Source organism: Spea bombifrons, chromosome 3, assembly GCF_027358695.1.
Source record: "Spea bombifrons isolate aSpeBom1 chromosome 3, aSpeBom1.2.pri, whole genome shotgun sequence".
NCBI lineage: Eukaryota > Metazoa > Chordata > Amphibia > Anura > Pelobatidae > Spea > Spea bombifrons.
Genome location: NC_071089.1, coordinates 20,828,843 through 20,973,021, shown reverse-complemented (window position 1 = coordinate 20,973,021; position 144,179 = coordinate 20,828,843). Strand labels below are relative to the sequence as shown.

The 144,179-nt window shown below is 40.9% G+C and overlaps 6 protein-coding genes across 7 annotated transcripts; 2 read left to right on the top strand and 4 right to left on the bottom strand.

Annotated features, from left to right (window-relative positions):
• Positions 1 to 18,189: 18,189 nt before the first annotated feature.
• Positions 18,190 to 35,166, bottom strand: LOC128483922 (uncharacterized). Its single transcript, XM_053460243.1, has 9 exons — positions 35,021 to 35,166; positions 25,242 to 25,355; positions 23,085 to 23,229; positions 21,616 to 21,620; positions 21,412 to 21,517; positions 21,002 to 21,146; positions 19,775 to 19,923; positions 19,436 to 19,575; positions 18,190 to 18,977 (listed from the first exon to the last, which is right to left on the bottom strand). Exons 1-9 carry the CDS (start codon positions 35,061 to 35,063, stop codon positions 18,853 to 18,855), a joined length of 972 nt encoding a protein of 323 aa, XP_053316218.1. The 5' UTR covers positions 35,064 to 35,166; the 3' UTR covers positions 18,190 to 18,852.
• Positions 35,167 to 62,601: 27,435 nt separating this feature from the next.
• LGALSL (galectin like) lies at positions 62,602 to 74,072 on the top strand. Its single transcript, XM_053459735.1, has 5 exons — positions 62,602 to 62,875; positions 66,355 to 66,423; positions 68,766 to 68,854; positions 69,159 to 69,336; positions 73,702 to 74,072. Exons 1-5 carry the CDS (start codon positions 62,843 to 62,845, stop codon positions 73,843 to 73,845), a joined length of 513 nt encoding a protein of 170 aa, XP_053315710.1. The 5' UTR covers positions 62,602 to 62,842; the 3' UTR covers positions 73,846 to 74,072.
• A 6,116-nt stretch (positions 74,073 to 80,188) lies between these two features.
• Positions 80,189 to 85,101, bottom strand: LOC128483921 (uncharacterized). The gene is made up of 12 exons (XM_053460242.1): positions 85,094 to 85,101; positions 84,083 to 84,192; positions 83,758 to 83,886; positions 82,660 to 82,728; positions 82,467 to 82,538; positions 82,280 to 82,351; positions 82,089 to 82,182; positions 81,818 to 82,041; positions 81,619 to 81,674; positions 81,383 to 81,505; positions 80,851 to 80,993; positions 80,189 to 80,671 (listed from the first exon to the last, which is right to left on the bottom strand). The coding sequence occupies exons 1-12, from the start codon at positions 85,099 to 85,101 to the stop codon at positions 80,527 to 80,529; spliced, it is 1,245 nt and encodes a 414-aa protein (XP_053316217.1). The 3' UTR covers positions 80,189 to 80,526.
• Positions 85,102 to 94,441: 9,340 nt separating this feature from the next.
• Positions 94,442 to 96,737, bottom strand: SYS1 (SYS1 golgi trafficking protein). Its single transcript, XM_053459733.1, has 3 exons — positions 96,301 to 96,737; positions 95,750 to 95,792; positions 94,442 to 95,305 (listed from the first exon to the last, which is right to left on the bottom strand). Exons 1-3 carry the CDS (start codon positions 96,355 to 96,357, stop codon positions 94,776 to 94,778), a joined length of 630 nt encoding a protein of 209 aa, XP_053315708.1. The 5' UTR covers positions 96,358 to 96,737; the 3' UTR covers positions 94,442 to 94,775.
• A 188-nt stretch (positions 96,738 to 96,925) lies between these two features.
• Positions 96,926 to 125,581, top strand: AFTPH (aftiphilin). Of its 2 annotated transcripts, XM_053459729.1 has the most exons (10): positions 96,926 to 97,180; positions 111,932 to 113,636; positions 113,965 to 114,113; positions 114,746 to 114,881; positions 115,856 to 115,912; positions 117,550 to 117,672; positions 117,984 to 118,044; positions 119,897 to 119,977; positions 124,053 to 124,176; positions 124,458 to 125,581. In XM_053459729.1, exons 2-10 carry the CDS (start codon positions 111,966 to 111,968, stop codon positions 124,600 to 124,602), a joined length of 2,547 nt encoding a protein of 848 aa, XP_053315704.1. In that variant the 5' UTR covers positions 96,926 to 97,180; positions 111,932 to 111,965; the 3' UTR covers positions 124,603 to 125,581. The 2 variants fall into 2 exon arrangements, with proteins under 2 accessions (XP_053315704.1, XP_053315705.1); XM_053459730.1 differs by lacking the exon at positions 119,897 to 119,977.
• A 16,778-nt stretch (positions 125,582 to 142,359) lies between these two features.
• Positions 142,360 to 143,980, bottom strand: LOC128483920 (speckle-type POZ protein-like). Its single transcript, XM_053460241.1, has 5 exons — positions 143,794 to 143,980; positions 143,595 to 143,650; positions 143,362 to 143,484; positions 142,822 to 142,964; positions 142,360 to 142,642 (listed from the first exon to the last, which is right to left on the bottom strand). The coding sequence occupies exons 1-5, from the start codon at positions 143,978 to 143,980 to the stop codon at positions 142,498 to 142,500; spliced, it is 654 nt and encodes a 217-aa protein (XP_053316216.1). The 3' UTR covers positions 142,360 to 142,497.
• Between the last annotated feature and the right edge of the window lie 199 nt (positions 143,981 to 144,179).

Below are 144,179 nucleotides of genomic sequence, written 5' to 3'. Positions count from 1 at the left end.
TGAGACAATAGAACTCACAAAGGTGTCTTGATCAAAAACACAACAATGTATCAACTGACATCAGAACTTTCCATAGTGTCCACATTGAAGCACGCGTTCATATTTACTGGGTGTTGGTATCAACGCTGATGCCACATCCTAGGTCAGGGGTGTCCAACCTGCGGCCCTCCCGCTTCTGCAGGACTACATCTCCCATAATGCTCTTTCAACCAAGGACCTGGCAAAGGAGTATGGGAGATGTAATCCTGCAGCAGCTGGAGGGCTGCAGGTTGGACACCCCTGTCCTAGGTGATGGGATTCCATCCCCAACAGAAGCTCCTATGAAGACTGGTAACTCCATCTCTACATGTGCCATGTTCAGGCGGCACGTATCATCAGGGCCGGCCCAAGACTTAATGCCGCCTGGGGCGAAGTTTAAAATGCCGCCCCCCCCGCCGACCCGGGGGGGCGGCATTTTGAACTTCGCCGACGCCATTATCTACCCTAACCCCCCCCCGGTACTTACCTTTTAACAGTCCTGCGGCGAGTCTCCCTGCTCTGCCACGGTGCCGGCTTGTAATGCTGAGCGCCGTAAATTGACGTCACTTCCGGCGCTCAGCATTACAAGCTGGCACCGTGGCAGAGCACGGAGACTCGCCGCAGAGGAGAGAGAGAGAGGCGCCGAGCGGGTAAGCGAAAACCACTAGGCGCCCCTTTCTCTCCTCCGCTTAAAAAAAAAGCGCTTGGGGCGGCAAAGTGCTGCCCCTTCAAAAGTGCCGCCTGGGGCAATTGCCCCAGTCGGCTCCATTGTAGGGCCGGCCCTGCGTATCATATACCTTATCGTGCGTTTGGGTAGTGGTGGGTCAAATTTGGGAAAGGTCTCTTAACGGGAACGTTATTTTGCTTTCCATCCTGATCGCTCCATACGTAGATCTCCCCCTTTAAAAAGTTGGGTGAGGCTCATCTCCAATGCGTTGAGTTCTCCGTAAAGGAAAGTAATGTTTTTTTTTTTTGTTCTATAAATCAAGAAATTCTATCCTTTAGATTACCGGAGCTACTCATCTCTTTAGCAGTCTGAATCCTCCGTGGCTGCCATAGGCCAGGAAGGATAGGACAGGCATTGACACTTATCAAAGGCTGCAAGAATAACTTAACCTTCATCAGCACGTCAGTATTGCCTACACCACACCGGACTGATATTTCTCGATATATATATATATACTATATATATATATATTAAATGTATCCTAACAATCCAGCCGTGCAATAAATGTATCCTTGGGTCCATGGTTTACCTACAGACCCCCTTTGTATGATTATTGGGAAAATCTGGATATTATACTGTATTTGCCTGAATATAGGCCGTACCCCCCTTAAAGCTTTAAAGTGGGGGTGCAGCCTATAATCTGGGGTTTAGCGCAGGGAAGCACAATTTGTATCGCCCGACACCCAGGACATGTGTTTTTTTTCTTTTCCAGGGGGGTGCATTGGTGAGTCTGGGGGGGGGGGGGGTTGGCATTTCTAGGGGGCATAAAGCACATCTGGGGAACAGAGGGGAATATCTATAAGTAAGATGCATTATGAATTAAGGGGGGCCTTAAAATGGCTATTGCTTTTCCAGATTTCTGTTTCTATATAACAGATGCTGACTAGCTGCGTAATATATACCAAAAATGTTAAAATACATGTATTCCTGTGTATTAGGTAAAATACAGTTTTTACTGTTAAAATACTGACCAATATGTTTTAGGTGGTAAAAAAAGACCACCTTACATAACACAACGTGAACTGGAGCTGGCACCGTTGGTTTACAATCTCGGATTTGAGGAGGAAAACTTAATTGGGCCAGTTATTGATTAAAAACATGATTTTCATAAATACATATGCACTTCCACTTGGTCACCAGCAGCCGCTGACTCTATTGTCCTCTGTAAAATGATCCTACACGGATTAACGTTGAGGTTAATGGCATTCAATCGGCGTCCATGTGTGTGCCGGTTACCGGGTGACAACGAAGCGCAATCTGCCGGGATCTCCCATGCACTGGAGAAATGGTATGGAGTCCATAAATACAAATATATTTGGTGAATAAATAAAGAGAATGAACAGTTTGAGCCAGGAATGAGGATGGGATCCCCACGGGAGGTATGTGTAAATTCCATTATTTTATTAACCTCTACAACTTCTCACTTCTGCTGGGCGGCTGTTCCACTTGTCTACACACCCTCTCAGTAAAGCGTCATCAGTAACTTACTGAGTAACTGAACTGAAACAAAATATTACATATATATCGAAACCAGTTGGCTGAACGTACTGTCCTATACGGTAAGATTTTCCAGTCTTGTCTCCACATATATAAAAGGCTAAGGGGTTGCTGTGTAGATGCAGTTGCACACTTCAGCCACTAGTCGCTACAAGAGACAGCGCAATAGCATCACAGCCGTCGTAGCATCCTAGAGGAGCAGCTGTAGCGGGAGAGGACGCCTGCTAGAACTTCGCCTATAGCCAAATATCGCCTATAGCCAAATATAGGTCCGAGAAACCAGCCAATCAACAGCTTCTATTTCGTTATACAACGCTACAAAATCTGCTGGCGCTACAGTGCACGGTAAAATAAGCCTCCTCGGTCACTTTCTTCTTTGCCAAGCAGGGACGCTGAGTGTGACCATACTCACTTCCTCCCAGCTCTACACCCACTTCCCTCCTACTCCCCACCCACTAAAGGCTGTCTGAGGCTAGCCCCACCCCTTCACAAAGCCACTCCCCCTGAACAAGGAGACGTTCCCAGATATATACAGTATATTCACTAAAGGAATGCACTGACAGTAAAGTATATAGAACAGAATTATGCTTTCAACGCCTTCTCTTGTTTATTAAAGAACAGTGCAAAAAGTTTTTAAAAAAACATACCTATATACAATATATTTTATATATATATATATGAGGTTGCTCGATACCTCAGTTAGATGCTAATATTAACCTTTTACTAACCACTGCTACCTGGATGCTGGAGTCTATATAGGAACAATAACTTGTATTAATCCCTTACCAGCAGTGATGTATCCTGGCCTAGGCCAACTAGGCCTCCCGACCCCCCTTGAGACAAAATTGGCTGTTTACAAAGGAGATTTTTGATCTTTTCAAGCACTGGTTCAGCACTGCCTCCATTGGCCTCATTAAAAGGCGCTCGGTGCCTTTAAGACATGACATGCTGGAATATGATGCGGCCCAGTGCCTTTACTGTACCTGGACGGCGACCACGTAGGAGGAGGCAGCTGGAGCCACTGCTAAAGGTCGGGCCTAGGGAGACCCCTTATGTAAACACATGACTGCTTAGCAAAGGTATAAGATACATTCAAAAGATAAATTCAATGCAGTTTATATACTTAATGGTGTAGAAGCTGAGAGCAGCCTAATTCCCAGAACAAAAAAGGTGATATGTTAAAGGAGATCTTGAACTTCCTTACTGCTGATTCTGTGTCCTTGATGGTTTACATTTCAGAAATCACTTGAAAACATTTCAGGATACATAGATACTGTTCCCATAGCAGCAGAGCAACACAAAGAGCTGGCTCCTAAACATTTCCAATCGACTATTAAAAATAACTGACGTGCTATAAAGAGATATGCATTGCATAATCCCGAGACCGCGTTATACAGAAGCAAGTCCTTAGCTTGCACTGGTGTTAAGGCCAAAAAGATTTACTCCTGGATGACCAATTGTGGATAAAGATAATTGACAGCTGCCATGCAAGATTTCCATTTCACAACAAATATAGGAGTAAAAGTCTTCATTGGCAGAAGTTAATGTCACAATATTGCCGTACCCGGGTCTCGGGTTTTTGCCCCAATCTCAAGCACACACAGTCTGGAACTGACTCCTTTCTATTCAGGGCTGCTGTAATCATATATGACTCACAATTGGCTGCTTTAATGCAGGTGAGTAAATTATATGTATCTTTAAATAATTATCAAGGTCAAGGTTTCCATGAGGACCAGAATTAGAGTCATTTGGTTATACATGTGGCAAGTCACTACAGAGAATCACCACAATAGGCTGATAAAGGGTTAATATTTAAAGAGTCTCAGGGTCAGATCGTTTAGAAAGTCCCTAGGAATGAAGTTCGCATTTATCCATGTAAGATATAATAGGATAAAAATCCTAAAATACAAGTTCAAGGTTCACTCTGGGCCAAGTTCAACCAAAAATAGCTCCAAGATTAAGTTTGTTATCATCGGTTACTAAGGAGTTCCCATAGTGAAAACTCACCAGGGTGCCATAGAAAAGCTTTTCCATGAGTTGGACGGCTCACAGGAGACTCGATGAACTCAGTGGTGAGTGAACTTTCGCAGCTTGTGGAAGCCAAGTTTATTTTCTGAGCTCCCAGCCTTAGTAGTCCTATCATAATCCTCTATAACATAGCTACAATGTATAAACAAATGAAGCTTCTGCTGGACTTTCTTGGAGGTTAGTGAATCAATTTAAAGGCAAGCATTTGCATCGATCAGTGCAAGAGATTCAGAAATTCAGTTTGTGGGGTCTCTCAGCCCTGGGAAAACAGGCAACTATGCAATTGTTGGAATGGAGAAACAACACAGTATGTTATGTCACGCAGAGAACTACCATTTGCCATTTTTAACACAAAGTAAACCTTGTCAACTGAAGTCATGAATGAATGATTGTACACAATGGATGGAATATTTGTAGAGTAATAGAACTGTGGTGTTTAGACCACAGCGATCACTGCACTTGGCACAGAGAAAAGTTCCCTTCGACTTTTAAATGGATCTCAGTGTTGATGAATTAGCATAAGCGATCAGTGTCTTCTCTGGCCAAGAAGCAGCTAATAATAGGATTATGTGTCAGAGACAGAGTGTTGATGGCCGAGGCTCGCAGCGGCAGGACATTTGTGCCACGCTCAAAAGACAGCACAGGGTATCTGGCTAATGAGCAGTGATTAAGGACAATTCACTCTCAGATCCACAGCTATGAAAAGCCATTTCACAACTCAAAGGGAGTACTGTGTCTACCTGGCTTACAGAATATACACAGGAAAGGAGAACATTTGCCGGCCAATTCAAAAGCTGGCACTATGGAAATGGAACTAATGATGTACTGCTTCAGACTTCACCGGTATTAAAGAGCAATGAAACCATGTAATGATAAATTGTGTTTTATTCCAATCAGCCATAAGTACATAACACAACTTTTAATGTACCAATATATACTGATATATAGATGAAGATTTATGAGATATCATGAATAATATCACAATACATAGACAGAGAAGTGTATATTATATCCAGGTATAAAATAATGTGACAATATATATATATATATATATATATATATATATGTCAGACCAAACCTACCCTATATCCAAGTACAAACAAAAATTAAGGATTAAGCGCAGATCTGCAATTAAATTTTACTCATCCATATAAAAACAGGAACTTCCCCTGCGATTAAAAGAAAAATTATTTATGTGCATGTGATAATTATAGAGCATGTGTAGAGTTTTAAAACAAGTTGAATAGCTACAGTGTGGATTCAGCTATGAGTCACTGGCCCATCAAACCAATTTTGATTTCCAAGACCTGCTAAAGGTAGATGGTGGAAGCCAAAGGGAAGCCACTAATAGGACTCATTGTACAAGCCATGGATAAAGGTTCTTGCACCAATTCCCAGAGTCATTGATGTGATAATGCTTTGGTAGTTTTCCCTGAATAAGATTCCAGAACCAGGAACATGTTTATTGAATAGCTATAAATGAACAAATTTGATGACTAGAGTAAAACCTGGTACTGTTCAATGAACAGGATGACAATGTAAAGTCTTGATATTAAAGTTGTCATTGCTACACGCCCCACCAAATCACCCCATTCAAGTTGTACATTGCAACCTATACTGGTAAGGTGTCTTGGTGCCTCTTTTACCTTTAATGTATCTATAATAAAAACAATGTTTGGCTTGTGAAATATACACATTTGTAGGGAAGTTGCAATATCTTATTTAACTTTATTACGCATTGTGAATGGCCATCTACAATGCACATCTTCTGCAAGAAGAGCATGGCTGATCAAGGGTATATCTTGAAAGTCACCCTCTCCAATTATGAACAGCCAACTTAGTACCTCTAGCACGAGAAACTTACCAGTACGTAATGGACATTGTGAGTTTAAGTTGTAGTCTGGTCTGGTTAAAGAACTGCACAAGATATGTACAAGATGGGAGTACAACTGTGAGCGGATACCAATTAAGATTAGGGTTGTGCACGTATTTGTTTAGCTCACTGCTCTGACATCTTCATAGGACTGAAATGTATTACTAAACACTATTATATTTGTTTGAACTGAACTTTACTGCTCCTACATCATCAGGCAGCTTACCTGGTGTTTAATTTATGTACATACACATCCTTAAACTTTAATGGATTTAGAAGACATCACAACGAGTGACAATAGTGGCAAAACATGTAGAGGACAAAGGTTTCATGATTAAAATCCCTCACCATTTAATAATTTATGAACAGGAATGCCAAACTGAGGAGACTTTCCATGTCTCGGTTGTGAATTTCTGTACGAAGGCTTTATACATAGCTTTATGCTGCGAAATTCAAGGTTAACAAAAACAATCTGTGTTCTAATATTGCTTGTTTTCTATTAATCTTATTTTAGCAGGGAACATGCAGAATTAAGTGACTCAGCACTGGTCATACAGGGTGTTGGCAAAGAGTTTCACGAAGAGCCGTCTGCACAACGTGCGCAGTGTATAATGCTTCATTGTGGACGTTCACAATGGATTTATAATAACAGAACGGACGTTGCGTGGTCTCATGTTGAATTTCAGACTGGTGCCAATTTGGATTATCTTGAAATTTTTTATCCTAGATCTAGGTTTAATCACGTGTGACATCTGTATTTTTGTTCTAAAAAAATGATTTACTTTTCCAATGACAGACTGAAATAAATCCAATGATGACAGAATATTTAACCAAACCCAAACCCTATTTGACCTGATCTACTTATATTTAAGTTCTTCATATAACTCATGCTTCTAAACCAAGCTGTTCTAACAGGTCGGCTTTTCTGCAAAATAATGGATTGCTCTGGATCATTTAGCCAGAACCAGCCCCCTATTTCTTTTTGAAAGAAGGAGTATCTTCTTCATAACATGTAACTCATTGTAGTGATTAGTAGAAAAGATGACCTCTGCAATGTGAAAAAAAACAAGTATTTTCTAACTTGAATGTTACGATACATAGTAACTCATGCAGTGACTGGTCTTGAAAATTACTTCTCTAATCTCTGCTCAAAAAAGATGCTGGAATGTTGTCCCTAGCACCAGTTTTCATGAATTTACATAGGTTTCAGCCCATGGAAGAAATATCAAAACAGACCATAACTAACAAATTATCAATTTAAGACTTCATCTAATTTATAGGATTTTTACTCCAATCTCACGGTATCTGTTTCAAAGTGCAGTTTCTTCAGACCACATAATCTAGAGATGAAACATGTATTCTACACTTATTGGGGCCTACTCAAGCATCTTACATTGCTTTTCCTACTAATGTAGCTTGGTGTAATGGTTTTTGTTCAACGGCAACCCCACAATCTTGGCAACCTTGTAGTGTCTTCCTTTATGGCAGTCCCCTTTTCGCATTCCCCTTAGACTAAAATAGGACTTTGCTACCTACTGAGGCACGAGGCACTAGAGCAGTGAAAGAGTTCTTGTGATAATTGCCAGAGATAGGAGATTGAGAATTGTTGGCTGAAGCCAAAGTCAGAAGTTATGAAATACTCAGGTCCACCTAAAGGTCATACATGGGCTTGGAGGTCACAGGATGACCAAGAGCAAACCAGAACTACGTACACAAACCTATGTGTACAATACATACTCTTTCCAAAACTCAATAATACCAAAAATAAAAGTGTAATATTTTCTCAACTTTAGAAATATAGACATCCCATGTATCGTTATTACCTCAGCTAAAATGACAACTGAGGGTTTGTACCAATAATATATGAACAAAATGGCAACGTAGAAAACTAATTTACAGAGGCAAGAGCAAATGAAGTGACTCATATTACCTAATGGCTCATGTTCACGTTGAACAGGTTATATAATACAATTGTTCTTTCTGACAGCTAAACTATTAGTGTTGGCCCCCATGGTGGTCACATTGTTAGAAACCTATCCTATAGAGGAACTAAATAGATATTAGAATGCAATATTCTAGCCCCCATGGTGCTTAAGAAAGAATGTGACATTAAGGCTTCAAGGTTTTTCTATATGTTAATACTTTGGAAATAAAAGGGACATTATCCGTCATTGACTTTCACAATCACATGACCTGAGGGTTTTTTTAGGAAACCTATCAGTGATAAATAATTTAACATTAAAATATTTTTAAGCAACTGTGTAATATTCTTTTTCCCGACTTCAAGTTGATGAAGGTTGCTCCAGTGATGTCACAGACGTCATGGGTCTATTCAATTTTAAGTTCCAAGTATTGTAACAGCATAAAATAAGGAGCTTTAACTATAATTTAACTAGAATTGTCATACAGAATATATAGTACAAGTTATTTTAGTATGCAGTGTTCTTTGAGGAGGCTGTCTGGGACATTAAACATCCCCTTAAAAAGCTGTCTACTGAGCATCCAGTCAAGAGCGGGTAGGGGAAAGCCCCCATTATGTTTACCAGAAGCAGACTGTAAACAGTCTCCAGAATACACCCTTTCTCATACACACATATGTACATTTTTTCTCAAAAAGATGTCATGCATTTTTGTGCCCTCCACTGCTAAAGCCAAACACAGATCACCATCTTCTTACAGCCACCATCCCTCTACCACGCATCTCATCCCAGTGTGGGACATTATTTGCCTTTTTGTCCCCGTTCTCATCTCATATTGTCCACATCTTGTCCTCATCACATATTGTCCTGCAGATCACTTACTGCATCCTTACCTCATCATCGCCTACCACAGCACCTGATCATGACCTTCTCGTTCTACTGCCAGCATCATATTCTCTCCTTCCGTAGCCCATCACTACAGCAATTATTGTTCACCACAAGATAGGCTTAACTTGAATTTTCAATCGGTCCACCACATACACTCTGATCGACCTTCACCTTAAGCCCTACTCACTACCACTAACAGTTCCCAAGGTTAATAGGCTATTATATGCATTAAGATTGCCTCACATGAATAACCTCATGTCGAAATCTTTTTAGCCCACACCACCCTTAGGATTGACCATGAGTTCCATTCCCCCTCCTTTTTTTTGCTGTCTTCAACCATACATACATTGGGCCATAAGAGTCCCAAAACAACCCCACAAGGAAGGGAAATTTAAAAAATTAACATTAAAAAAACACAAAGTAAAGTAAAGCTTAAAGTAAAATTAAAATATACCTGTTATTGATCTTCATTAAAACAAAAGCTATGACAAATGCTATTCATTGTTTGTAACATAACCTGTTTACCTCTGACAGCGAACTAAGTGCTAAGCTCCTGGCCATGAACAGAAACAGAATTTACAGACCACACTGAAACCATGGGTTCAAACTCAAAACAAGATTCCTATGAGCTAATCCTACATGTGGGCCTCCGGTGAGTTGGCCATAGCTCATTCTCAACTCAACGGATGAATCCACACAGTGCAGTATTACTTGAAATATGGACAATTATGGGATGTTAACTTATTTCTGAGAATGTATTACATGGTTCAAGTCATAGAATAGAGCTGAATGAATCTCATGTGTAATAGTGGTCTAGCCAAAGACAACATTAGTTATGATAAATAATGCTGTAACTATAGGAAAGTGTTGTGTTAATTATTTTGAATATATTGCCCTGGTATCTTCTGTGATGACTGGTGCTTGCCTGGTAAGAACAGAAACAATAAAGGAGAATCAGGATTTGTATAGTGTGTTGCACCAGATCCCTTTAAACCAGTGTTCTACGAAAACACTGAACCATGAACCAACGCAGGAATATAACATCCACTCGCGCGCCTAATGTCTCATCTTACAGGGGAGGGAAAGTAACTTTTGGCTCATGGGGCAAGCCCAGTAAAGAAGCCCAGTAATGTAGTGGTGTCCAGAACACATTTGAATACAAAAAATGAAGCAGAAATTCCTGAAACGGGAATTACATTAATTCTAATAAAAATACATTGCACTCACCTCTACTAAAGCAAATACAAATATAGCCAGCAAGGAGCAGCTCAGGGCTTAGTGAATAAATGTCTCCAGATACTTTTACTGCAGCCTTTATTATTGCACAAAGACATCTTCTCACGGTTCTCACAACTCTCCTGATATCACGTTAACTGGAATTAGTATGACATCCTAACATGCAATACAGTAAGGGCAGGGTGACAGCCCTGGGGCAACCCAGTGATGAACATCTTATGACCCAGTACTGGGTGTAAGTGCTGCCTAAAGCCCTAAATGCACTACAAAGTAAAACTCAGATGTAGAATGTCAAGAAAAACACACAAGGGTCAGAGTGGCCCATGGCCCAATTGGCCCCTGCTCCCTTGCCAGCCCATAATCTTTAAGCTGTTACATGTAGCATTTGCCCTGCTTGCTGATGTCTGTTAATTTGACGTTCCCAGCACCATGGATCTCCTCTATGTCCATAGTTTTCCCAAAGCATAATTGTTAATAGCCAGACTCAAAACTGCCATCTCATTTATCAGCTGTGTTCAACAACTCATCTATTATGTATTAGTCCTATAGGTATTTCCCCCAAATACTCCTGTTAACCCTTTTTTTTCTGTAGAGGGTACAAATCTACATGTTGGTGGCGACCTTTACTGATTTGTCCATCCTTAACTCATTTTACGTGCACTGCATCTATTGACAGAAACCTGAACACTGGTTATTTGGTGTTCCACATATATATATACATTCAAGGCTGGCCTTTGGGGTGTGCGCCGTGTGGGCGCCTCCGGGGCCGCCGCCACGGGGTCCGCTGCCGCCCCCTCTGGACCTAGATTAAAACATCGTTTTTTTTGTTGTTGTTTTTTTTACTTTATTTAAAATCCTCCATGTTAAAACAAACAAAAAAAAAACCCCAATGTTTTCATTTATGACCCGGGCAGGGGCGCCGAGCGGTTGCTAGTGAAGTTCTCAGCAACCGCTCGACGCCCCTTACTCTCCGTGACTCCTTCGCGGTGCCGGCATCTCATGTTGAGCGCCGGACTATTCCGGGAGAGTTTGAAGGGACAGAGGGGGGCTAGTTTGAAGGGGCAGATGGGGGGGTAGTTTGAGGGAGAGGGGGGTAGTTTGAAGGGGCAGAGGGGGGGTAGTTTGAAGGGGCAGAGGGGGGGTAGTTTGAACGGGCAAGGGGGGTAGTTTGAAGGGGCAGAGGGGGGGTAGTTTGAAGGGGCAGAGGGGGGGTAGTTTGAAGGGGCCCACAACAAGCTTTTCAGGTTCACTGCAGACCCAGTGTTGGGAATATATTCTCACCATTCAAGCATTTGGACCTGTTTCATGTTTTGCATAACATAGCCATAACCTGGGTAGGGTCAGAGGTCCTGCCCTGCATGGACATTGCTGCTCAATGACTTAAACACAGTTCTGTGGCCCCTTTGGAAGCTGCACCTCATGCCCCATGGACATTACGGCCCTGTTGCATTAGACATGGTCATAGATCTCTCTCCAGGAGATATTAAAGATACTAGTATATCTCATCAGGATCTATTACTGTCCATCTCTGTTAATCACTGTAGGTGCCACATGAGGAGATGGTGCTCCAATTGGTCAAATGTATATGCTTCGACTCTCAAGCACAATATAGCCTGTGGCCAGCCAGTGGCATGTATGGCAGTATCACACCCAAGCAAAGAGCACAGTGCTCAGCAATCTAGTTTAGAATTCATCAAAGACCAAATAAACTGTTTAAACCGGCACTTGGAAGAAACCAAGAGCTCACTTGCCCAATTTATGGATTTCACGTTTCAGGCAAACAGATTACAAGCTTTTTAGACCATAGCTTTTTAGCGCTGATTAGGAGAGTCTGCTTGGAATGGTTGCATGGTTGCATTTTCATAAAATGAAAGTATCACTCATTTGCATTTATTAAATTAAAGCTCAATCAGTCATTATTGTGCCATTGTGAAGGAACGTTATCAATCTTGTGCAAAGTAATGTGGTAATATAAAAAATACACATTTACAGTAAAGTCCCTGAGGGAGTGGATATCGAAACAATCATTTTTATTTATTTATTGTTAAAATCTTTTTTTTGTAAGAAAAAAATGGCAACAATCTATACGGCAAATTCAATTTATACATCAATACAAAAGGACATTTATTGGGACATTGCATATATTTGTGATATATGTATTAGACATATCTGACAGCAGACAGTTATCCTCACTTCCTTCTTGTTGCGAAACCAATTAATAAATCAAAACCAAACATAAAACTAACGAGTTCCAGGGAGATGTGGGCTTCCCCAACCACTTGGTTGGCCAAATACATACCAGTCACAAAGAAAGCTGAAACAATCATAACTAAACCAATAAGTAAGTCATATGTAAAGTTTAAATCAGATATTTGGAAGCATATAGAACAATTACCTGTTTGATTGCTTTATGTCTGTTATAGGACATTACATATTTTGTTTTTACTCGCTAAGAAAAGTCAATAAGCAGAGTGACAATGACCTTCATGAAATCCAAGAAGAACATTTCCTTCACCGATTGTCAAATGATATTTTAGATCACCACCGTTACACCTTGACAGAGATAAGAGCATTTCCTTAAGTAGTGTGAAATTATGCAGCTCCCACTCTAAACTGACATTTTATATATGCAACCGCAGAGGAAATATGTATACTGGAAATGTAGCAAATGCATATCAACATTTATTTATTTAAACGGAACCTATACTTTGCAGATTATGTTGTCCACTTGTGTGTACTCTGTCAAACATCAATAAAAATTACATTAAAACACCCCAAAAAACTGAAACAGATGGGCCATTTGTTTTATTTCTTCCAGTGCCACCTGTTGGTCAGCCAGATAACTACAATAGCAGCAGGGGTATTTCCAAAGAAAGGCTTCCATAGGGTAGGACTTCACAAATAATTCAATAACTAATAATAAAAAATAAATTAAAGTAAGTATTATGCAGATAGACGATTATTCCTCCACTTCATAGATGTTTCTATAGAATGTTATTTAGTTTTATCTGAATACAATCTCCATGTTTATGTTTACTAAAATCGCTTTAACAGTTTACTTTAGCGTCTCACTCAGTCCCAGCTTGGAGACAAACCACATCACCAATACATAAAGGTCAGACTTTCTTCTGTTCCAGGTCCTGAGAATCTGATTATGTTCCAGAATCGCACTCGTTCACATTCCTCTTCTTGGGGAGTTAGAAGCAGCTGTTGGCGGAGTTTCAGTCATTGCTGTAGGGACACAATACACATTTATAGTGAACCAAACACTTACACGAAGCAGCAGGTCGCCAGTTCATGCTCTTCAGTTGACTTTTCTTATTTTCCTAATATTATTCCCATAGGCTTAGGCTTTCCTTCTCACTTTTCAAGAGTTCACTGGCGCTGCCCCATACCTCTGGAACTCACTTCCACCAAACCTCGAGCTTCCGCTCATCATCTTATTATACAAGAAAAATCTCATAACCCAGAACTTACCACTGATACAACTCTCACACACACTATCTCTCCCCTTTCTCCATACCTTATGTGGCTCCTCACCCCATTCCCACTAGATTGTAAGCTTGCGTACATGACCCTCTTTACCTAATCTGTCGGTTTCACTTAGTTTGTGAGTTCTAGATTTGACAGACCCTTTCAATGTATGTATTGTAAGTGTCATACCTACCTGTCCGGTCGGGGTCCCACGGCGTTCCTCGCGCACGTCCCCCTCGTGTACTGACGTGCGCTCGACACGTATCGAGCAGGCACGCCTCCCAGCCATTGACAGCCCTGATCGGGCTGCCACAGCATATCAGCGGCATTCGGAGAAACGATCCGCCGCTACATGCTCGCGGCACCCGACCAGTGCCTCTTCTGCCTGTGTGGCGCTTCTGCGTCGCTCGCGGCGGCAACACAAGCAGAGAGGACTTTGTGGTTGAGCCGCCGCAGGCATGTCGGCGGCGATCGAGTGTTCGATCGCTGCTGCATGTCCACGGAGGCTGTTTACATTACCTCCCCTGCCTGTGTGGCTCTTCCGCGTCATTCGCGGAGGTAACACAGGCAGGAGGTTTTGTTAGGTTGCTATTATTGCGCCGGTCGCGATGACGTCATCTTACCTGCTCTCCCGCCATTGGCTCTATTTAAACTTCCTGGTCCTATGTTTCCTTGCCCGTTCAACGAGTCCATGTTATTGTTCTCAGGGTGTTTGTGTTCCTCTTGCTTTCTGATTGATATCCACGTGTACCAGACCTCGGCTTTCGTTCTTCTGACCTTGATCCTGCGCTGCCCGTTCCGACCTCGGCTATTGTTCTTTGACCTCGCTCCTGTGCTGCCTGCCCCGACCTCGGCTATTGTTCTTTGACTACGCTACTGTGCTGCCTGCCTCGATCCCGGCTTGTTTATCGGATATTCACGCCATTCCTGCATCGTGGGTCCATCACCTGTGGTACCTGATCCGACGTAACAGTAAGGAGCGTTAAGTAAATTGTTGGCGCTATTTAGGTAAATGATAATACTAAAGAGATAATTATCATTTCTGTATCATGTTGTGCCACAGTGGGCTTTGTTCACTAAACAAGGAGGTATAGCTCCAATCAATCCACATTGGAGATTGCAATTTAGTGCACGCATCTTCGTTTTATTGTTACCCAATTAGATTTAGATTTTCCAACACCCCATGCCCGCGTCTACTGAAGCTTGAAAAGGTATCCTTTGTATGTAACACTCTCATTAAAATAAATGGAAGTTGAGCTTCCGTCAAAATCAATGGGAGTTCAACATGTAGCTTCTGTGGCATCTCATTAACTGATTTTAAGATCGTGTCAGTAATGCATTTAAATCTCCCTAACATTAAAGTCATAATGCTATGATTTTCAGTTGAGTTAAATCAAAACGTTCTTTTAAACAAAGTATGTTCCATATCTTCCTCAATGCGAGTATTTTTTTATATTCAGGCGTTATATGGAGTTGGCTTTGTCTTTCGACCCTAGTCAAAAATAATCTGCAACACTTTTTCATAACAAACATATAATAAATGAAAAGACATTTTTTCAAACAAATTTGGCTTATTAAACCATAGTACAATAAACCGGAGCGGCGTGGAGCTGTTTTAATTCCGTCCACAAGGGGGAAACACACAGATATGTGGTCACCCTAAAGGGTGCATAAAGTGAAAAGTGTTTTTCTCCATTAAATTAAAGTAATGCGTTCCAAAATGAAAAAAAATAACTCACAGCTTGAAGTGCTTCCGTCTAAATGTATTTAAGGCATCTCTGCTTCGTGAACAAAAACACGCAGGTGGTTTAGGTGCTCATTTACAGCCTTAATTACACTTGAATTTCCTATGCAGCCTCACCAACCAAGTTGTATATCAAATAACGCAAGACAAATCGGGTCACAAGGAGAAGCAGAGTGAATATTTATTTCAGTTTTACACTTTCATTGCTTTGTGACCTTATGGGTGATTCTGCACTGGTGATGTCATAAGGTGTCAGCATGAAGCAATATCTGAGTTTTCTCATTATATGAGCTCTTTTAGGCTTGTCTGAGAACTCTTATCATGGAGATAAGTATATTTGTTATTACAGAGGGAAAGTACCGTACATTATTTTGATAGTTTGTCATAGATCATTACCATTAACATTACAATCATGTGTCTGGGTATGTCAGTGTGTGTGTTTATCTGTGTGTTAGTGTCTGAGTATGTGTTACTTTGTGTGTCCAGTTGTGTTAGTGTGTGTTTGTTAATGTGTATAGGTAAGTTAGCGTAAGTGTCTGAGTATGTTAGTGTGTCTGGTATTGTGTTTCTGCTTATGTGTGTGTTTGTGTGAGCTTCCAGGTGTGTTTGTTTGTGTTGAACTTTTATGTAACGAGGTGTGTCTGTATTTTGGGAGAACTCAAAGATGAAAACAACAATTATTATAACCGCTCTCACGCATTTTCATTTGCCTCCTATTTTATAAAATGATCAGCATATGTACAGTAACAGGAGTAATCTCCTGTTTTGCAAAGCCCCTTTTATTGTTACTTCAGTCTGTGGAAATGATACTGAGTGAATGATAGATGTGGCTACCATGTAGTGTGGGGGGGTAAACAGAGCCTGGCAAATGGCCATGGAGAGTAAGTATCCAGGAGCTTGGCAAAGACTCACAGTTTCACCTTGTGGAGGTGTCATTCTAAGTAACCTGTTGGCTTTGACAGCTTGTGGAAAGCACAGAACTTAATAACTTAATTGTTTCATAGGAGAAAGTGCAGAGTTGGAACAGTTTAACAGTCAGCGCACCTGTGTTTTCTGTTTTATAACTTGTTACGACCAGCCCCGGACTGGCCATCTTGGACACCTGGCAAATACCTGGCTGACGGCACCACACACTCATCTGATTTGACACTCCGGGTCCCGATCTGCAGATCTGGTGCTGCAGCAGGTGGCCCACACTACATATGCCTGCATGCAGACGAGTATATCGGCCATTAACCGCACTTACATCATCAGGCGGCATCTGGCCTTAAACCTTTCATAGCCAGTCTGGCCCTGGGTAAGACATAGTAGTGCGGCCACTCGAACTGCGAGCTGTACTAAGAACAGGCTGAGGCTTCACAATGGCAAGTGAGCTGTGTGCGTGTGTGTCTGGGTATGCTAGTTTGTGTGTTTCTTAGTGTGTATGTCTAAGTATGTTAGTGTGTCTGGATATGTTAGTGTTGTGACTGTGTGGATATCTTAGGGTGCGTGTCTGGGTATGTTAGTGTGTGTCTGCTTATGTGTGTTTGTGTATGGATTTGTTAGTGTGTGTGTGACTATGTATGTTACTGTGTGTCTGTGTGTGGTTATCTGTGTGTGTCCAGTTGTCCTAGTGTGAGTGTGTGCATCAATTTGTCTGGATGAGTGTCTTATGTAAGTGTGACTGAGTATGTTAGTGTGTCTGGGTCTGTGTGTGTATTTGGGTATGTTAGTGCGTGCATGTGTGTTTGAGTGTCCAGGTGTGTGTTATGAATGTAGGTATGCTAGTGTTGATATGTTAGTGTGTGCCTGTGTATTAGTGTCTGTGTTATTGTGTTTTAGTGTCTGGTTGTACTAGTGTGTTTGTTAGTGTGAGTTCCCCTCTCGATTGGGCTCTGGATCCCCCCGTCTTTAAAATGAATAAGATGACAAATGACAATAACATTGATACGCATTAAGGTATATTGGTACTAAAGGAGCAGAGGGCACTTTATTCCATGCTTTACTCTGGTTTCTTAGATCCAGGTATCTGGGACTAAATCCATAATTGCTGTGGTAGTTGTGCTGAATAATGAGTTGCTGGTCTGCATGAATCAGGGAGTGGGAGAAGACACATACTAACAGCCCACTCCGCATCTATTCTCCAGCCCACACGAACATCCTTTCACTCTTCTCAGAAAATGCTACAACTCCACATAAAAAACATATGAAGTCAGTAACGTTTATGCCTTAATGTACATTTATGTAAAGGTCAGGAATGTAAGCAAATTGCATGACTGCTTGTATCACTCATTTCATCAGACACTTAAATGATTAAACTTCTGCTGTTAACATTTTGAGGAGTCAGCCTCTGAAGTGATTTGTCTTCTTTTGCATTTACTAATACATTATTATATTTTTATTGATTGATTTATATAGCACCATCATGTTCCACTGTGCTGGATACAATATACACAATCTGAAAACAAAAAAATTGTGTCTAAGCTGTAAAATACAAAAACTGTATTTCCTGCATCACAACTCTGGGAAATAAAAATGCTTTTACATTCCAAATACACATTTTTTATTTATTATTTTTTATTGAATGAGTGAGCATCAAAGTGAGAGAATTGGAACCACAACTCACCTGCCAATTCTCCTTTTAGGGACCCTAAAGGGTTAAATGGTTTCTGTGATATTTATTTCTATATAACTGACAGCATAGATCTATACATTTGTGTGGATAGAGTGAAAAATACACAAATATGTATCCAGCTACAAACATGGCTTATAGTAGGATTGCTGCTTTTAAAGGCGCTCACACAGATGAAGTGCAAATATTTTTATTTACAGGTTAATTCGCACTTTAAATAAAGTTTACATGGAAGGCAACGAGAATGTGCAAAATGCATATAAAAAATGGAAAAACAAGTATATGATATGAATATATGTCTGAAACAAATACTTTTGACAATTGTACATAATCCGTGTAACATGAACAGTCTTTTTTTTTTTTTTAACCATTGCAACATTTGAGTATTAAAAAAGAATATTCACTACAGTCACGATCCAGTGCAAGACGAGTCTCTCCTCCGGGAAGCGGTTTCTTGGTCCTTCATAACGCTAACATTCAGATTATTTTAATCGATTCTCAGTCCTTCCAGCAAGAAAACAAACATTGATAGGGTTGGTCCTTCCTAATCCATACAGTGGCAGCTATAGCTCACTCTTTAGTAAATAAACTTGAACCCTTTAAGTGCAACAAGGAAGTGCTCATTGGTAACATTTAATTCATAAATAACAGACTCAATGTTCTTTTTCCCTTAACTGAGCCTTTAAACTGGAATTTTATTTTTTTTGGCTTTTTCTGGAAAATAACCCCATGTACGTATGTAAAAATATGTATATATATGGCAGATCTCTAACATATTATGGCATTGTTAGTGAAGAGACAGAAAATATTTTTTTGGAGCAATTCTTGATGGCTGATTCACGATAAGGCCAATGTAGTCTTCTGTAACACGGCTGATCTGTAGAGTGGCTTTTTGAAGTGGTTCCATACAACTAAAATCAGACGTATGATGAACAGCACACAAGCCACGGCCAGCAACACGGCTGAAAGAAACAGAACACGTTTCTCATTACAGGAAGAATAACTGCCGGCGAAGCCAGCTGAGTGTGCGCCGCACAGGCAATCAAATGGCTTAAGTCTGGCAACACAACAGCAAGCCCTTCTTGTTAATATTAAGTTGCTATTTCTGGCAACATTAAAAAAGGCAAAGCTTAAAACGGTATGAGAAAAATAAAAAAGTTCACCTATTTATTTTTAAAAAAGGTTCAAAAAGCAAGTTTGCTTTTCTTCCCCTTTTGCAACAAAACAATGCAGTTTATATACAAATACATCAGCAATTTTAAACTTGCAACACAGCAGCAAGACGAGGTGTATGAATTAGGATCAGGAATAATCTGGGACATGGAGCGTTCATGAGACATCTTACACTAACCAGTACAAAGAATAGATTGATTAAAGCATTCTTTAGGATTTACTTATCATGAAAATAAACAGGTCTTACCTATAAAGATATCGTTGCTGTCTGGAGATTGTGATTTGAAATTCTTGTCCAAGGCTCCAGACAAAGCAACAATGATCACGGGATACACGGTTATTGTGTAGCGGACATATGCCTCAAATAAGAAGTTTTCCAAACAAAACCTGCAGGGAAAAAAAAAAGTGTAGCAGGCATATAAATGTTCATCTATTTTCATGGTTGTCACACCATGTAGTTTTTTTGGTTTTAAGCACAAGTCACTACCAATACAGAACCAATCACATTTAGATATTATTGAAATAAAATGTAATTAAGCTGTATGAACATATGAAGGCAGGATGTAAATGATGTGTAATAACTTACCATAGTATGACTTCAAAGGCCAGAATGGAGAGTGCTACAGTAGTTGATGTGCTGTTGGGGTAACCACCATTGTATGTCAGAACTACAGCAAAATTTAACAGAGAGGCTACTGTTGTCCATGTTGCATACACAGCGATTCCATTGTGGACCTGTTGGACGAGTAATTGAAAAATGGGTATGAATGGCAGTATTCAGATTTAAGAGCATGGATTTAAAGTGCCAGAACCTTTTAAAACAAAAAAGAAATGTTACTTTTTCACTGCCCCTACAAATTTAGTATGGCAGCTTGCACTTTAGAAGTTACAAGCGGTTTTCTCGAGGCAACCAGCTATCTTGCAGATAGTGATTCAGTTATCGTAAAAAACTTATCACGTACAGCAGCGGGGCTTCTATGTCTAGGATGGCAGGTTGGAGATTGGCAGCTACTCTGTTGTATAATTTGGGGCTCCCCGATGCCCGCTATTCAGTGGAATAATTTCAAGAGAGATAGCCAAGCTCTTCGACCCACCATTTACATTATGGAGGAAGGTGCCTAGCCAAGCCAGCTTCCATAGCATGCTATACCTGGTGCCAGTGACATTTCCTGGCCTCGGCCTTCACAGACTGCATTAAAAGGTACTGCGGGCCTTAAAGACATGAAGCACCAGTATATAATCTCATATCCCCGAGTTCTGTAGTAAAGAAGGTGTCTGGGGAGGGGGTGGCTTGGGGTTGGTGCCTTGGACCTAGGCCAGCACCAAAAGGTAAATACATCGCTGCGTGGAGCCTCATGTCAATTTGGGGCAGAATGCAAGGCTATGACATCATATTTCAGTCCTTAGCAGTAAGAACTGTGGCTAAGACAGTGAGCCTGCAGGTGGCAAGAACACTGGGCCAGACAGAGGTGATGGCCTAATAAATATATTATTAGCTTAAAAATAAGTATGGAATGAAACTGCCCTTAATGAAGTTAACTTAATGAAGTTACTATCATTGCTTGGCAAAACTATGTAGAAGTTAGGTGCCGTACAATGTTTTAGGAGCCAGCCTTGTTATTTATGAGACAGGCAGATACCACAAAAATATTAGAAGCGGCTCCTAGGATTTTTCTGGATCTTTTTATAGTGTTAAGGTACATAAGGTGTCAACAAATACAGAATCATTGAAAGTAAATCAAGTACTTGTTACTTCTTTAAGTAACTATGCAATACATGTTTTTATATAATACAAAGACACAAAGTAACTTACAAAAATCCTGATGAGCCACAAATCAACTTTATGTAGTCTCTGAAGGCAATCCCCATGGGTATATACGGCTACATAAGAAATATAGAGGACTATATAGTTTGTGAGAGCGATGGCACCCAGAAATACCAGAGCTGGAATCAAATGCCTAAAACAGATAAAGACAAGAATAAAAAAATACAGATTTATTAACACTGTTGTGTTACAGATATATGAGTTTAAGCAAATCTTTGCAATGTTTATGAAAATATTTAGTATGTGCCAGGTGTTAGAAGACTGCAAGGAAAACATGTTCTCTACATATGGCAAAAACTAATAAGAATTAAGCAGAAAATAGACATGCAGTATATAGCACTGGAGTAACATATCCATTTACTGTAAAGCAATTTTTGCTTAATGAAATGTCCACTTACTCTCTGTCCCACAGGAAGAGCCATCCTACATTAAGGACATTATTCAGTATCCACACAAAAAAAAGATGACTGGATATAGGTTGGGTTTTCGATACATCCATCCCTGCTCACTCCTAGTGTAAGAGAGAAATACAGATCAGAGATTAGGTACAGTATACATTAATTTTCTAATCTTGACTATGATTAGGTATGTAGATCATTTACTTCTTCTGGTAGTAAAACAATGTGGCTAAGATCAAATGTAGTCCCTCTTGTGGTGGGGAGGGATGACACTGGTCCTCTGGCCTTAGGGTTCGGGAAAGCAATGGAGCCTGAGGTGGAATTGCCCCGGCAGCAATGCTGGAATCACCGTGTGTGGTATTGCACGCCACTGCACACCGTGAGCGCACGTTCTCACTGGCGGCCTTCCAGCACTACCTTTTCCCCTATGAACCTTCTGGTCTTGGGGTTAAGATTTTATTTTTGAATCCGGCAGGCCAGAAATGGCTTGTCCTTAAATTATTTTTCTTTAATTTATATAATTAACTTCATTTTACACGAGTGCCGATTAATTTACCCCTTTTGAATTCACGGTTTTGAAATTCACGGCTTGGCCCCCACTACTCTATGGCACATGTTTTGTAACCACGTTTTTGGACACTGTTTTTCTTTTTAAGAGGCAGTGAAGTCTGGACTTTGCTGGAGGAGGATTGGGAGCCTTCCGGCCCCTTCCTCTCTTCAAGAAGGCCAGCAAGGAGTCTCACTCTTCGGGGTGAGAGTCAAGATCTGACCCTCCCATGGGGGGTTGGAATTTGTCCGAGTTCTCCGTGAGGGAACTCGGTATCGTAGTCTGGCTTTTGCTGCCTTGTACACAGAATGCGGTAGTAAAACAATGTGTTCTTTAGTGGAAAACGGTTGTTTAGATCAGGGAGCCCTTCCCCTTATAACCAAGAGATGAATGAATAAAATGTCCAGTTATGGTTTAGTTCAACACAGACAAGCTTGGGTATATCGGTTTCCTTTTAGGATATCCAACCATATTAATCTGCATTTCTGTAATTGATTATTTCATGAAATATTAAACACATATGAATTACAGAATTTTTGATATATGGAAACCTGTACCCCCATTTTCATGTTAAAATGTTACTGCATGCAAATAAACATAGGCATTGGAGTTAGAAACTGTACTGGAAGGATAAGCTTGTAGATTGTAAGCTTGCGAGCAAGGCTCTCTACCTAATGTATCGGTTTGTCTTAGTCTGTCAATTCTAGCCTTGTCATACCCCTTGAATATTTGTATTGTATTAATTGCTGCGTAGATTGCTGGCGCTATATAAATCTCACTTCAACAATGTCATACATTAAATCATGCTGCAGGCTATAAGCAGGAAGTGTACTTAAGTATGTTTCCTAGTTTCAGTAGCAGCAACAAGGGGAGGAGTTTAATGAGACAGAAGTCTAATTCTCTTACTCCAAAAACGAATGAATGTATGCTCTGATATTCATGCCATTTGACCCCATGAAAAATATGCCTTAAACAATAAAAACTAAGCAGAGGGATCTCAATAAGAAATTTGGTAACTGACAAGAATAAACAAAATTCCTGGTTTGCACCAGTTAACATACGTACACTTTAACACCTGTTGGGATAGCACACACATTTAACATGATAGCGCCACTTGTAATATTACCTTCTACAGATAAATGACAGAACATGTCCAAACCAGAAGAACTGCCAGGCAAATATAACATTCCAGATCATGAATGTCCATCCAGACGGCGTGAAATCAGTGTTGAATTTATTTGAGATATTTCCCACTGTCTGCGTAAATACAGCTGTAATGTAACCGGATATATTATTTTTCATTAGAAATCAGATGAGAATATAATATATGTTACCTTACGGGCAAACATTCAATATTATCTATTCTTTAAACTGTTGTAGTTTACAAAAGCAGCTGTCAAGGCCATAATGGTTGGTGCCATGGGCGTAGGAACCAGGGGGGACAGATCCCCCCCAGTAACTCATGCGGGGGGACCGATAATGAAGAAATTCCCCCCCAGGGCCGTAGGAACCCCCCCAATAAAAACGCCGCAAATGCAGCCCGCGAGACCTCGAGGTGCGGCCCGCGTAAGATCGGTAGCCAGGGCAACCGATCTTAAGCGGTCCGCACCTCGAGCCCTGCTACTTACCTGTGGGAGGGTCTTCTGTACTGCACAGAGGAAGCGGAACCCAGCAGAGTTCACGTGACATCACATGACTCTGCTCCAGTCCTGCTTCCTCTGTGCAGTACTAGAGAACGTAGAGGGAGGCCGCGCCCCCTGCTGAAGTCTGTGAGCGGCATCGAGGAGCTGCAGTGCAGGTAAGGGGGAGGGGAGGGTGTTTGAATGAGTATGCGTGATTGAGGGAATGAATCTGTGAATGAATGAATTTGTGTGTGTGTGTGATAGCATGGATGTGTAAGTGCTGGAACCTAGGCATGATGGGACTGTGATTGCTGTAAGCAATCACACTCCTATCATGCCAAGTCAGCCAGTACATGCTGAAACCTAGCTAGCTGCCCCCCTTGTGTATTGATGCTGCCAGCAGTATGGGGTCTGCACATCACTTAAAGCCACCCTGTACCAGCATGTACTGGCTGACTTGGCATGATAGGCATGATGGGACTGTGATTGCTGTTAGCAATCACACTCCTATCATGCCAAGTCAGCCAGTACATGCTGAAACCTAGCTAGCAGTCCCCCTTGTGTATTGATGCTGCCAGCAATATGGGGTCTACACATCACTTACAGCCACCCTGTACCAGCAAGTACTGGCTGCCTAACAGCAATCACACTCCTATCATGCCAAGTCATATTGCTAATTTTTTTTTGTCCAATTGTGGTGTGTTACCTACTTTTATTAAAAATGTTAGTTTTTATTATTATTTTTAAAGGTGGGGGGTCATTCTCGGTTTTGGCTTAGTGAACCGTGAATGTTCATCCCTAGAATAAATAGAACTATTTCATATTTAATTATCCTGAGTCCTGAATTTGTAGTCACAAAACTTTCTAGGCCCAGAAATCAGTGAGAGGAAAAGTAAAGGTTTTGTGTCATTTACTTTATTTTAATCTGCATATTTTATTAAAGGCCATATTTTCTCACAGTGAAAAATGAGTGCGGCCCGCGCACGTATACAATTCCGATGAACTGGCCCACTGCAGAAAAAACTTGGACACCCCTGGGTGAGAAGAGGGTAGGGAGAGGGTAGCTAGTGAGAAGGGGGGTAGGGAGAGGGTACCTAGTGAGAAGGGGGGTAGGGAGAGGGTAGGTAGTGAGAAGGGGGGGTAGGGAGAGGGTAGCTAGTGAGAAGGGGGGGTAGGGAGAGGGTAGCTAGTGAGAAGGGGGGAGGGAGAGGGTAGCTAGTGAAAAGGGGGGAGGGAGAGGGTAGCTAGTGAGAAGGGGGGGAGAGGGTAGCTAGTGAGAAGGGGGTAGGGAGAGGGTAGTTGTGAGAAGGGGGGTAGGGAGAGGGTAGCTGGTAAGAAGGGGGGTAGGGAGAGGGTAGCTAGTATGAAGGGGGCGGTAGGGAGAGGTTAGCTAGTGAGAAGGGGCGGTAGGGAGAGGGTAGCTAGTGAGAAGGGAGGGTAGGGAGAGGGTTTCCTACGCCCATGGTTGGTGCCACTCGAGTTTTGCACGTGTTGGGTTAGCATGTTTTTTTATTTTGAATGCTGGAAAGTTTTAATGATAGGTTTCATTTGTTGGCATCCACTAATGCCAACAAATGAAACCTGTCAACATGCATCCAAATTTACAGAGCCCCACTGATACCACAGCTCACTTCAAAATTATATTCTAGTGTACTTTTTACCTTTTAGTAAACCTGAACCAGCGCCTGCGTTGAATGCCACCATAACAATATACACGGCAAATGCCAGAAAAATCAGGATAATCTTTAATATGCTGTGTTCATACATGATGAAAGCTGGAGGAAAAAAAACAGGAACGTTTTTACTTAAAATGCAATATGAACTTACATTCCACATCAATGCCATAAAAATTTACAGCAATCATATACATCTCGGCCCTTATTTGCCAGATTTATAGGATATTTCTTATTAAGGTGTTACCAAAAATTTAGTTTATAAGTTACTAAACAACATGTTGTGCAGTGTATAGTCCTAATAAAGGCTCATGTTTGTGGCCCTCAAGGACTAGAGTTGGATGCTACTGGGTTAAAGGGCCAGTCAACATCTGAGTTTAATAATAATAGAATAATTTTAGTAGTATTCCAGGCCACACCATACAGCACTTCGATATAGCCCTTCTTCTAAGCTTTAGAACCAAAGGCTGTCTCCTGGCCTTGCACACATTACACTGTAGGGCAGCCCCACCCTGCACCTGTGCACACCCAATCTTACAAGTCTGAAGAGTTTCAACCGCCAGGAACATCTTACATTACAAAAAGAAATAGACACCTGCACCGAAAGGTTACACTTTAGACTTGCTTCTGGAATAAGGGGAGGAAAGAAAGAAGGTAGATGGTAAGAACGAGGAGCGACTAAAGCAAACACCAGAGAGTATGTTTCCATGCAATCGAAGAAAATTGAAAACCAATGGAAAATAGGAACTGGTTTAAGCAGTAAAGTAATAGTAGGGTCATCCTGGACTCAAACCTCTTTATCCCTCACATTCAGTCCCTCGCCAGATCCTCCCGCTTGCACCTAAAAAACATCTCTCGCATCTACCCATTCCTCACCCACAAAAACTCAGGTTCATTCACTTATCATTTCCCGTCTTGACTCTCGACTCTCTCCTCTGCAGTCTGTCCTAAATGCTGCTGCTAGGCTTCCCTACTCTGTGAAATCCTCCACTGGCTCCATATTACTTTAGAATTAAATTTAAAATCCTGGTATTAACATCCATAACACTGCTCCTCCATACATTTCTGCCCTCATAAGCAAATACTCTCCTACTCGATCCCTACATTCTTCCCATGGGCTAAGGCTCTCCTCGTCACTTATCACCTCTTACTTTTCCCATCTACAAGATTTAACTCGGGCCGCCCCATATCTCTGGAATCTACTTCCACCGAACCTTCAGCTTTCACCCTCCCTCCCGACATTCAAGAAACGTCTCAAAACTTCTTCAGAGAAGCCGCACCGTCTTAACTGCTGGAACTTCCTTGTCATCGATACAACACCACCCTACCTCTCACCCGTCTCTGTGCCTTATGTTTGTCACCCCATTCCCTCAAGATTGTAAGCTTGCGAGCCGAGCCTCTTCACCTAATCTATGGGTTTGTCTTAAGTCTGTCAATTCCAGTCTTGCCAAACTCCTGGAATATATGTATTTTAAGAAGTGCTGCATAAATAGTTGGCGCTATAGAAATAAATGATAATAATAGGGTAAATAATCACAAGTATACAATGTATTCAACAACAATGTAATTTTAAACCTATTAGCATAAAAAGGTCAATAGACATAAAACATTTTTTTGCAATAAGAAACAAATATACACCAAACGCGTTTCACCTGAATGGGCTTCTTAAGAGGTGAATATAACAAACAAAATTTACTTAAAAGTAGTATCATAAATCTAAATGCCTTTTTTTGGATGCTAGGTCCATGGCAGGTCAATTGTGAATCGAATGAACAGAGGAAAGAGGCTTCGCTGGCAGATAACATCTGCACTGAAACAAGCTTGTGTACAAAATGCAACAGCAATCTCTCAGCAGGGATTCTGTACGGTTTGCCTGTTAATTGTAATACCCGTCTGCGAAGAAGCCCAGTGAAGCGAAGCGCGTTAGGTGTATTTTATTTCTAATGTGCTTGGTATAATTTTTTTTGTCTATTGACTTTTTTATGCTAAAAATTGCGGTTGAATAAATTATATACTTGTGATTATTTACCCTACTATTTATTTCTTAAGCGTTCGCGGCAGATCCAGGTATATCAGCGATATCACTGACCTCTCGTTGTCATGGTTATAGATGGATAAGTAAGAAAACAATGTACATGTAGTTAGAACTAATTAAACGGGCATCCGCACACCAAGATATCAGGTAACATACTAAGAACACGTAAAAACATTTCATTACAAAGCAGCCCTTCAATAGCTGAGCACCTGTACAGGGCGATGATTATATACGTAGAGTCTGGCTGGTATAAGCAAGCCCTTATTAAAACCCAAACCAAATTAACTGGCCTGATGCGGCACGGCAGCTTCTCCAGAAATAAACTCCCATCATGCACTGCCTGCTAATCATGATGGGAGTTTTAGTGCAAAAGGACTAGGATCTACACATCCCAAGTTACCAACAGCCACCATGACACCAAAAAAAGAAGCCAAACAAATTTATTATCAAAATTCAATTTTGGGTTCAAGAAATTAAACATTTCCATACAATCCTGTAGCTTTATTAACTCTTTAATGGTCACACTCTTACCAAAAAGTTAATGCAATTTCCCAAAATATATATATATATATATATATATATCATATATATAAGCTTTTTTTCAACCATGTTACTTTGCATAAAAGTATATTAATCTGGGGCGTATATACTAAAGGATATATAAGACCTATACTCACATATGTTAGCTTTATCCACAGATCACTTGTGAAAAAGAATCCTGCTTGAAGAGTGGGTTTGTCTATTTAAACAAAACAAAACTTATGCAACCGAGTAAGGGGCGGGCCCTGGCTTCAGGAGGCCAATAGGGAGCAGGGGGCTGGTGTGTGAGTCACCTTTCGTGCACGGGATTGGGTGGAGTAGTATGAATTGGGAGGTTTATGAAACGCTCTATGGGAAATGCTTATACAACAGCAAGGGGAGGCTGCCGGGGTCACGTTTGCTTTGTGTGACTGTACCACTTCTACCTGTAGCAGGGGGACCCTTTAGGAAATACTAACCTTAATGCTCAGAAGACGTGCAGTTTCCTGTAGTTACTAATTTAGCTTTAAAATAATACTTAAGTCATGTCTGTGGAGGAAGGAGAATGTGTACTGTGAGGCTTCATTAAAAACATGGATGGCCTGCATGATGCGCTAATTTCCTTCTAACCTGCAGACACATTATTATTATTTATTGTTTTATATAGCGCCATCATTTTCCATAGCGCTGTACAATGGGATCCTCTAAAGTGATTCGTTTTAGCTCATATCTTATTGGTTGCTTACCTAGTTTATTCAAGAAAAATCTCAAAACCCACTTGTACGCTAATACAACTCTGACATTCATCCACGGCACAAAATCTCTCCTTCAGCCTTACCTTGTGTGTCTCCTCACCCCCCTTCTCTCTAGATTGTAAGCTTGTGGGCCCGACCCTCTGCACCTAATGTATGGATTTGTCTTAGTCCTTCAGTCCCTTTGAATGTATGTTTTGGAAGAAGCAATGTGTACATTGTTAGTGCTATATAAACAAAAGATAATGATTGTCCAGACTCGCTCGCTTACAATATATGAACGATAACCCGAGCAGATGTGGGCTTCATGGTAGGATGCGTCTATTTTAAATGCAGCGAAACACAATCTCAGACAAGTGCTTGGCTGACGGTGTATAAATGTATATAAATGTATATATCTGACGATAACGAACCTTTGTCACAGATGTTTAAACCTGAAATATAAGGTGTATGGGTACACAGACAGGTAGCCGGGTGGAATCAGGAATCTGGAATAGGTCAGGTGTGTGTGACCCCTGTTTGGAGGGTATCGATGGCTTGGCCAAGGCCCCATTCATTTTAAAGCTTTGTTTTTCTATGTGCGAACTTGCGAAACTAGGTTAGATGTTCCTATGCATACATAGGTGATTGTTAGGTATGTAGGACATCTCCAGTTATGTAAAATAGAACTTGGGAGGGTCTGCCATTACAGGTCATTAAACGTCACATGTAATTTCAGAAGCATTTCTATAAGAGACAGATTAAATTACCAGAACGCGGTTTATAATAGTCCTAGTTATGAAACATTCCACTAATTTACTATTTCTATGAACTCAATCTAACCGTACAGGGAAAAATTTCATAACCGGATAAACTACTGCTGTTTTGGGATTTTCCGAAAGACCAACGGCTGGAGGGTCCCCTGTGCGGAGATGACATGTTCATCATTCCAGGGGTGCACGTCTTTGTTGGTAATCTGATCAATCCCTCCATTCACAACTGTTTGGATCTCTCTGAATACCTCTGAGGTTTGTGTTACACTGTCTGATTCTTGAAACAATTATTAGGTAGGGCCAGCTTTAGGCTAAGCATCAAATGAAACGGATGCCCTCACAGGTAGATAGATCCTCTTCCGGTATTCATTTTCGCTCAAAGTTCTTTGTAACAGCCAATTATACCCTTACGGTGGTCTACCAAATGCTCCCTGTTAAAGGGGACTAGTGTTTGATCTCCAAATTTTCGAAGAATGACTTTAAGCTTAATGGCTCTTTAACTTCCTTGCAGGGTCCGCAATGTTATTCCTGTCCGTGTATCTGCCCCTTAACCTTGGTTCTGACAGCCTTAGAAGGACAGAAGGAGTAATTACGGTACTTTCATAGGGTTTTTCATCAAGTTCCTCTAATATCAAGTTTACTAAGATAAGTCCCTTACATTTTAACCAAGCATACCTATAGATAACCCATACTATATGTACTATAATACTGAAAGCTGTATAGATAGGAGTTCCTCCTTATAGGTCCATAAGCTGGGTTGGTAACCCTGCACACGCTGCAAACCCCAGCTCTGAACCATAAACCTGAGGATTTCATGCCGCATGGTGGTGTATTTGGTTCTTAGTTGTGTGGTTCATTCTTTCATTTTATTTTATTCTTTTTATTATAAGTTTGGAGTATTGATCACCTGTTCTTCCTGTGACCTCTGCCTATTTGCTTAGATTTCTATTTACTGTGCATTGTAAGAAACACGCCCTGAGACTAAGATATGTGACTGTTGACAGTAAAAAGCATCTCAGACTCATTGGCAATATATATACAGTGTCCATTTTTGAGCCAGACTGATTGCAAGCGGATATGTCAATTTAATAATTTCTGCAATTTAGGGATGGCTCTGAACTTTTTATATAATGTCAAGGAGACAGCTCTGTGTCTTTATGCCTACTCTGTGGTTTCTTGCTTATTGCCCAATTCTATTGCATTAAACAGGGTGCATGAATAATGTTACCCCCAGCACTGTACTTTTATTTAATCTGGTTATTATTGTACTGCTTATTTCCTTCAATACAATTTGACAAACATTATCACCTCCCACTGGATTTAGTTGACATTGTCCATAGTTAACATGTGAAAAATAATTTTGTTGATTTGAAGGCTAATTACCAGATTCCCGGGGATGCCTTTGGTTTGACCGTTACTTTGCAAGATACATGTAATGGACACATGCTTAAAAATTACACTTAGGTAAAAGATACTGTCACACGTGGAACTGATGGGAAGCCAACGTACAGAATGGGTTACAAATCTTATCAACCGGTCTATTAACAACTTCACTGTGACCCGGTGGTGAGCAGGCAGCACTAATCCCAAAGGGACAACTTCAGCTAAACTGCCTAATAATGTACAGGGGCGGAACCAAAAACAGCAACAATGTGGTTTACCAAACTTTACATTACATCATGAAGGAACAATCCCAGTGAGCTTATTCTGCAAGAAGAACTTTGATGACCTTGTATAATGTACTTGTATGATCTGTTGTACCTTCTCTCCCTCCCCTTTTTCTTCTTTCTGTATTTTGTCTCTCCCCATCTCTCCTTCTCTCACTCTTTATCTCTTTTGTTGACTCTCAGCGCCCTGCACACGTGACACTATATAGCAGTTTCTCTCCTTTCTGTGGACACCGCTGTCCACTCGCTTTCCCCCTGCACACAGCACTGTGTGGCAGCCCCGCACCCCTCCTTACATGTAAACACCACACGTGTGAATGCTTGGCCACACTGAGCAGGCATATGACGAAAACCCTGCCCAGTGTGACCAACAATTTCCACAGTGACAAGGTTTTAATATGAAAAGAGATAATGATATTTGTAGGACTTCTTGAAAGAAAGCTTGTCAGATAATACCAATGCTCAAAGTGCTGGCCTCTACAGCCTAATATTTCTCGTTTTCCTGGTTTACAGATCTTAATGCAGTTGGAGTTTCCTACAGAGGCAAAAAATTGGCAGGTCACGGTCACTAGTTGCTGCAGGCGTATTTACTAACGCAACAAAAGCTGGTATTGCAACTATCAACAGAAGAACAAACTGATATATGACAGACTTTAGTTGAACTTAAAATGGTTTGAGACAGTTCTAACTTACAGCAATTTAATGAAAAGTTTGGTTTGGTAAAGAGATATGCCATATGTTTCTAGTGTATACATAATTCAAGGCTTGCCTGCTGAAGGCGGATTAAAATGACGCCTCATCCTCGTTACTTTTTATGCTTACTAGGGGACGCAGTGACCAAGATCCATCGAATAGGGTTTATTTTCACTGATATATAGTATATCATATCCAGGACCGGCCTGGCCATCTGGAGCACCAGCTAAATGCCCAGTGGACCTCTGCACTGTACTCACCCGATCTACAGCTCCATTTGAATAAAAATGAGTTAAAAAACAAAAATCAAACCAATACAATTAAAAAGGTTATGAAATCATGTCCAATCTGTCTATCCTCAGTTACCCACTTCGTATTATTGCAGCTAATTGGTCTTGTGCTATTATTTAATGACATCTTATTCTGCACAACTAGAGCATAATATGTCACAAAGCACTGATTTTTGAGTCAATATAAGGTCTGGTGAAACAATTCTGACTTTCTCCTTTACTTCTGTATTTTGTCATGATTTAATTTCTACAGCGTCTTTGGAAATTCGTGAGGGAACCAGGAATCCATCTGCAGTTTAAACTGAGAAGTAATTGGGAGGGGGCCCAGGCTGGAGAAAGTTTTAAACCACAAATAAATTGTCATTTTAATGGAACATCAGGACACTTATTAAGTATAAGAATCATCTATATAATCATGAACATTATATACCAAGGTTTAAACTATTGAATGGAACACAATCATGTATTTCTCCACACTGTTCTTTTCTTTCTGGTATCAATCTTCAAGTTTGTGTGTTGAAGCAAATTACCCCTAAACTATGCTCTTGCACTCTAATAATTTGAGTGGGCCTGCGATGTTACATCATTGGGGTTTATTTGCTAAACTTGGAGTTGACTTGAGATGAATCATTTATCTTTCCAGTTTAACCAACTTGTCTCTGCTTGCAGGACACACAAGTTTACCCTTCATAATATATCTCACTGGCACCTACCTACAACTCAGCTGTTTAGTGTAAAACCACTTTAGGAGTTATGTAGAAAAAGTGATTGCTTGTCTTATCACCATAGCAACCAGTGAAATCAATTTGCTGATGGGACTGCTATGGTGATAATCATACTCGGAACCCTGCAGAGCCCTCCCTCTTCAAGGGACGGGTTAGCTGTGCGAGGGGGGCTATTCATGCATGTGGGTGGGAAAAGCCACGTGCATGGGCAGGGCCTAGCCCCAAACGCCTTATTAAATTTGTGTGGGGTGGGAACAGGATGCGGAGTGTGCCTGCCTAAACACTACAAAGAGATTGCGCAACGTGACACATATAAGCAGCACTTCACCTCGAGCCTGGAGACTTCTCAGGTAAGGTGACCTTTCTCAATCACTCTTTGTACATAATCCTTTTAGTGTCATGTCATTGTTGTGACAGTGCCATGTTAGTAATCATGGTGCATTTCTTGTCTTTTGCACATTGAGTGTTTTGAAAGGAGACACTTTAAGTGGGTTTGTAGCACTTTTTGAGTAGCCCTGATAATTATTATTTATAAATAACAATTTATTTGCATTACTTGCAAAGACAACATACGCAGAACTGAGCAGTGACACGGTGTGCATTTCTCTTTTATGACACACTTCCCCTTTATGTGATGTCATACCTATACCTACGTGGAGCTCTCCTTTCTGTGGGAGTGGCTTTGTGAGGGGGCGTCTCTAGCCATGCAAAAGAAGCTCCAGAAAACCTTATGTGGGTGGGGAGTAGAAGTGGGTGGGAAGTAGGCATGGCCAAACATTTCTTCCTCCCCAGAGAAGAAGGAGGTGACCCGGAGAAGCAGTGATTCACCCAGAGACCTTTCAGTATAAACAAATTAAATAAAAAAAGCTCAATATTATTGTTTTGGAGATATTTGGTTGAATGGACGGGAACTATTTACCCTCCTGAAAGATGTGATCTGTATTTTTTTTTAAATATGTTAGCCCCGTTAAATATTTTATTTAGGATACTGAAAATAAAATATTTGGGAAAAGATCCCAGATCCAATTTAATATATAAATTCTCATAACAAAAAATAAGATTAATGTATATTTAGAAGAAAAGCTTTGTATGAAATGGAGAAGAGACCGATGTAGCATCAATTGCTTGCAATCTAATGGTATTTAGTTTGCCAACAAAAATATCACATTTACCAAATTTGCTCTTTTTAGCTAACAAGGTGCAGTTCTATATCTCTGTCTATATTGTCATTGACCTTAATGTTGTTTGCGCTGTTCAGTAGTGAGCTGCATGAGGAATAAGGCATTGTATGCTATATGACAGGTTATACAAGTTGTGTTGGTACAAGCTATCACGCTAGTCATACCAAACACCGAGGCTGGAATGCTACAATGAAAAAGCAGCTTCCTTTGGGGTGTCTAACACGTGTACCTGCCCATCAAGTGATCTGAATGGTATGTTTTATTGCACGTAAATAGCTGGGGTATTACCAAAGAAGAAAGTTTAGCAGTTTCTACAATTTTAAGTGTACTTTACTCCCGCCTCCCATATAGACCAAAGACCATAAGTAACTAGATTTCAAGGTGCAATATAGATATACTACAGTATGTTTTGGGGGCATGAATGGTAGTAGTTTGCTTTTACATGATTGAAAAATGTTAGGTTACTTTATGCCTAATGGGCATACCAGGTCAGCTTTCCCTTTCCTGGGGAGTGGCTTTGAGAAGGGGTGGTGCTAGCCACCAATAAGGGCAGGGCTAACCTACTATCTATAACTCTATAGCTCCTTAGAATTGTATCCATAGAATTTTATGGGAATGGGAGGGGTATTAGGCAGGAAGTGGGTGTGGCTAAACACTATTCCTGCATCCCGAAAAAAAGAACAGATCCAGAGACCTGGAGAAGCAGTGCTTCCCCCGGAGATTCTGGGTAAAATACGAAGCGTTCCTAGGCATGCTAATGAGAGATGTCTATGGAACCAAAAAAGTAATTTTGGAAGATTAAATAAATATATCTGTACAAACGAACTATACAATTTACTCTTCCATTTTTTGTGGTTTTCTCGATGTCGAGCACCCTACGGTCCATGTTTTTAGCAAAGACGGAAAAGGACCATTCCACCAAGAAAGGGACACTATGGATCTACGCATGCTTGCTAACTACGGTTAATGGGACTAAAACAAATCACAGTTTTACGTGAGCAGCTAATGTTACGTTTGCCCAGAGAATAATGAAGAAATGTATAATTTAAAGGCAGTTAAAAGCTATTTTTTGTTCCAGCAGTAAAACATGAAAGCTGGCCCTCAAATTTGTCTTTATGATAACATTATGTCAGTCCAATACATGCTTACTTACCACCATACTCTGAGCGAAGAAATACACAGTACAATGAGCACATAAAGTCCTTTAACAGGCTGTCCAGAAACCGTCCCTTTAAGCATGAAGTAAATTCTGCAGGGTGATACGCACAAGTAACTCCCACATATTTGACATTCACCACCTGTTTGTCCCATCCCTCAGTTTCTCATTTTTTGAAGTATCTGTTGTCTTTTAAAAGCATCGTGCAATAAAACTGCTCTTCCAAAATACAAACCCATCTGGTGCCGCTCTGTTCCGAAAGTGGAAGCATCTGCGCAGATGAAAGGGAGACAGAAGGCTGGCGGACAACTGAATCATGTTGCTTTACAATATTTATGCATAATAATGACTGTTAAATATACTTGTTTATTCCACATAATTAAAAAAATCAGGGAAATTATATATACATACACATATACATATATACATATGTGTATGTATGTATATATACTCGCTGGCCACTTTATGAGGTTCAATTGCTTGTTAACACAAATAGCTAATAAGCGGATCATATGGCAGCAACGCAATGCATTTAGGCATGTAGATGTGGGCAAGACAACTTGCTGAAGTTTAAACCAAGCATCAGAATGTGGATTGAAGTGACTTTGAATGTGGCATGATTGTTGGTGCCAGACAGGCTGGTCTGAGTATTTCAGAAACTGCTGATCTACTGGGATTTTCACGCACAACCATCTCTAGGGTTTACAGAGAATGGTCTGAAAAAGAGAAAATATCCAGTTGTGTGGACAAAAATGCCTTGTTGATGTCAGAGGAGAATGGACAGACCGGTTCGAGATGATAGAAAGGCTCTTTGGGGCCCTTAGTACCATTTGAGCATTTTTTAAACGCAACAGCCTACCTGAGTATTGTTGCTGACCATGTCCATCCCTTTATGACCACAGTGTACCCATCTTCTGATGGCTACTTCCAGCAGGATAATGCACCATGTCACAAAACTCACATAATCTCCAATTGGTTTCTTGAACATGACAATGAGTTCACTGAACTCCAATGGCCTCCACAGTCACCAGATCTCAATCCAATAGAGCACCTTTGGGATGTGGTTGAACTGGAGATTAGCATCATGGGTGTGCAGCCGACAAATCTGTAGCAACGCGTGATGCCATCATGTCCATGTGTACATGTACACATGTACAACAAAAAATGGTGAAGTGCACTTAGCCCCACACACATTGTGCACAGCGCCCAGTCTTGGACCAAAGACTGGGGAGAAATTGCAACCTAGAGGCTTCATGCTATCCCAGGCCTAAGGCTAGAGGACCAAGCTTTCCCTCTCTCACAGGTACTCACTTGATAATTGAAATTTTATATGTAACAGAAAATAGGCATTTAGTAAAATAAACTTTGACTTATTTGTAAAACCACATTCAGCTGTTTCTATATACATTATTGTGACTTTTAGGGCAGTAAATACCCAGAAAACATTCTGAAGTGTTCTGAAGAGGAACATCAGGGGAGCCCTCGCACCCATTGAAATCTATGTAAGTGAATTTAAAGTGTGCACAACACTTCATATCTTTGCGATTTAGCACTAATGAATAATGCTATTTAAACCCACCAAGTACAGCAATCATTGCTTGGTTATACCAGTGCCCCAGTAGAAGCTACCCCGCCACTGTTACCCTGTGACCTTGTCACGCCCTTACCTCCGTCCCTGTTACCGGTTCCTCGGCAGAGAGGCATGAAGTCCTGGCAACAGTGCATCCAGCACACTGGCAGGCGCATATATCCTCACTCCCCGCAGCACACCTGGGGACAGGGAGAATCAGCAACACCAGATGGGACATCACAAGGGAGTGGATTAATATTTTGGTTGTTTTGTCGTGTGAGAAATGTTCAGATTCTGAAAATGTTTTTCAGGTGAAGCAAGGCAGCGGACTTGGTCTGTTAGTTGAATAGTGGAGTTGTCGAAAGTGATAGAGATGTCAGGAATTTCGAAAAAGAGTGGATTACCATAAACTCAGTCTTGTAGATGTTGAACTCCAGGTAATGCAACGCCATCCATGATGCAATTCCAGAAAGAGAGTTGGGTTAGAGGAGAAAGTGAAAGTTCAGGAGAGGAGATATAGATTAAGGTATCGTCTGCATTTAGATGGCACTGGAAACCAAAGGAAGATATGAGTTGTCCAAGTGAAGAGATGTTGAAAGAGAAGAGTAGAGGCCCAACAACTGAGCCCTGAGAAACACCAACAGAGAATGGTAGGGAAGAGAACTAAGTTCCAGTGAAGGAGACACTAAAGGCGTGGTCAGAGAGGTAGTATTTAAACCAGGAGCTGTGTCATGGATTACATGAGCATAAAGGGTTTGTAGAAGGAGGGGGTGGTCAACTGTGTCTAGGGCTGCAGAGGGGTCCAAGCGTGAGAAATAAGAAATGGCCTCTTGTTTTAAAGGCGAGAACCCTAAGACTAACATACATGCCCAGGCAGACACTAACATACATGTAGCTCATTTACCCCGCAAAGCATCAGCCTGTCTTTGAAGCAGCTTGCCCTGCATATATACCCAGACACACACTAACATACAGAAAAACACACTAATATACCCAGGCAGACATGCACTAGCAGGGGCGTACCTAGAGTATTGGGCACCTGGGGCAGATCCTGTATGTGGCACCCCCACACACACAATACACTTAAAAACAACATAACTGCTATCATTATATACTGAGGCAGACATCACAGTGGAACAGCATAACTGCTATTACTATACACTGAGCCAGACATTGACGGTGGTACAGCATAACTGCTATCATTATATACTGAGAGTAGGGTGACCACATCAGCCATGTTTTCCAGGACACAAACAATTTTTACATATTGCTGGTCATCAATATGAAAAATGTATACATGTCCTGCAAAACATGGCCGATGTGGTCACCCTGATAAAGACATTGACGGTGGTATATAGTAATAGGAGTTATGCTGTACCACCCGTCACCTAGATTGTAGGCTTGCAAGAGCAGCCCCCTCTTTTCCTTTTGTGTTGGTTTATGTGATTTTTAATTTTACTGACCGAATGTAACAGCGCTACAGAATCTGCTGGCGCTATATACATTCATATAATGTAATGTCTGGCTCAGTATAAAGTGATGGGAGTTATGATCTACCGTATTTGCTCGATTATAAGACGAGGTATTTTCCAGAGCAAATGCTCTGAAAAATACCCCTCGTCTTATAATCGGGATCGTCTTATAATTCGCGTAGACAACTTCCGCTGCAGTCAGAAAGGAGGCGCAGTTAGCAGCGGGGGTTGTCTGCGTCCATCTGAGAAGGTGGTAAATAAATAGAACAACCTCCCATCAGAAGTGGTAGAGGCTAATACAGTAAAGGAATGTAAACATTGATCATAAAGCTATCCTGAATCTAAGACAAGATTAAGGACTGATTAAGAGTCTTTACTCCAGGAAAAATAGGTAGACTAGATGGGCCGAATATTATCTGTCCTCATACTCTATGTTTCTTGCAAAAATCAGTTACAGGCAAATAAATAAGTAAAATTCCAGGCACTGGGCCATTTTGTTCCATACTTTCAGGAAACAGAGGAGTGAACATTAATATTATATACATTGCTGGCAAATAAACATCTGTCAGTACAATCGTGACTACATTTGGGCGCTCTTGTGTTGGTTTGCAGCTCACCAAATATTGTACTAATGTACAGTGACACCTGCTGTCCCAGCTGGGTATTACAATCATAAACTTGCATGCCTGTGACCCAAAAACTTTATGTATTTGTGATTGCACTTTGAAGGGTGATCTGTAACAAATAAATATAATACTCGTTAACAAGACATACAAAAATGATTAGTTTTATGTCCATTAAACACATACTAATCACTATCCAAATTACTATTAAAAGTAGCTTTAAGCTTACATATAATTAATGCTGAAATATGCTATACCGGTATAATATTCTGTACATGATACTTATTTCTATATACCGGTATATACACCATCTATAAGATAATTTCTTTTTGGATACCAGAATGAATGTATCACCTAATACAAAATACAAAACATAGAGACATAATGCAAGTTACTCAATATTAACTCTTTGTTGTCTATTGTGCTGATTTCTGGCTTTTTATCTAACGTCGTTATTAGTATGCTCTTTACTAACTAGAAATTCTGTCTACAGAATAATTTCTACCAGCAAGTACACAGCATGCTCACAGTAAAAGCTGTTTCTGTTTACACACTTAATACAACGATCCATTTAAGAAGACACAGGAAGGAATCAATGGAAAAGGGATTATTTAATTAGGAAATTAATTGTATAACGAGCAGCATGGCTGCATCTAGTATAATACACAGTAAGGTTGGCATTTTTAAATTATGATTGTAATTGTTCATGTGGAATTATTCAAAAAATAAGGTCTGAGCTGCAAGATAAAGGAAATCATACGTACTGTACCCTATATTTGTCACCCAGAGACTCCATGCGAAGCACCACTTCTCTGGGTTTCAGGATCCCCACCAGAAAACTCCGGGTTACGGGTGCGGGACCCCATTCCCCACCCATTTCCCAGTTCAAAAACTGTGTGTCCCTTCAGCAGGACCGCCCACCGACATCAGCGGAACTTCCTGCCAGCAAGGAGCCATGAAGTTCCCAGGTATGTCCATTCCTATGAAAATACATACTGAAATGCGTTTTGTATGGACCTCTATGCATTTTACTATAGGCATTTTACTATAGTTATTGAAGTTGGAAAATAAACCTTCTTCCTCCTCTTGCAATCCACAGGAATCAGAATTATGATAAAACCCCCTAAATTACAGGCATAGATCACAGGTTGCAAGCCCCAAAGCCTGGCGTCCACACTGCCCACATAGAACCTGACCAGCACCCAGATAACACACATAGGACTTGTCATCTTTGTCCCCAAAAACCCCAGCATGAGTCAACTTTGTCCCCAAATAGCCTGTCCTATACCACCTTTGTCCCATAAACACCCTGCCTGTGCCATCTTGGTCTACAAGGCTCAAACATCCTGCTTGTGCCATCTTTGCCTTTCCACAAATCAATTATACATCTGTGATGCACACAAACACTTTTACAGTCACTCACTAATTCACACTTTCATTCACATAATTAATTCACACAATTATTTTTTCTCTCACTCATTTGCACAAATCATTTACACATATTCATTAATGTATTCTCACAAATTCATTAATTCTCTCCCATATTCAGACAATTCATCCACACATTAATTTATACTCTCACTCATTCAGACAATGCATCCACACATTAATTACCGTATTTGCTCGATTATAAGACAAGGTTTTTTTCAGAGCAAATGCTCTGAAAAATACCCCTCGTCTTCTAATCGGGGTCGTCTTATAATCAGACCTCAAATAGAGGTCTGACTATGAGACTAAGATCCAGATCCCCCGCACCGCTGCAGGGGACCTGGATCCTTCTGTCCCCCCCCCCATTTAACACCCCCCCCCACTCACACACACTTAACGGTGCTTCCAATTTCCTGCTGTATACCGGGGCAGCAGTCTTCCTTCTGTCTCCCCCCCCCATTTAACACTCCCCCCCCACCCCACACACACTTACCGGTGCTTCCAATTTCCTGCTGTATACCGGGGCAGCGGGTTGACGTCCACGTGATCCGTGTAGACAACTTACGCTGCAGCCGGAAGGAGGTGTGGCTAGCAGCGGGGGTTGTCTGCGTCCATCGGCACCGGTGCGGGGAACTCTGATCTCTGACAGTCGGGGAAGGTCTGCGCGATGGATGCAGACAACCCCCGCTGCTAGCCACACCTCCTTCCAGCTGCAGCGTAAGTTGTCTACGCGGATCGCGTGGACGTCAACCCGCTGCCCCGGTATAAAGCAGGAAATTGGAAGCACCGGTAAGTGTGTAGGGTGGGGTGGAGTGTTAAATGGGGGGGGGCAGAAGGAGGACTGCTGCCCCGGTATACAGCAGGAAATTGGAAGCACCGGTAAGTGTGTGTGTGTGGGGGGGAGTGTTAAATGGGGGGGAGACAGAAGGAAGACTGCTGCCCCGGTATACAGCAGGAAATTGGAAGCCCCAGTAAGTGTGTGTGTGTGTGTGTGGGGGGAGTGTTAAATGGGGGCATAGGGCATTTCTGGAGGCAGAATGCTCTATGAAATGCCTTTTAACCCCCTGAACGCCACTCTGCCTCCTGAAATGCCTTATACCTCCCTATATGCCACTTTGCCCCATAATATGCCTTTTAACCCCCTAAATGCCAGAGTGGCATATAGGGGTATAAGGCATTTCTGGAGGCAGAGTGGCACATAGGGGGTTAAAATGCATATCATGGGGCACAGTGGCATATAGAGGGTTAAATGGCATATCATGGGCCACAGTGCCATATTGGAGTGGCAAGCCTGGGGGCAGATGTGCGTAACTGGGGGGCAGGTTGGAAAATACAAGGAAATAAAAACAATTTTTTTTTCTCAATCATAGCTTTTATTAAAAAATTTAATAGTTTACATGAATTAATATTTACTGGTAAAACTTTTTTCCTATAGGGTCGTCTTATATTCAGGCTTTTTCTTTTTTTCCTAAATTAATATTCAGATTTTGGGGGGGTCGTCTTATAATCAGGGTCGTCTTATAATCGAGCAAATATGGTCATTCATTCTCTCTCTCACTCATTCAGACAATTCATCCACACATTAATTAATTCTCTCACTCATTCACACAATTCATCCACCCATTAATTCATACTGTCACTCATTCACACAATTCATCCACACATTAATTCATACTCTCACCCATTCACACAATTAATCCACACATCAATTCATACTCTAACTCATTCACATAATTCATCCACACATCAATTCATACTCTTACTCATTCTCACTCTTTATTTCAATATTCTTACTACCCTCTTTCTCACTATCTACCTCTCCCTCCTTTCTCACTATCTACCCCCTCTCTCACTATCTACCCCCTCTCCCTCCCTTCTCACTACCTACCCCCTCCCTTCTCACTACCTATCCCCTCTCCCTCCCTTCTCACTACCCATCCCCTCTCCCTCCCTTCTCACTATCTACCCCCTCCCTTCTCACTATCTACCCTCTCTCTCTCCCTTCTCATTATCAACCCCCTCTCCCTCCTTTCTCACTATCAACCCCCTCTCCCTTCTCACTATCTACCCCCTCTCACTCCCTTGTCTCTATCTACCTACTCTTCTACCCACTGCCTCGCAGAAGAGACTGAGGGGCGCCGAGCAATTGCTGAAAACTCCATGAGCAATTGCTCGGCGCCCCCCTCTCTCTCCTCCGCATTGTCCCGGATTGAGGCTGCCCGAGACCCGAGACTTAAAGTCCGATTGTGGGACTGTCCCGGGCAATCTGGGACATGTGGTCACCCTAACAACCATACCCAGACATACACATACACCCCAGAAAGCCTTGTCCAGTCCACTGCTGAGGAGGTGCCCCCACGTAGATCTGCGCTCTAGGCCTTGCCTATAGGTAGCGCCGACCCTGCTCCTAACAAAGTGAAGACATGAAAACATAGCCCATTGAAATGTGTTTTCATATACTGTTTTGGTGTGTTGTGTAATTTTCTATATAAGGTGGACTACCTAAACTCACCTTTTCACCCTCAAGTGTAGCCAAGATTTTAATCCACTCCTCAGATTAACCCTAAAGAAGATTAATACTTTGAGCTGCTGGAGGAATTAACATTTAAATTTAGAACATCTCCAAACCCTGACCACATATAACACAAAATTGTTCGCTATAGGTATTTCCTGCAGATTAAAATGGAGTAAGTGTTCTATTTAGGCAATCAGTAAAATCCTAAAACGAAACATACTGTTGCTAGTGGGCAAGGGATCTCAAAAGGTGCTTATGCAGTTATCTATACTAGAATATTTGGACAAAAATATTTAAGTGATGTTAGAATCACTGAAAATGAAATGTTACAAAAACACATGAACATATAATATTGGCAGCAGATAAGCCCATGAGTTCTAGCGTGTAAACTTGTGAGCAGGGTCCACTTTACATGATGTGTTGGTTTGTTTAAGTTTATCAATTCTAGGTCTTATCATTTCCCTTGATTTATTGTAAGAAGCACTGCGTACATTTTGGGTGCTATATAACATGATGATGAAAATAGTAATAATAATAATCTAGTCTGCCTATTTTGCGTGATGTGAAGACTCAAACCCTAATTGGTTCTAATTGCTTAAAATGGCCACCAGGAGGTGTATTTAAACACTTACATGAAACATGAATCATGAATCATTTTAATTACTAAAGGAAGAAAAGTGAATGTATCCAGAAGAAACAATGGGGTGTAAACAGGTCTGTTTGGAAAATAAGATGGCATATTTACCTTTGGTGCTGCTAAAGTTCCTAACCCAGGATAGTGCCCTCTGCCGCCTCCCTCCAAAAAGGGAAACCATGGCATAGCCCTCCAGGTTTTGGTAGATTAGTGATCTCCCTTTTAACGTCCCACTGACTGCTGGTGTTACAGGGACTCTGATTGCGTAACATGGTGATCAGGCTCCCTGTAATGTGGCAGAAGGGCTGCCGCCTCATGGACCTGCCTCTCTAGGCCTGGGCATTAGTGGCCTAGGCCAGAATATGCCACTGGGTATATTTTTTACTTGTTCTAAACTTTGTAGCAACTACTGAGAATAAGTCTTGGCCATCTGATCCAAACAGCTTTTCTTAACAGCTATCTATTAACTTTGTCTTGACAGCTTTTGTTAAGTGTACCAAGCGGACTAGGCGTATGCCATGAGATGCAAAGGAGCAGGATTTAATAATGCCCCCCCACCAATCCTGCCAATTTTCACTGTGCTCTGGCTAAATTCTGCCCATTTTATGCCTTTGCCACTTCTATATATCTTATTTAACAAGCATTCCAGTGTCCCAAGAAGCACCATAAACAATCAATGTATACGAAAATGGTTTGTAAGTACTGTAAGTTTTACTTTAACTTAGTAAAGCTGCAGAGGTACAGATTCTCCACTGTGGTGCGAGGATTCTCACCATGATTGGAGAGGGGGTTGATAGTGAGAAGGGAGGGAGAGGGGGTAAATAGGGAGAGGGAGTAAATAGTGAGAAGGGAGGGGGTAGATAGTGAGAAGGGAGGGAGAGAGGATAGGTAGTGAGTGTTTGGCTGAACACCTGCACAGCTGTGGGGTTTGGCAAAACGCATATGAGACCTCAAAGTTAATATATGCAAGTGGCTATGATGGCTATAGTGTCTATTTAGCACATGGGGTTGAAGTTCCCTTTTCTAAATAACCTTATTTTGTCTTTGGTCTTATCTTGTATTCACGATGGCCTTCTGCCTATCCCACGCACATGTTAATTCCCTGACACATCCTTACCACTTCTGCTGGAAGGCTTATCTACAACCCTCTCACTGTTTGAATAAAACTTTCTTTAATTACATCTAAGCCTGTGTCTCTCTAGTTGTTTTAGACTACAAGCTCTTGTGCTACTCAGTGTTGTGTATGGGGGGAGAGGCTACCAGATAGCATTGAGTGCAGGGTGGAGGTGAGAGGTTGCTGAACAGTGTTGTGTACAGGGAGTGTTGAGGGGGTTCTGCAGAGAGGGGAAGAGGCAAGGACAAAGAGAGATAGGAGAAAAGGAAGAAAGAAAAGTAGATGGGGTGTATTACAGTTTTTTTTTTAAACACTTAAAGGTGAAACCCAACCCTTAGGCACCGTCCATAGAAAGGTATGCAACACCCAGTGCACTTTCATACAATTTAACTACTCAGAGTCTGTGCATGTCAGTGAGGGGATCAGCCCATCATGCCCTCACTTACTTCAATGACACGGAATGATTTTATAAGTGTTTTGCTTTGCAGAATGTGTAATGCTGACAAATTACACCCAAGTAGGTGCGTGCACAGCACCAAGAATTTACATAATGTTTGTGGTGAGTGTGAGGAACCAGCTTAAAGTGAATGTAAACTTTATTTACTTAAGAGAGCAATAAGGTAAACATTAATTATATGAAAATCATCTTAAACATTTGAGTAAGTAAACTGTATTATTTACCATACTGCTGATCACTCCCTTCCACTCTCTCTTTGACCCATGTCAAGCAGTGGCATCACAACCCGGGTGTGGGGGGTGCGGACCGGACCCGGGTGACACCTTACAGGGGGTGACACCACGCCAGACAGGGGACTCTATGAGAGTGTAATCCGCCTGGGATTACCCTACCATAGCGCGGCTGCGGCGGTGCAACCGGAGCGGAGAAGGCAGACCTGGCACTAGCAGATCATCACTGGACGGCGGAGGAGGAATTATGGCACCACGCACGTCGAGGGGGTAACACCATGTTTCATCGCACCGGGTGACACCAACCCTAGTGACGCCACTGATGTCAAGTTTTAGTTTTGGATTTTTTTCAGGGTTACAACTTAATTATCACTGGAATCCTTACAGAGGCAAATTCACAGGAGTTACATCTGAAGGACATCACTGTCTTCTCTTGAGTATTGTGGAATTAAGTGAGGATAGCAAGAAGGGACCATCATCTCACACAACACTGATTTATGGACCAGGGGGAGGTCAGGTACCCTCAGGATCTCAGACATCTGGCACGTTATCTCTGTTTTCTGAGACTACATATCTGAGCAAAAGTGGAGCCAGACCTTCCTCTATATGTTTTAGATCAGGTTATTGACTGGACTCGGCCCTAGAGGTGCCAACCCCCTTCTGCATATAGACCACATGAGTTTCAAACATACAGTTTATGGATGTTTATCATGGAAGTTGTAGTCCAATTAATTAAATGAATTAAGTGTATAATTATGTAATGTTGTGTATTATATGTTTGCACCATTGCATATATTAAATATTTTGCCTTATTATCCCCAATCTATGCCATTCTCCCGGTGTCTTTAGAAAATAACAAGTGCATCTGGGCTGGGACTCTATTCACGCTTTATTTCTGATACATGACAGGGCTATTAAAACTTAAGCCAGGCGATGACATTAGGTTATTGCCATGCAAATAGTAAATTTAACTGGGTGGAGGTAGCACGGTTAGTACAAAGGAACACTGACAATCAAAGAATATGCATTGTAAGATGAGAATGATACACCCATATTCTGAGGTGTGGTTCATTTAATGTGAAAATGCCTCTATAAAACCTACTAAACATCTGAATCACAAAAAACATTATCGTAAGTAACAAGATCGTCCCATTATTTGCGATATGGGACCTTTTGCCATTAAAACAGTAGTGATGTTTTCAGCTGGGTATAGGCTTTTGTACACTGTGACACTTCGGTGCCGAATACTTCCAGAATGGGGACTTCTGCAGAGATTACCACGATCCAGCAATTATCAGTCACATATAATAAACAGAAGCCAGTATCATACTAGACAGTAACACAAATGAACACGGTTACAGTACCACCCCACTGCGTATTAACCATATTAAGGATTAAATGGAGAGCTGCTTTGCCAAAGAGCTACGGAACTTCTTGCAGAATGTGACTTTGTTTAATTTTAACCCGGAGGAGGTGTACAGTGTGCGCAATGACTAACAATAGCCACCCAAATATGTTGAAATACCTTTTAATATTTGCTCATAAAATATAAATAGATTTGTGTGAAATATGGATTGAGATACAGCCAAGCTACTTGAGTTATCTGATACTCAATCTCATTTTTATAAGTTAATAAGTATAGAGGAAAACAGCACCTTGTCTCCCTAAATACCAATTTAGTATCACGATCAGATAGATAATAGCCTTCATTTGATATATATTACCACATACATTGTTACATAAGTTCTTTTATACAATGCCATACACGATATACAGTAGCATTAGTTTGGGATCCCTCTTTTAGGTAGGCCCTGCGCCCTAAATACATAAGGCTTGCATTCTGGATGTGATACCCATACCTCCAAGGACTTTTTTTCGTGGCAACCTTGTCACTGAATGACATCATACTGAGGCCCCATCATGAAAATATACGAAGGAGAAGTGGAAATATGTGCCATTGGAAAATAAATAGGGCTGCTCCTTCCAGACGGGTCCCAATGACTACCCTCTTGGATCCCTCCTTAAGGGCAGAAACAGAGACAATTAGTAAAAATAAGAAGGAAGTAACAATTGCTCTCAAAATTGTCTTTTTAATTACACCTCTGCTCATGCTAAAATATAGCTTAATACCAAAGAGAATAGTGTATCTGTTACATCGATACACCTGTTTTATCTATGTTAGAAAATCGTATTTTAGACAGTTTTAGGAGGTACTCCATATTGGGCCAACACAGATAAAGATGTGGATTGTGGAGTCACACAAGCTTTCAGAATCTTGGCAATAAAATCACAAGGTCTGTATGCTTAGGGGAAACATCTGTGCTAGAGGAGCAAATATTGTAAAGAAGGACTTGCTACATGATCTCCTGCAGTAGCCCACAAACAATTCTCTTTAGGGACATGCCAAACAAATTTAGTCCTGGTTCTACCCAGCTTGAACTCCCGAGTAAAGAGATTATACAATGTCCATATAAAAGCAAACGGTCTTTATTCACGTCCTTGGACAATGTAATCTAGAGCAAGGAAAACCTAGTAGGACCAGGCCAAATGTGTTTCTTACCAGATATGCTTATTCCAAAGTAGTCTGTCCCAAAGACAAACTGTAGTAATGTGTATCAACACAAGAGAATATATGTTTATGAATTAAATGATGTAAATAAAATACATTTTTCCTTTTCTAATTGTCTCACGCAGTCAAAAAAATAGCTATTAATGGGCATGTCTGTGAAATCTCAGTTTTTGACCTAGATTTTCTGGACTTTTGCTCCTATCTCAGGGTGAAGGTACAAAATCTTTTTAACTTCCAATTAAGTATAGGTTGAAAAGTACGGTCCAGGTAATCTTCATCACTTGTTGGTCTGACGGCAATGCGTTGTAAGGGTGTGGCGTAAATAAAACCAGCCACTTGAACTCTATGCTGTTTGGACTTGTTTGGGGTGGATAGACATGGCTGTTCTCAACCACTGCTGTGAAACCAAAGTATAATTGTAGACGCTTTAGAACTTTCTAAATGAGCTGACCCTGAGACTCTTGAAATATTAACCCTTTAGCCCACCACAAAGATTCTATGTAGCGACTTGTGAACCAAATGGCTCTAATACCGGTGTGCAGGGCTAGCTAGCAGGTACTGCTCTGGCTGCTGTGGGACTACACCGTTCGAGATGTTTCCAAACTTTCCATTCCTATGGTTTTATAATTCCATGTCCCACCATTTATCCAGAACCCCCCTGCTTCAGATAAAACATGACTTCTCAGTCACTCCTCATATACAGTACATATTCAGGATCTCATTTGAGTACAAATAACACTTCAATTATTAATTAGGGCTTTGGCAAGTCTAGTAATCTCTGGCCTGCTTATTTCATAGACTCTCATTATATTATTATCTGTCATATGAAGATCAAGAGAACTGTGTCCAGTGGGAAAGGGAGGCCAAGAGCAACAAACATTATGGAGTGCCTGGTCCCATTACCGTCATAAATACTCACAGATCAATGTTGGACGGGTTTGTCTGTTGATGACGTTAATTTAAGGTAGGTTAATGCTAAAAATACCCACAGGGAACCGAAGGACTGGTCACGTGGTCATGAAAAAAATGACCTGCTACTCTAACAAGTGTCACCATTGAACCTGTTGCTGGAACTAGCTTTAACAACTGGAATGATTAAATATCACATATATTATATATTATATTTCATGCAAAAAATCTGACTACATCTCTTGAACGAGCAGTGTATTCTGATCTAGACTGGGGCAGGTCCAGGGTGGGTCTGTTTGTCCTGTTTTTGAAATCTGGTTCACAGTGTGCTTGGAAGAGCCAATTCCAAGGGAGATTTCTGATCCTGCCAACCTGCCCATTTAAAAAACCTCCATATTATGTATTACTCATCACCGTGTGCCTTTAAGGGATGCAGTGCCTGTATATGAGGGCAGCTGGGGGTGCCCCTCTCAGTCAGGATTAGGGCAGTAAATACAGAACTAGGAGTAAAGGTAGACAGGATCATAGAGAAATGATACACAGCCTCATCGGAGTTGGAAAGTATACAGATGTGAAAACTAGGGCTGCAACTAACGATTATTTTAATAATCGATTAGTTGGCCGATTATTTTTTCGATTAATCGATTAATCGGATAAAAAAAATGAATGTAAATTTTTCATTTATTTAAAATAATTTACTAAACAAATGATGTTAAATACAAACAGCAGAATAAAAAAACTTTGATAATAAATTTCTTGTCTTTATTTCCCAACCAGCCCCCCAATATATGCACATTTGAGCCCAGGCTTGCTACGCTGCCTCCCAGACATGCCATGCTGCCCCCCCACATATGCCACGCTGCCTACCACAGCACTCCACGCTGCCTCCCACATCTGCCACTCCACGCTGCCTCCCACATCTGCCACTCCACGCTGCCTCCCACATATGCCACTCCACGCTGCCTCCCACATCTGCCACGCCACGCTGCCTCCCACATCTGCCACTCCACGCTGCCTCCCACATCTGCCACTCCACTCTACCCCCCACATGCCACTGTGCCTGATACGCCTTATACCCCCTGAAACACCACTCCATCCTCCCCAGACATGCCACCCTGCCCTCCCCACATATGCCACGCCATGCTGCCTCCCACATCTGCCACTCCACGCTGCCTCCCACATCTGCCACTGTGCCTGATACGCCTTATATCCCCTGATACCCCACTCCATCCTCCCCAGACATGCCACCCTGCCTCCCAGACATGCCACTTCTCTACCCCCAGATATGCCACTCTACCCCCAGATATGCCTTATACACCCTGATACACCACTCTGTCCTCCCCGGACATGCCACACTGCCCTCCCCACATATGCCTTATATACTGTATATGCCTTATACCCCCAGATATGTCACTTCACTGCCCCCAGGATTTAGATTCCCCTAAATTAACCCTAAACTCCCCATTAACCATAACTGCCCCTAAATTAACCCTTAACACCCCCTTAACCACAACATCCCCTAAATTAACCCTAAAGACCCCATCAACCACAGCATCCCCTAAATTAACCCTAAACACACCATTAACCACAACTGCCTCAAATTAACCCCAAACACCCCACTAACCACAGCTGCTCCTAAATTAACCCTAAACACCCAATTAACCATAACTGCCCCTAAATTAACCCTAAACACCCCACTAACCATAACTGCCCCTAAATTAACCCCCACCTCCCCTAACTTTCAGTAGCCCAAATATATATATATATATATATTACATACATACACACACATATATATATATATATATATATATATACACACATACACATTATATATATATATCTATACACACATACACGTTTGCTCTGAAAAAACCCTCATTTTATAATCGATAATAATCGATTCAACTAATCGATAATGAAATTCGTTGGCAATGAATTTCATTATCGATTATTATCGATTTTATCGATTAGTTGTTGCAGCCCTAGTGAAAACATATTTTTAGTAATGCTGGAGTTTATCAAGTTGAGAAAAAAGACAATAATTTCCACAAAAAATAATCCATAGGATACCCGTTCGTACATCTTTACCTGGTTTCCCTTTACCTTAGCAAGCAGTAATTAATTTGCTTAATCAGCAGTCGGTGTTATTGAATTTCAGCACGGTTAACACATTCCCTGCTGCATTGGTCAACAATAAAAATGCACCTAAACTACAAGAGACAGGATTATCCAATATGCAAGATAGCCAACATTTCAGGTGTCCAGGGCGGGGCATCTGCGTTGGAGGGTGTGACTAGAGGAGCATGGCCACCCCCACCTTACCTAACAACCTTTTGTTTTAGGGGGTGTGATTGTGGGTGTGGCTAGGGGGCAGGGCTTTACTAAAACCTCTTATGTTACTTTGTGTCCGAGGTGTGACATTTCTCCTTGACATGTTGGATAAATTTGGGGGGCAGAATGGCAGCATATCTCGGGGGGGGGGAGGAGGACAGTGGCAGCATATCTCGTGGTGGGGGAGGAGGACAGTGGCAGCATATCTCGGGGGGGGAGGAGGAGGAGGACAGTGGCAGCATATTACATAGTTACATAGTTACATAGTTACATAGGCTGAAAAAAGACATGCGTCCATCAAGTTCAGCCTTTCCTATATCTGTTAATTTGTTGCTGTTGATCCAAAAGAAGGCAAAAAACCCCGGCTTCGCTCTTTCCAATTTTGCACTAACCAGGGAAAAAAATTCCTTCTTGACCCCAAAATGGCAGTCAGATTTCTCCTTGGATCAATAAGCTGTTTCCCCATAGTTAAAGATTATATCCCCGAACATTATGTTTTTCCAGGTATCCATCCAGTTGCAGTTTAAACGTCTGTACAGACTCTGATAAAACTACCTCTGCAGGCAGAGAATTCCACATCCTTATTGTCCTTACTGTAAAAAACCCTTTCCTCTGCTTTAGTCTAAATCTCCTTTCTTCCGGTCTGAACGCCTGACCACGTGTCCTATGCATAGTCCTGTTTATGAACAGATTTCCACACAATGGTTTGTATTGGCCCCGAATATATTTATATAATATTATCATATCCCCTCTGAGGCGACGTTTCTCTAAACTAAACAGATTTAAATTAGTTAACGTTTCTTCATAACTATAGTGCTCCATTCCTTTTATTAATTTTGTAGCCCGCCTCTGCACCCTTTCTAGTGCCATGATATCCTTCTTTAGAAAAGGTGCCCAAAATTGCACAGCATACTCAAGGTGCGGCCTTACCATTGATTTATACAGAGGCAAAATTATATCTTTTCTCCGCGACTTGATGCCCCTTTTTATACACGACAATACCTTACTGGCCTTAGCAACCGCAGACTGACACTGCACATTGTTGCCGAGTTTGTTGTCTATAACAATTTCCAAATCCTTCTCATTTGTCATTACCCCTAATTCACTACCGTTTAGGGTGTAGGTTGCTTGTGCATTCGCTACCCCGAAGTGCATAACTTTACATTTATCTACATTGAATTTCATCTGCCATTTGAGTGCCCAGTCCCCCAGTCTATCTAGATCCCTCTGCAGCACAGTAATATCCTGCTCGCCCTGTATAACTTTACCTAGTTTTGTGTCATCTGCAAACACAGAAACATGACTTTCAACGCCTATTGCCAGGTCATTTATAAATATGTTGAATAAAATTGGTCCCAGAACAGAACCCTGAGGGACACCACTTACCACTTTTGACCAGCTTGAAAATTTACCATTTATAACAACTCTCTGTTCTCTATCTCTAAGCCAATGTTCTACCCAAGAACAAGAATTTGCATCTAGGCCAATTTCTTTCAGTTTGAATACTAACCTATTGTGTGGAACCATGTCAAACGCCTTGGCAAAATCCAAGTAGATTACATCCACTGCAACACCCTGATCTACACTTCTACTTACTTCTTCGTAGAATGCAATTAAATTAGTTTGACAGGACCTATGTTTCATAAAACCATGCTGATTTATGCTAATAATACTATTCTTCCCAAGGAATTATTGAATATTATCCCTAAACAGCCCTTCAAATACTTTCCCATATCTCGGGGGGGGGGGGAGGACAGTGGCAGCATATCTCGGGGGGGGGGAGGACAGTGGCAGCATATCTCGGGGGGGGGGGAGACAGAGTGACAGCATGTTTTTTTGGTGCTTTTTTAAAAAAGCACCGAACTTTTAGGGTGCGGCCTATTTACGGGGGCGGCCTATATCCGAGCCAATACGGTATATATCTATACTTCTATGTACTGTATATATAAAGGCCCGTGTTTACTTTGCCCAGTAATCTGTAGCATCCATACAGTATCGTAATCTCTTCATCCTCGTCCTGTTTCCCGATCTATGTGAATTAAAGAAAAGCCAGCGTGAAGCTGTTCCAGATTTGCTGGTACAGCGGTTTTCATTGTCTCCTTCTTTGATTTTAGAAATGCTAATTGATAGATTGTTGAAGTTGCTATGGAAACCTAAAGTGGTTTTGCTGATGATTCTGATTCTTGTGCGTTTAATTCCAATGCAGTATTCTGCTTGATATTTCAAATGACCTATTAAGATTAACGAGTGCTGGTTTGTCAATCCCACTTTACACACAATAAACATCCATTTTCATTACGTTTGGTAAAGAGGGTCCGGCACAAGCTTACACACTACAGGGGATTCCACAAACTGTAGAGAAAGTTGTAGGGATAGTGTCATAGATGGACACTATGCGGGTTGTGTTAGTGGCAGATAGTAGAAAATTGTACACTTCTCTGAAGAAGTAGGTTTGAAGGTTTTTCTTAAATATTGAGAGGGAGGTTGAAAGCTGGAGGTTTGGTGGAACTGAGTTCTAGAGGTATGGGGCAAAATACAGAAGAACCTGATAATGTAAGAAGATCTGATGTAATTATTGTTATCATTATATATTCATACATCCAATAATTGTTATAATTTTTTTTAAAAAGCATACTTTAGTGGCTCGCGTACAAGTGGATGTTAAACTAATTCATGTCGTCCCATAAAACCAACACATGTTAAATCTTCAATCCGTTCAACAAATAATTAGCCAGGGTGTGACTGATGGTAGCCAGTCTTCGGATGGAAAGTTTTTTTTTGTTTAATTTAGACAAATAATTAAATGGGACACATGAGTGCTTAAGGCAAGAAACGCGCTATTGTTCAGACTACCATGGAATGAAGGCGGAGAAGGAGAGTAGTATTAATATTTGGGAGTTCCTATCGTTACTCAAATGTTCCAAGTTATGTGCAGATCATTAACCCTTTTCCTGCTGGAGAAACCAGTGACCTTGGCAAATATTAGCCATAACCCATCCCTGCCTATAGGTGCTATGCTATAGACGTCATTAGTAGACACTTTTTTTTCCCGATTGCTTGCCAGCAGGGTGGGAATGCAACCGAGGTGTTTCTTAGATGTGTCAGCATCTTTGTGAAAAAGCCAGCAAAACAAGTTGCTAAGCATTGGAGTTTTCAGAAACGTGCCACGGGCGAAAAAGTCAATTCCTCCATCCCAAGAAGCACCGGTCTGTATTCACTTAAATGTCTTCCTAGTAAAAAAAAGTTCGGAAAAAGGGACAATTCTCTTGAGATTCCTCATGAGAACCATTAGCAACAGTTTCGAATGTGCACATTGTATTGTAGGACGAGGGAAAATATCTATTGTCCTTGGAATTTTTTGGCTGCTACACTAGTTTGACAAAGTTGAGACCAGGGACAGACAAGGTTTGGGAGGTCCATAAAACATCATTAAATTGTCCATGAGGGTCCTCTCCCTTGATATTCCAAAACGCCATCAATAGATTGCCATCTTGAAATTACACGATGTACGTTTGTATAAAGAAAGCATGCAGCGTCACTAATATTTTTCCTTTAGCAACATCTTCTGGAGGACTAGAAATTGAAATAGAAATAACTGAAAAATGAAGGATTTGTGAGATGATTCGATCCGCTTTTAAAGTTTGCTCTTGTGTACAAGCTTGCATCTGCCTCGGTACCTGATGATTAGTTATCGGTTACATACCCTTTGACAGTCACGTGAGAGATTAGATGGCAGCTTAATAAATGTCAAGAATTAGTTTCCATAACACAATCGTACAACAACCCGTAAATGACAGATAGGGCTGTTTTTCTTGTTTTGAAAATGAGAACATGCCCGATAATTCCTCATTCCGCCGAGTCCAGGTGGAGCTGTCTAACCTTCTAATTATCGACAGCGCTTTAGAAGCGCAGACGAGAGGTTGTAAACTCCTGACAAGTACAATAAATCCCGACAGGTGTATGATTTGATACTTGTCGCAAACCTGATCGTGTGTTCCAATTCTTCCAATTTGGCCTGAAGGTTCTTTGTGATTAAATTATTAAGAATATTAACTTGGGAGCGGACTAAGCACATTGTGTTTTCGGGTTTGGGGTTCCTGCAAGGTCACTGAATACATCCCTGTGACTTATTCATTTAAATAATGAAAATAATAACAAATTTTGGTTGTACATGAACTACAAAGTGAGTCTTTAACTCATCTGAAGGCATTGTCATCTTTGGTATGAATGAGGGCATAGTAAAAGTGATGAGTGCTACACAGAGATGATTTATTCACAAGTTGTGCAAATCAGTCCCATATTTTGCAGTCTGCCTTTTGGAATATTTTAAATATTTTAGTTTCTGAGGAAGTTTACACTGTGAGATCTATTGAAGAGACAGTTCAATGTCCCTGACAGCTCTTCTAAAGTATAATATAATGTGTTTTTACACTTTAACACTCTTTGTCCCCCCCCCTTTTTTTTTTTTTTCCCTTTGTTCACATGTATTGACTTGTCCTCCTTGTTATTGTATTTTTTGCACCACATGTACACATTGCCCGTACTGTCCATTTCATTGGTTTATCAGGAGAGGTTCTGGGAGATCATTTCTCCATTTCTCTCTTTCACCTTGCTAATTACGTGTTCTATAGTGTTGTGCCTACCTTCACAAGAGCTGGCTGATCCTGACCGTTCTCGGTCAGAGGTCTGGGCTAGGGACCTACATTCTGGTCCATTGGCTCAATACCCGATGCATTCGCATCTGGATGACATTTTCTTTGGTTATGTTATCCGTTTTTCGTTTCTAGACGATGTTTACTATTGTTTGCCTTTCTTTTTTGTTACGGTGTTGTGGTGTGCTGATGATGTACTTCACCTCCTATTTGCCTCTCATTTACCATGGCGTTAGAACTCCTTAAATTTACTTCTCTCAATGTACGGGGACTTAATAAACCCCAACAACGTTCAAAATTACTATATGTCCTGCAATCATTGAAAACGCATGTTGCTTTTATACAAGAAACTCACTTTTTGGGCGCACGTGAATTCAGATTAACTAACAAACATTTTCATACCGCGTTCCTTGCGAGCTCTCCTGACTCCAAAACCAGGGGAGTGGCGATTTTGATACATAAGTCGGTACCATTCCAACTCCTAGATATGTGGAAGGATCGAGATGGTCGAGGTCTATTTGTTAAGGGGTACATAGGTCAACAGAAAGTCACTCTGGCCAATGCGTATGCTCCTAATAGAAATCAGGTTCCCTTTCTGCAAACCCTTTTATCCCGCTTAGCGGACTACCAGGAGGGTCTCACCGTTTTTGGGGGAGATCTTAATATGGTCTTAGACCCCAGTAGGGATTGCTCCTCTGGGAGGTCGCACATTCCTTTCACGCAGATTAAAAAAGTGAAACGCCGCCTCCATCTTACCCAATTAATTGATTCCTGGAGGGCCCTACATTCCACAGAGCGAGATTTCACATTTTATTCGGCACCTCATAATCGCCACACTAGGATAGACGCTTTATTTTTATCACACCACCACTTGCCTTTATTACATTCCTCTAATATTGGTATTCAAATAATAGGTGATCACGCCCCTGTCCATATGATCCTCAAATTCCCCACAATTTCTAAGAAAGAGTGGCATTGGCGTCTTAATGAAAACCTTCTGAGTAACCCTACCGAGTTGGTTAATCTTTCTTCTCACTTGTCCTCTTATTTTGACACTAACAATACCCCAGATGTTTCCTCTCCTGTGGTGTGGGAGGCTCACAAGGCAGTGATGAGGGGCCATCTTATTCAACTGGGGGCAAAACTTAAGAGGTTGGCATATGGCCAGATCCTGACTGTTTCACGTGCCATTTCCGAATTGGAATTACAGCATAAGGCGGTCCCTTCACCCTCTGTACAAGCACAATTAGATGTGCTGCGTTCGCAATTGTCAAACCTTCTTGATTCCAAATGTAGGAGGAACTTTCTTTGCACTAACCGACTTTTTTATGAATTCGGGGATCGGCCAGGGAAGTTGTTGGCTCGGGCCCTGAGAACTAAGAGGGCAGCGTGTTACATACCGAAAATTCGCGATTCTCGAGGTAAATTGTATTATAACACACAGGAAATCTTACGCTGCTTCCGTGGATATTATCAAAATCTGTATAACTTACCTGTGGCGGACCGTCATGGTCGCCCTCAGAGCTCCCGGATAGACTCTTATCTAGATAAATTTCTTCTCAGGAAGCTGAACGCTGATGATGGGAGGTCTTTGGAGGCCCCGATTAGCCTACAGGAGGTTGAATCAGTAATAAAATCTCTCCCGCAGGGTAAGAGCCCGGGCCCCGACGGGTTCACCTCCATTTATTATAAGAAATTCTTGCCAATACTTGGTCCCCATTTGGTTACATTCTTCAACGATCTTGCCGCCGGATGCCCCTTGGCTCCCCACTCGAACCTCGCACACATAACAGTCATCCCTAAACCCGGAAAAGATAGTGAGCTATGCGGCAGCTACCGCCCAATTTCTCTACTTAATGTAGACCTCAAGATTCTGGCGAAACTTCTGGCCGTCAGGCTACAGCCCTTTCTCCCGAACTTGATCCATCCGGATCAGGTGGGTTTCGTCCCTGGTAGGGAGGGTAGGGACAACATTATGAGGGTCGTCAACCTTCTGACCCTGGCTATGCACTCGGATGCCCCCTTCGCTTTAGTGTCCATGGACGCGCAAAAAGCCTTTGACAGGGTGGCTTGGCCATACCTGTTTAAGGTCTTGCGCGGAGTGGGCCTGGGTCCCACCTTTCTGCAACTTGTCGGTGCGTTGTACACTACACCATCTGCCCGGATCATGGTGAATGGTTCTTTATCGGAGCAATTCACTTTATCAAACGGTACTCGGCAGGGTTGTCCGTTATCGCCTCTGCTTTTCATCTTAGCATTGGAACCTTTAACAAACGCTTTGAGGAGCAACACTGAGATTTTGGGAATGTCAGTGCTTAATCAGGTCCACAAACTCTCAGTATATGCGGACGATATGTTGTTTATGATTCAAGAGCCGCTTAACTCCCTTTCCGAAATAATTTCAGAATTAAATTATTTTCGTACCCTTTCCAATTACAAAATAAACATTCAAAAGTCTGAGGTTTTAGGTTTTAACATGCCTACATCATTGGAACAACAAATTAAACATACATTCCCTTTTCGTTGGTGTGCGACCTCCTTGCGTTACTTAGGGATACAGCTCCCATCGGATATCTCTCAAATGGCTTACTTGAATTACTGGCCCCTCCTCTCCTCAATTACATCTGACCTGCGTAGGTGGGTCTTCCCACATATATCATGGTTCGGCAGAATGGGTGTGGTCAAAATGAATATTCTCCCTAAAATTTTATATTTAATACAATCTTTACCCATCTACCTGCCGAAATCTTATTTCAAAGCTTGCCATAAAGCCTTTCGTCATTACATATGGGGAGGCAAACAGCCCAGATTGGCTTATAACCATTTGACCCGACCACGACGTTGGGGAGGTATGGGACTACCAGATATTGAGCTATACTGGGTTGCATCTCACTTGAGGAGGGCAGTGGAGTTGTCCCGGTGCACACCCAAGCCTTGGTTGCATATTGAGAGTCACTTTTTCATGCACCCTATCTCAAATATTCCCTGGCTGCATCCCCAATACCGTCGTCCCTCTATACCAAGTCATCCCCTTATTGCCCCTACTCTGAAGGTATTGCAACGGCCTATAAGGGGTCACCAATTTGTAACCTTCCCCAGTCCGCTTTTACCCCTAACGGGTAATCCGGATTTCGCTCCAGGGCTGGAGAGTAATTGTTTACGTCCTCTGACCCCTGTGGATGCACAGACCCTACGGATACACCATATTGCTCGCCTTGGCGCGCTTAGGCCCCTTGAGGAATTGTTGCACTCTCACCCTGTCACGTTTCGTTTACAATTTCTTTTTCATCAACTAAAACATTATGTCAGCCCATTGCTCTCGGACCCTAATGTCACCAGGCCATTGTCTTCCTTGGAGAGACTTTGTACCGCCGATGCAGAACCTACCCACCTTCTTTCGCACCTTTACACCACTTCATTATTTACTTCTTTGGATACCAAACCATACTATATGAGCTTGTGGGAACGGGATCTGGAGATTAGTTTGGAGTCAGAGGAATGGGATAAGATTGTCCTGATTACACACAAAGGCTCTATCTCGAGCATAATACAGGAATCGGGTTTTAAATTACTAGTTAGGTGGTATAGGGTACCGGCAGAACTGCATCACTTTTTACCTCATGTATCGCCGCTTTGTTGGCGATGTGGGTCCGCTCCAGGGACTTACTTGCATCTCTGGTGGTCCTGCCCCCTAATTCAAGTGTTTTGGGAGAAGATTTTGAAAGTCATACATTTTGTGGTGGACCCGGATTTCTCGAGCTCACCAGCAGCTTTCCTATTGCATCACAACAATATACCTTTTGGGAGATATAAGGGATCTCTTACTTTCCACATGATTAGCACTGCTAAATCTGTAATCCCCAGGTTCTGGAGACATCCCAGTTCCCCTCCTATTGGGGCATGGCTCCAAAAAATGTCTTTTGTGTGTCAGATGGAAAGTTTGACCATGTCCTCGAAAGGCTTGGGTTATAAGAACGAATTAAAGTGGCTCCCGTGGCGGGAGTTTATTGCCTCCTCTGCCTTCCCTTCACTTATGGGCGATGTTTTCTAGATTCTCCCTAATTTGTACTTGGGGTCTACTCCGTCTATTGAAGTACAGACGCATCTTTTTAATGTCCCTTAACTAGCGCCTCTTACATCTGGGTGGTTTTCGTATCGACCTCCGCACACCATGTCCACTCATACACACCTGATATGACTGAACGGTACCCCACACACCGATTTTTTGGTTCTGTTGTCTATTTGTCTATGGTTCTATACATCCTTTATTGATCTTCATTCTCCACAGGGAATACGATGTCACTGGATGTACTGATTGTTCAGATACTTGCTTCGATACGTATTATCTTTAAATATTTGATGTTATCTATCGGCTGCTACATGTATCTTATTTGTATAACAGCTCTCTCACATTGTATTACTGCGCTGTAATATGTTGAGTGACGGATGTATTTGTCTGCCTATATATTTGATTCACTTCTTATTGTAACAAGTTTTTCTGTTATGTATCAATAAACGGAGAATTGATTAAAAAAAAAAAAAATAAAGGAAAAATAATAAGGCACTTACCTGACACGGAAGCTGCAGCTTTACAGAAGCTGTTGCCCTCCTCATACGTGGTCCGACAGTTCTTGCCATTGATTGCTGACTGGAGGTAAGTATACACGCTGAACACATCGCCTGCATGCAAAATAGCTGAGGGTTGGGGGAAGGGGCAAATGCATATAGGGGACTCTGCAGAATATAGAAAGCGCATACAATGGCTGGATTGCCTATTTAAATAAACCAAGAGATCAGGTCTCTTCAACATCTCAGCTTACTGACTTATGCATTATGGTGGTTCATCCCCAGTGAGCTACCCATAAGTAAAGGAATAAGTTGGCCCTGCACGTTGCATTTTTATTGCAGGAATGTTTCTAGAAAGTCACCTCACTGATACAACTATGCACTATTCAGGGCCAGCTCAGCCCTTCTTGCAGAACAAGTTCACTGAGGTTGCCCCTTCATAATGCATAAGGTTGGTGAGCTTACCTAATGTTTTAGGGTTTCCAAAGTATTCTATTGCAATACAATAAACCGTCAGAAGAAGCAAGCAGGGTGCTGAGTTGTATAGCGAGAGGCATTAATAGCAGCAAGAAGGAGGTAGTTCTGTCACTTTACAGATCTCTGGACTCACCTAGAATATTGTGCCCAGTTCTGGAGACCCCATCTCCAGAAGGATATTGGCACACTGGAGAGAGTTCAGAGAAGAGCTAAAAAAAGGTGCCAAAAGCGCACCAGAAGGCCATGGTGGACACCAGCTCCCCTTTTTCTTTCCAAACTCCCCGAGGAGCTATGCGGCCCCTTTCCTCATTTGGCCTGCAAGAGGACTAGATCTTCTTGGTCCCTCCCGGCTGGAGGAACACAGCACTCATATGCCTTCTGTAAACGTTACAATTCCAGCCAAGAACAAGGACATATATTATACATTCACAGCTGCAATCAATGTTCCTTTCAGTGTTGGAGCCAGGCAGTGGTGTAGATGTAACTCGAAGCATGAAAAAAACTTTAATTTAAAGCAATATGCACATTTTTTAGAATTCTGTCTTACACCACAAAATGGTCTTGCACATAAAAACATAAACAGTCGTGTGAATAAGAAGCATTAGCAGTTTGCTGGTCTGGAGCATTCAGCGTTAGCATAATGCCAAGGAGGAAAGACTTCAGCAATAATCTTAGAGAAGAACTTTTTGCTGCCCTTCAGTCTGGGAAGGGTTATAAGGCCATTTCTACCGGTCCAGGTCAGAAGGGCCCTTTCTAAACTATTTTCAACTGACAAAGGGAAACAGGAACGTTACCTCACATGACCCCGTAGTGAGACAAAGCTGCTGGAGAGATGGGAGGTAAGCGGCGGGTATGTATGTTGGTTTGTATACATGTATGAATGTGAGCATGGATGTGTCATTGTGCGTATGAGCACGGATGTGTAAGTGGGGTAAGATGGAGTGTATTAGTGAATGTGTAATTTGTGTAAGTGTGTTTTGTTGGAAGGGAGGGCACAGACTAGTTGTTTGGGGCAATGATGGCACAGATAAGCTGTTTGGGGACGATGACATGTTGGGGCAAAGATGGGACATGGGACAATGCATGGAGGGCAAAGGCACAAGCTGTGTTCAAAGATGGCACTGTGGGACATGTTGCTTGGGGGCAATTTTCGCACCAGGGCCCTGTGGTTTCTAGTAGTTTCTTGTTTTGCAGTCACAGGACCTGAGAACCTTCCAGTCATTGAGTTGACCCGAAGTCCTCTGTCTACCAAAGTGTTCTAGAGTGAAATGTGAGGCCATCTCTTTAGATCATGGCTCTTTATCTGTTGGAGTAAGGATTTCATAAGTTAGTAGCGTGACTGCCCTCTGTATAAACATATAATCACTGGTAGGATTGATATACGGTATGTATTCATGAAATAACTTTTCTATGCTTCTGACTTTGCAATTGTTATCTTCCCTGACCAGACGTATTACAGAGCGTTTCTAAACAAGAAAGGGATCTGAAAGAGGGCTATCAGCCAGCAGCACTGGAGGGCAGAGACAGCAGCAGATCCAGCATGAAAGAACAAATGAGGGGTATTTAATGGCTATAGAGTAGTCTATATGACACATCAAATGCTGATTTTCTAAATTAAAAATTAAATTTTGCTGTAATTTATAATAAGTTGAATGCATTATTGTAAGAATAGAACTGTTTTGTTTTCAGCACCATTTAAATGAACCCATGATTCAACATTCTGCAGAGTCCGAGCCCATCTGACACCCAGCATGACTCAGGCAGAAGTGAACCAACCTGAGTACCCACCCTGCTCCCGGCAAGTGTGAGGGCAGGGCTGGGGTGCGCAGGAGGCATAGGTGCCGGCGACTTCCAGTGCGCAGGAGGTATAGGGGCAATAGTGCAGTGTGCAGGAGGCATAGGAGCAATAGACTGCAGTGTGCAGGAGGCATAGGGGCAATAGACTGCAGTGCGCAGGAGGCATAGGGGCAATAGACTGCAGTGTGCAGGAGGTATAGGGGCAGAAGACATCCAGCACTAATCCCGGTGCCCAGGATACACAGAGGACCCCCCAGCACCAGGCAGCCACTCCTCCCCCACCTCCTCCCATTTCTTGGCTGTGGAAGAAGCTTCCACAGACTGCGGGTCAGCCCGGGCTTCCTTCTGTTCTGATCCCTGGCTGAGCTCGGCTCAGACCTGCCCTCCCTTCCCCTTTTACTGCAACCACCTCCTCCCCCAGCGGCTCCAGTGACTGCAGCCAGCAGCGCACAACTGCACACTTCTATACAAGATGGCGGGATCCCTTGTCGAAAGGGAGTCAATGGTAAGTCATACCGCGTACACCCAGCACATTGCGTGTAAATGGACCAGCACTGCTCCAGACACAAGGACTGTGTGCCGGGAGGGATCCAATTAGTCGGGGTGTGAGCCGGCCTGTGTCCGCGCCAGGAGCCGGATCGCGATCACGGAATACCTGTCTCCGGCCGGCACATCTGTGTGATGTTTACGGTGTGTGCGTATGTGCGTGTATGTCATATAGGTATGTAGATCTCTACATGTATGTGCTCTGTATACATATATACATGTTAGCCTGTGGAGTGTCAGCTATGCGAGCCGCTTAGTGCAAGCGGCACTGTATGTTAGCCTAGGTGTTCCAAGGGTTAACTCACGGAAGTAAAGGTTTATTCCTAAACCGAAAGACGTGTAGATGTCCGCACCGCTTCCCGGTGACTTCGCTGACCGGAGCTGGGAGCGCATCGCTGAACATGCGTATGTTACATAGTAAATAACCCCGGAGACGGTGTATCAGCCATAAGGAGACCTTCTATAAAGAAGCTACATCCTCCCCAGCATCGGCACTCAGGGGCCATATAGTGAATGTCACTGTATGGGAATGCATTGGAGATCTGTCAATAGATAGTGTTCAATCCGAATCATGGATGCTTTGCTGTAATCCTATTGGGCCTCACTGAGTGTATGTGTATGTGTGTGTATATATGCATGTGTATGTATGTGTGTATATATGCCTATCTATGTGTGTGTATATATATATATATATATATATATATATATATATATATATATATATATGTGTGCCTTAGAATTAGCTTGAGTATTCCTCACCTGTTAACTCTTATTGACAGATGGAAAGCCTAGATCTGTTTTATGCATTTATTCTTCCTTTTAAGACATTATATGGGAATAGAAAATGTTACTAAAAGTGCCAAGTGCCCCACTTATCATGTGATATACGATTATGTCAGGAAGTAATAAGATATTATAAACATTCTCCTTTGCACCCATAAGCTCTACGAACATGCTCCAGAACATGTGGTGTATGCAGGAATTACACTCTTTGGAATGTTGTAAAGTCTGTTTTTGTCATGGCCTCTAAGAGGTTAACTGATCCTCTTGGAAATAATCCTGCGGATGAAAGAGTTAAGACACTGGAGGCACTTCGGGACTACATTAAAGCAAAATTAATATCCATCTTAAATCCTAATCACTAAGTACATTTCGTTATTGTTTAGTGTAGAGCTCTCCTTTATTTATATAAATAGTATATACATTTATATATATATATATATCATATTTAGGTATATTATTATTATTATTATTGTTATTATTATTATTATTATCTTGAACATTGGGCATCTTGAAAACAAGAGAAATATCAATGTATTTTTCATGGTAAAAATAGATTCAAAATAAAGGTATTTTTAGACAAAACAAAAAATGTACAAGGCAGACTTAACTATTTGAGCGCCGGAGCAGTGTGTAGCAATTTACGATACACAACCGGTGTTATGGGGTATATGGTTGGGGTCTGCCTCGAGCTGTCACTTTACAGAATAGTCAACCTATGGAAAAGTAAAACCAATGGAGTTTGTTTATTCCAAACTTATACATCTTGGCTGACAAACTGACGGAGTATATGTTGGTGCAGCAGAAAAATCGACTCTAATAATTGGTCGATTAAGAAAACAACTGGTTACTTAAAGTGGATCTGTAACACTTTAGTAAAAAAATAAATAAATTGTGTAATGTATATCGTATGTTTACAGATTAATTAATATATACATACTATGATCTCTATAGGTGGGGATTGGATTGGATTAGGCAGATTTTGTAAAGGTGGGGGGGGTGAGGCAACATAACGTGGATTCGATAAATGTGAATAGATATCAGCCTCCTTGGGGTTAAATAGTCTTCTAAAATATTAAGTTTAATTAACTTTACTTCGCTGGTGGGCAGTGATCCAAGTGAATGAAGCCATTGGCTGGATATAGATATCGTCTGCCCTGGGGAACCATTTATAAATGTGTAGCAATCATAACGTTATCACGCTTGTAGGATATTCACCAGAAATGATTGTTTCTAATGTTTCCCTGGGGTAATATTATTAGTATTTACTAAAAACAGTACTATTACTACTGCACGGTGTGTGAGTGATGTGAGCGGCTGTCCAGATATGTCACAGCGTTACCATGTGATGTCATTAAAATACACTGATTGTAGCCATATCCCATCATCAGGGACACGTTGGTGAATACAGACACACCGTGATTTATCTTTTATTTTAAGGCAATGGATGTCAGGGTAATTATCCTCCATGTGAATCTCTGATTCCGTGTCATGTATGCGGTAGTTGTAGGATTGTTGTTTGGTTGTCAACAAAAAAGAAATGTGCCCTTTGATCAATATAGAGCAGTCACCTCTCCATAGAATGCCTCTGACTTTGCCGTGGTAATTCTAGTCGTGTACTAAGTATAGCGGCTGAGAGATCCAGCGCTGCATTAAGACGACGTGCCTTTAAAACTCCGAGTTCACACATAGCATGCGTTACGCTCATGCACAGTCTCACTTTTTCCGAAAGGATTATTTTTAACGCTCTGCAAATATAGCAGTTACCTTCTCCTGGTCCTGGGTAAATGGAATAGTAATGTATAAGAGAAAGTACAGTATGGCGTCACTCAACGTTCCTGTGAATTATTTGTTTCTAGATCCATAGGTCTGGGATTAGCACATTACTGTAACATTGGGGCACCATAATGACAAGTCACGCAGGCTGTGTGACCTAGAAACAGTCTACTGCCCCAAGCAGCCTCACCAACCAAGAACGCAACTTAAATACCATACTTTGTGAGTGCTTTAGTATGCATTCTTTAAATTGTAAAAATAAGAACATACTTGACTTTGGGAGAAGCTGCAGCTCCAGCGCTGCAGTGGAATGGCAGGAAAGCACTCCCATTGGAATGTAAAGGAGTGCTCTCTGCATATCGGCAAAGCTTGTCGGACCAGCGCTGGAGCTGATCGGCAGTAAGTATATCATGTGGCATGAGATGCGGGGGCAAATGCATATGGAGGGGGAATCTGCAGAATCCCACTATTCATTTGCAATGGGGTAACAAACAGAAATGTGGAAGGGTCATTAAAGTGCGTATCATGAAAGAGCCCCATTAAGCGGAACATGCCTTTACTTGGAGAGCAATACAGTTCATTATCCGAGCCAACGGGCACTGCAGCAAGCGGAGCTCCGAGACCAGCTGGGGAATGAGCCGTGTTGGAGGTCACTTTGACCCCGTTACTAGATCTTAATGTAAGGCTTATGTGCCAAGCTTTGTCCATACAATTCCCTTTCTGTAGTAGCTCTTGGCCCGGTGTGGGAGGTTAAACCTTGTCTTATTATTTCCTGACAGGTCAGGGTTAAAAAGACCACGTCCTATTTGTAACTTATTGTAAAGTCATTTGGAGTTAAGTTGCTTGATGGTATAAAGTGTGTTTTGTTTGGTATTTTAGCAGCTGGATGGCAGGCGTTTGAGCAGCCCCTTAGGGTCTCCTGTGCAAGCCGAAGTTTACTTCCCACGCTTGGTAAGTTAATATTTTTATGTATAATGCATCTATCAAACAATATTATATTAGAATGGCTTTGGAATATGAATAAGCTAAGTAAATCAATAAATAATAACACCAATTATTTAGATTACCAACAAGCACTGTACATGGCGTCGTATTTTTGCCAGATAGATTTGCCAGATACCTTTACCAATAGTTACTTGTAAGACACAAAGTCATGCTGGGATTCTTCCAGTTGGAGATGTAAATGGCCGTCTCCCCTCTCCTTTATCCTTGGTAATAAGTCACACCTTGATTGACATGGTTTGATGATGGGTACAGACTGTCACGAAGCTAAAGGTATACAACTGTATAGCCAATGGAGAATAGGAATTGAGATAGAAATTGCATTTAAATTGGAACAAAATGGAGAAAAACAAGAAAACATATTTGGGGTAGAATTGCCAAGCATATCATTATGGGAGATGCTTTGGCCCGGCATGGATAACACCAAGCGCCCCCATGTACACATGCACACACACAAACACTCACAAGCACATATACTCTCATGCACTCACATACAGATATCCTCTAGGTTTGGCCCCTGTCAGTTGCCTTAATATTACTGCAGCAACACAACATCTGATAACGTGACTCCACTGAGATCTTGCCACCCAGAGTAGGCCAGCTCTGTGAAAAATGTTGGGTGGCCTGGGGGGGGGCAATTGCCAACCTGGGTCAGTCTGCCCCTAGCATAAGATGCGACAAGTTAATAAAAAATTTGCGAGAAGTTAATAAAAAATGTAAAGTAATCACTAATTTTACTTAACAAACATGCTTTCTAAAATACTATGTTTTCTTATTTAAAACAATTCTGTTTTTTTACATAATGTTTTCATACAGATAAATTCATATATATATATGTACGGTATATGTTCTCGCAATACAGGCCTATCATACTGCCTTGTTATAAACAATAGAACGGCTCAGTCTTAGCCACCCAGACACAGACATCATGACTAATGGAAGTCTATGAAGAGCTTCATTGGACACAGAGGGCTTTGTTATTGCTCCACATGAGTGCTGTAAAAATTCCACGGCCTAGGACTGAGCGCAGATACGTGGAGCGAGCAGATTCTGAACGACCAGGGGCTATTTAGTGAAATGGTGCAATGTTTTTCGGGGGCTGCCAGCTGGCCCGGTTTGCGTGTAATGACTGCACACGTGGAATCCGGAGCCGAGGGTTTGGTTTTGTCTGCCGTGATGTGCTGGGGTGTCTCGGGGTTTGTCAGAACGTAGACAGTCCACCCGCTTCGCACAGCTAAAGATAAACACATGCTTGGAGAGAAGTCCCCTTGTTTAAACAATATGCCCAGTGAGTAACTGGGGTGGAATATGGAAGGGCTATGTTATTATTGTAGTAGAATTGTCATTACAACGCAGAAGGGCTGAATGGGGTAAAATATTTGATTGCACATATCGCATATTTAATACATATTTGTCTTAGTTTCAGGATAGCTTTATGCCAATCCCATGCATGATTAAATTCCCCCACTGTATGAGCCTTTACCACTTCTGCTGGGTATCTGTTCCATTAATTCACCACCTTCTCAGTAAAGTAAAACTTCCCTACATTACATCCAACCCTCTAGTTTTAGACTTTTTGTTGTAACATTTTTCCTTATTATTTCAACTTCTCAAGCATGCCTTTGTTAAAGAATCATCTTCATGTTATTTCCAGCTAAGTGTTTTTTACGGAAATGTTCAGTTCATGAATCCGCTGAGATGAATACAGAGATTACCTTTTATTTGACGGAAAAAAAGTTCTCTATTTTCAAACCCAGACTTTAGTAATTCAATGCTGTGGGGTATGTTGCCCCTTTATAATGTAATTATAATAATTTGGTGCAGACACAGTTGTAGATCTTTGTTAGGACAGTTCTTGAGATCATATCAGTAGGTTTATAATATGAATGAAATGCGCAATATGTAGACCAATTACATCTTATTTACCAAAAGTATATATATATATATATATATATATAGCTATTAATAATAATACGAGTAATAACCCAGAACTGGAGAGTTTTATTTGTACATATGTGCATATGATCAACAATGTCCGCTGGTGATACTTTTGTATACTAAACTGCTTGGTTTAGATACTATTAATATATTAAACATGTTGTATATACATTGTATATAATACACACACGTTTATACAGGTAAATACAAGTCAATTAAAATTGATAAATATACATACAACCACTTTATTAACAGAACCAAGAAATACACAGTGATCAATGTCCTGATTGATTTTGATAAGGCATGGGAATATATTTCCCCCGTGTAACCCGTTCTCTTATATTTCTTTTCAGACGACTCCTTTCTGTGGGCATATAAAAGGAGGAATGAGACCTGGGAAGAAAATCCTTATTATGGGCATTGTTGGCTTAAACCCAGAAAGGTGCGAAAATAGCCATATATATATATTACTGCCGGCGTATAGGAAGCAACCTAGGGTCATATTTATTGATAAATATAGGGCAGGACAGTGATAACTTTGTAGCCACTACTTTAGAAACCAATTATTTCTCTCTTACATAATTGTTTTTCTCTTATAAATGATAGATAAATGAATATCTATCTATATATATATATATATTGTTTGTTTTTTCTTTTAAGTGCGTTCCTGGTCTGTTAGTCGGAACGCTGTTTGAAAGCCCTCCATTATACCTTCTCATATGATTTTAAATGTTGGTTAACCACAGTTTCGAGATCAGACTGACGTGCGGGGATTCAGAAGACCCACCAGCTGATGTGGCTATCGAGCTGAAAGCAGAATTTGGTGAGAAACAGCTGCTCCGGAACGCATGCGTGTCTGGGGAGTGGGGAGAAGAGGAGACAGCGATTCCCTATTTTCCCTTTATATCCGATCAGCCGTTCAGAGTAAGTGAACCAGTCGCAGTGTACCAGTACTGTGTTCTACACGAATCATAGAGACATTGTATACATTTGGAAGAAGCGTTTTGCATGAGTATATGGCAGTAGAGAGGTGATTCTGGGGCAAACTGTGGTGGTCTTATCAGCACGTTGCTGCTGATTGGCCCATTTCATTGGTTGATGTGATAAGACTACTTGCAAAATCTTTCCCCTCCCTTGCCTGCTTCTGCTGATCCAGAAAGCATACTTAAGTACACCGATGCGCAATAGCCTATGGTAGGTCTCCTCTCAACTAGAGTTTAGCTTTCAATAAAATCAACGGACATTCAGCTTGCATGCTATGTCAGGAGCACTAGGCAGCCGTAAGAAGTGGACGTGTATTTACATGTCCCCAGCACATTTGGCCCCGGCGGCTAGGTTCCGACTGCAACAAAGCAAAGGCTTGGGAAGTGCAAAGAAAAGGTTGGGGGGACGCCGCTTGGTCATACATTTTTTATATATAATAATTAACATTATCTAGTATTTTTTCAAATAGCAGTTGAATAACAGCAGCTGTAATCTATACCTGTGCAGTCATCAGAGACGGCGCTAAAAACATCTATAGACGAGCATTGCTGTGGCAAATAGTTTCTTAAGAAATGTTCTTTCCCAGGGGCAGAATTTGACTTTGAGAGCAGAGAAGCCGAGTAGAAGACATACTTGCGCAGATTTTTTTAATTAACTGTTTTTTCCGTTAGCAAAAAAAAAAAATGAATATCATTTCTCAGTTCTTTTGCCTGTTTGCCGTATTTGAACTACAAAGTCTGCAATGTAAATTAAGATATTCCCTTGAGAATATGTGTTAAGTCGTTATGCATACATTTAAAATAATTGAAATGCATGCCTTACGTTATAATTGGAAAGTAACCACTAAACAGCCAATAAATATCAAAAAGGGAACATATCAAAAACAAGGGTAACCCGAAAATAATATTTCAAAAAAAATAAACTAAGAATTTCCAAAATAAGCAAGATTAACGAAGGATCATTAATGGTGTGTAAAGGTACCACTGGGATGGTGGGATTGCCGTGGAGGCTTCATCTCTTAAATAGAAAAGGTGTCTAAAGGGAGGTATATGTGCATAGGTTTGTTACATAGATATATTAATATGTTGATATATGCATATGATGTTTCTCTGTTTGGTGTACTCATGTAGTACTGGCACCCCAGCAGAAGAAATCGAATATCATGTGTTTTTGTAGGTCACTAGTACTAGACTCCTTGTATTGTCCTGTTTGGGTGTTTTTGAGACGTAGCATTAATTATTTTATTATTTATTATTTGATCCTTTATTATTTTTGCTTTTTTTTTTGGAAATCTCCATCTTGGTTTGTAAGAATTGGAAAGAATTAGGCGTACCTGTTTGAAATGTCACTAGGGGTTCTGGAGAAAGCCATGTAGAGTTTTCAAGCTGTTTCTGTTTCCCAAGTCACAAAGAGTTGGGTGTTATTAACAGGGATAGGTAAAGTGCCTGCATAATGACACCAGTGTACGTGGCAAGGGTTGCGAAGGTCCATAGAGCATCATTAAAATGTCCACCACAGACCCCAGTAACTGTCCACCGTGAGCAATGTTGGCGCCGGCCCCTGGTTATTAATAACGAGCATTGGTGGAGCAAAGTTTGGAAAGTGGTTTTACAAACCTTAACAACCAATAGGACAGTCCTAAGGAGTGCTCCAGAATTATCCATTATTTATAATCCCCATCGTGTCATCATACCCATGCCTGTGGGCAACACATCCAACCCTGTGGGCAATGACAACCCATCATTTTTGGGTATTGTTTTTGCTGTCTGAGCACTGTCTTAGTAATTAGCAGTTGGATGGGCTGAGGTTGCATGTCTCCTTGTATATATGAGAGGCGGTATTCTTGTGTACCCTTTGATGAATCCAAGTGATAGATTCTTACCTGCTTTTGGGACAGGAGATTCAACAATGATATCGTGATAAGGACCATAGTAATGATAGTGGGCTATTGAGATTAGGTGTTTAAACCAAATGTTTAAGCCACCTACAGAATACAGGGCAAGGAAGTTTAGCATTTGTCAGGTCCCAAAATTTCTGCCCTGCTAGATCTGACCTGTGGTTGGCCTCCCATTCCTTTATACTTGGGATAGAGAAATGCTAATAAGTATGTTCCTGTTCCTCTAAACAGTGTTACATTTTTAGAAAAAAAATATCTGGCCTATGGAGCGGCTGCGTGTTCTCGTATTCTTCCAGCGATAAATATAGAAAACCCACAAGCTGTTTGGTTTGTTGAGAATGTTAGAAGTTATGATTTAGAGCATTAAAGTACTGGTAGGGAGCAGGGTACGCTAAATGGTTATGTATTATAACGAAAATGGCGCATTCGAGAACGTAGTGCCCATGTACTGCACTGCCTAGGCATGGTAAAGGGCTCCTAATTTGGTTTCAGTGTAAATTGTGATGTGTCACCCTTGTTCATGTGCATGTGAATGCCTTTCATTCTGGTAATATCTGTGAAAATATTTATTAATCTGTTCGAGCCGCACTGTTAACAAATATTGTGATAATATATGGAGATCCTGCATTAAACTTTTAAATACTGACTTGCAGAATGTGCTGCCCAATACTTAACATAGAAAAAGAATTTCAAGGCACAGCGATGCAAACCATGATTCATTCGCTGTACCTTGAGCTTAAGCTGAGGATTGAGTGTGAATTCAGTCGCTGAACTCATTCATTTAGGAACACTAGCCATTATCATTTAACACATTAACAAGCGTGCTTGTACGTGTACCCAATGCATTTCCGCTTTGCTGCTGGTTCAGCATTGGGCACAGAGATGAACTGTGCCTGCCTTTGGTGCCAATGCCATCTGGAGCAAGGGGGTGGCATATAGCTTCCATCCCTTGTGCTTCTGTTGGGAATATTGGCATGGTATGGTTTTTTTTTTATTAAATAACATAGTAATAAGAAAAAATAAGCGGCCATGACTGTTGCTTTAATGATCATTTTAAATTGAAGCTGTGCCTTTACTAATGCATTTCTAAAAAAGTATGTTGTGGTATTGTGAGTATGTAAAACCAAGTAACAACCTTTTATTTCTGCAGTGAATACGTCTCACCGGGCAGCGCCAAGGCCCTACAGATAAAGGTTGTGTTGGTTTAACCAGGTTGCTGGTTTGCCTGTGTGGTGCTTTCCATAAGATCAGCTCTTCTGCAGCATGACCAGTTAACCCTTTCTGTGCTGTACGGAAAATGTTCACACCACTTGCAAACACTAACATGTAACTGTAATATTGTTAATAATAATCAATGTATTATGCATGGTGTGCGTGATATTTAATCTATATGATATGTAGGTCGGTTCAACTTTTTTGTTGAATTTTAATTACCAAAGTATAGCAAAGCAGTTGTTCAAGAACAGCTGGGGAAGTGTGTGTTTAATATCCATAAGCAATCCTATTTGAAAATATATCATTCTTGCCAAGAAACATTAAAGGTGTTTTCTTTGCCAGGATCTAGGATTCTAGGTTCGCATGCACATCCCCTGTTTGCCATGTGGAAGAGAAAATTATTAGCAGATAGTTGTGATGTTAGAATTAACTAATACATTACTGAATACTTTACTAGGCTGACTACATCCATTACATTACCTGGGGTTTAAAGTAATTCAGTTCAACATGTGAATTTGCATTCTGAACAGGTAAACAACAAGACTTTAAGCCATTTTGCAAAGATTAGGCACAATCATAATATCTCTGCGCCCTTAAGTGACATCGTCATTTATCGTAATCAAAGCTGTAAGTGTAGATTTAGGGATTAAAGCTGTTCACAACAATGTCAGAGTAACCCTTGATCCTCTCTAAAGATATCAAAATTCAATTAGGTTATGGGCCCCAAAATCACATAGAATCACATTTCATATATGAACAGAATCAGAAATGAGACTGTAGCTTCCTTGGTTGCATGTCAAACACTTTATTCAAGTCTATGGATTCTTTGCAACTTCTGGCTAACAATACACAAATCACTTACAGAACGTCCAATGTGCTTATTAACTTCACTCCCTCTGTTCTATCGATTCACTGTAAAATGCTTGTATTACCTTGGGGATCTGGGTGTATTAGCCATCAAAATGGGATTTATTCACTAAACCATGAGTTACAGGTAAGTCAAGGTGAAGTAAAAAGGTTACATCTCATCTGTTTAATTATGCATTTCCAGGGAATAGCCTGCCTGTCTTGCAGGAGAAATTCCCTGGGATTTACCCGATGCATAGTTAAGTTGGTGAAATGGAATGTTTAGTGATACAACCTATAAAAAGAGCCATAGACTTTATACCTAATATTTATCTGTTTTATTATAGATAGAAATACTTTGCGAGCATCCCCGTTTCAGGCTATTTGTGGACGGGCATCAACTTTTTGATTTTTACCATCGTGTTGAAGCATTATCAACTATTGACACCGTGAGGATCAGTGGAGATCTTCAGCTTACCAAACTTGGTTAATGTCCAACAAGGGTCTGAAGCCATTGTTGGACTCAGGGCAGCTACAACTACGCCAGGATATACAAGGAGTACAGTCCATGCCTCTACAATCAATGATCTTGTGTCAACTCCACAGAATTCTAAGCTGCCGGACAGTAGTCACAAGATGTTTCTTTTAAGGACAGTGGGGTACCACATTGATCAAATGAATAAAAAATGGTGGCCTACTTTTTTGACCTGGAGTAAAATCGCTTATGGTCTCCTCTGTTTGTAAAATATATTGGTGACCTTTTATTTGAATGAAACATTCATCCCAAATTCAGTGTTTGTATAAACAAAAAGTTGGTCACAACAATGTTTAAAATAGAGCAAAAAAATATTGAAGAAGTATTGTCAAAAATGTCAATTTTAGAAATCTCTTTTTGGAATATATAATCCCTCTTCTGTCATTGGCCATAAGGGCTAATAATCTTGAACTGGTCTTTCAATGTCACCAACTACCTTCGGAGAGCCATGTTTGAAAGTCACCGCTGGAAAAAAAAAAAAAAAAAAAGATTATAATGGACCTCTTATTCTCTATTTTGTGGTGGACCTTTTTGGTATTAATTTTCAGCAATTTTGTAAGCAAGGAGATCTGCATTCAAAGAAAAAAAAATCATCGTGTGAAAACATTGTTTCTGCACTGAAGTGATTTAGAATAGCACAATAATATATTTATATATGTTCAGGGTATACGCATAGAATGTAGTTCAGTTTTCTTTGCACACTGGTGTCTTCACTTTCTAACAGTTTCCACTGTAGTTTAATAATCCACAGTAGCCAGCATTAGGATAATAGGCCGTGTTTTATAAGATTGAGATAAAACGTCGAACACTTTGAATGTACGAATGTGCTCTTGTGTAAACAATCATTTGTGAACATCTCATGTAAGATATTTATAGATATTTTGGATATACTTAGTCAGACGATTGATTCTGGGTATGGAGTATGATTCTTTTCATGCTTTTCACATCCTTTTTGTATCGACACACAGTTATTAAGACAATGCTGCCATTTTGTAACTTGTTAACAACTTCAGATCATTAGTTAAAAAAAAAAATGACGCTAAAAAAATAAAAAAGCTTGGAAATGAATTGGATACATGTATGATTTCCATTAAATGTATAAATTATTGGTATTAAGTAACAGTAAATGTAAAAGAATGTGTAAAATTCTAGCTATTCCCTTTAACTCACACTGTACAGACTTTGATGATACAACTTGTATCATCCAGAGGGCCACCATGAAAGGTTCTGGTGACCATTGATGATCAATGAAGCCAACTTTCTAGAACCATCTCGTTTTTTTGTTTTTTTTTACACATAACTAATACCTCAATGGACTAGATTTTATGGTCTTCAACCATTTCACGTTTAGAGTACCTACACAATTTATATGTACAAGTAGCGCCTTTTTTGTATTTTGTCTTTCCATATATTTTTTAACCCCTACCTAACCCTATCTAATAAATTATCTGCTAACTACCACCACACTAACTACCCAATATACATTGAAAATTACATATAAAACAAATACCGTATTTATCGGCGTATAACACGCACTGGTGTATAACACGCACCCCCATTTTTGAACAAAAAAACTGAACAAAAAAAACTTCATCAGAATCACTGCTATCTGGGAAACCACACACACACAGTAAGACACACACAGTAAGACACACACACACTCAGACACACACACCCTAACCCCCCTTCTCAGGATCTCCCCTCTCTCTCCCTAACCCCATCCCGGTCACTTACCTTCAACTCCTGTGTTGGAAGCGTGAGGCGTTTGTCTCGGGTGCCGGCGCTTCACTGCTGAGCGCCGGCACCCGAGACAAACGCCTCACGCTTCCAACACAAGAGTTGAAGCGCTGAGGCAGGCGGCGGCGGCAGCGGAGGCTGAGGCAGGAGGCAGGCTGCAGGCTGCAGGCGGCGGCGGCGGAGGCTGAGGCAGGCGGCGGCGGAGGCTGAGGCAGGCGGCGGCGGAGGCTGAGGCAGGCGGCTGAGGCAGGCGGCGGCGGCTGTGGCAGGCGGCTGAGGCTGAGGCAGGCGGCGGCGGCCGCCAGCAGAGGAGTCCTGGATTTCTGTCAGTCAGGGGGGCCCGAGAGTTGCCGAGCGGTCGTCTTCAGCAACCGCTCGGCACCCCTTGGGCCCCCCCTGACTGGCAGAACTCCAGGGCCCGGTCGCAGTTGCGACCCTGGTAGTTCCGCCACTGGCTCTAGGATTTATCGGCGTATAACACGCAGGTAGGATTTCAGCTTCAAATTTTAGTTAAAAAAGTGCGTGTTATACGCCGATAAATACGGTATGCTTTTTTCCTAAATAAAAAAAATGTTTTTCATCCTCTATGATCCCAAATCAGTGCAGGACAGTACCCAATAAAATAAATGGGGGTACACTATATGGACAAAGGTTTTGGGACACCTGACCGCTACAACAACAGGGACTTTGATGACATTGCATTCTAAATACAGAGACATTGATATGTAGTTGGTCCTCCCATTGTAGATATAACAGCTTCCACTCTTCTGGGAAGGCTTTTGGAGAGTTTCTGTGAGAAATTTTGCCCACTCATCCAAATTTTTGAGGTCAGGCACCGATGTTGGACGAGAAGGTCTGGCTTGCAATCTCTGTTCCAGTTCACTCCAAAGTTGTTCGATGGGAACACTAATTTTATCTCAATGTGTAACAATAACGGTGCAGACTAGAGGGGCCACACGGTTCTTATCTGCCATCAAATTCTATGCTTCTACACCACAATTGTATAGTAGTAGGTGATCACAGATGAAGTGAAATATCAATTTAAAAGGCATCAACAATCAATAAACAAAACTGCCACCATACCAGTTTTTACGTATATTTCCATAAAATGAACAACGGAAGGTTCATGCCAACACAACAAGGCACAAATGAAAATAAGTAAAAGCAGATACCCATCAGATGCCACCGATACTTCGGTGATAAAAAGTCTCTTCTTAAGCAGAAGGGGAGCTTTTTTCCTTCAGAAAGACATTTTTAAATGTTTGGGGGGATCTGATAGGGATCCGCCCTTCAGTTACTTATTTTCATTTTGATGTCTTTCAACTGCAGCATTTACATGGTTACCCCAAAAAGAACATGATTGTTAATCTGCCATGCCCCCAAGGAAAATAAGCCCCAGTGTCAGGAAAAACTAGGCCCAAATGTTTTTCACGTACATGACCAAGATCAGTCAGTAAGCTTCTTCTTCTCTACTGTGTGTCTGTGCTTTATGCAAGAAGCCTGCATAGATTTCAAGAACACAGCTCTGTGTCGCAATATCTTAAGTGAAAGTTTCGTTACACAACGCTACAAAATCTGCTGGCCTATGGCAGCCACGGAGGATTCAGACTGCTAAAGAGATGAGTAGCTCCCGTAATCTAAATTATAGAATTTCTTGATTTATAGAACAAAAAAAACATTACTTTCCTTTATGGAACTCAACGCATTGGAGATGATCCTCACCCAGCTTTTTAAAGGGGGAGATCTACCTATGGAGCAATCAGGATGGAAAGCAAAATAACGTTCCCGTTAAGAGACCTTTCCCAAATTTGACCCACCGCTACCCAAACGCACGATAAGGTATATGATACGTGCCGCCTGAACATGGCACATGTAGAGATGGAGTTACCAGTCTTCATAGGAGCTTCTGTTGGAGATGGAATCCCATCACCTAGGACAGGGGTGTCCAACCTGCAGCCCTCCAGCTGCTGCAGGACTACATCTCCCATACTCCTTTGCCAGGTCCTTGGTTGAAAGAGCATTATGGGAGATGTAGTCCTGCAGGAGGGCCGCAGGTTGGACACCCCTGACCTAGGATGTGGCATCAGCGTTGAACTATGGAAAGTTCTGATGTCAGTTGATACATTGTTGTGTTTTTGATCAAGACACCTTTGTGAGTTCTATTGTCTCATCCCACACAATCGACACAGAGAGTTACTGTTACTCCACACGGACCCCAGAACCGTGTAGCAAAGCACCCCAATACATACCGGTACCGCCAGCGCCGTCCGGGGCTCTGGAGTTCGAGCAGAACGAGGGAAGATATTTAGTCTCAGCCGTCAGTAACGTTCTCAAAAAAATGCAACATAGTTGTTCGGATTGAGATGAAATCATTAATACAGCGCTGTGACATCCCCGGCGCGGGTGCTGGCAGAAGGAAGGGTTTCAGACTGATGTCACCGACGCATACGGTAACGGCGGCGCGTGCGACGAGTAGTCCTGAAGGCTTCTTGTTGGGCGCTGCTCTGTGCTGCCTGAATGGGAAACACGACATCCCTGGCGAGGGTCCATAGGCCAAGGTTTGTAACGTAACAATAATAGATGAGAGAGCGGCTAAGGATTATCCCCGGCCACAGATCGCTCCCACCGTCTAGCAAACATGAATACAGCGGAATGAAATGGTTATATGTAATGTAAAAGCAATGTGACCCCGCCGCCGCGGATAATCCAGGATGGAGCAAACTCGCTTTACAGCGTGCAGATCAAGGCCACGTTCTAAAGATACTGTTAACACTTTGAGGAAACAAAGCGGTGGCTTTGATCCATGATACAAACCTGTTTATCCTTTCATAAGCACGTAAGTATGATTATATAAAGCGCGTTTTAGATATATGTGTTTTTTAGGATTGTATATAAATAAAAACAAACATTTATATAAAATAAAAAAACCACATATATATATATATATATAGTGTGCTTTTTTATATATGTAAATAGTGTTTTTTATTTATATATATTTGTGTTTTTTTAATGTATACATTTATGTGTTTTTATTTATTTATATGTATGTATTTAAAATATGTCATATCTTTCAAGACACATGTTTTTATTACATCAGCTTTTAGAAATCAACAAGCAAGCACCTTTGCTGTCGTGAAACAGAAGCCTCCTCCATCGCTTTGCTATTTGTAAGAGAGCTAAACTAAAATAAAAGTTAATTGTTAACAATATGAAATGGGTGAAAATAATGTATTTTCACCCATTTCTTAGGACAGCTTTAAAACATAACCCTATTTATTGCAGCTGAGCGATTCCCGCGCTCACCGATGTTACCCAGCTAGTTCATGCGCAGCTGGAAGAATTTTTAGCGCTGAATCAAAGCAACAGAGAAATAATTATGACATGCAGATGAGAAATGAGAGTGTACACAAATGACATAAATAATATATGTATATACATGCAAACAAGTCATTTTCCAGCCTGTGAGTTACTACATCAAGCAGACAGGTCAAAGTCATGTTTTGTTTTCTTCTCCCTCCCCCCCACTATACATAATATGGTGTGGATTTTGTAAGTTTAAAAGGTGTCTCATAATACAATCAGAAACCCTGTGGAAGTTATACACACTCAAAATTAACACATATTAAAATATTAAAAACTATTAATATATTAATGCGATTTCCTTCATATTTTGCTAGCCACAAGAGCGAAAAGGCTCTATGTAACAGTCATGTAACGGACATTACATATAAGGCCGCTGCTTCTCCAAAATATATATATTTTTTTTAATATAAATTTATATATATATTTTTTTTTATATTTCCAAAAATTCTAAATTAATCTACAACCTCTGAAATATGAGTGGCAGCCCCTCAAAACAGGGGAGAGTTAAAAAAAATTAAAATTAAATAAATAAAAAGAAATGTCATGGCGGTGAGGATCCATAACAAAGCGGGTACATGATGATGGGAGGAAAAAAAGGGAAGCAGGTAGTTAGAATAAAACACATTTAAAACAATTTCAGAAGTGCATAAAAATCAGACAAAAAAGCAGAAAATAAAAATGGATCCCAGAGTAGATTAGGCCAGGCTGACACCTCCCGTACACACACACACACACACACACACACACACACACACACACACACACACACACACACACACTCTCACACTCATCACAATGTCCTTTTGTTTGTAGCACAAAATACAAAAGATGGTTACAATAAGCTCAACTATTTAATATCTAAATATGAACAAGGAGGGTCTTCCATCTGTAAACGTCTCTCTGGTCCTATAAATTAATGAGGAACGTCTGAGCCAGCAAATACGTCCCTGAATTCTGTAATCCTGCAGGAGGTGTAATATTCCAACTTTTCACCGGTAGAGAAGGAAGAAGTGGAGTCCATCCGTACAAAAGGTGAAATATAGGTGGCAGCACACGATGTAATGGTAGCGCCAACTGTACGTGTACTCTCCAATTCCTTCTACAGTGACCACCAGATGTCTCTTATGATGGGATGAAGAATCATGAGTGACTCCAGGATAAAGGTGGAAGGTCCGGCAGGATCTACTTAGGAATGGTTCAGATGCTTGCATGGAGGACCCAGAAAAGTATAATAAACTGAAAACTGGAACTGATAGGCTTCTGCTACCAGTTGTGATTAGGTATGTCTAAGTCCGGAAATATGTCCATAAAATTCATAGTTCTGCAGGAGGTCTTGTATTCCAACTTTTCTCCGGTATAGAAGGAAGACATCCATTCGTACGAAAGGTGAAATATAGGTGGCAGCACACGATGTAGTGGTAGCGCCAACTGTACTTTTACTCTCCGATTCCTTCTACAATGACCACCAGATGTCTCTTACGGTGGGATGAAGAATAAGGATCGACTTCAGGAGAAAGATGGAAGGTCCTGCAGGAACTTAGGATTGCTTCAGACGTTTGCGTGGAGGGCCCAGAAAAGGACACTGGGCTGAAGCCAGGGAGCGGTATGCTTCTGCTACCAGATGTGGATGGGAAACAACCATAGACTTCCACCCAGCTGTCTCCATAACGTCAGATGCATGGCTGAAAGGAGCAAAACAAAAAGGTTACCACTATGAATAAGTCCAACAAATAAGTAAAAAATATGGGCAAGGACCGACTTGGTCATCTATAAAAAGGGAACATTCTTCACAAGGTGAAAGGAGCAGTATATAGCATACATGCAGACAATGAGAATATACACTCAATCCCAACACACTCACTAGTTGATAAAGTCCACAGCTTGGGTCTTCAGCTGGTCAGCGCTGTGTAAATCAGCCAGGATCAGGATCTCTGCTGCGTTCTCCACAGATAGGTTGCTGCAGAGAGCTTCCTCACACATCACTTTCAGGCGTTCCAGAAAATACTGCGGGTAGACAGGAATGTTAGCGAGTACAGAGATCTATACTAAAACCACCATGATAAAATACAAGAGGAATAGTGTTATCCCAGTAAAAGGTGCCTTTTGGACTAACAAAAAACAAACATTAAAAACACTGTGTCTTAACAGAGTTATTATAGTGAACCAGAGAGCAGCTTTAACCAGAATAAAAGGAAACTTTAAATGCCTCCCCCTACACATAACCCCCTCTCATCTTCAATAAAAAGATCCTGAACTGCATACCATCTAAAAACGGTCTGCTTTCTACAAGATTCCGTCGGTGAAGCAAACCCCACACGGACCAGCTTGCCTGGCTGTCACCCGAAAGAAAAAAGTTGTTGGGAACCAAACACTGGCTTTCCTCCCGCACTCACCTTATCGGCAGCCGCCAATAAGTCCTCCGCCATCTTGTCCAGATTAGGTGCTTTGCCGGTGTAGATGAAGCACATCATTTCTTTGAAGACATCAGGTGCCACGTCTATTATCTCGACGCGGTTCTACAAATCAAAAAAAAAAAAAGCAGGTTTGCTTAGTTTTGACAGCAAAGGCACAGAACTTAAATTTCAGTAATAGCCCGGTAACTTATCAGCCCCGAAAATGTGAAACTTACTTTTATCCTTTCTTCCATCTCATGTTCAAACATAGCGCCAAACACAGGTGATCGGGCTGAGTGGGACAGAATACATTTAGTTAACTTCACATTAAAGTACCGTAACAGCAAACTTTAGGCATTGATTCAACAACCTGCAAAGCAGTGGAAACGCTAGAAATAATTGTATATTTTTTTTTAATTTTTAATCGCCACCAACCTGCCAGAATGGCTTTGTGTGCTTTAAACTCTTGACCACCCACGCAGAGGCAGCAGTCGGTGAAGCGGGAGTTTTCCCATAATCCTCCGAGTTCATCAGCCAGGCGGCATTCAGGAACTTTCATGGTGTTCTGGCCAGAGATGATAACAAAAGTTATGACTTCAAACAAATGTCCCAGGATAGCCATATTGTAAGACTGGTACTCTGCAGCCCTTCCCCATTTCCTATTAAAAATGATTCATTATGGTATCTCACCTGTGAATAAGCCCACGACTCTGCAACAGGGCCGGTGGTCATCTCCGCAGGGGGAGGAGGGCTCGGCATTCTGGCCATGATGTTATTGAGCCGCTGGAGGAGGTGGTGGGCTAAGAGGGAAACACACGTTAATAAACCGGACAGAAAACAGTTTCCAAGAAATACAAACACTCTTGAGTACCATAATATATCTTAGATGCATCTCACCTTCCTCTACTCCAATAATCCACCCTCCTACATCCCTGCGGAGGCCCTGTTGCAGACGTCGCAGGCTTTGCTCTGTTAAAGACAGATAAATGATTATTATAAACACGTACATACATGTAGACATGTTCAACATACAAAAGTATAAAGCTGCAGATGTATCATGAAATATCTTTTAGAAGCATCTTACCTTCCTCTGCCGCTAGAAGGACCGCCATTTCTCCAGTTAAGAGACGGTCAATCGCCTCCTGGAGGCTGTTTCCTGTTACAGACAGAGAAATGATTATTATACGCGGGTACATACGTGTAACATGTATAACGCACAGCATACAGAAGTATACCGCTGCCGACATATCATAATATAGCCTTTAGATGCATCTCACCTTCTTGAATGCCGATGGCCAGCACGCCCTGATGTTGGTGGCGGCGGCGGCCACGTCGGTGTCTGCGAGCTGTTACAGACAGATGAATGGTTATTATACATTGGTAAATACATGAAAACATGTCCAACACAACGCATGCACAAGCCAGCCGCTGCCTATGTATCTGCACGTGTACATTTAAATCAGAGGCAACATGCTGGCTTAGGTCTGATGGGTTTATGAATGAAGATAACAGGAAGGAATAGCTTAAGAAGTTAGGTTATGACACGCTCTATACACATAAACACACAAAAATACTTTGTATTAACAATGTGCAACGTTTAGCAATAGTAATGTACAACATTTGAACCCTAATATTAGCAATGTATACAATTTAAAAACAAGATTAACAATATACAAAATTAAAAAGAAATACTATTAGCATTATACAAAATTTAAAATTGACTAACAAGTTATACAATTTAATTAATAACCTTAATATTAACAAAATACAACATTTAAAATAACAATACTAGCGATATACAAAACTGAATATTAACCCTAGCAATTTCTGCAATTTGAAAATAGCCTGGATATTAACAATAATGCAACATTTTCAAAATGACAATACCAACAACGGACAAAATTGAATATTAACCCTAAAAAGGGCTCAGTTTTTAATTGACATTTCTTGTTGACAAAAACGGCGGCCGGTTGAGACAATCGGTTAGTGGGATACGATACCCGCCGGTGAAACCGTCCAGGATAAATGATGACAACCTCCATGGCTAGGTGAGAAGTTCTTTAAAGATCTAGAAATGGATACTTTGGACCGATCTGATAAATGCTATAGGAACAAGGAGCAAAATAGTTGAACTTACCCATTTTTTCTCAAATAGTGTGGTACTCAGAACTGGAATAGAGAGAGAGAAAAAAATATGTTTAAACATTTAGCAGTTTACCTAATGTCAATATAATATAATATACATCAAGAATTGTTTGGGTGGGAACTCGTACATAGTTAGGTGACATGTTATCATACAGGTTGCAGTTTTTTATATTATATTTGTAGTTTTTATATTAATATATCTTAGGAGCTAATAAGAAACCAGCCTTTACCTGCGTCTTTCTGTATCACACTGAGAGCATTCAGAATGCAGGACTCACAAAGCCGATGCCATTCAGTCATAATGGGGAGCCTCATGCTAGCCTCATGCTGATGTAGGGGTTCATCCCTTAAAGGGGAAGCTACATGGACAAGAGAAATAACTGTTATTGTAATTATTTAGGTAAACGGTGCATGCTAGTTGAGTAGTTGAGTTGTACCCTGCAGCCATTCCCCGTTTCCTATTAAAAAATGATTCATTATGGTATCTCACCATGTTTATAGTCATTTCTTTACTAATACTAAATTGTATTAAGATGAATCATTATGGTGTCCCACCTGGGTGTAGCACCACGTCTCTGCAACGGGGCCGGTGGTCATCTCCGCAGGGGGAGGAGGGCTCGGCTTTCTGGCCATGATGTTGTTCAGCCGATGGAGGAGGCCGTGGGCTAAGAGGGAAACGCACGTTAATAAACCGGACAGAAAACTGTTTCCAAGAAATACAAACACCCTTGAGTACCATAATATATGTTTGAGATGCATTAATAACCTTGATATTAACAATAATACAACATTTTAAAATGACAATACTAACAATGCACAAAATTGAATATTAAGCCCAAGGGCTGGGTTTTTAATTGACATTTGTTGTTGACTATGGTCAACGCTCTCTGATTGTAGCCTACTCAAAGTTGGTCTAAAACGAGTCTGAAGGGATGGATACTATGCACAATGATCCTGTAGGGTTTGGGTAACTAGAGCCAGAGGAGTAGTTCGCACAGGGCACCAGAACACCTAAGGCCGGCTCTGAGTGAAACTGATCTGTTCCTTTCAGGTGAAATTCTGTTGTACTGATTTAACCTTCTGAGTGTTTACTGAGGCTTTGTCTCAAAAGGACACGTCAGTGTCCCACGCAGGCTAACCAATGAAGAATGCAAGTACTTTAATATACATTATTCAATCTGTTAAAAAATATATATATAGCCTGGCTCCTAATGATCACACTTCTGCTATAATCGGGGGTAGATGAAAAGTGTCCCTGGCAAACTTTTAAGCCAGTAATCTCTAAATGATGAATGTGCGGCCGCACAACTCTCTTGTGAAGAATAGGATCTGCCACTTGAGCGGCCATAAAGGTAAGAGTGCATCATCAGCCACCAGGTTTGGCCAGATGTGCAGTCCGGGTCTGGCAATAATAGTGATATTTTTATTTCATGTTTTTAAATTACTAATAGGTGTATTAAGAGTTTTTGGTTTTGAAAACAGTTTAACTTGGTCGCCCATTTCTTATTTAAAAGGGACTATTAAGGCATTAGAGATCTGTGGCAAAAGGTGGCAGACGCAACTTACCGGTGCATTCCCTGACTTGCAGTTCTCTCTCTTATCCTTAGAAATCGCTACAAATCATGCTGGAAATCGGCTTCCACCAAACGAGGGGGGAGAAACTAAAAAAAATGGGGGATAACAAGTTGGTGGAGGGGAAGTCAATTTGGCTGCTTACAATGTTTCTAAACAATGTATTCCTTATTTCATTACATAAACACCATTGCATGGTTTTGTTTAGTGTATTTAACTCTAAAACGCTGAGTAAGTGGCAGATCTACTTTAAGGAGATTATCTACTACTAAAAACTAGTATGGTCGTCTTTTCATCAGTGCTGATTGCCTTACTGTTTGAAGATGGATTACACATATGTGTTACAAAAGCCATCTAACTGCAAATCTGTCATTCTTCTCTAAAGAGCAATCTCTAAAATAAAGAACCACACCTGCTTTTTTAAATTTATCAATACCAGCAATCAAGTGAATATTCTGGTTCTCGTAGTTACTTCGCTCCTACTATGTCTTTGGGACATCTTGGTCTTATAATGTTTTAACAGATCTGGTTTAGTTAGAGGGGGCAGCGATCAATTATCTTTGATATCCCTCACATTCAGTCCCTCGCCAGATCCTGCCGCTTGCACCTAAAAAAACATCTCTCGTATCCGCCCATTCCTCACCCAAGAATCCACAAAAACCCTGGTTCATTCCCTTATCATTTCCCGTCTTGACTACTGCAACACTCTTCTGGTTGGCACTCCACTGTCTCGACTCTCTCCTCTACAGTCTATCCTAAATGCCGCTGCTAGGCTCATCTTCCTTGCACGTCGTTCCTCTTCTGCTTCCCCCCCTCTGTGAATCCCTCCACTGGCTCCCAATTACCTTTAGAATTAAATTTAAGATCCTGGTACTGACATATAAGGCCATCCACAATACTGCTCCTCCGTACATTTCTGACCTCATTAGCAAATACTCTCCTACTCGATCCCTACGTTCCTCCCATGGGCTAAGGCTCTCCTCCTCACTCATCACCTCTTCCTTTTCCCGTCTACAAGATTTCACTCGGGCTGCCCCATATCTCTGGAATCTACTTCCACCGAACCTTCAGCTTTCACCCTCCCTCCCAACATTCAAGAAACATCTCAAAATCCACTTCTTCAGAGAAGCCGCACCATCTTAGCTGCTAGAACTTCCTTGTCATCGATACAACCACCACCCTACCTCTCACCCGTCTCTGTGCCTTATGTTTGTCACCCCATTTCCCTCTAGATTGTAAGCTTGCGAGCAGGGCTCTCTCCACCAAATGTATTGGTTTGTCTTAGTCTGTCAATTCTTGTCATATCCCTTGAATTTATGTATTGTATTAAGCGCTGCGTAAACTGTTGGCGCTATATAAATAAAGGATAATAATAATAATAATAATAATAATATCTCCCCATACATTGTTTATTCTCATCCTCCCTAGATCCTTAACTCTACTTATTGACTAATGACTGTTTTATGGTAGTTCAGGGCCCTTAATTTCTAGGGCTGGACCACAATCAACAAAACTGTAGAAGGCACATCCACAGGCTCTCTTTTTTTAATCTCCTGACACCAATGCTTCTGCATATAACTCCTATTAACAGATTTTCTATTAAGGAATGTTGAAAAGTTGGAGTTTCGACAAATTCACCGGCTCAGATCCGTATAATTTGATTCTGCAGAAGAAGACATAGATTGGAATAGCAACAACTTCCAAGAAAGAAAATTAAGCTTTCCTTCTTCTAATACATGTGTAGCAATCTAATTGCTCTATACCAAACTCCACACAGTTTCTGAAGACAAGCAGCGTTACTTTTTTGATATGTCAATCCAAAACAAGATTTGAGAAACGATACATGCAATTTTCATTGCATTATACGGAGGTTTTAATCCTTTTAATGTTTACAATACTCCCTCTCTGTACGTTTGAACAAAGGTAATTATAAAAGGTGTATTTCAGATAACATGCCTAATGCTCAATTAAAGAATGAGTAGGTTTTTACACACCTGACAACTCTGATAAACAAGATCTGACTCCCCAAAAAAACAAACGTAAAAAGTGCAAAATCTGATAAGGTGTGAGATCCTAACTAGGCATCGTTAATATGTTTTTACAAACTGGGAAACATTTTAAGTATATCTTCCAGGTATACATCTGTAGGAAAGATGCCCCCTCTATGGGCTCCAACTTTTTTATATAAAATCCACACTTTAAATGGACACATCAAGAATCATATGACAATTGAATTTAAATGTCTGAGGCGTCCCTCTTGCAAATGGATGGGGGGATTCTGCAAAATCCCATCAATGGGTCAGTGAAAGCTCTCTATTGACGCCCCGTGCGCATGTATAGAAACCACTCCCATTTGATTTCAGGCACCCAATCAGTGGTGAGAATCATTTGACCATGGAAGAGGTCAGCTTTCCTGTAGCTGCAGCTGCTCCCTAAGGAAATTACCATATTTATTTTTTTAGGTCTAAAGAATGCACATTAACTGACTCATAAAGTACTTTAATAGGCATTCTTCATTAGTGAGCTGGTTGTCAGGAGCAGTAAACTATTGAAACCTGTTTTTTTTCTTTCAGGACATGCCTCTGAGTCAGAGGCTGTCCGAAGCTATCATACCCAGTAGACAATGGGAAGATGGCACGTATGTCAGGACAGATCCTCAGATCCCAAGATTCTAGCGTCTCACAGGCATATCTTTCATTAGGATTCAGTAGGAATCATTAATCCTACTTTGGTTTATTAAATGGACTCAGATGCTAAGTAAGTCTTTTTATACCACAAATTAAGTATAAAAAAGCCACAAAGCCTGGCTAGGTAGGCCCATACATCATCCGCGATTTAGGGACCCAATATTGATGTCACTGGATTGACATCCTTTAGAGACATCACTAGGCACCTGTCACTTTTTTATTACAGGAGAGATGTGGTGCGGAGGTGCTATATTAATAGGTCAATAATTTATCTGCATGGATATGACAGTGTATTTGACCTCTATTAAGGAATACTATCCCCTATTTACGGGCCCAATATTGATGTTGTTGGAGTGACATCTTCCAGGGGCATCACTAGGCATCTGCCATTACGTGACATAAAGTCTATTTTTTCTGTCTAAAATGGATACATAGTTTGAAACCTAAGTAACAAATAATGAATAAGTATCTAGCTTCAGTTTGCCTCATATACCCCTCATAGAAACATAGAGACGTCAAGGGGATCTTTAATATAAAACTTTAAAAATAAAACATATGTATTTTTCCCCGCTTGGCATAATTAGGTTATCTGGTGAAGAAGAGCTCTTCTTAAACACTCCTATGATAAATAGAGCTACTACTATTTTTTTTAAGCTATGCTCTAGTTGTCATTTTGGTAGCTAAAGGGTTATTAAAGCTGGGAGTGTTTTTGTCCCATGATCTCTTTTCTGTGCCATGTTTCTGCTTTGTGGGAGAAGAGCTCCCTCTGGACTTACTCACAAGAACTGAAACTCTTATAATATACATTATGTCTGTTATGACCAAGATTAAATGTTATCAGAAACCCGAAACTGCATCCTCATTATTACTCATATATTATACACATTACCACAGACATTCAGGAAAAGTACAAAATATGTATGTCACGCTCCAGCCATCACTTTAATACATACGATGGCTGCATACGATTAACATTTTTCCCCACTCCCATGTTTCTAGAGATGAGTTTGGCTGAAGGTAGTGGGCATGCGCATATACTCACAGCCAGCTCCAGCTTGCAGCAGGGTGGTCTAATGGGACCAGTTGATTTCAATGTTTTCCTGGCAGAAATTGGCGGCTTGAAGCATCCAAAACTGGTGTGAAATGCAAAAAATAGAAAGAGAGAGGAGCTTGGACACAGATTTGGGGCACCTCCATTTTGGGAGGGGGTTTTATGTGTGGCGTTTTACTCTCCATCAGATCAGGACTTACAGGACCAAGACCTGTATGACCAGCCGGTTTCAACCAGAAGTCGTGGAGCTCTGTGGTGGGGCTCTGTGGGGAACTAGACTGCCCTTTTGACAGATGTTATGTTTGCACTCAGCACCTACCAACATTTTAAATGGCCAGATTCTTACACTTTTGGGCTTGTGCTTACAGGTGTAGCTAAGGGACAGGTCTTCACCAAGAGTGCCTCCTAAAGATGTCAATATTGTCCCTTTATAATAAAGAGCAGAGTGAGAGAGTTGAAACCACAAGCTTCCTGATCACCATCCCTTTACTGAATAAACCCCAAAGTCTTGGGGAATTCCTAGGCACGTTTAATGTCTTAACACTACATAAAGCAGCAGGGGCCTATGCAACAGAACACTTCAGTACAGATTAAGATGACCCGCAACAACCAGAACAGATTCTCAGACAGACAACCGCGCACTTGGAGGTCAATCAAGGCTGTTGTTATCTTACGAAGGCCAAACAGAAACTAGGCATATTGCAACATACGTAGTTTGGTTTCAGGCTTCTGATAACAGAACTTCACTTTTACAATTTTATTCCCTCTAAAAACACTTTTTAAATGTTGTCTTGGTAGGTAATGTAGGTTTTGTTTTCTTTTAAAATATTGTTTTGATAATGTTTTCTTACCTCATGACAAATGGCAGAGAAGGAGTACACAAAGTTCTTGAATTCTGTCCAAATACCACTGTTTGCTAGTAAATAAGGAAAATATGCTTCTTCTAATCTTAGGATAGATTACCAGTAACAACTAGTTTTGGTATCTGTAGTTCATTGTATGATGCTGACTGGTATGAAGTTATAATTGTATCTTGTATTTTATCATTTTCCTGTATAGGTGCTGGCACTAAATGAATGACATAGCTGCCAACAGTCTTCAAGTGGCAAGATCTGCAAGATGTTCCAGATCATGTCCTGATCCTCTGTACTGGTGGCAACAGAACGGGTATGCAAGGGCTAAATAGCTGGCAATAAAAACCAACCCTGGATATAACTAAATACCAGTCCAAACATTGTGCATACGGAACACGTGAAAAACATTTGTTAACCAATAATTTTATAACATTCCTAAAAATGTTCAAAATATTTTTTTTAATTACAACAGTCAAAAAACATTTATAGACCAAAATATGCAAATGTCTTTGGCATGCCATAAAGTAGGACTGCCTCATAAATAAACAGATCAACTTAATAGCACATGAAACCCTGAATTGTGTGTAAAGATCAAATGAGAACCACATGGAGACATAGAGATCAACTGAGTAACACATGCAAACCCTGCACTGTGGTTAAAGATCAAATGAGAACCGCATGGAAAGAGAGATCAAACAAATATCATATGCAAACCCTGCATTATGGGTAAAGAACAACATGCAAACCTCAGATTGTGTGTATAGATCAAAAAGAACCAAATGGAAATATAGAACTGAACTAACACATGCAAACCCTGCATTGCAGGTATAGGTCAAAAGAGAACCACATGGAAACAAAGAGATCAACTTAATGCCACATGCAAATCCTATATTGCAGGTATAGATCAAATTAGAAATGTAGAGATTAATAGAAATAATTTTTTTATAAATATAAAGATCTACAATTTAAATATTTAAAAATGCAAGTATGTGTAAGTGTATAGCGCTTAGAGAGGGTCTGTATGTGTGCATGTAATTACGTGCTAATGCTTGGAATTGGACTGGCTATGTGTGCCTATGTGCAAGTATATGGTGTTGGAGTAGCCTTGTGTGCGTGTGTGTATGTATGTATGTGTAAGTGTAGAGCTGACCCTCACCATTATCACACATCATAATTCTTATGTCATATCCTCAACCACCACATTCATATCTCCCACCATCATCACCATTTTCCTCCCCACCATGATTTCCATCCCTCCCCCAAAACACCCCCCCATCTCTATACATATCATTATTTCCCCTTCATACCCTCCCCAAGCATACCCCAATTCATATTTTTGGATGTACATTAATCAACTTACTTCTCTGTCCCCAGCCTCTGAACCTGTCAGTCTGCTGTGTGGTCTTCTCCTCTCCCTCTCTCCTTCCGTGTTAGCGCTCTTCAGCAGTGCGTGTGGCGATTAATGCTGAGTGCCGGGATATGACTTCAGGCTCAGATAGCTTCACAAATAAGTACAGTGAAGGAAAAAATTATTTGATCCCCTGCTGATTTTGTACGTTTGCCCACTGACAAAGACATGATGGGTCTATAATTTTAATGGTAGGTTTATTTGAACAGTGAGAGACAGAACAAAAAAATCCAGAATAACGCAAATAGGGCAAAGGCGCAGACTGAACAGATGTTAAAATGAAAAAATAAATAAAAGCGCACCTCTCAAATGTGGCCTTTTGCCTTCCAAACATGACAAACCCATACAAAACTGGCTATGTGTGCCTATGTGCAAGTATATGGTGTACTCAGGAAATGTTGCTGAACACATATTGGGTGCATAAATGCATACCTGAAGTACAATTTGTGTGAAAAAATAAATTACTACCACAAACTTTGGCAAAAGCTACTGGTAAAATTTGTGAAAGGGTTAAAATACCAGCATTTGAAATACCTTGGGGTGTCTAGTTTTCAAACATACCGTATATGGATTAATGGGGGGGGGTAAATCACATCGGTTGGCTTCAAAGATGTTCCAAATAGCACATGGGGCAGAATGACTAGATTTGGAAAAAATGGTTTTGAAGTGGCAAAATGCGATGCAAGTTTGGAATCTGAGGGACAGCCAAGCTCAGTGGATTCCGTGGACATAGCATTCATGTAAACGTTCACACATGTACCAGTTTGTTTAATTTTCTGTATCTCTCCTTATTGTAATGGAGGTTGCTGTTATTTGATCTGTTTTTTTACTTTTGGTCTTACCAGATATAATATACAGTGTCTGCTCAGTTTTGTTGAAGACATCTCAAAATATCGTAGATCAGGTTAGTTTTATGTAGCTGCAGTGTGTGTAGGGGCAGGTATCTAGTGTTCCATGGTCAAAGAATCAAAGTAAAAGATGTCAGGCCAGGCCTGGGGTTGGAACTGATTAAAGAGTTCTGACTGCTTTTAGAGGATGGAGGAGTAGAATGGGAGATATCATTAGGGCAGGGAGCTAGGACAGGGTTTGCTGCCAGACCTTTCCAGAATATTACTTGAATTAACGTGATCAGTGTTTAGCTTGCAGAAAGTTGGCCAGTTCATGTCGGAGTTGTGGAAGAATTTACTCTTCTTGTATCCATCATACACAAACACTAGGTATGTCACTCACTATCAAATGGCCTTTTAAAAAAATAAACACTCTTGTAAAACATTCATGTAAAACCATCACATGAATACCTATCACAGCCCCCTATCAGACAACTGTCTCCTAATGCAAGGTTTTGTTCTAGTAGGCTTAAGATACAGCTTTGACAGTAAGCTCTTCAGCCACAAAGTCATGTATCCTTGTGGCATTCACCTACACACCCTGCATTAACCTGGAGTTCCTAGCCAGCAGAGTGCCGCGTATAATGTTGGCACAGCAAACTGTCCTGGAAATCCCCAATTAATTCTTAGGGCAGGGAATTTCCTGCTCTGCAAGATGAAATGTGCTACAGAATGATTTAAGTGAAACATTGTATTGTTTGTACTAAGCCTTACTAAAAGACATGGAGTCCTTGAGATGTTCAGGTATACAACCAAATACCTAAACAGTAATTAGCTCTGAATGTATATTAACACGTTAGATTAACAAAAACCTCTACTCTACCTCAAAAAAGCTTGGTATTATAACATTCGGTGATCAGGTTTGCCCAACTCCACTGTCGTCACCATCGTATTAGAAAAAAGAGCAATTGCCATTTAACTTATTCACTGAGAAGGAGAAAGAGGTCCAGGCGAGAGGGAGATACGCAGGACAAAAGGGCTAAGATCAAAACATTCTGAGGGCTAAATCATTGAAAAAGTCTCACTGCAGTGCTCAACATGAATCATTAAAAGGTGAACAGGGCTCTTCCAAGAGGAGGATTGCATCAAGGTCTCTTTCGCCACCAGACTCTCATTGAGCTCGACTGGGTTAAATATTATTCAATTTGTACGTTTTAGTGGTTTAGCAAGTGCCACCGTGCAGAATTAAGGAACATTGGCACATAAAAGGCAATGAAAAAATACAAAGGTGAAAAGTATTGGGAAGTCAAATATTTACTAAATCATCATCATCAGGACTCAATGGCTTCAGAAATGCAAATACAATACCCTGAATGAAGTACAATCCAAAATGTATAACATTTATATCCAATCCTATTGTGTGCGCATCGAGATTGCTGATGGTAGAGACCACAGCCTTCGGAAACTCTCACCTTCGTGTCCAACATCAAAATTCAGTTTTCAAATAGCATGCCTTGCATTTCTCCAATTTTATTACAGACCCACTTTAAAAAATATTTTTTACAACTCATGGACACAGTAACAGAAGCAAGCAAACTTATTATCATCAACAAGGTATGTGGAAATATCCATCGGCTAAATGATAATCTACAAACATAAAAAAACAAAAAAAAACACTCTTGTTGAAACCTCATTAAATTATTAAAACACTTTCCAACCATTTGTGTCAGTGTAAAACTAGGACAATCGCGTAGGAAAGTCATCACACATGGATAGACAAGCGCTGACTGCGATAGATTATAATCTACGTGGCGCTATATCAAGCATCACTGGAGTTATAATCGAAAGTAGAAGTCATGAAAGAGTAGTGGCTTCTTAAACAGATTGTGAAGAACACCAGTGGCGCCCATCATATTCCAAACCATTAAATGATTTCTGACAATCAGGAGCAAGGAGAAGGAGATTGGATTTTACTTTCAATATGGCGGTCCTCTGGCATTCGTGATGTTTCAGAGATGGCTCCAAAGTGGCTGATCCCAGATAACAAGATTTACACATAAAAAACCCAAAGACTTTAACTTGTATCAATATTTTAAAGTTTGATAAATACACAACAAATGTTTGTTAAGAACGGCACAAAGTTTGGATACAGAGCAACCCGTTGGGAGGATACTATAATAATTATTGCAAGATTGTCACAAAATGATGTACTTTTGGTCATAAATTCTATGCTAAACTATTACTGTTGCTCGTAGAACATAGAATTAGCATTGCGCCACGAAGCTGCCATCCACCCTCCTTTACAAGTAGGTTTTTAGATGTGTTGAAGGAAACCGCCAGTAATTGACATTTATTAACCATATGCAGAAACTCATCTGCTTCACACGAAAGGTATTCCTCGGCCATGCTGGTGAGAATGATCTGGGTGTTGTTACACAATACCATAACAATAAATAGATTCATGGAAGTGAAAACAGGACGAACGTTTAAGGACGGTTCTATTTCAAGACCAAAACGGGTGTTCACTGAGCTTCGTTTTTTGTCATAAGAGAGCTCATTTTAGGCTCAGTTATACCGATCCCTACTCGTTCGCTGCGGCCAAGACAATGGGGAATGGACCAGGGAAATGTATGCAAAGTAAGGAAGAAATGCGTAGCTATAGTCACTTGCCCTCTGAAGACCATGAAATTTATTATTTTTTTTATGGACACCTCTTAATATGAGCTTTAAACAAAGTCCAGAATCAGTTCTGATCAGTCCAGAATGAGTTCTGGGACCGTAAAAGAGAGAATACTGAAGTGTTAGGAACATCCAAGAGGTACGCTGAAAACTGTTGGGTTAAAAAAAGGCTACACATTAGATTTGGGTGCAGAATTGAGAGGAATTTCATTGAGTTCAGTCCGCACGCAGAGGTATTCCCCTATAACGGCCATTAAAGCAATACAGACAATGTTTAGAAGCCACCAGGTGAACGTACTGGGAAGATGGGAGATATAAATCCAACATCCAAAAAGGTGAAACATGTGGACCGTCACAGTAAAATCCAAGCACTGCTTCCCTCTGCGGATAAAATACAGCAGGCCCAAAGCACAAGTCAGAGAGTTCAGGATGAAAGCCATCATGGAGGCTCTTCCATGTACCGAGGAAAATCCTAGAATTTCATAATTAAATATCTGGTCGAGTGAAGGGCTGTAGTGAATCATTAAGTCCAGAGCTCCAAGCCAGAGGCCCAGAGAGCTATAGTAGATGCACTGCATTAAAGCAATTTGGGAGACGATCAGGACTGGATCCCATATATAGCTGCGAAATTGACCAGCCATTCTCAAAACACGGAGTGATCGGCAGCGATACACTAAGGACTTTCCACCGGTAATTTTTACTATGTGGGGGGAAAGAAAACGCATGGATTAATTGAAATAAAACGATAAAAAATAGCTAGAAACAACAGCATGTCGGAACTAAACTAAACTAAAAAAGATAGTTTAACAAGATACTGCGTTACCAAAGAGCTAGGGGAAAATAACTATGTAAGAGATCGCTGACAATATTTCATATTCAGGATCTTTCTGCTGTCATTTAGAAGGGAAATGCAACCGGGCCCGATGGCCCATATGAATTAAAGAGGATGATCCATGGCAAATAAATACAATACAGTGATGTAGCGTGGCGTTGGTGAAAGAGGGATTTATTCAGTTCTGTTCCAGTAAAATTATCAGCCCATCCAGATGTTGCCCCTTCAGGCATGGGATATTTTGGGTGGCTCTCCCTGTACACGTCATACTACGTTTTTTGTATTTCAGCATCAAGGTAGACCGCCCCTTACCTGGCCGTACTCTGCTCTTCTTACCATTATTACTGTAAAAAACCTGAAATCGGAAGAAAAGGCAACAGTTGTATTTATATAACTAACCAGCAGAACTGATAATTATAAGAGTGCTACAAAGCAACACGATTTATAAACTGAGACATTAAAGGAATCCAGGCTGTAGAACACTGCGATGCACCCTTACACCTAGTTTGCAAGCCGGGCCCTCTATACTCTTCATCGGTTAGTCTTAGTGCATCAGTTCTAGTTTTGTCAGACCCCTTAAGTGAATAGACTGTAAGAAGCACTGTGGAAATTGTTGGCGTTATATAAATAAAAGAGAATTAGAATGATCCCCTGTAAATGAGGGATTTGGGGTCCAAAGAGGGACTGCCCCTCTAATGAGCAGCATTTGGGAGCCATGTCTTTAGTATGGTAATATAGTAGTAAATCAGGGAGCTGCGATTTACACAGCCGTTTGCTATATGAATGTGTGTCGTAGGCTTTCGCACCCCGAAGCGCCTCAGCCGGTAGATCTGCACCCGTTACCGCGATTACTACCCACTCACCGCATCGTTGCTGCGCCCTGGGAGATATTTACACAACCAACCTGTCTGATCAGCCATGTCTGCAGTTCCGGCCTCTGTACTTTGTAGCGATCGCCATCACGCCAGCTGTAAGATTAACTCATTTCCGGTTTCTGGTAGTGACATTTTTCATGCCGGAACTTGCGCCATCTAACAACATCCGTCTCGCGTCATCTTTGTGGACATCACTAGCTAATATTTCTGGCTGTGTTTACCGCTAGGTGTCCTTGTTAAATAATATGTATTATAGTAGACTCGTATGTTTTGCGAAGCGCACAGTTTAGAATTCGTGTCCTTTTTGGGGAACGAGGCGCTGAAAGAGTTCTAAATACTTGAGACAACTATACATGACTATTGCATGATCTAGCGTTGCGCGGTGGTGTAAACAACCCAGGGCATGTATGTCCTCGGACAAGTAGGTGAGGTAATAGAACCCTTTGTACATAATTGCGTACAATGGATGTTCACCAGCACTACATCTAGCGTTTAGAACGTTAATGGGCAAGGTGAGGGATACCGGAAGTGATGTGAGAATTGGCAAAAAGAGCACTTGACAGCTCTAGCTGTTCCGCCCTAAGTCTAGTTCCTCTTCCGCCATGGTTAGCGCTGCGGTGTGTTCCTCCTTCCCAGCTAATCGCAGTGTCTGACGGGAAGGCGGATCCTGGAGGAAGAGGTTGTGTATGTGTGTTCCCAGCTTCCTAAGCCCTGCTGTTACCCGGGTTGCAGGTGCGCAGCCCGGGTGTTTGTCCCCAGTTCCCCGCTTGTCAGTCCAGGTGCCGGACTGCTGAAGAGGCGGACGGAAGTATTAGCGCTCGCCATGAACAGCATACCCGAGATCTGCGGCCCGGGAACAGGTGACAAGGTAAGACTGACAGGAGAGGCCGGCAGGCTGTGTGGCAGTAGGTGGTTCGTGTACGTGGGGACGTGAGCTCGCACCTGTGTGCACGTATACGCCAGAGCGCGCCCCTCCACAAACCTATCAGTGCTTCACCTAGGAGGCACAACTTTTGGGCCTCCCTGAAAGTGCCCCTGAATACTTACTGGGGTTTATTCACTAAAGGGAGAGTTGGCAGGTGAGTTCTGGTTTCAACTCCCTCACGTCGCTATTCGTTATGAGGGGCCAACACTGGTAGGTTTACCCAGGCTGAAGGGCTGAGCTGGCCCTGTATGATGTATAAATCAATGGTTGAGGAGGCTTTGGAGAAATCTCACAGGTTTTACTATACAGTATACAGGGCCAGCCAAGCTCTTCTGCAGCAGAAGCTCACTGGGATTGGCTCTTCATAATGTATAGGAGCTGAAAAAGAACTTGCCTGTCATCTCTCCCTTTAGTGAATAGACCCGATTGTGACACCTGCACACCAGGCACCTGTTACACACGCGAATGCTTCCTTTTGTGCAGAAAAGGCGCGCAGCGACTTATTACTGAAGCCTTTTTCTTTTTACGGTAGTTTTGTCGGGAATACATCCGTTTCTGGAGCTCCTAAATACATCATCATCACTTGTCTGTATGTTGACCGGTAGATCCTGATGACTTCATCACACACATTTCCGTTTCAGATTCATTTTTCAAATGAAGCTCTCGCACATCATAGTGTCTCGGGTACTTAGAAGCCTGAGTTATATAAGGCAGGGCTAGTGAGCCATGGCTTTTAGTGGCCTATAGAGTCTATGACTCTACTGCCTGCGTAAGAAGGTTGACTGGGTAGAGAAGAACAGGCAGAGTAGGTGGCCGAAAGCGGATTTGTGTTTTTTGCTGTATAAGTCCTAGCGTATGTTTAGATTTTAATTTATTTTATTTATTGTGCGTTTGTTTGTTCTACAATTGATGTGATTATCTTAAGAGATATAAAAATGTAGGATGTATTGTAGTCTAAGTAGCCAATTCATGCTTTGTTTGCGATACACATCCAGACTCGCTTGCTTTTGCGGTCATCAGATTTGTTGATGTGAGCATGTATGATGTATGACCTACATTCTGTGTTTGTTATAACATCAAATAAATGAATATGTGCCTGTGTGATTGTTATAAACGCTACCGTTGAAACGTTTGGGGTCGCTTAGAAATATCCTTGTTTTTTTTTGAAAGAGAAGCACATTCTGTCCGTTAAAACAACAGTAAATGGATCAGAAATCTAGCGCAGACGGTGTTAATGTTGTAAATGCCTATTGTAGCTGGAAACAGTTGATTTTTAATGGAATATCTTCATAGACGTACAGAGGCTCTTTATCACTCCCATCACTCCTGTGTTCCAATGGCACGTTGTGTTCGCTAATCCAAATTTAGGCTTAAAAGTCTAATTGATCATTAGAAAACCTTTTGCAATTATGTTACAGCTAGAAATGTCCTTGTCTTCCATGAAAACCACCAAGTGACCCCAAACATTTGATGGAGTCCTTTTTCATTCTGAATCAACTTAAGTTGTTAACTAAGTGCCGTATTAACTGTAATTTCACGCGCTGCTGTATCTGTTGCTTACATCAGCAAAGTTAGATTGTCCTTTCTCATTCACGTAATATTAATAGTTAAAGATTTGACAGAACTAAATGTTCGGAACGCTGAATGTTTGGGGAAAACATGACATTAGAATTATGTGCAGCTTATACACTAAAAATTGAGTAGAACATTTAATTTTGTCTGAATTGTTTCTCGCTGTCATATGAGTTATTTTCTTATGAGTTTATATTTGGGAAAAGAGAAACCATTCCCAAGAGGTACTTCATAGATGGTAAAGGCGCAGGCGTGACGAGCATGGCTGAAGCGATTAATGCTAAGTATGGTGAAATTCGGTGTACGTATTGCCACTTTCTAGACAACGCAGGTAAGATATTTGTTTGCTTCAGGATGCCAGGTATGGGTTGGCCCTTTGTTTTAAGGGAGGGGGTTTAGTTACTTTTGGCATACCTGGGGAGGTGGGACCGGTGACCGGTACCTGAGCCTTTTCTATGAAGTATTCATTAGGTCTGGTGTGGCTCTCTAGTGTTTCTCTCTGGAAAAGTACAAGAAACCGATGAGCTGCATTCCACTCAATGGGTGATAAAGAGTAGATGGCTTCTAGGATAGCTGCTGGGTTTGTTCTGGAAACTATATAGTCTGTATCACAGCACTTAAAGGAGCGGTAGAAATTACTTAATTTAATGAGCAATATAATAATAATAATAAAAAAAACCTGAATTAACTGAATATTTAACATCAGCTTGTTTTTTTTTTTTCCTTCAGGTTAATTTAATTTTTAACTTTTTTTTTTTTTTACTTTTTTCTTTTTTTTTTATAAAGTCGATTAAAAACTGATTGAGCTGCTACAACAAATTGTGTACAGAGAATTCTTAGGCAGGAAAAAGAAGTCATGCAAGTTATTGCCATTCGCGTCGTAGCCAGATTTTTAAAATAATCCTTACCATTTAAATGCCTGTAAACGGATGTCATAAAAAATCCATTTAACGGCGCTAATAACTGTATAGATTAGCGGTTTAATGTAAAGTTGTAAAGGATTTGTCAAGATAATTTGTATTATCCATCTAGTTTTACCTATGAAGCAGGTATTATTTCACCCCCCCAAAAGTACGATATGTGGAGTGCTTAATATTGTAGCCTTTAGTTTACCCCTTTTCCTTCAACACCTCCTCAATCGTGTGGCATAAAATGCAAAGGATCCAAAGTTCCTAAAAACGGATTCGGGTGGCCTGCAGCGGACTCCATACAGAGCCGGCCTTTTCTAAGTTCCTACCGCCTGGAGGTATGTGCTCAGCCGATTGGCCGATTTTATTTTTTTCGATTAATCGGATAAAAAAATAAATATACATTTTTCGTCAATTTAAAATAATGAACAAACTGGATGTTAAAAACAAACAGCAGAATAAAAAAAACTTTGAGAAACATTATACCTCTGATATGCCACTCCTTGGAGTCTAGTAGGGTCATCCGGTGAACGTCTGTGTGATGCGCGTAGACAAACCTCTGCTGCTGGCTGGCACTTTCCCAGGAGCTTCTATGGTGGAGCACCGGAAGGTCATATCACGCTGGTGCTCTATCATAGAAGCCCCGGCGGAAGTGGACAGTAGCGGAGGATGTCTGCGCGCATCGCAGAGACGCCCACCGGCTGTCTGAGAGGAGTATCTGGGTCCCCTGCAGCGCTGCGGGGGATGTGAATCTTAGTGTTATTATCTGACCTCTATTTGAGGTCGGATTATAAGACTAAGGGTATTTTTCAGAGCATTTGCTCTGAAAGAACCATTATCTTATATTCGATAAAATCAATTCAACTGGTCGTTGGCAATGATTTTCATTATCTATTTTAATGATTAGTTGTTGCAGCCCTATAGCATTGCGGTTCCTGGCTCCTCCACCTACGTGTGAAGGTTATTTGTTGGACATTGGTTTCTATGCCACATTGCTGTACGTACTTTGAGATCCCAGGGCATGTTTACATTTTACTAGAGCTGAAACAACGAATCGATAAAATCGATAATAATCGATAACGGAAATCATCGATAACGATTTCCGTTATCGATTAATCGAGTGATCAATTCGTTGTTGGAGCACTCGGCTCCTTTTACTTACCTCCGCGAGCGTTCCCCGCTTCTGCTACACGCTCTGCAGTCTCCGCCTTCTTTTAGCTACGTGACGGATGTGACGCGTTCCGGAGGTAAGTATTCTTCATGTCTATGTGCACGGATCGCACAGAGCCACTCGCACAGAGCGAATCGCTCTGTGCGAATGGAGCCACTCGCACAGAGCGGTTCGCTCTGTGCGAGTGGCTCCACTCGCACAGAGCGGTTCGCTCTGTGCGAGTGGCTCCATTCGCACAGAGCGGTTCGCTCTGTGCGAGTGGCTCCACTCGCACAGAGCGGTTCGCTCTGTGCGAGTGGCTCCATTCGCACAGAGCGGTTCGCTCTGTGCGAGTGGCTCCATTCGCACAGAGCGGTTCGCTCTGTGCGAGTGGCTCCATTCGCACAGAGCGGTTCGCTCTGTGCGAGTGGCTCCATTCGCACAGAGCGGTTCGTGAGTGTGGGTGCAGGGCAGAGTGGGGGTGGGGGTGCAGGGCAGAGTGGGGGTGGGGGTGCAGGGCAGAGTGGGGGTGGGGGGTGCAGGGCAGGAGACTGGGTGCAGGGCAGAGTGGGGGTGGGGATGCAGGGTGTGAGTGTGGGTGCAGAGCAGAGTGGGAGACTGGGTGCAGGGCAGAGTGGGGGTGGGGATGCAGGGCAGGGTGTGAGTGTGGGTGCAGGGCAGAGTGGGTGCAGGGCAGAGTGTGAGTGTGGGGGCAGGGCAGAATGTGGGGGCAGGGCTGGGTGCAGGGCAGAGTTAGAGACTGGGTGCAGGGGCACAGTGCAAAGTGCTGGGTGCAAAGTGCCAGGGCTGGGTGCAAAGTGCTGGGTGCAAAGTGCCAGGGCTGGGTGCAAAGTGCAAAGTGCTGGTGCAAAGTGCTGAATGCTGGGTGCAAAGTGCTGGATGCAAAGTGCCAGGGCTGGGGCAAAGTGCTGGGTGCAAAGTGCTGGGTGCAAAGTGCCAGGGCTGGGTGCAAAGTGCTGGGTGCAAAGTGCAAAGTGCTGGGGCAAAGTTTCTTGAACAGTAATAGTCCACCTCTTTTCAGAATGTTTGGGGTTATTTTGTTTCATAAATATTGTGTTTGGGTTCTTGTACTTTGAAAATATTGTTTTTTATTACATCATAACAAAATAAGAATGTTAATGTAAATTTTAAGTTGTTTTTTAACATCCAGTTCATTAAATTCTTTTAAATAAACGAAAAATTTGCATATTGTTTTTTTTTATCCGATTAATCGATTAATCGAAAAAATAATCGGCCGATTAATCGATTATTAAAATAATCGTTAGTTGCAGCCCTACATTTTACCTTATGATAAGAACCGTCCTAGAGTGTATATAATCAGATGCCAGGAACATCCAATGGATTTCTCCTGCTGTTTGGACCATTCCATTTGACTACTAAGGTGGTATGACCGCTTCAGAAAGTACTGGGTTCACACTAAGCACAACCTACAACTCCCCAACCCCCACCCCCATTTCTGTAAATCATAAGTTTTGATGGAATTTTTCTGGCGCAATCAGTATAGTGCCAAATGGGCTATTTCTGCTGATTACACCACTTCTACTGCTCTTTATACATTAGAGGTGGGCTAGCTGGCCGGCCGTGCCACAAGCTCAGGCCTAACCTGACTTCACACTTTGCTTGCAGATTGCACAAGTTAGATGGCATTCCTTCACACTTGTATAACGGATGTATGTACACAGACATTCATCAGGCTTCTGTGGATTCTAACTGGCCTTTGTGAAACCACTGATCCTATGTGGCAGTCACTCTCCTGTACTGAGGATAGCAGTTCTGTTTCCATTTACCCTGTGTGCAGCTGCACTCTGTTGTCCTCTTCTATTCAGACAGCTTTCTCATCTTACATGCTGTTGCTAAGATCCAGCAAGGATATCAAAAGTCTATTCCGGTTGAGTTTCTTTGATGTGATAGAAACTCCATACCCTTGTTGCTTTTTAATACTTTTCTATTGCTTTAAATGAGTAAGTGGAATGAGTAAGTTTACACTGTTCAGTGGACATTTGCAATTCAGACATATGGAACCTCAAAGGTTTAATTGTTTACTTGTGGAACAAGTCATACATATAGTCAATTTTTAATACAAGAGAATAAAAGAGTAATACCGGTAGTTACATTTGTGTGAGAAAGAAAGTACATCCTTTTTGAATTCTATGGTTTTACATATCAGGACATAATAACAATCATCTGTTCTTAGAAGATCTAAAAATTGGGCAAATACAACCTCAGATGAACAACAACACATGACATATTACACAGTGTCATGATTTATTCAACAAAAATAAAGCCAAAATGGAGAAGCCATATGTGAAAAACACCCTATTGCCTCCATAGGAATTAGGATGTTAAGTAGCAGACAGGTGCTGCTAATCAAATGCCCTTTGTGTGACCACCGCAGATGTTTTAGATTTGCAAAGTTACATCTGAACAAACCGCAAGACTCCTGGAACAATGTCCTTTGGACAGATGAGACCAAATTTGAGATGTTTGGCCATAATGCGAAACCAAACTGTCGAGCACGGTGGTGGATGGGTGATGATTTGGGCTTGTTTTGAAGCCGCAGGACCTGGGAACCTTCCAATCATTGAGTTGACTGTGAATTAGAGGGCTACATTGGGAGACGGGTCCTGCGGGTTCCACGGGACCCGCCAAAAAACTTGCGGGAGCGGGCGGTCAGGCACTGTACCTGCAGCTCCCGGTAATCCCACGCAGTCCCGCAAGGCTGCCTTCTCGCTGTTCCCTTACAGTGTCTCCTATCTTGCTCTGCCCAGGAACAAAACGGAGTCACGTGATGTGACGTCACTTCCTGTGACTCCGCCTTGTTCCTGGGCGGAGCAAGAGAAGAGACGCTGTGAGGGAACAACTGGAGGGCAGCCTTGCAGGACTGCGCGGGAAATCAGGTTAGGAGGCGGGCGTGATTGGCCACAATTGTGGCGGGAGCGGACGGGATTGGCCACAAATGTGGCGGGAGCGGAACACCCACATTGTGGGAGCGGGATTAAAAAAGCAGTCCCGCGCAGGGCTTTAGCGTGAACTGCTCTGTATACCAAAGTATTCTAGAGTCAGATGTGAGGCGTTTGGCTGAAATTGGGCCATGCACCAGGACAATGATCCCAAGCACACCAGCAAATCTATGACAGAATGGCTGAAAAAGAATCAAGTTGTTGCAATGACCCAGACATTGGCTTTACGTTTGTTGAATAAATCATGACACGGTGTAATATGTCGTGTGCTGTTGTTCATCTCAGGTTGTGTTTACCTAATTTTTAGACCTACTAAGACGATGTATGTTTACGTACAGTCATTCTGTTCCTGACACATTTCACAAAGAAAAAAGTACACTTCTTACAGTGAAGCATTGTGAAAACATTTCTTTACTTTGCGATAAAGGAAATGAGACCGTTTACTCGGCTATTAACGTGTACGTATTTGTGGTCTCCAACAAAATAGTACAAATTACAGTTATGTGGAGTATGTATGTATAAATAAATGAATACATAATACTAGTAATAATAAATCACCAGCCCCACATGCCTACTGTGTCCGTGTGTATCGTTTATTCCTGCTCAGTCTTATTTTCTCTTATATTTTTCTCTTATTTTTGGGATAGTTGCCTCAGGTAAACAAAGGAGATTTTTAGTTTATGCAATAAGGGAATGGGTGTAAAAAGTATCTCCACTTAATAATAAACTATCTACATTCCTGTTACACTTTTAATTCCTATTAATCATCTAGAAAAACAAAGCATAACTTTAAACAATCTAGAAGAATAGCCGTATATCAGATATGATTAATAGACGTGTAAGAAATGAATGAGTAGAAAGTGCTATCCTGACCTGGATACCAGAGAAAGGAGTTTTTTTTTTATTTGTTATGTATTATTAATGATGTAAGTAATTTGGGGAATGTTAAAAAAAAAAATAAAAATCATTTTGGGTGGCATTATTAGAAAAAAAAAAAATCTCTTTTATTCTTATATTCTGATTATGAAATTACCATATAAAATGCCACATTTTCAACAATTGGATCATCTATTTATCACAGCTGTTGTAAAGCAACTTGATTAAAGAAAATGAACATTTTCAAATATGTAATTAATAACGTTTGTTATTTTCCGAGAAGCCTTACATACCGCAAAGCTATATTTTTGTCTGCTGGAATAAAAATCTGTAATCTGTTTTCCTTTGCTTCATGTTAATTTAATCTTTTCTAAACATTTATGAAATATACATATATCGCAATTTAAGGAGTAAATAAACAGATTGAGCAGCTGCTGCAAACACATTAAGGGAGACGATTTAAAGGGATATTGTAAGCCAAACAATCGTAATCCTTTTACATTTGCAGGGCAGCTTTCATGCTTTTAACCCTTTGTATATCATATGTTACTGTCTTGAAATAAACTCGTAGAAGTTCTTTTCCTTTGCGACTAAATTGTGGTAAAAATATGTATTCAGAAATTATCGGTTTATAAAGAAAGCGAAACCTGTAGGCCACTAGCTGAAATCCTTCTTAAATCCGGTGGGAGAAGCCATCTTTTCTCCTGTGTTGACAGGCGGCCTTCTAACAGGGGAGTTGTCAAAGCTTTGTATGGAAACACAAAAGTAAAAACTGATAGATTGTTGTTTGAAAAAAAAGCTAATTAGTTTGTGTTTTTATGATAAATGGGGAAACATTACAGGTCTTCTAAGGCTTGATTGCTTGGTACCCTTTAAGCATTTTCTTTTAATAGAACTTCATGATATGTCTTAAGTCTGTCCCCCCTACGTGTCGGCCCCTTTCGCTTTTCTCCCTGGTCAGAAAACCTTGTTTTGATGAGCGTTTGCTCCTGCGAAGCTCTTAATCACTATAGCCCACCGCTAGACCTTGCTGTGTTTGTAGGCTTTTATTCCGTGCTTGTGGTCGAGGAGAAGCATGAGCTCAGAAGAGAGCCTGCGTGGTTCACTTGGTTACTGAATCATAGAGGGCATTTTCTGCCATTATCTTTATTGAATGAGTGCTACGTGAGAGGCCTGAGGCTCTTTGTAATAGTCTTCACACAGCAGCCCCTTTTGTCTGCTATACAGGATCCTGCGGGCCTTTGTTCCGAGTTTATATTGCTCCCAGTAAACAAGACCGCTTTCTTGTTTGTCACTTCATAAAAAAGCAGTAACCAGCAAATTGGTATAAGTGGGATTCAAGGACAAAAGCAAAAGTGCAGGGAGCGGGGACTCTGCCAATAGATCCCCGGCTGTTCTACATCTTCCACGATGCTTAGACAACCATAGGTACACTCGATCTAAGCATCATCGGTGTTGACGGCTCGTTTGCTACTGAGATGTCATTGTACAGCGCTGCTGAATATGTCGCTGTAGAGAAGATGGATAGTAATCCCAACATTGGCAGGCGAAACTTCAGTTCCTTTATTGCGTTGACCTAATGGCTGGAAGGAAAATGTCGGTAGGGTTTGAAGGCTTGAAGTTGTGGGGAGCTGCAAATGAACACACGGGTCAGAACACTTTAAGTGTTCACACTAAAACATTATTTTGCTTTGTGTATAATGTCAGCGCCTGACGTTTATGTACAATTCAGTGCAAACAATCGTTTCCATTTATTTGTTAGAATTTATGTATTCTGTTCTATCTTGATTGTCTTGGTGTGACCAGTCATACAAGAAAAACATTTTCTTCACCCAGAAAAATACAGAATAATTGTTAGGAAAAGTCTCAACCTACTTCACCCGGTTTTTCTCTCTTGTTTTTGTTCCTGGCCCTACCTAATGAAATGCTTTATCATTTTCTGTAAGGACCGGGAATGAACGGAAGCCGACAACGATGTGCTACCGTAATGCATTACACACGCGCGTATACACTTCCGACGTATGTTCAGAATGGTGCATTTGCTGCGACTTTCTGCCTACAGCATTTCATATGAGTGATTTTCATGTGAACAGGTTCATATTTTATATTTCTGTCTGGCTTATTTGAAAACCTTTATCACAGCAGCAGCGGCTAAATTAGGACCATGGCTAATATAATCCAAAGCAATCAGCAAGCCAATTAGGGCTCAGCACTTTAAAGTTTTTTGCTCTTGTATTCTCCTGCATTCCGAATGCTCCTTGGTGTGAATACTTGTTATAAAAGCTTCCTTTTACTTCTCATTACTCGGCGGAAGAAACTAAGCACGAAGAGTTATCGGAGTGTTTGGACTGCGTTGTCCCCGGTTCACAGGTTAAAATGCTCCGCTGCGTTCTTAGCACATACCTGAGACGGCTACTACTAATCCGTTCTGGATTCTCTGGAAACAGAATGTACCGCGTCGGATTGTTTTGTCTGGATGGACCGCAGCGACGTGGGGAGCTTTACTGCAGCGTGCCAAACCATGCTCATGACTGAAATCCTTCAGGTGTGATTACTACGTGTCGGGAGGCTCGATGACTGAACCTCCGGGACTCGTGTAATTATTCCTCTCCGTTATTTATTCCTTTTTGTGAACTTACTGTCCCTCTTTGGTGACAAATGTTTTGTCCTGGTTTTCTAGGAAAATCATTTGCATCTTTAAACATCTTTTGCCATAGATCTGTTATTTTTGACCCATGTATCTCCAAAGTAGTATTGCTTGGTAAGCAAAAATGAAGAATCTATAGGTAGGAAAGGGAATTAAGTTGTGCTAAAAGCTGTGACCACGACGTTGGTTTTCCAGGCCTGTCCTTTTCTTCTTGGTTTTAAACCGTGCTATTAGAATTATTAGTTGGACACCGGTTTGTACGTTGGAGTCTACCTGTCCTCTGTTAGCGGTTTTTAAAATTGAGTAATTTTTGTGGAAAAACTAAATTTCAGTCTACGTGCTGAGGAGCTCATGATGTTACAGTGATAAAGCTCATGTCTAACACATATAATACTTCCTATTAGGCTTCCTAATTCTTGTACCAGGTATAAAGATTTCAGTTAACAGTTAACATGTTGCATGCTGGTAAACTGAGGCAGATACCATCAAATTCCGGGCATTATGTGCATGTACAAATTTAACCTACCTTTTTAGGAAATAGTTACGTATGTGTGTGTAATACGCACCCATAACTCCAGCTTTACATACAAACATGTACATATACTCACACCTGCTTATACAAACTCACTCCATGCAACATATACAAACATATACATACACTCACACCTGCTTATACAAACTCACTCCATGCAACAAACATTTACATTAAGGTCTGGTCTCCTGTTTCCGGCCGTGTGCGAGGATCAGATGCAGGCAGGGTTTAAAGGTTAAACACTTGAAACGGGGGGGGGGGGGGGGGGTAAATTGTGCACATTATACCCGAGATTTTACGCTAATATTTATATAAAGAAATTTAAAACTACAGCATAAAATACAGAATGAGTTTTTTAAATAGTTTCTCTAGTTCCAGTCATGTAATTTTTTGAGACTGAAACACTGTTCATACCAAATGTTGTCAAATCTGCCACTTTCCCCAAGTTCTTTATTTGACAGTTATATGAAATGAAAAAAAACATGTAATGGTGATTGCATGTTCAAATAAACACTTTATTCGTATACCATGGAGAAACAATCTTAATTTGGTACGGCCCAATCCTCGTTGCTATTTTGATTGTCGTTGACTGGTTCAGAGAGCATTTTTAAAGGTTTGGTGAAGAGAAGGCTGATAAGTTACAGATAAGAAATTGATTAGATATACTGGTTCTGCTACACGCTAAATGTTTACCAATTGGCAAACAGAATGCAACGGCATTACATAGTAAATAATAATTCACGTATTATAAAAGCTGCGGTGATAACAGCCCCTCATTAAAGTTATAACCACCATAGCTTGTGTGTGGGTGCCAAGGATAGTCCTTGTAATTTACGCATTGTCTTATGTTTTGTAAAAACATAGAATGTGTCAGCACATAAGAACCGTTTGGCCCATCTCATCTGCCCAATCTCTTCCTTTACTTTGTTGATTCCCTTTAAGTATTTAAATGTTTCTATCATATCCCCCCTGTCCTGTCTTTTTTCCAGGCTATATATATTAAGATCCTTTAACCTGTCCTGGTAAGGTTTATCTTGTAATCCATAAACCATTTTAGTAGCCCTTCTCTGCACTTTCTCCAACATATCTATATTCTCCAGTACTGTACACAATACTCCAAGTGACGTCTCACCAGTGATCTGTACAATGGCATGAGCTCTTCCCTCTTTCTCTTGCTAATACCTCTCCCTATACAACCAAGCATTCTGCTAGCATTACCTGCTGCTCTACTGCATTGTCTGCCTACCTTTAAATCCTCAGAAATAATTACCCCTAAATCCCTTTCCTCACACGTTGAGGTTAGGACAGTACCAAATATTCTATACTCTGTCCTTGAGTTTTTATGCCCCAGGTGCATTACTTTGCATTTATCTACATTAAATGCCAGTTGCCACAGCTCTGACCATTTTTCCCGTTTAGCTAAATCGTTTGCTATTTGGCTTCTTCCTCCAGGAACATCAACCCTGTTGCAAATTTTTGTGTCGTCAGCAAAACAACGTCCCTTACCATCAAGACCATCTGCAGTATCACTAATAAAAATATTGAAAAGAATGGGCCCAAGTACAGATCCCTGAGGTATCCCACTGGTAACAAGACCTTGCTCTGAATATACGCCATTCACTACAACCCTCTGTTGTCTGTCTTCTATGTGGGACAGTGTCAAAGGCCTTCCCGAAATCCAGATACGCAATGCCTACTGCACCACCTTGATCAATTACTTTAGTCACCCAATCAAAAATGTGGTTGTTTCTGATCTTGAAATCCATGTGATTTTAGATGTTCAACAATCCTATGCTTTAACATAGTTTCCATTTCCCCACTACAGATGTAAGACTTGCTGGCCTGCAGTTGCCAGACAGATGGACAAAACATTTGCTAATTTCCAATCTATTGGCACTACTCCCTTCAATAATGATTGGTTAAATAAATCCATTAACAGTTTTCCTTGTACACCACCAAGCTCTTTTAATAATTTGAGGTGTATCCCATGAGACCCCATCGACTTATTGGTCTTTACTTACAAGTTACTTACAACTGAAGTAAAACCTCCGCCTCGATAAACTCACATGTATCAAATGACTCATATCTAACAAACAAATATTAGCTTTGAATAAGTATCAAGTAAAATAACTCCAACTTTTTGATGTTGAAGTTTGATATCGCCTGTCCTGCATTGTTATAACCCAGGTATCTTATAATCGATAAAAAAATTTCATATAATTAAGTGTATTTGCTTATTTGTATACCATCCTTTAAAATCGTAAGTGTGCGCCTCCTGGCTGAGTTTGTTTCCAGGGAATTCTCCGGGTTATGTCCTTTTGGAGAAGGTCACAAGAAACGAGCAGCTGACGGTTCCATGAAAAATCTAAGTTGGCGTCAGGTGGTTCTACTCTGTGGAAACGTTGGTAACTTGCCAGTATGTAATCTCTGTGATAAAGCCCATGGTTGGCCCCATTTCCACTCTACTTCTGGGCACGCATGAAGAAAAAAGTTATTTGTGTTCTTGTGCCATTTCCTCTAAATATAAAACAAAAAAAATCAGTGTCAATGGGGTTGTGGTTTGCCGTTTTTATCTTGTAAACCCTGGTGAGTTTCTTCTGCTGAAAAAAAGCAAAGCAGGCCATCCATACCTGCTATATTTCTTACATTTCATCACACTAACTGTTCGTTTAGTTAGCGAAAGAGTTCCCTTACCACTCGCTGTATGATCCTGATGGTCCGTAGGCTCAGCTGGAGAGTAGTATAAGTGGACTTCATGTACATTAAGGATCGAGAACCCTGTTCCCTGCCCTGGTTATTAAGCTTCTGAGTTTAGTGTTCATAATCTTTCTTTTTCTCTGTAATATTGTCATGAAACTCATGTCATCGGTTTATTGTTTTTCCCTTTACTTTATTCTCCAGATATTTATGAATTTGATAAGAACGCCTATAAGCCACGAATGTAAGGGTTTTTGTTAAGACAAATCAGGCCAGCAAAGCAAACACTGTTAATATTTATTAAGATTACAGATTAGAACCGGTATAATAAAAGTTAGGGTTCACCTACGTAAAATTGTCTTTGATACATGCAGACTGGTAATCTCACTCTCCTGTTTGCGGAAGAAAGCCATTCACCTAAGCAGTGTATGCTGCCATTGAATTATCCGCAGGCGGTGAAGCGTAAACCAGCTCCGGCTGCTTAATACGCACCAGGAATTGCATTTTTACCAGCTATGTAAATCCTCATCCATGCGGTCTGACGAGTGCTGCAGCCAGCAACATCTCACCATCCCCTCTACTCGTTTCATTTCTGAGTTAATCAATGTAAAAACCGGACTTTTAATGTCTGAAATAAGTATTTTTCACTATACGGATTCCTGAAAGGGACCGTTTGGTTGATAGAATAACACTGCCTGAAACCTGCTGCCATGTACCTGCATGGAAAAGGGTCGAAGCCCCGAGCAAGTTTCTTGCGAGAGGAAGATTGAGGCGGACTTGCGTAAAACGTATGCAGACACGTTTATATATAACCAATGAATTTACCATAACCGTGCGGAAACTTCTGTCTGTTTTTGTAACAGAAACCATTTATAACACAAGGGGGGTCTACGCACCAAAGCAGGAGGGTTTAACTCTTTATCTCACTCATCCACTGCGAAGGGCCGACCGCACTGAGCTTCAGGATGGCTGGGCTGGCCCTTTGCGCGATGCAAGCTAAAGGAATTATCAGTCATTCTAGCAAGAGAAGCTCGTTTGGCCGGTACTTCGTAACAAATAGTAATGTCAGGGAGACGGAATCTGCAGCTCTCCTGCAAGCGCTTGCTTTAGTGGAAACCACCCCACAGGGTATTACTTCAAATCTGCAAAATCATTTTAGCAAGTCCATCCTGAGAAATTAAACAATAACAAGCATTAAGATTGCAGACTGGCTCTAAGATGCATTATTTTTGTTATAATAGTGGGATTATAAACGAGTAGAAGTAGTTGGAAATGGGAGGGATTTGCTTGGTTTTCATTGTTTTAGTAAAATATTTTTTTTTCTTTTATAGGCATAATTTGCTTCTTTCACCGAGAACTAACATCATGGAGCCTGAAGTGATCCGAATGTATTCTTCATCTCCTCCTCCTCTTGACAACGTTGCGGATGAAGACGAGGATGATGAATTTGGAGAGTTTGGAGGCTTTTCTGGCGTTGGTAACTCTGGAATAGGCTTTGCCGATTTGGATGCAGTTCATTTTCCTACATCTCGAGAAGACTTTTTGCCATCAAAACACTTTATGCCAATTCATGAATACTCTGATAATGTCCGTAACTTTACTAGCCTTACCTCCATCTCGGACAAAGAGACGGTGTCCGAGATCACTACTTCCAAGAAGGGAACGTGCTTAGTGTTCGATTCAAACTCCAGCAATGAATCGACGCAGAACAATATTGCTGCACTCGACAATAAAGGGAGCTCGGCCGAGAAGGCGAAGAAATCTGATCCGTGTGTGAGCTCGGAGAGCGCTGGCAGTCCAAAACACGGCCAGGCGGTCGACGCTTGTAACGGGGAGCAGAAGCACTATCCGGGGAATCTTACGAATGGGTTTGCAGCAGCCGAAGATTCTGTTAACCCTCAGGGAATAGAAGCTCTGGACAATGTTACAGATTCGAAGGGATTTCAGTCCTCCACCGCACACAGTCCAGATTTAAGCATAGACTTTCCACCTAGTCCCGGAGAGGAGTTTGCGGATTTTTCCCCGCTTTCCAAAGTAGACTCAGTACATTTAAATGATACGGAGCTTAAAGCACACACGGGTTCACATGAAGGGCAGACAAGTATTATGCTGAACAGTACATTGAATAGAGTCAACTGTGACAGCAACTTAAATAACAACAAAGAACTCACAAATGTAGTCTTAGAAAATTTTGATGACTCAAGTGATCTGACTTCTACAAATAACTCTCGAGAAGCTGCTTTAGTAGCAGATGACAGCGTTGCGGGTGATGAAATAGTTAAGCCTAATGTTAAAATCTCCGAAGCTACAACGCAGTTAGCGGATACCCAGAGATGTGGTCTTACAGAGAGGTGTCAGAACGGAGAGGAAACGGTCCAAACCACCGACGACATTCATGGCTTTACACCTGACGGTTCCTTTGAAACCATTCAAAAAACAATTCAAAATTCCAGCAGGGGTGACTTATCCCCCGATGCCACTAGCAAAAATCCTCCACTAACTTTCACGGACCATCGTGAGTCAAATGACCTCAACGTCAAAGAACAGTCACAATTAGACGAAAATGATTTCACTGATGACTTTGGTGATTTTGAGGATGTAAACCATGTTCCTTTCCAAGACGAGTTAGAACAGCCAGAAAACATTTCAAAAGATCGGGAATCTGACTATGAGCATTCTAAATTTGCGTCTCACAACGAATCAGAGACCGTTAATCAATTTGGAGACTTTGATTCTGGGGCAAACACTGGCGACTTGGATGATTTTCCAGAATCGGATGATTTTGCAGACTTCAGCTCCGCTGTTAATAATGATCAGCCTTTGGACTGGAAGGCATTTGATGATGACCAGACAGAAAGTGCCCCATGGTCTGCGTTTGAAAGTGAGAAGACCGACATCTCCTTCCCAGCCAGTGAGTCTTGGCAGTCGTATGGGACAGCGGTGCCTTCTAGTGACCAAGCCATAAACACAGAAAGCGTTCCTTTACCTGAATCCGAATCTACTTTGCTTTCTGATGGAACTACTTCTAGCTCTCAGGTAATGCTGTTTGGGAGGCAAGTGACATCTCTACTACTACCAGCGATATGCAAACTGAAATCACACGTTTAGCTTGGACCGTTTGTTAGATAATACTTTAGTTAGAAAATAGGTACTCTTGGTAGTGTGCCAGAATGACGAGGTATATTTTATTTATCCTCTTGTATTAATAGGATTTGTATACAGACTGCTATTAAAATAAATTGGGTACAGAATTATACATCAATAGTTGCACGCATCTGGCAAATGTTAAGCAAAAAAAAAAAGTTTTAATCTGAGTTTTAACTAAACAGATTAAATCTGAAAATATCTTTTTTCTCTCATGTAGCAATCGTTACTTAGTCGTTTTGAGCGAATTATCCAAGTCTGCTTCCCACCTCCGCCTATTTCGGAAACAGAAGAAATCATATCATCCCTGGATTGTTTGCTACAAACATCTAATCTTGAAGAAAGAACTAAATCCTTGCCTAGTACTCGGTAAGAAACTATTTGTTTGAACACCTTTGTGTTGGAGATGGTGTAGGCAGAGAGATCATTTATGATGAGAATGTGGTGTTGCGGTTCAAATTACAATATTACAAAACGTATTAAGTTATTTACAATAACTCATGCTAAAACATACTGGTACAGGAGAAAAAGAGAGAAAAGGAGAGCTCTTTTTAATCCAGGAGATTATTTAGGTAGCCAGGGAAGGAACTGGCACAGGACAGCCAACAAAGAGCAAGGACTAATAGCAACTAAGAAATTAGTCCGGAAGAGGTGGTCAAGTTGTGGAGAATGGGAGGCCAGTTAGAGAGATTCAATATTCCAGGCGGGAATGGATCAGTATTTAAGCCGTCACTTGTCTGATGAAAGGAATTGAGGGATATTGTACATGTTTAGGTGGCAGGATTTGGTGAGTGGATAGATTTGAGGAGTGAAGGAGAGATCAGGACGTCAAATGTGACGTCAAGGCAACAAACTTGGTCTATTGAGATATATCGTATTAAAGGAGATCATTGCAATAAGTGGCCTTAGATGATGTTTAAATTCAGCGGCTCAGTTATATTAGTATGTATTTAGTGAAATAGTGACTGGGAAGATCTTTGAAACCATTTTGTCGTTTACAGCCCACACAGGGAAGTGCTGGACGTGTGGCCCGAGCTGCAGGATATTCATGATGCTTACGGTCTGAAGCACCAGTGGGGAGGTTCACACAGCAACAAGAAACTCCTCTGCTCGCTGGGGATCGACACAAGGAACATAGTAGGTATTCTGAAAGACAGAAGACTTTGGGTGAATAAAAATTCATGAAATGGAAGAGACGGCGTTCAGACTGAACTCTGGTGCAGAGCTATTGGTGTAGCAACCGATGGAATCATTTGGCTCAGGGCTCTCTATCTGAAAGAGAAGCTTCTATGGTCCTGAAAGCCTATATACCTTTTTTTGTTTTTCAGGTTAAAGAACCACATGGTGTCATAATAAAGGGCTGCTATACTCTTTTTTTTTTTTCCTTCTTGTACTATATTTGTACGCTAAATCTGTTGCGTTGTGAGCATGTTCTACCTATTCTGTAGTATGGATATTCTAGTCTTTTGTAATTGGCTAGGGCCGGGGTAGGCAGCCTTCGGCTCTCCAGATGTTGTGGACTACATTTCCCTTGATGCTTTGCCAGCATTATGACTGTAAGAGCATTATGGGAGATGTAGTCGACAACAACAGGAGAGCTGCAGAAATTACTGGGAGCCAAGAAAGTGAATCGGACAACTTTTATTTTTAATTTTTGCCCCTCCCCAATGAAAAAATGCAGTGTAGTATGTGTAAAATGGACTGTAATACTATAATATACATGCTATTCATTGTAAGGACCGGACTATTCCTTTTAATATTGATATATTTATTTAGATACCTAATATAACTAATATTTACATTAAGTTGCTGAAATGTATGCATCTGCAATGTTTTTTTCATGACACGTAGACAGGCATGTCATGGGGCTCAAACTACTTGGCTCTAAATGGATTTGTGATTCTCCAGTTTAAATACCAGTAGTTCAGCAATAAAAGTAATATGAAGCATATTTTATAATCTGAGAAAAACCTTCGAGGGCATGCTTTTTGGTCTGCTGTATAACTTCAAACCTTACTTGACCTATAACATTGACTTTATGTATAGGATAGCCTTATGAATAAGCCCGTTTGTTGATCTGATCGTATCACTCACTGTTCACTTTGTTGTAGCTTTTTACAGGCAACAAGAAACAACCGGTTATTGTGCCCATGTATGCAGCCGGTCTGGTGAGTTCCATATTATAAATAAAAATGTATCTCGGATAAAACCTGTGTGTCTGTGCGGCATTGTAAAGTGAAAAGAGTTGGAAGGTTAACTAAAAGCTACATCTGCTAAATTACTTTGATTCAGTTCAAGTAATTGGACTAAATCTTCGTTTTTGGAAATCGTGTAATAGTTTGGGATCACTTAGAATTTTCCCTGTTTTTGAAAAAGAAGCACATCTTGACCATTAAAAAACATGAAATGGATCAGAAGTACAGTGTAGGCGTTAATGTTGTAAATGACTATTGTAGCTGATAACGGGATGATTTTGCATGGAATATCTTCATAGGCGTACGGACGCCCTTTGTCACTCCCATCACTCTTCTTCGTAGTGCTCGCTAATCCAAATTTAAGTTTTAAACAGCAGATAAAGCATTGTAGCTGTATTTGCTTTCGAGATAAACCTGTAACTTTGATTTAATCTTGCATATACCCTTTCTTCTGTCAGCCCACAAATAGTTACTGTAATTACTGTACTATAATTCCTCAGGATAATTTTTGGTTATATGATACATTGTCTCCTGCCCTCTTATTCTTTCATCCAGATTAGTACTCGCCACGTCTCAACTAATTGATAAAAAGCATGTAGTTACAGAACACCATTGCATTTCCCCCTTGTATGTGTAAACAGAGGCTATTTAGTATCCCAGAGAACAACTTATACGTGTAGCCTGGTGTACAGTGATGTTTTTGTCCCATAGAGCTTACAAATGTATTTTGATCAGTTGTCATTTAGTGACAACTCATCTGTAAAAGGCCCATTAGATTTAACATGGAAATAAAACCAGCATCCACTGCCTGAGTGAGTTTGAATTTCATGTGGTCTCACCATGAAGCTGGATAGCCTGCCCTAATACCCAACATGTTTATGTGAGTAACTTATAGCTTGGCGCAGAGCACAGTGTCCGGTATGGAATGGCATCATCTGTCTTGTTTATGTCCCCCATGGTTGATGGTGGAGCTGTGGTGGTTTTGATAGGGTTAACGTTTGCGTATATGTATAGAATGCTGAAAGAAGTGGGTCCGCTGTTTAAGTACTTAGTGTGTGTAGGGAGAGCACTTGGCCACAAGAGGGCGTTTGGGGGAAAATGTGCTTTAAGAAATTGCTTTTATCCATGTTACAGATAAAGGGTAAAAATCATATTTACATATTATTGTCACCTTTTCCATCTGTTTATATCTTGGTTTTTTTTGTGAACATTGCACAAGATAACTACATGATCTATTGGCAATGTGCAAATAAAATAAATACATGATTGCTTTCCTTGATTCCTTTTTAGGCATGGCATATAACAGGTGTGTCCAACCAGTGGCCCTCTGGCTGCTGCAGGTCTACATCTCCCATACTCCTCAGCTTGGCTGAAAGAGCATTATGGGAGATGTAGTCCTGCAGCAGCTGGTATAGAATGAATAGGGGAGGTTTACAGTCCTTTACCGGACATAAGTAAAAGCACGTGGGGGAGAAAGAAACTATCTGCTCAAAGAATAATCGCAGAATGTTGTATTAGAGTAGAAGCTTGGATTTCCAGCAGTCACACGCATGGTTCTGCTCTCTGTAAGGGTGTTATATTGGTAAACAGTCTCCTCAATATCCACGCAGGGTATGCTGGAGCCAACCAAGGAACCCCTGAAGCCATTATCTGCTGCAGAAAAGATTGCATCCATTGGACAGTCTTCACCTGTTTCACCAGATGATAACATTTGTTCTTCTGTTCAGTTGCAGGTAAGAATTCTGATCCAGCATTCTAGGTGTTAAGGGCTGACTTAGTACTGTATGATTTTAAAGAACTCCCCTAATTGAATTGTAAATCATGCGTGTTCAGCTCAGGCGTTCTTGCAGCAGAAGCTTGCTGGGGTTGGCCCTATGTAATGCGTAGTAAAGCTGAGACCACAACTGTCCTGCAAACACCTTCCTCATTTAATTAAGCCAATAATGATGCCTTTAGAGCATGGGAAGTCTCTCAATTGTAAAGAAGATACTAGTGTAAACGACTTAAATGATTTCTAACTGGAACTGTCCTCTTTTTGCTGCAGGAATCTCTCCCACCTGTCCAGTTTGACTGGAGTAGCAGCGGCCTTACCAACCCCTTAGATGGTACGTCTCTCCGTAGAGCTTCTAGCACCAGAGCTAGACTTAAGAAAGCTACAGAATTCAAACAAGCCTCTCTGTGCTGATCTTTCCTTTCTTGTGTTCGTCTTCTCTTGGGACGATTCAGGCTTTCTTTCAGCTTCAGCCCCCCCCAACTGTGCCAATTCATTTTAAGCATGAAAAAGCTTTGAAATGTTTTGGCGAATTTAGTTTATTATTACGCAATCGGTATTGTAGTCTAAGTTTTCTGTTCCAAGAATTTGTTATTTATGAATGTTTTTATTTTATTTATGTTCTAAAGAAGAACCAGGTATGTATTTTAGTTTTGTTTTTTTTTTGGTTTCCGTATACTCTATATTTCCATTTCTAGCCGTCACGGATTTGGTGTGTTTTCTTGTGCCGGAATACTTTTACTGGCTGTCTATTTTAAGCAGTGAGAACCTTGTGGTGCGGTTAAACCGTAGCACCGAGCCAGCATGATTGATAATGGCAAGCGATGAATTCCTTGCAGTTTCATTAATGCGGTGGTCGGGTGAATTTGTACATATATATAAAAAAAAAAAAAATAAGCATTTTTTTGTCTTTGCATTAACTGTATTCCATATGAAATTATGGAAGGAAAGCCTGGATATGGGTATATGTATTTTATTGCTGTTGTCTGCTGTCTCGTTACTTCAGCGATCCATATTACGGCTGCCTTTTTACTTAGAACTGTTTGCTTGGTTTTAATCAGTTTTCTTGAATCTAAAGGGGGAACAGTTCAGGTTTGACATCACAAAGATCTTTTTCATTTGAACAAAGCATTGCTGCTTTGTTAGCTGTATTCCCAAATCTCCACTTTGAGAGTCAAGGAGTGAACTATATGATGTATATGCTCTCTCTCTCGCATGGCAGTCGAATGGTTATGCCATTTTATTCCGCTGCTGTTCAGAGTTTCTTCCCTAAAGTATGTGTTCCAGAAACAAATTACTTAGGTATTCAACACAGCTTCCATTCATTCTGAATGCTGCAATCAAATCAAAACCAGTTAGTTCTCCCAAGCGCTTAGTGATTTAGCTCCATGCTGATGTTTCTTACCCGACATCAAAGTAGATCGTCCTAGATGGGCAGGTCCATTGAAACAAACTAAAGTAGAACTCTGACGGCTGAACTTCCATGGCTAGAAGGAGGCAGGCCAGACCCATGGATGACTGCTTTCATATACAAGCAACATATTAATAACCATTTTATATTTGTTATGTCTCTGCTCCTCCATTACGGAACGCTTGTCTAAACTGATAAAACCTTGACTGATTTGAAGTAATATTAATTACAAATTCTGTCTGTGACTCCAAATTACTTTTTGTATAATAAGAGATTATTGCTCTTCTGCACTTATTTTGGTATTTTATATAGGCATGTAACATATATTTGTTGCAGTGTCATAGTCAAAGGATTCCATAATAGGTTTTACATTAAAATGTAGGGCTTTTAGATGAATTGATATAATAGCCTGCACCATAAGAAGAGTCCTGGACACTAAATTTGGCATTTGCGCTGAATTGTTTCCCTTTTATAATGTAGCTTTGTCTGTAATTACTTTAGTAAGTGTGCCAGTCAGCAAGACATACAGTCGCGTATATCTGCTGATCAAATCTGTTGTGTGCTCTTCTGAACTGTATACCATGATTGCACATAAAATGTGATGTTTTCACCATAATAAATAACAATGTAAGATTTTGGTATTTTCTCCATGTGGATGTCTAATAGTAATAACGTGCATGTTTAAGTGTGTCTTACCCCTTTTTACACAAAACCCCCCATTCCTGTGGCCTACCTTCTTTACGACTGAATATCAACATGGTCACTGAATGTCAAGCTAGAGGAGGTTCCACTCTTCTGAACCTTGATTTCTTTGGGCCCGTGGATGACAGTGGCTCAAACAACGCTACGTTTCCAGGTCAGCTGAGTGTCAGTTCTGCAAATTAGACTTCCATTGGTTTGCTTCCAAAGCATGAGCGTTGTGGCTTTCCTATAAACAAGACTCTTGGTTTTTATTGCCCTCTTGACTGTAGTATGTAAAAGTTCCATGACTATTTGTCCTCTACGTGGACTCCAAAATCCATATCCATAATAATTCCGTCTTTTTAAAAATATTAAAAAATAATTAATTTTTTTATATTTTTACGGAGGCTTTTCGTTTTTTTCGTGTTTTTTTTCAGTTCTAAAATCAACTTAGTTTATATATGGTTCATTTATAATTTTTAATAACTGATAAGGAAATATAGAAAAGGCCACGCGAGTGCTATATTGTTATTTTTCATATTTGAACTTTTTATGGCCATGTTTTTATTCATTCTGTTCAAGGCCACTCCAGTCACATATTATTTGCTTTCTTTATTTTGCCTTATTTATCGATAGTTAGGAACGGTAGAAAACCTACCATGTCCTTTTTCAATATATTGGTAAATCATACTTTTTAGAAACGTAAAGACATATATTTATAATGTTGTTATCACTTTATATGAACTTTCCAATTCAAGCATTTCTGGAATTGGGTTTATAACATAAAATATAGGGTATGGTTTACAAAGACCTGGAGCAGTGTTAAAAGCACAGCAGTCAGTAGAAACATGACATGATCCACTTATAGAATGTTAACCCAGGTTTTTGTTATAGTTGCCAAACATTGAATACTGGCAAGCAGTGGTTTTAGAAACTCAATAAAAACATAAATGTTTTTTTCTCCAAAAAAACAGCCCTCTGGAGTTATGGAAGGCAGTGCTGATAAATTTACATGAGCACCACAGTGCACGGATTCTCTCTCTGTCAGAGGTTTCCTATTTATCAACATTTTTTGTCTTTTTATTCTTTTTCTTTTACATTCTTAGTTTTTTAAACATTTTTTAAACATGCCTTTATTTTCTGCCCCTTTAACATACCTATTCATATAGAAAAATGCAGTTTCCACATACTTTGCCATTAAAAGACCAAACCCCCATGCATGTGTTTCCATGGTAACTAACCCCTTTAAACATGTCTTACTTGTTTCTGGGAAAGTCATGTTTAGTTCGAGCTTGCCGAGCCTTTGGTTGCGGGATCTGTCCCTCGTGTAGAAATCATCATACCTGGCAACTTTCAAGCGCTTTGACCACATGAGCTTTACTTTCTGTGGGGACAAAATCTCACAAAGTCTTCTCTTCACAATGTTTCTCAGAGAATAAGTAAACAGGGGAAATATTAGCCTTCTATTGACTTGTCATTGTTCATAGGCCTGTAAATAAATGCTGGGGAATCTGGACATTCCAAAAATCTAAGTTGCTGCTTTATACTTTGTTTGAAAGTTTCCAGGTATGTAGATAATTGGTGGCTTTATGGTAGTGGTGTGGTTTTAGTTTGGTGATGAAATGGTCCATTATAAATAACAATTTGGTGAAGGGTCTTATTTGGACTAGTTTAGTCTGATTTCATTTAGCTGCAGTTGAAACACATTCTCCATGTTCATCGCTCTAAAAAAAAAAGTCTATTTCTTTCAAGATAACGGTGTGTCTGACGATCCACTGTTCCCTGTTGGTAACCGAAGACCTCTGGAACATGGGTTAACCATTGTTCATCAGCTGTTAAATGAAACGTCTTATATTTCTATTTAATGCATGTTGGAATCCATGTTGCATGAACTTGAGTAGGTTTTACTTCATGCAAGTTGGTATGTGTTCAAGAAAAAAAGTTTCCAGCACACATCAGCTGATATAGACTAGAATTGGGAGTACCACTGAGCATGTGCAAGAAGTGTACATACAACTCCGTAGCCAAAGGGAGGACGTAAATGAGACAGGAGCAAAAAAATCTAAATCAAATCGATATTTGGTCCTACCACCCTTTGCCTTAAAACCAATTCTTCTAGGTACACTTGCACACAATTTTTCAACAAACTTGGCAGGCAGGTTGTTCCAAACATCTTGGAGAGCTAATTGCTGTTTTTGAGGCAGCCTCGCTTGATTCATGACAGACAGACTCCATTTTGAAATCAGGGCTCTGAGGGGGCCATACCATCACTTTTGGAACTCCTTGTCCTTTACACTGAAGATAGTTCTAAATTACTCCATTGTCGTGCTGCAGAATAAATTTAGGATCAATCAGATGCCTCCCTGACATATTGCATGATGGATAAGAATCTGCCTGTACTCAGCATTGAGGAAACCATTAATATTTGTCTGCAAGTCTTCCATGAAGACCACTTCTGACCATGATTCTCCAGACTGTAGATGGGTGTACCAGGGTCCCACTGTTTTCTGCCAATGCTGAGCTGATGGCACCAATGGACATCTTCAGATTGTAAAGGGAAGTAAGCATGACGTGTCGTTGGCCGACCACTGCATCTACATTGCCCATTCCTTTCTGCATCTTCAAAAGAGATTTGACATGCCAACTGCAAACTCCTGTCTGCCTTAAAATGTCCTTTGCCCAGAAGAGACCTTGCTGACGCAGTATGACTACGTTGTGTCTGGTTGCTGTGCTCGGTCTTGCCGTGGTGTATGATTTTTATCATTAAATTGTCTTTAGCGACCTCACCTTGGCCGTTCCTCACCCAGTTTCTGTTTAATGATTGTGTTTCAACCTACATATTTAATGGATGATCATTAGCACCTGTTTGGTATAATTGTTGAATCATACGCCTAAATAAATGCCTACAAAATCCTCCACTTCACTGTGCAAGTGTACCTAGAAGAATTGATGTTGCTTTGAAGGTAAAGGGTGGTCACCCCACATACAGTATTTGATTTACATTTTTCTTCTGTTCACTCACTTTGCATTCTGCTACATGATAACATTAATTCTCGAAAGCATTCTCACTTTACATCATTTTTCTACGACTGCCTAAAACATTTGCACAGTACTGTAGTTTGAAGTCCAAGCGCCCAATCCAAGTTACATGCAGATTACCAGCTAATAAGGACCCGGTAGCCAGGAAGGTACCAGCAGTAAAAGGTTACGAGGTGTGACTACTCGCTGCCTGGAATTTTTTAGTCATTCTCTAGTTTACATTAAAGGAGCAATTACACCTACTCTTTAGAATTTTACAGCATTAAACATATTCAGCGTGCAGTTGAATAACCATATCCCTTACAGAAATAATTTATGTAAAATCTTGCACGATTCATTTTTTTTTTCAGGGACGCTTGATTGTCATGTGACACAAGCACAAGTCGTTGCCACGGGAACATAGAAAACCTAAGTGTCTGATTTATGTTTGCACACTGTAGCGTGTGAAGCAATTGATATTTTCTTTAAGTGGAACTTTCCCTTTAATATCACTTTATATCCGCTGAAATTCACCAGTGTCTGGCTGAGCTTCTTCACAACCAGTTGGAGAAACAATTTTGCTGTCTTCATAAGAAATACTAAATTAATAAAAATGTGGTTATCGTTCGTTGTGAGCGTGTTCAGGCCTTTTCTTTAAATATCTGAGTTCACATACATTTTTCTCATTTGATGACAAGCCAGAAGATTTTGAAATAAGTTTTTTTTGTTATTTGATCATATAACTGCGTTATTTGCTTTTAACATTCCTTTCATTAAGTAGTAATATGATCCCAAGTTAATTTGATAAGTAAACTGGTGCATGTAATAGATTTCCATCCTTTTACATGTCTGTCTTTTTAAAGGTAAAGTTTGCTGTGCATATATAATATACTGCCCTACGTGGACTTGTAAGCTTCCAGTTCATGAATTATGCAGTAGCAGTATTAGTGAAATTTACTTAAAACAAACAAAATTCTAGTTGTTTTTGCCCCCGATGGAGCCTGCAGACCATCTGCAGCGAACAGCTTGAGCAATATCATTCATGCGCCTATACAGAGTAACGCTAGGAACGATCCCGGGTCTGTGCTTTTTAACTAGGTTATTTTTTTGGGGGGGAGGGGGGTAACTCAGATGTTTAAAGAAGTATTTTATGTGTTGTTGTGCGTTTATGTTAAGACACCACAGCACTACAAACTGCCATCATCTTATAAATTATGACTTTATGCCATAAGGTGTGGACCCCGAGTTGTATGCATTGACAACCTCAAAAGTGGAATGCTCCTCGGCAAGCAACAGAGTGACCGATGCGTTTGCAAGATTAATGTCTACAGCAGAGACCACAAGCACATCTGCAAGGTAAAGGGTGGTTTTATGTGTTGTATGTGTATATATGTACATTAACGTGTGTGTGTGTCATATGTATATGTGTGTGTGTGTGTAAAAGAGATTGTGAGGAATTCTTGTGAGGAAGTGCTGAGCTATATAGGCAGAAGCATCGGTGGATGGCCGCTCCACTTTATATATAAGTCTGATCGGATCTCGTCTAGATTATGGCTTGCCAGGACACAGATATTCAGTACAGGCCAAAGAAGAGCCAGATGATTATAAACATTGTCTTTGTTTCTCATTATTCACAGGAAACCCAGAAGGGATGAGAACCTTAGTGAAGAGGCTTCCAAAGTCATTGCCAGTCTCCCCGAGTTATCTTTCATGCATGCCAAGGTGTTGATGTTTCCAGCCACATTAACGCCTTCAACGAGCTCTCAAGACAAAGTTGACTGATGAAAAAAGGAAAATGTAAAAAAAAAATTAGCCCAAATAAATTGGATGTTTTATATCTGAACTTTTAGAGGTAAAAAGAAAGTGTTCCTGCTTTTAATATGAAATCAGATGATTTGTCAGTAAGTATCACTGAAATGGTGTATACATTGTTAATATATATATTTCAACACTGAATATTTCATTTCTATAAGAATTAAAACAGAAGAATAATTAATTTGTATATAACGCAAAGGGTAACTTTTTTTGATGTGCTGGGGTACGTACACTGGTGGATCCTTTCTTACAAAAAAAATCATCAAAAAAAATGTGAACATGCAAAATCTTCACTGCCTGTATCTGTTCCTATAGCGTTCTTTTCTCCCAGTTGTCCTGAAGTTGACTTTACTGTTACATTTAAGCGTCCTGTGTTTTTATTTTGTGTGTTAATTTAATCAATTTCATTCTTCAATCACAAGGTCAGTTTAACCCTTTCCCTGCCGCAGGAGCGTATTAGCTGATGGAGAAAGGGGTTTACGGTATTGTCCTACCAGAAACCCTTTAATGGGTTCTTTTTGCTGCGTGTAAAACCATAACTTACCGACCAGCCTCCTGCTCAGTTCTTCGTGTTGTTGCCGATTTAAGTTAATTTTAAAGTACGGATGATTAGGGGATTTGATTTTTAGGTTAAGAAGGACCAAAATAATATGAATGTCTTTATAAAGTGTTTTGATTACTGTCCTGATTTAGTTTGTACTCATTGTGTCTGTTGTACCACTATCCTGATTTGCACAGCGTATAGCGGCATTAACCATACGTGGATATGGTTTACCCTATACGCGCATTGAAGACTTTGGGATGTAAATGATTGGGGAAATTCCTATGGAACAAAAGTACTGAAAACTGATCTGTAACAACAAGGTCCATGTGCATGCCCAAATTCTTTTGAAATGTAAGCGTGTAAATTTCTTTTAGCTTACACAGAATAAAATAATTTAAATGACTTGGAAGTTTTTTTTCTTATAAATTTTATGTTGATTGCGATATAAAGACGTTCATATCTCACAGGCCTCATATAATGAATATTAAGGTAGAATTATGGATGGGTCTTTGGTACTGTTCATTCACAAACCTTGCTGCTGAGGTAATGCATGCACACTAAACCCATTGAAGATGCTTTCCAGCAGAGTTACATTATATTATATTATTTTATTTAAAAAGAAGCAGAAGAGTGAATGCTAGCAAGAACTTGAAAATGCATAGTATACAACATTCACGGTAACACATGTTAAGACATACTGGTATACACGAAAATGGGGCACGGCTCTTGCAGGCTTCCAATCTGTTAGTTGAAGGAGAACGGGACAGGAGGTGAGGGATTGGTTACATGAGGATGATTTGATTGTAGTGAGGTCATGTGCAATTCCAGAGAATAGGTAAAGTCATGATATGCGAGTGGGAAGAAGTGATAATGGTAGAAGAGGGCAGTTGGGAAGAGTTTAGAGATGACCGATGTGGTTTGATAGAGGTGTTAAGAATGGATCGGAGTGGTGAAAGACGGGGAAGGGAAAGCTTCTTAGCAGGTGGTGGCAGTAATCCAGAAGAATATATTTTTTTTTTTTTGCAGTCTCTTGTGTGAGGTAAGCGAGTTTGGCATTTGTAGGTTAATGCTAGGACTGTTTGGAGGCCAGGATGAGAAGGCAAACAGAACCCTGGCCTCTGTTGTATAATATGAACAACTTTTTTTATAGAGACCTAGCTCTCAGGTGCATTGCTTTGTGCACTATGTGAATGTCGGCAAGAAATCTGACGACACCAGTTCAATGAGTTGAGTAAGCAAGAGCTTCTTTATTCAAGTGCGCACAGGGGAGAGTCCAGTTCGCAGACTTCTCTCCCCCTCCTTAATTTTCTAACAATATATAGGCAAAGAAGCGCAAACAGTTATTAGCATATTGTCTAGCCATCTGTTGGTATATTTACTTTGATTTGCTGACACACACGGTTTAAAGAGGTGAAGAAAAAATAGCCCCCCCCCAGACATGTGAAATCTTTACTTACAGAAGGTCATGAGAGGGACAACTTGTCCTTTGTCGTGGGGGACTCTGATTCTTTTGCAACAAGGCACTTAGAGCAAAGAAAACACACGAAAACATACCATATGTACACATTCTTCCGAGACACAAACAAGACATAAGTAAACTAAGAAATTAGGTAGACAGGTGATTGTAGTGTTATCTTATCTGCTATCAGCAGAATAAGCAATGAGGTAAAGATCATTGTGCTGACATCCAGAATCAGCAAAATTCAACTTCCACAGTCCCCCCTTTTTATTCTTACGGACTCACTGTAAGAATCAATTTCTTCAGAGTCCAGTGGAGTTATAAGTTGGCCAATTCCATGAGCCTTGCTCCTTCTCATATTGATCTTCAAACATGTCACGGTGCATAGTCTCTAGGGGAAACGCATCAAGTGGGAAGTCATCATCATATTTCTCCTCCTGTATCTGTGGCATTGCTCTTGTTGGTCCGAGACACTTTTGAATTAGTGTTTTGCAACAAACAACAATTACATAGATACATACAAAAGTCACAAGCAACACAAACATACCAGACATCAGCTTTGCTCCAAGTGAATCAAATAGTCCGCCCAGACCAAAAGGATCCCAAGTAGTCTCCCTAGATCTAAGTCTTTCCTGAAGTTCGCTCACCTTTTCCATATCATGTTCTATGGATACACTATTGTCTGCAATGTAAACACAACATTTATCTTTTAGAAGCGCACAAACCCCTCCCTTTGAAGCTAATATATAATCTAATGCCATTCTATTCTGCAAGGCAAGCATTCTTATTTGTCTTTGTTCATCATTTAGTTTCCTTATCGCAGCAGTAGTATGATTAAGCATATCATCAAGTACATCAGCTAAAGCATTAACTTTATTATATAATAGACCCACACCCACCATAGGGAATAAGGATCCCCAAAATTGTTCTTCCCAAAGTCCTGACTTAATGTGCGTCTTGGATACAGAGGAAACATCCCGATAATTTCTAACTCTACCTGCCGGTAAAGTATTATGCATTGTAACTGCGGGTACTATTCTTCCTAATAAACAACATCCTACCCAACCTAATGGCAATACTCTATAGGCCCATTTTCCACACAACCAATAAATCCCTACTTGCAGATTGTTTCCAAATGTTTGTAATGAGATGTGAGTTTTCTCATTAGATACCATCAGATTAGCAGTATAGGCATAAACTGCAAGAAATTGTGCGGCGACCCAATCACTGGTATTTCCGTACTCTACTGATTCCCAGATGTTATATCCTGTCATATTTAACAATCTGGATAGGCAACCTACTTCTTTACGGGGAGCACCTCTAGACTCATTCCGCCTCATCCATAGGGTCCCACCCGCTGGTCCTACATCCATTAATGGTATTCTCTCAGAACTAATAGGGGCACTAGTTCTACTTGTGCGGATAGTGTAGCTCCTATTACAATTTATTCCAAAATCATCTCCTGTAAAAGGTATTCCTATCCAAGGGCTCTGCTGAGTATGCGGAATATATCCACAAACCCAACAAGGCTCCGAAACATTAGAAGCATTATACACCTTTCTCAACATTTCTACAAAGGTATTATCTTTTTCCCAAGGAGAAGCGTGCAGATCACGTTTAATTCGTGAATGTATCTTATTCTCTGCCATATTTTTAGTAGGTTCTGATCTGAACACCTGAAAAGGACTGCAAAGAAAAAAGAAACAAATAACAAATACACTTAGTATAAAAAAGGTAACATAATATATTCAAACATTTTTGCACCTCCTGATGACCTCATTCTTCGTATCTTCACGAGGGGCTCTTGCCAATCTCGTCTTATGTTGGTTAACCAGCTGGGATTATTGTGCCCGATGGAATGGTTAATTTAGGAGCGTGGATTGGGTTTTGGCACCAATTTAAGATGAGTGCAATGAATCCATGGTGTAATTTCAGCTACCTTTACTTGGTATGGACCTTTCCACCTGGGCTGAAGAGTCTTTTCCCGTTGGAAATGCTTTACCAGCACGTAATCACCTGGTTGGATGTGATGAATTGGTTTTTCGTCCTCGGTGTTCGTGCGCACAGCAGCAACCTGGGATTTAAATTGCTCAAGAGATTTTATTAGTTTTTTACAATACACTTCTATTGTGTCATCAGTTAGAGCATGATCATGTTTTAGTAACTCTAGAGTATTAGCAGCTATCATGGGTCGACCCATTATGAGTTCATGAGGAGAACATTTAATAGCTGAGTGTCGGGCATTTCTTATCGACATTAAGGCTATAGGTAATGCATCTGGCCATTTTAAACCTGTCTCGGCACATATCTTGCTAATCTTATTCTTTAAGGTGCCGTTAGCGCGTTCTACTTTTCCTGCGCTTTGTGGATGGTAGGGACAATGTAAATGGTACACAATTCCTAGCCTATGTGCTATCTCCTGCTATGTGCTATCCCAGCAGTAAAATGAGTTCCTTGATCAGAGTAGATATGCTGAGGAATTCCATACCTAGGAATGAACTCTTGTAACAACTTTTTAGCAACTGTTAGAGCGTCCGCATGTTGGCAAGGATAGGCTTCTATCCAGCGGGAATATGTACACACCACCACTAGTACATATTGATAATGTAGAGATCTAGGCATTTCAATGAAATCAATTTGCAAATTTTGGAAGGGTCCTCGAGAACAGTGAGATTCTGATGTAACTACAGCATACCCAGTACAATGCCTGCCATTAATATCCATAAATGAGGAACCATCTACAAAGTATTCGATATCAGGGTCAGTTAAAGGTCGCTCATACAATCGGTTGCAAGTAGTTTGTAATTGTTCTGTCAAAATCACACAATCATGATCTGGCAAAAGAGTGGCAGGGTTTAACACTGTGCACCGGTGGACGGTGGCATTGGGTGTACCCTGCAAAACAATCTCGTATTTAGTCAGCCTACTATTAGTAAATTATGTCGATTGATGGGTTAACAATGCACTCACTGCATGAGGAACCATCACTTTCAATTCCTGTCCCTGAACTATGGCCTGTGCTGATTCCACTAAGGCAGCAGCCGCCACCACAGCCTGCAAACAAGGGGTTAATCCGGCTGCCACAGAATCAAGTGGAGTGCTGTAGTAGGCAAGGGGTCTCTGTCTCTCTCCGTGGCTCTGGTTTAGTACTCCAGAGGCATTACCCTGTATTTCATGACAAAACAAAGTAAATGGCATATCATAGTTAGGGAGCCCAAGAGCAGGAACACTACACAAAGCCTCTTTTAACTGAAAGGGTAAATCAATTCAGCATCAACAGTATTAGGTTCAATACAGCCAGCATCGGCAAATTGTTATCAGTTTGTCTAGCAGATCTACAATTTCTAGCCAAATGCCCTGGCTTGTTAAAATTAAAACAAATAACATTCTTTCTAATTTCCTTTCTAGAGGAAGATTGTCCGTTTATCTCCCACTACATCAGACAGAGAGTTCTGTGAATAGAACTGTCTCTGACTTTCTATCAACATTCTCTGTTCTCTCTAACTTTCTCTTGACGTTCCTTATTCACTTCCATTTGCTTTTCAAAATGTTTAGCAGCTGCTATCATTTCAGAAAGCGGCTTCTCTTCCCATCCTAAAACATTATTAGCGACACCCTTATGGAAGTCTGGTAACAACCCTTTTACAAAACAAGATACAAACAAGAGGTCTTGCATTCTCCTCTGGATCTGTCACACTACTGTGTCCTATTACAACTTTCGCTACTCTATCAGCAAATTCACTTACTGATTCATTCTTTCCTGGCATTGTAGAGTTAATCTTTCTCCAGTCAGGTCACTGTAGCCATGCAGTCCCACAAGCTTGTATTATACAATCTATTGTCTGCTGTCTCTCAGTACTCTATCTCTTAGTAAACAGTTCATTTGCTCAAGGTGTTACATCAGGAATTCTGTTATAAGCTTCAATTAACTGTTTTCTCTCTGCGTCAGTCATAACCAAATCAAACAATTGCATAAAATCCTTTTCACTGGATCATAAGGAATAGACACACTATGTAATTCTTTACAAAACTGACCAACAATTTCAGGTCTGGGGAATCGATCTTTCAACAGCAATAATTCCCTTGGTGTCCATGGATGATGGACAGATAGAGGTACACCTCTCTCATCTCTAGCCCCCCCCCCAGTCTCTCTCATGGGCATAGCATGCACAAATGTCTTTTCCTCAGCATCAGAATCTGAATGAGGATCTAAATTGGGCTTTCTGGATCTAGTTCTACATGATGGTCCTGTGGGCTGAATGTTGGACCTTGATATTCTAGGAGGATCAGGTTGCCTTTCTTGGTCTAGGGGTGAAATATGAGCTGGTGGTACAAATGGGACAAGCTCCAAAGAAAGTGGCGACTCTGATTCTGGACCTGCAGGGTGTTGATTAGAACCAGGCATATTAGGGTCTGCTGGTTGAGGTCCATTATATGGGGGTGGGTCAAATAATTCTTGAGTCCATAGATCAGATGGATCTAAGGATGGATATAGCGAATTATGGACCTTAGGTGGTCCTGGGGTTACAGACACCTCCTGTGCTTTCTTAGAAGTCTCAACAGGTTAAGGTGTTTGAGCACCCTTTTGATTCTTAAAGTTACCTGCCGGGCGGCAAGGATATTGGGAATTGGCAGAACAGGTGGGGTCTAGTAACTTCTGCTGTTTCTGTATTTTAACGTTGTCCCACCCTTCTTAAAACCATTTCAAGAAAATCATTCTCTCATTCCTTTTCACATCACACATATTCAAACATTCTTTCAAATTATCTAGTATTTCTACATTCAAACTACCGCCAGCTGGCCAAACATAACAGCTTTCATTATCCTCTTCAGATATTCGCTTCCAATGAGACATATATTTTCCTGCCTCTTTTCCATGTTTCCTTATCATATATTCTAAGGGCGTCCCCTTAGGCACATTTTTTGACAACAAACTCCCCATCTCCTCCGCTACAATAATCCGTGACTATGTACTTCAAAATATTTACACTAGTTCTCACCACTAGGTACTTTACAATAGCCAGTGATTATGTACTCAAATAATTACACTAGTCTCTCACAACTAGGTACTTTACAATGGTCCCTGACCATGTAGTAAACAATAATTACACTAGTCTCTCACAACTAGGTACTTTACAATGGTCCCTGACCATGTAGTAAACGATAATTACACTAGTCTCTCACAACTAGGTACTTTACAATGGTCCCTGACCATGTAGTAAACGATAATTACACTAGTCTTTCACAACTAGGTACTTTACAATGGTCCCTGACCATGTAGTAAACGATAATTACACTAGTCTCTCACAACTAGGTACTTTACAATGGTCCCTGACCATGTAGAAAACAATAATTACACTAGTCTCTCACAACTAGGTACTTTACAATGGTCCCTGACCATGTAGAAAACAATAATTACACTAGTCTCTCACAACTAGGTACTTTACAATGGTCCCTGACCATGTAGTAAACGATAATTACACTAGTCTCTCACAACTAGGTACTTTACAATGGTCCCTGACCATGTAGAAAACAATAATTACACTAGTCTCTCACAACTAGGTACTTTACAATGGTCCCTGACCATGTAGAAAACAATAATTACACTAGTCTCTCACAACTAGGTACTTTACAATGGTCCCTGACCATGTAGAAAACAATAATTACACTAGTCTCTCACAACTAGGTACTTTACAATGGTCCCTGACCATGTAGAAAACAATAATTACAATTAAACAATTCAAGATCTTATAGGTCTTACTTACTCAACTCTGGATCCCGTCACCCGGATGGAATACCGAGGACGACCTTACCCTCATCCACCCAATAATTAAACTATAGGCATTTCAAAAGGTGCCTTACCTCTTTTTGATGGCCAAGGATTAGGTGGATCAAGGTTTAGTCCGTTCCTTCGGTTACCGCTTCCGAGACTGTTGGGATCCCGGACGAGCCCCCAAGTGTGAATGTCGGCAAGAAATCTGACGACACCAGTTCAATGAGTTGAGTAAGCAAGAGCTTCTTTATTCAAGTGCGCACAGGGGAGAGTCCAGTTCGCAGACTTCTCTCCCCCTCCTTAATTTTCTAACAATATATAGGCAAAGAAGCGCAAACAGTTATTAGCATATTGTCTAGCCATCTGTTGGTATATTTACTTTGATTTGCTGACACACACGGTTTAAAGAGGTGAAGAAAAAATAGCCCCCCCCCAGACATGTGAAATCTTTACTTACAGAAGGTCATGAGAGGGACAACTTGTCCTTTGTCGTGGGGGACTCTGATTCTTTTGCAACAAGGCACTTAGAGCAAAGAAAACACACGAAAACATACCATATGTACACATTCTTCCGAGACACAAACAAGACATAAGTAAACTAAGAAATTAGGTAGACAGGTGATTGTAGTGTTATCTTATCTGCTATCAGCAGAATAAGCAATGAGGTAAAGATCATTGTGCTGACATCCAGAATCAGCAAAATTCAACTTCCACAACTATATAAGGTATTTTTAAGTTAAAACATGCATTCAAATTATTTGGGTGTAAATAATTTTGTTGACTGTTCCCCGTTGTACCAAAGATTCTGGATGAATATTTTCACCGCTTTCCTTAAGCGATATGAAATTACACATTTGGCCACCAGGTGGCGCTGTTGGTCTTGCTGGGATTTCCAAACAAAATGAACTGTTAAAGTTTTTAGTATTTAACCCCTTAACGACAATTGCCGGTCCTGGCACGGCACGGAAAAGCATGTGCTTTACGACAATTGACGTGCCAGGACCGGCACGTCTTTAAACGGGTGCAGAAAGCGATCTACTATCGCTTTCTGCACCCAAAAAGCGTTGCTGAATGCCTCGACCTCGAGACATTCAGCAACGCCGCGATCGGCACGAAGGGGCCATCTCTGGCCCCTCCACGGGGCGTCAACATCCGCCATACTTTGTATGGCGGCGGACGCCCGTTTTAAAAGCGTTTAGGAGGCGATCGACGATCGCCTCCTAAACTTAAATGGTGTCGCTGGAATGCCTCGATCAGGAGGCATCCAGCGACACCAAACACTAACCTTTTGATGGGCTGTGACCGCTCCGGAGAGCGGTCACAGCCGCAGCTACCGGCAATCTTCGCCATCAAGGAAGATGGCCGCCGTCCTGTAACAGGAACCAACAAATTTTAAAATTTAGCTAGATGGTCCAGACCATCTAGAGAACTTTGGCTCCACTTGCAGGTTGAATACAGGTACTGCATTCACCATGCAAGTCAATGGAGCCCAGCTTTCTAATCACAGTGTGATTAGTAAAAATAAATTAAAAAATAAAATAAAATTAATAATAATTAGAAAAAAATAGTAAAAAAACAGTAAAATGTAAAAATCATTTCCCACTGATGTCACTATCAGGGGAACCTCCAAGTTGAAAAAAAATGTTAAATTTTTTTTAAAAAAAAATAATAAAAAAAAATATATATATATAAAAAATATATTTTTGTGAGCAAGTCCTAAAGTTAGCATATTAGCTTAAAACAATTCTCGCATGGAAAGAGTTAAAATACTGGCATATTAAATGCCCGTGGGGTGTCTACTTTTAAAAAATGTATGATTTGATGGGGTAAATTGAATGGGCCAGGTTCAACAACGTCCCAATTAACACGGGGGGAAGGATGGCCACACATCTAATTTCCAATTAGAAAAATGCACACGTACCAAATGTGGCCTTTTAGTTCCCCCAAAAAATGACACACCCATGCATGTGGGGTATCACTGCACTCAGGAGATGTTGCTGAACACATTATGGGGTGTCGTGTGACAGCGGCATATACCAGGAGCTGTAAATTCATACATAAAGTAGGTGTGTGGGGGAAAAATACACACACAAAAATATTACTGCAAACTTTGAAAAAATGCTGGTGGTAATACAAAGAGTTAAAATACCAGCATTTAAAATACCCTGTGGTGTCTAGTTTTGAAAAATATATGGTTTTGTTGGGCACACTGAAATGGCCTGGCTCAAAGATGTACCAAATAGGGCATGGGCAGTGGATCCAAATGCCAAAGTTCAACATTGAAAAAAGCGCGTGCCCCAAATGTGGCCCTTTTGCCCCAAAACAGCCAGGCAAAATCATTCATGTGGGGTATCGCTGTGCTCAGGAGATGTTGCTGAACACATATTGGGGTGTTTTGTGATAGTGACATATACGAGAACATTTTAATTCATACCTGAATTAAAATGTGTGTGGAAAACCAAATGCAAAAAAATTACTACCACAAAGTTTGACAAAGACTGGTGGTAGATATGGTGCATGGAAAGAGTTAAAATACTAGCATTTGAAATACCCTGGGGTGTCTAGTTTTCAAAAATATATGGGTTTATTGGGCACACTGAAATGGCCCGGCTCAAAGATGTACCAAATAGGCCATGGGCAGTGGATCCCCAAATGCCAAAGTTCAACATTGAAAAATGCGCATGCCCCAAATGTGGCCCTTTTGCCCCCAAACAGCCAGGCAAAATCATTCATGTGGGGTATCGCTGTGCTCAGGAGATGTTGCTGAACACATATTGGGGTGTTTTGTGATAGTGACATATACGAGAACATTTTAATTCATACCTGAAGTAAAATGTGTATGACAAAACAAATGCAAAAATTGACTACCATAAAGTTTGACAAAGACTGGTGGTAGATATGGTGCATGGAAAGAGTTAAAATACTAGCATTTGGAATACCCTGGGCTGTCTAGTTTTCAAAAATATATGACTTGATGGGGTAAATTGCATTGGCCGGGTTCAAAGATACCCGAAATGGCACAAGGGGGGAAGAATTACCAGATTTGGAAAAAATGGCTTTGAAATAGCAAAACGCTACCTGTACTTATTGCCCCATAATGGGTAGAAAAAAGCAAAAAAACATAAAAACATTGGGTATTTCTAAACTCAGGACAAATAGTAGAATCTATTTAGCAGGTTTTTTCATTACCTTTTATAGATGAGTAAAAGATTTTTCAACTAAAAGTTAGAAACAGTCATTTTTTTCTAAATTTTTCACCATATTTTATAATTTTTTTAATAGTAAATAATATGATACAATCAAAACAAGAAAATTACAGCTAAACACAAGCAGCGCAGAAATGTTAAAAAGGCCATTGTCACAAAGGGTACAAAAAGTAAAATCAGCCTTTGTCTCGAAGGGGTTAAAGTCGCTTTTGATAAGGTGCACCCCATATTTGTGGGTCACTGTTTGTTTTTAGTCAAGTGAATAGTCAGTTTAGTGAATAACACCCAAATGGAATACATACTCTGTGGAGTGAACATTTCATGGAATCCAACAGCTTGGCGGTATTACTAAACTCCTGTTATCTGACGGACGAAAAAAAATTCCCTGATGTAAAGCGTGTCGTTAGCGATGCCGGTACTGAGAGGTCACAGGTAGAAATCCCTGCTCTGCAGCACACGCCACACACAGGATGGGTTGTGTGAGTTGGGTTTCTATAAAATATGGAATCTCTGTGAACAGAGAAAAATACAGTACAACTTTTATAAGTTTAGTCAACTTCATCCTTTTGTGTTAATCCTTTCCAACATACGTAGAGGTGCACGTAGGTCGGTGGGTACATGAGATCCCGGCACCTGATAATTAAAGTGATGTACATGTGTATGGTATTAGCGTGTGTTGGTGTTTGGTGTTGCATGTTAGTAAATGTTAGTGGCAAAGAAGGAAGAAATAATGCGCACAGGCACCACTAACCCTATGCTCACCCTTACATGTCCCCTGTTGCACACCCAAGCCACAGTCTGTCAAGTAAGGTCTTATCGGGATGATCTGGAAATTACTGAGGCAGCACCAGCTGGGGGTTCCTGAACCCCTCACGTTATCTGCTGTTCAAGGAAGACCTTTAAATTATATCTGACCTTTTTTTTTTATAATGTGAGAATATATTTGTCCTATGTGAATTGGGAGTCTCATTATTTCTTGTTTGTTAACATCTGTTCAATTAGAAAAATCTCTTGGGTTTCAACAATTGTTACATTAAGCATATGAAAAAAAATCCTCTATCGCTGGGATAAATTGTGTCGCAAGTTCGGTCACAGATATCTAACTGGTTACATACTGTTATTATAGTAACCTGAAATATCCTATATGTTTTCCCAGACAGGTGTTTTGTTATTTTTGTTAAAGACTCGCGTGAACCACAGTTTGAGAAACTGTACTAAAAGGCCACCATCCATAAACCAATAGTAGAGTGGAAATTAACCATTTGTAATCCACAAATTGGAAAGCAAAGTATTTACGATGTAACAAAGGCATTGGAAAAATACCAAAATGCATATGAAGTGTATAAACATGTGTAGTTGACACTGCTTTAGTCCTTAGTTTTGCTGCAGATATGAATGTGATTATTGGCATTACATGCTATTTGTTCTCTGGCCTCACATAAAGGAATATTGAGATTTAAGGCAAATAAATCAATAGATTACAATTGAAACCTTTGGCAAAAATGGAAAACATTCATATGATTGGATACATAACCTAGGATTACCATCTTCCGGCTATTTTAGGAAAACAGGCTTTGGACATTTTTCTACAGCGGGTGCAGGCATGTAACAATATATGTATGTGTATATATATATATATATATATATATATAAAATCTCAGAGGTGTACACATTATATACCTAAAAACCAAGCACCTCCAGTCTTCCCATGACATGCTGCGTGTTTCTATTAAAAAAAAAAACATTCTGCGTGGCATAAGCTCTGTCCCTTTCAGTGAACCTTTGCAGGTTCAGTCCTAAACCTAGAAAAATTCTCTAGAAACTTCAGTTTTCTTTGCTAATCACCAAAAAAGGGCATACCAGCCCCAAAGGAAGAAAATGTAGGAACCATTAGGAGGTTTACCCACTAAATATATTCATGAAAAGATGAGATCTTGTAACTTGGAGAACTGTGGAGCTTTAAAAAACCCCATGGGCTACAGATAGCTGTGAATCCTAGTCTGGGGCTAACATTGGATACTTCAATGATATCTAACGGTGACTATTTGGGTAACGTTTGCTAACAGATATTAGGAATTATAGCTTCATTTGCGCTTCTATTACATCTCAAATTCTTGTTTTTTACAATATAAATCCAGATTCTGTGGGACATACAGCAATGGCAGACTGGCAAACATGAAATCAATCTAGATGGAGAAAAAACACTGACCAAAAGATCTTGGAAAAAAGAACAGATGTGCCCTGCAGAACTCCAGGTCCAGTAATGGTTATGTACTGACTTCCTTACATACTTACACAAAGCTCACCAAAGTACCTATAAACCGTATATATATATTTTGAGTAATATATATATATATATATAGATAGAAATATAGATATATACAGTGGCAGAACTGCAGGGGTCGCGACTGCGACCGGGCCCTGGAGTTCTGCCACTCAGGGGGGCCCAAGCAGGGATTGGCTTGCCATGTTAAGTTTTAAAAAAAGAAAGTATTAAAGTAGCGCCGGCCGGCCGCTTCAGCACCCAGCAGCCGTGTGCAATGGCCGCCTAGTGATGGGAGCAGCGTGAGGGGTGAAAGCTCCGCCCCCTCGCACGGACCTTTCACCCCTCACGCTGCTCCAATCACTATGCGGCCATCAGATTGCTGGAAATCTAATCTAAACGGCCGATGCGTGCTGATGCCGCCGGCCGGAGCCACTTTAATACTTTATTTATTTCTAATATGGCAAGCCGATCCGGCACATTAAATAAATAAAAAAAGAATTAAAGTAGCTCCGGCCGGCGGCATCAGCACCCAGCGGCCGTTTAGATTTACATTTCCAGCAATCTAATGGCCGCCTAGTGATGATGAGACTGAGAGCAGGGTGAGGGGTGAAAGCTCCGCCCCCTCGCATTCAGACTGCTGGAGCACCGGATGTCATGTCAGTGACATCCTGTCAGGATAGAGAAGAGAACAGTGTGCAGCGACCAGAGGGCGGAGGACAAGATGAAAAAAAGCTCCAAAGTGGAAGAAGTAGAAGGTCAGTAAACTAATTTGTTGTTTGAACAAACTGTATAATATTTTTTAAAAACAAAAACAATCAGTATGTGTGTGTATGTAAGTGTGTCCGTGGGGGACAAACAACATAATGCTTTTTTAAATTATTATTTTTAAATGATAATGTCTCCAGAAATTCCTTTTAACCCCCTTATATACCAGAGTGGCGTATAGGGGTATAAGGCATTTCTGGAGGCAGAGCGGCATATAGGGGGTTAAAAGGCATATCAGGGGGCAGAGTGGGAAGCCTGGGGCAGATGTGCATAACTGGGGGGGGCAGGTTGGCAAATAAAAGGAAATAAAAACAAAAATGTAGCCTGAGAAGGGGGGGAGGGGGTAGATGGGGCCCTGGGGCGTCTAGTTACGCCCCTGGATATATAGATGTATATAATGTAAATGGGTTTAGCCGTATTAGTCCAGTAATTGTATTGCAGAGTATGCGGTGATACCTTTTTTCTTATTGGACTGACATAATATTGTAACCTCTGTCATGTTGATCAGTATTGCTTCAGACCTGAAGAGAAGATAACTCTCGAAAGCTTGTCTTTTAAATATTGTTAGTCCAATAAAAAAGGTATCACCGCATACTCTGCAATACTCTGATTTTTTTTTAACATTATATATATATATGAATGTAAGCCCAGGCTTATATTATGCAAACATGAACAATGAGAAGATCGAATTAGCGTAATATGTTAGTGCTGGTCATTGAAATGGGGAAATGGGATATATGAGCAGCAGGGGCAGCGTGGTTCGGACACCAGTGCATGTGTGATGCCACTCGTAGCTCTGCCCCATGCTCGGCCCACCTTACATAAGTGAAATTGTGGTGTTGCCTCCCATTTATCTGCATGTGCAGTGCCCATTTTACCTCCTTTATGACCAAGGATGTTCTACACCTGCAAACCAAAAAATAGCCCTTTCTGGGTGCATTTTTGTAAAATTTTGTAAAACCGAGGAGGCACCACCAACGAAACAAATGAGACAGAAGAATTTTTGTTTGAAATTTGGTGTTTCTTCACTCTTTCCCAACCTTCACCGACAACCGTTTCTGTGTCTCCTCTGCTTCTTCTCCACCTGCATTCTTCTTTACTCTTTAGAGTACTTCTGTAATAGCCTCAGCGTACACCATGGGGACAACCTCTCCCCCATCGGTCTTTCTTTTAAATAAGCTGCTTAACCTTCCTACCTGTTGGGATCATCCAAATTCATACCCTTAAACATATTTATATGCCTATATTGGGGAAAATATATTCATGATTCTTGCCCAGCAGTGGAAAAGTTTCCTGCTCTATCACCTTATATTAGAGCTTTGATGGATTTGGACGATGACGCGGGGTCCGACGCCGCCGCCGCCGCGGGGTCCGCTGCCGTCCCCTCTGGACCTAGATTAAAACATCGTTTTTTTGTTGTTGTTTTTTTAACTTTATTTAAAATCCTCCATGTTAAATAAAGTTTTTTTTTTTTTAACTTTATTTAACATGGAGGATGTTAAATAAAGTTAAAACAAACAAAAAAAACCCCAATGTTTACATTTATGATCTGGGCAGGGATCTCAACATGAGATGATGGCAGGACTCCTCAAGGTAAGTTAGGATAAGGAGAAGTAGGGAGAGGGGGGGGTAGTTTGAAGGGGCAGAGGGGGGGTAGTTTGAAGGGGCAGAGGGGGGGTAGTTTGAAGGGGCAGAGGGGGGGTAGTTTCTCAAAGAACATAGTTGTTCGGATTGAGATGAAATCATTAATACAGCGCTGTGACATCCCCGGCGCGGGTGCTGGCAGAAGGAAGGGTTTCAGACTGATGTCACCGACGCATACGGTAACGGCGGCGCGTGCGACGAGTAGTCCTGAAGGCTTCTTGTTGGGCGAGTAGTCCTGAAGGCTTCTTGTTGGGCGCTGCTCTGTGCTGCCTGAATGGGAAACACGACATCCCTGGCGAGGGTCCATAGGCCAAGGTTTGTAACGTAACAATAATAGATGAGAGAGCGGCTAAGGATTATCCCCGGCCACAGATCGCTCCCACCGTCTCGCAAACATGAATACAGCGGATGAAATGGTTATATGTAATGTAAAAGCAATGTGACCCAGCCGCCGCGGATAATCCAGGATGGAGCAAACTCGCTTTACAGCGTGCAGATCAAGGCCACGTTCTAAAGATACTGTTAACACTTTGAGGAAACAAAGCGGTGGCTTTGATCCATGATACAAACCTGTTTATCCTTTCATAAGCATGTAAGTATGATTATATAAAGCGCGTTTTAGATATATGTGTTTTTTAGGATTGTATATAAATAAAAACAAACACTTATATAAAATAAAAAAACACACACATATATATATATATAGTGTGCTTTTTTATATATGTAAATAGTGTTTTTTATTTATATATTTGTGTTTTTTTAATGAATACATTTGTGTTTTTATTTATTTATATGTATGTATATAAAATATATGTCATATCTTTCAAGACACACGTTTTTATTACATGAGCTTTTAGAAATCAACAAGCAAGCACCTTTGCTGTCGTGAAACAGAAGCCTCCTCCATCGCTTTGCTATTTGTAAGAGAGCTAAAAAAAAAAAAGTTAATTGTTAACAATATGAAATGGGTGAAAATAATGTATTTTCACCCATTTCTTAGGACAGAAACCCTGTGGAAGTTATACACACTCAAAATTAATACATATTAAAATATTAAAAACGATTAATATATTAACGCGATTTCCTTCATATTTTGCTAGCCACAAGAGCGGAAAGGCTCTATGTAACAGTCATGTAACGGAGATTACATATCAGGCCGCTGCTTCTCCAAAATATATATATATTTTTTTAATATAAATTTATATATATTTTTTTTTTTATATTTCCAAAAATTCTAAATTAATCTACAACCTCTGAAATATGAATGGCAGCCCCTCAAAACAGGGGAGAGTTAAAAAAAATTAAAATTAAATAAATAAAAAGAAATGTCATGGCGGTGAGGATCCATAACAAAGCGGGTACATGATGATGGGAGGAAAAAAAGGGAAGCAGGTAGTTAGAATAAAACACATTTAAAAAAATTTCAGAAGTGCATAAAAATCAGACAAAAATAAAAATGGATCCCAGAGTAGATTAGGCCAGGCTGACACCTCCCGTACACACACACACACATTCATCACAATGTCCTTTTTTTGTAGCACAAAATACAAAAGATGGTTACAATAAGCTCAACTATTTAATATCTAAATATGAACAAGGAGGGTCTTCCATCTGTAAACGTCTCTCTGGTCCTATAAATTAATGAGGAACGTCTGAGCCAGCAAATACGTCCCTGAATTCTGTAATCCTGCAGGAGGTGTAATATTCCAACTTTTCACCGGTAGAGAAGGAAGTGGAGTCCATCCGTACGAAAGGTGACATATAGGTGGCAGCACACGATGTAATGGTAGCGCCAACTGTACGTGTACTCTCCAATTCCTTCTACAGTGACCACCAGCTGTCTCTTATGATGGGATGATGAATAATGAGTTGGAACTGCTGCAGGATCTACATAGAGTTGTTTGATGGAGCCAGAAAAAGACAACGGGCTGAAGCCTGGGAGCGGTAAGCTTCTGCTACCAGCCGTGGATGGGAACATCTGAGCCAGGAAACATGTCCATAAAATCCATAGTTCTGCAGGAGGTCTTGTATTCCAACTTTTCTCCGGTATAGAAGGAAGAAGGTGGCAGCACACGATGTAATGGTAGCGCCAACTGTACGTTTACTCTCCGATTCCTTCTACAATGACCACCAGATGTCTCTTACGGTGGGATGAAGAATAATGATCAACTTCAGGAGAAAGATGGAAGGTCCTGCAGGAACTTCTTAGGATTGCTTCAGACGTTTGCGTGGAGGGCCCAGAAAAGGACACTGGGCTGAAGCCAGGGAGCGGTATGCTTCTGCTACCAGATGTGGATGGGAAACAACCATAGACTTCCACCCAGCTGTCTCCATAACGTCAAATGCATGGCTGAAAGAAGCAAAACAAAAAGGTTACCACTATGAATAAGTCCAACAAACAAGTAAAAAATATGGGGAAAGACCGACTTGGTCATCTATAAAAAGGGAACATTCTTCACAAGGTGAAAGGAGCAGTATATAGCATACATGCAGACAATGAGAATATACACTCAATCCCAACACACTCACTAGTTGATAAAGTCCACAGCTTGGGTCTTCAGCTGGTCAGCGCTGTGTAAATCAGCCAGGATCAGGATCTCTGCTGCGTTCTCCACAGATAGGTTGCTGCAGAGAGCTTCCTCACACATCACTTTCAGGCGTTCCAGAAAATACTGTGGGTAGACAGGAATGTTAGCGAGTACAGAGATCTATGCTAAAACCACCATGATAAAATACAAGAGGAATAGTGTTATCCCAGTAAAAGGTGCCTTTTGGACTAACAAAAAAACAAACATTAAAAACACCGATTCGTGTCTTAACAGAGTTATTATAGTGAACCAGAGAGCAGCTTTAACCAGAATAAAAGGAAACTTTTTAAATGCCTCCCCCTACACATAACCCCCTCTCATCTTCAATAAAAAGATCCTGAACTGCATACCATCTAAAAACGGTCTGCTTTCTACAAGATTCCGTCGGTGAAGCAAACCCCACACGGACCAGCTTGCCTGGCTGTCACCCGAAAGAAAAAAGTTGTTGGGAACCAAACACTGGCTTTCCTCCCGCACTCACCTTATCGGCAGCCGCCAATAAGTCATCCGCCATCTTGTCCAGATTAGGTGCTTTGCCGGTGTAGATGAAGCACATCATTTCTTTGAACACATCAGGCGCCACGTCTATTATCTCGACGCGGTTCTACAAATCAAAAAAAAAAGCAGGTTTGCTTAGTTTTGACAGCAAAGGCACAGAACTTAAATTTCAGTAATAGCCCGGTAACTTATCAGCCCCGAAAATGTGAAACTTACTTTTATGCTTTCTTGCATCTCATGTTCAAACATAGCGCCAAACACAGGTGATCGGGCTGAGTGGGACAGAATACATTTAGTTAACTTCACATTAAAGAACCGTAACAGCAAACTTTAGGCATTGATTCAACAACCTGCAAAGCAGTGGAAACGCTAGAAATAATTGTATATATTTTTTTAATTTTTAATCGCCACCAACCTGCCAGAATGGCTTTGTGCGCTCTAAACTCTTGACCACCCACGCAGAGGCAGCAGTCGGTGAAGCGGGAGTTTTCCCATAGTCCTCCGAGTTCATCGGCCAGGCGGCATTCAGGAACTTTCATGGTGTTCTGGCCAGAGATGATAACAAAAGTTATGACTTCAAACAAATGTCCCAGGATAGCCATATTGTAAGACTTGTACTCTGCAGCCCTTCCCCATTTCCTATTAAAAAATGATTCATTATGGTATCTCACCTGTGAATAAGCCCACGACTCTGCAACAGGGCCGGTGGTCATCTCCGCAGGGGGAGGAGGGCTCGGCATTCTGGCCATGATGTTATTGAGCCGCTGGAGGAGGTGGTGGGCTAAGAGGGAAACACACGTT

Excerpts from the sequence above, each read along its gene's own strand:
- SYS1 (XM_053459733.1), bottom strand. The coding sequence starts at position 96,357 with ATGGCTGATCAGACAGGTTGGTTGTGTAAATATCTCCCAGGGCGCAGC. Across the intron at positions 95,793-96,300 it reads CAGGGCGCAGCAACGATGCG|GTTTTTTACAGTAATAATGG; the intron begins GTGAGTGGGTAG and ends TTCCGATTTCAG. Across the intron at positions 95,306-95,749 it reads GAAGAGCAGAGTACGGCCAG|TAAAAATTACCGGTGGAAAG; the intron begins GTAAGGGGCGGT and ends CCCCCCACATAG.
- LOC128483920 (XM_053460241.1), bottom strand. The coding sequence starts at position 143,980 with ATGGCTATCCTGGGACATTTGTTTGAAGTCATAACTTTTGTTATCATC. Across the intron at positions 143,651-143,793 it reads GCACAAAGCCATTCTGGCAG|CCCGATCACCTGTGTTTGGC; the intron begins GTTGGTGGCGAT and ends TGTCCCACTCAG. Across the intron at positions 143,485-143,594 it reads AGATGCAAGAAAGCATAAAA|AACCGCGTCGAGATAATAGA; the intron begins GTAAGTTTCACA and ends TTTGATTTGTAG.
- LOC128483922 (XM_053460243.1), bottom strand. The coding sequence starts at position 35,063 with ATGTGCTCATTGTACTGTGTATTTCTTCGCTCAGAGTATGGTG. Across the intron at positions 23,230-25,241 it reads TGGTTCAGGTTTACTAAAAG|CTGTATTTACGCAGACAGTG; the intron begins GTAAAAAGTACA and ends GTTACATTACAG. Across the intron at positions 18,978-19,435 it reads CAGCAACGATATCTTTATAG|CCGTGTTGCTGGCCGTGGCT; the intron begins GTAAGACCTGTT and ends TGTTTCTTTCAG.
- AFTPH (XM_053459729.1), top strand. The coding sequence starts at position 111,966 with ATGGAGCCTGAAGTGATCCGAATGTATTCTTCATCTCCTCCTCCTCTT. Across the intron at positions 117,673-117,983 it reads GTTCTTCTGTTCAGTTGCAG|GAATCTCTCCCACCTGTCCA; the intron begins GTAAGAATTCTG and ends TTTTTGCTGCAG. Across the intron at positions 119,978-124,052 it reads AAACAACGCTACGTTTCCAG|GTGTGGACCCCGAGTTGTAT; the intron begins GTCAGCTGAGTG and ends TTATGCCATAAG.
- LOC128483921 (XM_053460242.1), bottom strand. Across the intron at positions 82,539-82,659 it reads GGCCATCGGCATTCAAGAAG|GAAACAGCCTCCAGGAGGCG; the intron begins GTGAGATGCATC and ends TGTCTGTAACAG. Across the intron at positions 82,042-82,088 it reads ACCGGCCCTGTTGCAGAGTC|GAAATGGGGAAGGGCTGCAG; the intron begins GTGGGCTTATTC and ends CATTTTTAATAG.
- LGALSL (XM_053459735.1), top strand. The coding sequence starts at position 62,843 with ATGGCGGGATCCCTTGTCGAAAGGGAGTCAATG. Across the intron at positions 66,424-68,765 it reads AAGTTTACTTCCCACGCTTG|ACGACTCCTTTCTGTGGGCA; the intron begins GTAAGTTAATAT and ends ATTTCTTTTCAG. Across the intron at positions 69,337-73,701 it reads TATCCGATCAGCCGTTCAGA|ATAGAAATACTTTGCGAGCA; the intron begins GTAAGTGAACCA and ends GTTTTATTATAG.